The sequence below is a fragment of the Oreochromis aureus genome, linkage group 19, assembly GCF_013358895.1.
Source record: "Oreochromis aureus strain Israel breed Guangdong linkage group 19, ZZ_aureus, whole genome shotgun sequence".
Taxonomy (NCBI): Eukaryota; Metazoa; Chordata; class Actinopteri; order Cichliformes; family Cichlidae; genus Oreochromis; species Oreochromis aureus.
The window spans coordinates 29,054,532-29,198,710 of NC_052960.1; the positions used below are offsets into that span (position 1 = coordinate 29,054,532).

At 41.4% G+C, this 144,179-nt stretch overlaps 4 protein-coding genes across 7 annotated transcripts; 2 read left to right on the plus strand and 2 right to left on the minus strand.

Annotated features, from left to right (window-relative positions):
* Positions 1–1,750: 1,750 nt before the first annotated feature.
* On the minus strand, positions 1,751–46,053 carry LOC116330303 (mitogen-activated protein kinase kinase kinase 7-like). Its single transcript, XM_031752571.2, has 14 exons — positions 45,705–46,053; positions 45,114–45,224; positions 41,430–41,495; positions 41,194–41,239; positions 39,920–40,058; positions 39,261–39,385; positions 36,694–36,822; positions 16,656–16,786; positions 15,280–15,364; positions 15,000–15,130; positions 14,756–14,891; positions 12,508–12,554; positions 6,408–6,523; positions 1,751–5,015 (listed from the first exon to the last, which is right to left on the minus strand). The coding sequence occupies exons 1-14, from the start codon at positions 45,768–45,770 to the stop codon at positions 4,856–4,858; spliced, it is 1,488 nt and encodes a 495-aa protein (XP_031608431.1). The 5' UTR covers positions 45,771–46,053; the 3' UTR covers positions 1,751–4,855.
* Positions 46,054–61,382: 15,329 nt separating this feature from the next.
* LOC116330210 (G-protein coupled receptor 135) lies at positions 61,383–75,520 on the minus strand. 2 transcript variants are annotated; one of them, XM_039603018.1, is made up of 2 exons: positions 74,997–75,518; positions 61,383–63,795 (listed from the first exon to the last, which is right to left on the minus strand). In XM_039603018.1, exons 1-2 carry the CDS (start codon positions 75,107–75,109, stop codon positions 62,451–62,453), a joined length of 1,458 nt encoding a protein of 485 aa, XP_039458952.1. In that variant the 5' UTR covers positions 75,110–75,518; the 3' UTR covers positions 61,383–62,450. The 2 variants fall into 2 exon arrangements, 1 of the variants encoding a protein (XP_039458952.1); XR_005609290.1 differs by having other exon boundaries at positions 63,668–63,795; positions 74,851–75,520.
* Positions 75,521–82,102: 6,582 nt separating this feature from the next.
* hhipl1 (HHIP-like 1) lies at positions 82,103–95,784 on the plus strand. 3 transcript variants are annotated; one of them, XR_005609439.1, is made up of 9 exons: positions 82,103–82,442; positions 83,417–84,063; positions 84,262–84,405; positions 84,834–85,162; positions 86,188–86,314; positions 88,227–88,372; positions 88,488–88,569; positions 93,201–94,506; positions 94,612–94,675. XR_005609439.1 is itself a non-coding variant. In XM_031752490.2 (9 exons), the coding sequence occupies exons 1-9, from the start codon at positions 82,155–82,157 to the stop codon at positions 95,178–95,180; spliced, it is 2,415 nt and encodes an 804-aa protein (XP_031608350.2). In that variant the 5' UTR covers positions 82,103–82,154; the 3' UTR covers positions 95,181–95,784. The 3 variants fall into 3 exon arrangements, 1 of the variants encoding a protein (XP_031608350.2); XR_004200226.2 differs by lacking the exon at positions 94,612–94,675 and having other exon boundaries at positions 93,201–93,327; positions 94,424–94,467; XM_031752490.2 differs by having other exon boundaries at positions 94,424–94,506; positions 94,612–95,784.
* Positions 95,785–120,114: 24,330 nt separating this feature from the next.
* Positions 120,115–126,340, plus strand: osr1 (odd-skipped related transcription factor 1). Its single transcript, XM_031752545.2, has 3 exons — positions 120,115–120,286; positions 123,627–124,331; positions 125,702–126,340. The coding sequence occupies exons 2-3, from the start codon at positions 123,655–123,657 to the stop codon at positions 125,832–125,834; spliced, it is 810 nt and encodes a 269-aa protein (XP_031608405.1). The 5' UTR covers positions 120,115–120,286; positions 123,627–123,654; the 3' UTR covers positions 125,835–126,340.
* Positions 126,341–144,179: the final 17,839 nt, after the last annotated feature.

Consider the following 144,179-nt stretch of genomic DNA (forward strand, 5'->3'; position numbering starts at 1 on the left):
TCATTTAATTCTAGTTTTGTTTTGCGTATTTTGTTCAATATTTATTGATCTTGGTGGGACACATAGGCTATTGACTATTTCCTCCTTAGCAGCAACTGCGAACATAGACCCGGCTACAACGGTAAGTTGGTGTCTGCTCTAAGCATGTCACATTTGACTGGTCTGGATATGGCCCGTGCCATAGGGCAACTTCAAGCTGGTGTTTCAAAGCTGTTATCATGACTAATCACGCTCTTAAGAGTTTCAGAAATGTGTGTCTGAAATTCAAACGTCAACATTTTTTTAGTATGATGTACCTATGGTATTTGAAAATCTTGTTCTTTTCAATTTTATTTATATAGTTCCAAATCACAACAGTAGTCTCCTCAAGGCAATTAATCCTGTGGCAGATGACCTTCTGCCTGATAGACTGCAAAGACCCAAACAGAACCACTTTGATTTAAACATGACTGAACTCAGGACAAATAGATTCAAACAAAACAATAGCCATAAAAAATATGTAAAAATAAATCAGTTTCCCTTATTTCTCACTTCCAGTAAGAGGAATTGTTACATGTTGTCAAACAATGTTGCCAGATTTAACTGATTGCAATTAATTAACATAGGTGGACGGATATCAGCTGAATAGCTAAAATGGTATTAAGTCACAACACTTGCTGGCTGTTCACTCATGTATGGCAGACTTAGAGGTCTGCTACAAGACCTGATGAAAGCATCATGTTGACAAACACTGGTACAAAAGAGAACAGAAATAATCTTACAAGATTATTTTTGAGTCTGTAAAGACTCAATTCCTCTTGTAAAGACTATTTACAAGAGGAATTGAGTTTAAGTTCTACTCATTGTTGCAACTCTAAAGGACTGCTCCAATCCAACTGTACATTTTTAAACAAATAAAATATTTTCTTTTTATGTCACTGCCTTATTTGTAATGGAGTATTATCTTATTGTATTATTAAGAATTTTACATTCCTGTCTGCCAGCTGATGTAAGAGTTTGCTGCTGAACCATAAGCTGAGTAATCACAACCAATAACTGCATTACGTATGACATGAACCCCAATTTATTTACATGACATCAGTAATCAGTAATGAGAACTACTAATAATGACAGAAACCTAAGTTTGACCCTGGTCCCATACACCAGGGGGCGATAGAGACGTTTTGGCTTCATTTTGGGAGAAAAGCCGGAGGTTTTCTACAATCACTGTTTGTCTGTAACTGTTCCCAGTTACAGACAAACATTTTTATCTTTGAGAAAGCTCCAATAGCTGTTTATGACAACTACTGGACAAACATAAACGTATACTTACAGCAAACCTATGGTGAATCCATGTGATCTATCCATCTGAACCTGCCTTGCATCTGCACAACCACCACTACTAGTCTGATGTGACACTTGAGTAACATGCCACCTGGTGGTACCTACTGAGAATGAGATAATGAGCCCTTAGTTGCAGGCAAATCTTTCCACAGGAATGCACATTGTCGCATGGAGCAGCTAGGGGAGAAGTCCAGCAAAAGTCACATGCAAAAAAAACCCCAGCCAATTGAAAAGCTGTGTGTTTTTTCAGTGATTCGAGCCAGACTTTAAGACTTTTCAACCACTGATACCACTGAAGTGCTTACTCATAGGGGGTCACATGATGTTTTTTTTTCTGTGTCTTATTGTAGGCTCTACCTTACAATATAAAAGGCCTTGAGGTGACTGTTGTTGGTATTTGGCACTGTATAAATAAAACTGAATTGAATTGATATCTCTTGCACTTACAGATTTATTTACACATTTTACATCTTATTACACACAGACTGGAATACTTGAATTTGATTAAACACAGACAAATTAGAATACGCACACAAATCTCATCTTTTACACACACACAAATTGAAACACGCGCACAAAGAATTCTGTATGCACACAAAAACGTAGACATGTAAATACACACATGTGGATTGAGATACACAGCAAGACTGCCTGAAATGCTCGGGATAAAAGAAGACTGTAGATTTTTTAAAGATTTGTATGATATTCATAATGAATTCAAATAAAATACACTGGCATTTTTTATATTTTTCCTCATTGATAATATATTTGTGTTTATGATAATTTTTATTATTGGTTGTCAGTTACACAAAATCTGTTTCTGGTAATACAGCATTTTACTGTGATAAAAAAAAAATCAAATATGAATTCCTGTATACTTAGAAATTCATATTTAACTATTACATTTGCCCCCAGCAACCTTGCTCTATAGGAATAAAACCATTAGAAAGTTTTGTCAAGTCTCCTCAAGTTGTGTTTATTGACAAAGCAAATTGTTGGCACTCTGTATTTATAACCTTCAACAATCTCTCTCTGAGAGCGACTGCAGTCAGTCGAAGTCAGACCCCAACTGTTTGCAGAAAGGTTTCCTCCTGTAACGTGAACTGTCACAGTCAGTCGCAGGACTATTTGCAAAAGTGGAGTGTGCAATACACATAAGCTCTGGACATTGATTCACCACAAGTTGCAGAATGGCCGTAATGTGTAAAAAGTCAATATAAGCGATGGATTTCTGTGTGTGCTAAGCCCTAGCCATGAAATTGAATCAAAATCTTATGTTCCCGCTGGTTCAGTAAAGGTTGAGCAAGCTTTCATACTGATATGATGTCACCCGTTATGTCCTGTCCACCATGTTTCATCTGTGTCCATCCTGTTACCTGTGTGGTTTTTACCCCCCCAAAATAACTAATTAAAACATGTACATGAAAATAATACATTGGGGAAAAAATAAAATAATTAAAACATTTCCAAAAAAAGTTTCATTAAAATGTCTTTTTAATCTAAAAGATATGAAGTGAAATAACATCTTGTTTCAAAATAATCATATGTGCTCATAAAGAGGGTGTTAATATTAACAACCTCTAAAAAACACATTTGCATATCAAAGTCTGGGACATTTCAGCTCTGACAAAATGTAAATATGAAAATGAATGTACATTCATAACACTCAGTAACAGAGACTGCCCCATAACATGGGGGCCATTTGGCCTCTGTAAACTCCGTAAAACAGTTACTGCAACTATGAAAAAGTTCCTGTGGTCCAAAAGCATCTTATAAGACACGGGAATACCGGGATCCTTCAAAGCAGCTTGGCTCAAAGGATGTTACACATGACATCATAGATCTATACACTGCATGCACAATTATTATGCAAGAGAGTAGTTTGGCCATATCATAATTTTTATGCATAATTTTCAACTTCAAGCTGTATAGACTTGAGTGCTTATTGGATTTAAGCATATCAGGTGATGTGTATTTGCGTAATGAGTGAGGCTGTGGCCTAAGGAGATCAACACTCTATATAAAGGTGTGCATAACTTTTAGGCAGCTTCTCTTCCTCAGGTAAAATGGACCAAAAAAGAGATTTAAAGGACTCTGAAAAGTCAAAAATTGTCAAGTCTTTCAGAGGGATGCAGCACTCTTGAAATTGCTAAGATATTGGGGCGTGACCACAGAACCATCAAACGTTTTGTTGCAAATAGCAAACAGGGACATGTATTGAGAACCCCCCCCCCGCAAATTAACTGCCAAAGATTTGAGAAGAATCAAACATGAAGCTACCAGGAACCCATTATCCTCCAGTGCTGCCATATTCCAGAACTGCAACCTACCCAGAGTGTCCGGAAGTACAAGGTGTTCAGTGCTTACAGACATGGCCAAGGTAAGGAAGGCCGAAACCCGACCACCAATGAACAAAATACACAAGTTGAAACATCAAGACTGGGCCAAGAAATATCTGAAGACAGATTTTTCAAAAGGTTTTATGGACTGATGAGATGAGAGTGACTCTTGATGGACCAGATGGATGGGCCTGTGGCTGGATCAGTAACGGACACAGCTCCAGTACCCCACCTCCACGCCAGCAAGGTGGAGGTGGGGTACTGGAATGGGCTGTTATTATTAAATTATTAAAAACCTACTGCCAGTTTTTAGAAGACACTTTTTTTCAAGCAGTGGTACAGGAAAAAGTCTGCATCTTTCAAGAAGATCATGATTTTTATGTAGGACAATGCTCCATGGCATGCATCGAAATACTCCACTGCATGGCTAGCCAGTAAAAGCCTTAAAGATGAAAAAATAATGACATGGCCCCCTTCCTCACCTGACCTAACCCCAATGAGAACCTGTGGGCCCTGTACACCGCTGCTGCACAAAAAGTTGATCGTCAACAGATCAAGACATTGACAGACTCCATGAATCGAAGGCTTGTGACAGTTATTGAAAAGAAGGGTGGCTATATTGGTCCCTGATTTTTTTTTTTGGACATGTCAGAAATGTATATCTGTAAATTCTGAGTTGTTTCATTATTCTCACTTTAACAGACAAAAATAAACAGGTGAAATGTTCGTTTTTTCATTTAGTTGCATAATAATTCTGCACACTAATAGTTGCCTAATAATTGTGCTTATATATATTCTCTTATGAAAGACAAAACCTCACTTTTACTTTCTTAAACATGCAGGTTTAGGTTCATGAACATTTTGGATTGACCGAGAGCACTGGAGTTGTTCAATAATAAAATTAATCCTCAAAAATACAACTTGCCTAATAATTGTGCACACAGTGTAGTTCATTAACAAAGAATATCAACTTATAATTCAGCTGGACTTTAAATGCTTTAATTCCAAATTAACAACTTTCACTTTAACATTATCTTGATCTACCTTATGTAGTTAGCAGAGTCTTATTTTCTAAGATAACGGGCTTTCCTGCCAGTGATTGTTCTCTTCTTTCAAAAGGGGAGCGATTACAGTCAAAACAACAGTGATGTGGACTGCTTGGTGCAGCCCATCATTTTGTTCCAGCTGTGCTGCTAGTTCTGGCTCTTCATCAGGCTCAGTTTACTCTTCAGGCCCTGGCAGTAGGCTGATAGGCTGCTGTTGTCCTCCAGCAGATTGCTGCGCTCTTGGATGAGTCGAAACGAGGTCTGCTGCTCCATTTCATCCTGCTCCAGCTCGGTCGTTAGCTCCTTCCTACATAGAGAGTGGAATGACATGCATAAAGTAAGATCCACAAAAGTGTTTAGACAATGCAGTTTTTGTAATTTTGCTTCTGTGCACCAAAGTGGAAATTCTCTCTGCTGCTGCCTGCTGGTGAGAAATGAATGACCTCAGAATCTCACGTTCTTGCTTGTCTCGTTTAGAGAAACAGCAGCTCATTATTGTTCGATGTTGACTTAGGTTTTTTCACAGTGCGTTTTTAGAGGATGGATTTCTTACACAAATGCAAAGAATTCAGTGTGTATTTACATTACAAAAATGAACTGAATTTGTTGCATCTACACATAATAGACAACTTAGCAAAGAACCATTTTTAAATTGTATCTTCAGGCCCTTTGTTACAAGCAGCTTATTTTTAGCATGCTCTGAAAAATGCCAAAGACAACACTATGACAGGCATAAAGTAGTTATTTTCTAATAACATGTCATAATTCAGGGCGTAGTTCATCGTCATTCTAAGAAAATAAAAATAAACTGAACAGGAAGATGACATAGAATAAAAAATAAATAAATAGGCAGGCCAAAAACACCCCCTAGATGAATGATGAATAGTGTCTCAAAGTCACGTGCTTAAGAGGCCCTTCAGTTGATCCGTCTACTCTTTGCTGAAGCCTCATGAGAAATGGTCTCAGTAGAAGAGAAACCATTCTTAAGAAATGAAAATGAGGAGAAAAGGCTGAGGTATTCCAAATTATCCAAAAACTGGACTGACAAAATTAGTGGTAACAGGAGTGATGGAGTGATGAATCCAAATTTGAATTTTTTTTGTTCAAATCACTGTGAATACAGTGGAATTTAAGAGAGAGTTACAACAGGGAGTGTCTGTAGCCAACTGTAAAACATAATGGTTTGGCATTGCTTTTCAGCCAGTGTTTTGAGGATCATGTCAGATTTTAATCCACCATGCAATGCATTCTGAAAACTAACTGATTGGCAGCAGTTTCAATTTTCAGCATGACAATGACCCCAAACACACTGTCAGTGCAGTAAAAGCATACATGGATAGAACAACACACAATCTAACACTATCAGCCATGGATTGGCCTCCCCAGAGACCAGACCGCAGCATTATTTAAGCAGCGTGGGCTCATCTTAACATAGAAAGGAACAGGCAGCAAAGAAGAGTTTTAGAATGTGCATCTAATGAAAATTTACGTATTTTATTGGTTGAGCCCACATGCTAGGATTCACATTAATCATTTTAACACTTTTTACACCCGTGTAAAATCCATAGGAAATCTAACATTTTTAACTGAAGATGAAATTTTGGCACAAATTTTTCCATTTCCAGGTGCATGTGAATCTTATGACACATCTTAAGATGTACACAGTTCTGCTACAGTTAATATTGTGCATGTGACTTACTTTCTCCGAACAAGAAGAGCAATCTCTGACTGGACTTTGAGGTACTCCTGAGCCATCCTGATATGCTGCTCAAACACAGCCATGGACTCTTTGGAGTTTGGACAAGGAGCCAGAGGCTGGAAACACAGAGACACTCTGTGGTTAATGCAATATTCTACATATGCAGACTTCAGCATAACAGCTGGCTGAGAATACTACTATACTGCTCAAAAAAACAAATAAAGAAAGAAACAGTTTTTAATCAGAATACAGCATCAAGTCAGTTGAACTTTTGGGATATTGAACTTGTCAGTTAAGTAGCAGAGGGGGTTGTTACTCAGTATCAGCTGTTTTGGTGTTAATGGAGTTAATAACAGGTGCAGTAGAGAGGCAACAATGAGACAATCCTCAAAACAGGAATGGTTTTACAGGTTTCCCCTCCTCATTTTCTCTGACTGTCTTTTTTTCACTAGCTTTACATTTGGCTGGGGTCAGTGTCACTACTAGTGCATGAGGCAATAATCTGGATCCTACTAAGGTTTCACAGGTAGTCCAACTCCCCAAGTATGGCTATCAATACATGTAATTCACAGAAGGTTTGCTGGGTCTCCTAGCAGTCTCAAGAGCATGGAGAAGATTCCAGGAGAAAGGCAGTTACCCTAGGATAGTTAAATAGGGCCATAGCGTCCTCTAGTGGGTTCTATGCTCACTGCCCAGCACTGTGGAGCGTAATTAGCATTTGCCAAACAATACCAGAAATGGTAGGTCCTCCACTAGCATCCTGTGCATTTCACAGATAGGAGCAGGTTCAGCCTGACCACATCAGGCAGACGCAGACTTATTATCAAACCCTGTGCTGGTGCAGTAGGTCCTGGGTTCTTCCTGGTAGGGTTTTCGGAATATTTGGTGAAGACATTCGACCCCGTCCAGGGCTCTAGAGTGCGACCAATTTGGTCGCAAATGCGACCAAATTTTTCAATGGTGTGACAAAAAAAAAAATCCTTGGTCGCACCAGTGCGACCAGCTGTTCCAGTAAAAAGGAAAAAAAACGTCTCCACAACTCTAATAGTCTCCATGTGGTCAACAACTGACACACATCATGCCCCTATCGTGTGTCCCAATCAGAGATAGTCAGGGGCGGGACCTCTCTGACTGGCCGTGGTCCTGTAGTTGTCCCGTAGTCCTGTGTATACTTTTGAAAGTGCAGGTGGATAGAGGGAGATGAGTAGCTTGAATAAAGCAATATCAATTCATTAAATCCTGAATCAACTTTTAAATATGTATTTTGGCAGAAATGCCAGAATCTCAGGTTATACCTCTCAAAACTATTTCAACAACCACCAAACAGTAAGTGAGAGCAGGTAGACTACGCTGCACATTTGATAAACATTGTCATTAATTCCCTCTGACTTTTGCTGTTTTGCTTCCACCATGATAAAAATCAAACTTCATGCACAGCTCTCTCTCTCTGTGTGTGTACTTCAAGAACAGTTTCCCGTCTCAAATCTCTGTTTTTTGCATTATTCATTCGCTTATTACCCACCAGTCTACCGTTGTTTACAACGCTGTCGGCCGCTGTCTTTTTGTTTTTTTTTACTTAAATGTCCGCGGACAAGAAAGCCTCATTTCTACTGTTCAATACTGAAGAAATGTAAACTTTTTAAAATGATGCAATATTGCAGAATATTTTTAAGGTTATCTGCTATAAAAAGCCAGACCAGGAAAATCTGCTTCATGTTTTTTCTGTGTTTTATTCTCAGTTACTTTGACACAAAAGCATCTGCTGTGATGCTCACACCTCTGATGAAGTCTCACATGTATCAGTACTGATAAATGATCAGAATTGTAATATTTCTGACTGTCTGAGGCAAAATTGTATGGAATCGAATCGGGACCATGTGAATCGGAATCGAATGGATTATAGAAATCAGTGATGATACCCAGCCCTAGTGAGCAGCCTAGGCCCGACAGAAGTGGATGTAGCTGTGGGTAATAAGAAAAGATGAAAAGAACGATTGATAACTTTTTTGTTAAGGCCTGATCCATCTGAAATTCATAGCCAGTGCTCTGACACGGTGCCATCAATCTTTGAATGCTGAAAAAGCAGCAGTGTATCCAGAAAACACATTATATGCAGCGATAAATGCACTGCCCAAGTGTCCCCTCTCCCCACTGCCTTTCAGTGGCAGGCAGCAGCAAACAGGTCGTCAGAGGAGCCAAGATGATGATTAAGTTTAACATTTTCTACAATATTACCAAAGAGTGCCAAAGCACTATAAGCACAAGCAGTTTTTCAGTAACTTATCTTTTTTGTAGAAATGTGCTCCAAATAAAGAACTTTGTGTTGACAAGATTGTTAGTTAATCATTTACAAATGAATATTGTCTCTATGGACAGCAATTTCCCCCCAAAAAGTGCACACGTAAAACTGCGGTGTTAAGCGATGCGGTTAAAAAATCTGGGTGCGCCTAACTTTTATGCAGGTGCGCCTAAGAAAAAAAGTTAGGCACACTAGTGCAACCGCAGCAAAAAGTTAGTCTACAGCCCCTGCCATCTCTGAGGGTTACTCTGGGAGTATGGGGTATCACGCCTATTGATGCAGGTGCGGTGCTATATGCTATGATAAAGTGGGAAATAAAACCTTACAAAACCTTTTTTTTTTTTACTGTTAGATGGATTGGTGCAGCATCTGAAGTAACGTATGCATGCATGCTCAGTCATCAACGAAAGGAAATCCCCCAAAAAGTTGATTCTGTTCATCTGGACGTAGCGTTTTCAGTGGGAGAAACGATTAATCACTGATCCAAGTGACTTCTTCAGTCTCAGCTGACTGCAGGTTTCAACAACCTTAAAAACAGACCCTTGGACAATGACTGAAGCCAGCCCACTGAATGAACAATGGGCTGTTAGGTCAGCTCCTTGCTCATTAATATGCAAATTGTCATGACCACTGCCAGGACCACTGATTCACACATTCACAGAGAGTTGGGGAATGGCTGCAATCACAGCATTGTAAGATGGTGACAGGTGTACCCTAACCCGCCCCCCAATTCAGAGATGGTCAAACCAGCGTTCCTCCCTGTCCAGGATGTGCACATCCTCATCATTGAAAGAGTGTCCACTGGCCTGTAGGTGTAAATACACTGCGAAATCCTGGTCTGACGAGGAAGCTCTTCTGTGTTGTGCCATCCGCTTCGCCAGAGGTTGTTTGGTTTCCCCGATGTATAAATCCTGGCAATCCTCCTGGCACTTAACAGCGTACACTATATTACTCTGTTTGTGTCAGGGGACCCGATCCTTGCGATGGACTAATTTTTGCCGCAGCGTTTTTTGGGGTTTAAAAGCCACAGAGACTCAGTGTTTAGAGAAAATGCGTCTCAACTGTGTTTTCAGTTAGACAGCAGTTGTCCTCCTCTCCTGGATCGGCTGGAGCTTTCTTTAGGTACCTTCCCAGCTTTGACAAAAGTCCAGCTGGGATAACCACATTTACTCAGGGCCTTCTTGATATGATGTTCTTCTGCTTCCCTGGCCGCTGTGTCTGTGGGGATGGTGTTCGCTCTGTGTTGCAGCGTCATGATGACTAGGGCTGGGCCATATCATACCGTTCACGGTCATACCGGTATAATGTTGGGCAACGATAAGAAAATGAAATATCGCGATAGAATATGGGTAAAACGCGCATGCGCAGTGCCTTTGTTTACATAAGCACATGGCGAAAAAGGCATGGCGGCGACGGAGAATGAGAATGCCGAAAGCGGATTGTTGAATGAAACAGATGAACCAGAATTGGTTTGTAAAAATGCTGCAACTTCAGTGGTGTGGAACTGGTTTAGCTTTCGTCCGTCAGATACACAACAAAGCACAATTTTTGGTAGAGCATGCTAGCGGGCCGTCGTTATTGCCGTGGTTTTTGGAAAATACGGCACACTTAAAATCAATCCTTTGATTTTTCTGACAATCAACAGTGCACCTTATAAACCCGTGTACCTTATGGTAAATGGTAAATGGCCTGTATTTATATAGCGCTTTACTAGTCCCTAATGACCCCAAAGCGCTTTACATATCCAGTCATTCACCCATTCACACACTGGTGATGGCAAGCTACGTTGTAACCACAGCCACCCTGGGGCGCACTGACAGAGGCGAGGCTGCCGGACACTGGCGCCACCGGGCCCTCTGACCACCACCAGTAGGCAACGGGTGAAGTGTCTTGCCCAAGGACACAATGACCGAGACTGTCCAAGCCGGGGATCGAACCGGCAATCTTCCGATTGCAAGGCGAACTCCCAACTCTTGAGCCACGATCGCCCCATGTATGAATTCTGGTTGTGTTTACTGACCTCAAAACGATTTTATGTGGTACACGGCGCTCGAAAATCTGTCAAATGTTTTAGTACGACTTTGCTAAGCACGAAGCCGCACCGCTTGATGGATTGTTGGAGCATTACGGCTATCGTAGGCAGGCGCCTCGCAGAGTGATACGTACTGTGCTTCAACACAATATTACCGTATTGTGTGTGTATAACCTCTTTTTAAGTTCTGTGGATATTCTACATGGTTATGCTGAGGATATGTTGGCCAATTTCCACTGGAAATGCCTTTTGGTTAAACTGTCTGAGGACTTTGCACTGTTACATTTTTATATAACTTTAATGCACATAAAAAACAGCTGCTTGTTTAAGTGAAAATACATTGATGGCTTTTTTTTTGCACTAATAAAGTTGTGGAGTTGTAAAGTATTTTGTCTAGTGTCAATTATATTGTCAGTTATATCGTTATTGCAAATTTTCAAATGTATATCGTGATAAATATTTTTGGTCATATCGCCCTGCTCTAGTACAGACACCCAGTTTGTGCTCCAGGGGATAATGAGAGTCAAACCTTAAATAATGATCCGTATGCGTAGGTTTACGGTACACATCAACTTTTAAATGTCCCCCATTACTTATGGAAATCTCACAGTCTAACAAGGTTAACCTGACACTTTTCATATCCTCCCTTTGATGTCTTGGTCCACCAAGTTAATGTGATCCGTGCATTGTGGAACGTCCTGAGATTTAATTTTCACCCAGGTGTCATCCACAAACCTGAACCAATGACTTGGTGTTCCAGGGTAGAATTAAGACACAGTTCCAAAAGCAAACACACTTGGTCGATGTTGAGAGTGGTCCTGTTGCTGAGGTTGGGGTCATCCTCTAATCTCTTACAAACTACCTCCAACGCTTCATTGACTGGAACACAAGTGAAGAAAGATGTAACATTGCACGAGACCATTGTTTCATCTGCCTCCTTAATGGCATCTCTGACCTTCTCAATAAACTCCAAGGTGTTCTGGATGTGGTGTTCAGAGCTGCCTACCAACAGATTGAGAATCGAAGCCAGAAGCTTGGAGATGTTATAGGTGACTGAGTTGATCATACAGACAATTGGTCTTAAAGGTGCACCCTGTTTATGTATCTTCGGTAAACCATACAGACTTGGTGCGGATTCTCCTGGGTATAGCCTGTGGTATGAAGTCCGGTCAGTGGCACTGTCCTGTTCTAACTGCTTCAGGCAATCTACCACCCTCTTCCTGTAACCACTTCCTGGGTCTCGTTTCAGGGGCTCATGGTTAAGAAACAGTGTCAAAGTGAAGTTTTAGTGGTTGATTTATGATCCCATCCTCACTGTGGTCATAAGCACTGGGTAGTGACTGAAAGAATAAGACTGCAGATACAAATGGCAGAAATAAGTGGTGTTCAGGTGGTTCAGGTCTTTAACAAGGATGCCTCCATGCTAAGTCGGATTAGTGGCCAAAAATGGCTGCATGTCCAGAATTTCAAACATATTCACATTTTATTTATTTAAGCAAACATAAGAAATAGAAACATCTCATTTTAGTATTACATACATCTTAAACTTTAAAATATATATTTTGCTAAATTTAGCAGATTTTCTAAATTACTTATAATTTAGAGTTCTCACAATTACAAAACAATAACTAATACATGCATAAATACTAAATGTAAGTGTGTGGGTATATGTCTTCACCTAACAAAGTCAGAGAAAACTGTTATCCAATACTAGGGTGAACTACAGCTATGTTTTTGTGTTTTTAAGCACAATAAAAATACCATCTTACCTGCAGCTGATAATCCAGTTTCAGATAGCCATCTACTCCATTGGTAGCTAAAGACACACACACACACACACACACACACACACACACACACACACACACACACACACACACACACACTCTTTTCAAACACAAATCCAAACCACTGACAGTGAACCATAAAAGTCTAATGCTAGTGTGGTCAGACTAATGCATGAACTGAACCACATCTGTGACAGAACTAGAAAAAAAGTGTTATGAGGTGCTAAGATTTACCAAAGAAGACAGGCACGAAGTCTATCACTGGGCACTGATCTGGTATTACACAGATTAGGCATAATACTATGACCATCTGCCTAATATTGTGTTGGTTTGTCTGTGTAGGTTCTCTGTCATCCAGGTCGTGGTAGTCAAAAGAAGTTGGGCTGTATGGAGTGGCAGGGAGAGGTAGTACCTCTGACAAGGGGACATGTCACGCTCCTTGGAGCAGTTTGTCGTTGGAGTACTTCCTCCCTTGTTGGTACTCTCACCTGTGGCTCCTCGCAGCTATTTGAATTCAATAGCATGCAACAGTGGCCACACCCTGGCAACAGCTTCAAACGTCTGGTCGAACCAGGTGAGGGTAGTTAATGAGTCCGAAACCACTGTTGGGTCTGAAACCCTTAGTGAACCACTCACCTCCACACACACTCACACATACAGTAAAGTCCTGTGGAGATGGGTACATGATGAAGCAGCAAGTGTGGATACGCTGGGAGCTGTAGCCACAACCCTACCTACATGTCGGCGACCCAGGGTATTAGGTGACTCTCACTGGACCCAAGCAGCAGTGGAGTTGAGATGTCCCCTGGGTATCTGAGCAGCAGCAGGTGTCTGCATATCTTTGACAGTGGCTAGGTGCTGTCCCTTTGAAAGAGCCAAGAGTTTTAATTTCCACTTCTTCTATGTAAAGGTTGGCTACAACAGGTGACACTCGAGAACCAACATTTTTCACACCTTGGCTCGTGATGAAGCACATGATTAATAGTGCAACAACCCTTTTAAGGGGCAGCCCCCAGTAGGTTTAAATACCCTGACTCTGCACCATTTGGATGAAATCCTTGGACCTATTATCAAACCCAGTAGGTCCTGGGTTCTTCATGGTAGGTTTTTCTGAGTATTAGGTGAAGTCATTCGATCCCATCTCTGAGGGTTACTTTGGGAGTATGGGGTATCATGCCTATTGATGCAGGTCATTCAGCCTCTGTAGAGCTGTAGTGACAGCTTGATTCATAGCACCAGCAGTAAGTCAGACTAATTTCCAGTGGATGTTGGCTCTCTCCATTTCAATTCATAATCTTTATGGAAACAATTTATAGGTGCAGCCAAGAGGTGGCTGCACCATTTGGTTTTAGAACTGAAGAAGCCTGTTGGAGAGATAAAACATCTTCATGAAACTTTAACAAGTCCAGTTGCTTTCTTTCCAAGCTCCTTAGACATTGTGTTGGTTTCTCTTTTGCTGCCAAAACAGCCCTGACCCATCGAGGGATGTATTCTATCAGGCCCCATTCAATTCTGAAAGTAAGCCGTGGTATCGGGCATCAAAATGTTGGCAACAGATCCTTTAAGCCCTGTAAGCAGCAAAGTGGGGCCTCCAAACTCACTTAAGTTCTTACACTTTCCCCAGTTATCTTGCTTCTAATCAACTTTTTAGGATAAAATGTTCACTTGCTCTCTAATATATCCCACCCTCTAACAGGTGCTATAATGAAGAGAAAAATCAGTGTTTTTCACTTCACCTGTTGGTTGTCAGAATGCTATGCCTTAATCACGTCTCATACAATTTATAAACGCAGGTTACTAACCAAACAGCTAGTGTAACTTCACCCTCTCATCCAAATATAGTAATTCCTGCTTCTAAAAGTCTAACACAGCATGAGCTATTTTGATGTTTTAAAATGTAGAGGTCAAACCCAATGAGTTATACAACATTATGGCAAAACTTAAAAAACAATCGAAAAACTGTCTGTATACAGAGAAACAAATTAGTTTGCCACAGTCTTTAAATTAGGCAGATGTCTTATAAACCTTCCTTCAGGTCAACAGCAGTTACTATCTTCTAATATCACTGCGGTGTGTGCACGGTGGCACAGGCACAGTATTTACTCAAAGACATTTATTTTAAAGGTTAAATTGATTATTATTTTGCAGGAAAAAAATATATTGTGTAGTATGCTAATACACTGGACACTGCTTTGGGTGCTGCAGTATTGGCTCTTATGAGGGAATCTACCTGTGGAGCTCCATATCCTCAGTTCTGACTGGCTAGAGTTGATTGGAGAACTGCTCAAGTGGTTTGGGTTTTGGGAAGGTCCTGGTTGAGTGTCCACACCTGGGATCCTGGACAGACCAGGACGCAATGCAGGACTCTGGGATTTGAAAATCATAAAATAATTTCAAAAAATAAAATCATAAAACAGTTTCAAAGCAAAACACTGTGAAGAAGTGTGATCACTGTGTGATTAAGGTTCTATTACCTTTGAGGGCTTGAACTGAAGTGGAAATTTGGACTCGACACCTTTCAGGGTTTCCTCTCTGCCAACTGAGTTTATGTGTTCTGTGTCGTCATCACTCCGGCTACAGTTGATAGTGCAGTCAGCATACGAGTCTGAGTAGAAATAAAGGAATGATGTGAGATAATATTAATGATTTACCATGGAATGATTTCATTTGCATCTATTATAAAAAAGTTAGCAGTGACTGAAATAGCTGCTGAAGTGATCATGCATTAGTAGAAGCTGTACAGCTGATGGTTACCAGTGCTTGTGGCTGACGAAGAGCCACTTCTGCTGGCTGACGACTGATGAGGAAGATCCAGTGGTTCATCTGAACCTGGAAAGTACTGGAAGATGCACACACAGCACCCTGCATTTTTAAGGAACTCTTTCTAGGTCAGTGTTTCCCAACCTTTTGGAGCCACAGCACATATTTCACTTTAGAAAAAAATCACACGGCACACCACCAAACAAAAATGTAACAAAAAGCATTTTGATAATTTTTTCCTGCGCACCAGGCGTAACAGAATTGGCTCGGTTCGTCCCCAGTGTACCTTTTTCGCTTTCTTCCGACCACTACTTATGTTGGGCCTTCATCTGGGTCAGAGTTTTCTCCAGGACCAGGTCAGACTAACTACTTTTTCTTTTCAAATAATTATCTATTGCTATTATGTGCTGCCTCGTGTCACAGCATGACTATTATGTAATTTCTTCTTCATCTTCTTCTGTTTTACTGGCAATTGATAACCCATTAGAGCAGGTAGTTGTACTGACCTCTAATGGAAGAGAATGTAACTGTTCTGCCCGTTACTCATGCCACTCGCTCAGAGTACTAATCAGGTGGAACCAGATAATCCTCCACGGCACACCTGATCATTTCTCACGGTGCCGCGAAACAGTGGTTGGGAAACACTGTTCTAGGTTAATCTCATTTGTAGAACCTTTCAAAAGAGAATTTGAACATGCACACATCTAACAAACTAATTTTTTTTAATGGGTTTTAGGGCAATCAACTAATATTTTCGCCTTTGTGGTACTTATTTATCATTAATGCTCAATCCAGCTGAAAGTCCAAGGGAAACGGCTTTTTTCTTGATTTTTTCTTGACTATGAATTATATTTTATAAAGTATTCTGCGTGCCTTATTTCACTTTATTATGAAATACAACTAAATATTATTCAGAAAATTTCACCGGTTGTCTTTTGTAATATGATTTTTTTTTTTATCATTTTATGTGTGCTGAAATATGGGACATTACAGGAGGGGTTTAATTTTTTAATGTCAACTAGTCAATACTGATTTGACATGTGTCCCAAATTACAGATTCATTTTTATGGTACAAAACAAAACAAAACAGAAAAAAGTGAAAATTTCAGGCTTTAATCTTTAATAGCTTTTTTGATCATTCTGTTTTAAACATTGCTCCAGATTTCAGTGTCAGAAAAAATTCAAATCAGTGAGGGTTAAGCAGGAGATTCATGATGATTTGAGATGGAGTGAACCACATCATAAAAAGAAGAAGATGAACCTAAATTTGACTAAATTTCAGGGAAAAAAATGCTATATTTCATTTCTTTACTGTACACTCAAACTGAAATAAAAATGATAATTTGCGGTTCCGTGTAGTGGCACTATACCTTCATTAGATGATTCATAGTGTTTTTGACCTCATTCATTGACGGCCTCTGGCTGGGTTCTTTGTCCCAGCAGCGTGTCATCAGAGTCTCTATGGGTTCTGGAAGGTCTTTGATCAGAGGAGGTCGAGTACCTGTCGTAGTAACCAGTCAGCCAGAAGAGAACAATGGTTTCCATCATCACCACTATGAACAAAACTTCTTTTTATGTCAAGACAAAAGGCCTCATTCGGTGTGTACACACAAATCTCTCGTAAATCATGCGACAAACATTTCACTCACATATTTAATTAAGCATTATTTTTGTGAAGTTGTTTGTACTCTACAAATAAATTTAGAAGTTTCTCAGACCAGACTGTGAACACGAATAGATGATGAAAATTATGATGGTGAAAAAATTACTGGAAGACTACAGTTACAGAGAGATTTCTGGATGAATGAAAACAACAAAAAATGGTAAAGCAATATCAGAATGTTAGTTGCCTTTTTTTGCATACTCGTTTGCACCAAGTGCTCCGATTACCACTGGGATCACTGTTACCTTCAACCTCCACATCTTTCCGATCTCTTCTCTGAGCTATTTGGTTCTTCTCCAGGTTCTTGTGTTCCTTCTTCCTGATGTTGCCGTCATTTGGTATCGCTATGTCTATCATTACGGTTGTTCTTCTCTGCTTGTCCACCACTACTATGTCCAGTTGGTTAGCCATAACCAGTTTGTCCGTCTGTATCTGGAAGTCCCACAGGACTTTATACCACGGTCATTCTCGACATCTCCCATTTTGACCTCAGGACTTCCAGGTCATACTCAGCAAAGATGTTCCTGTATACTATGTCAGCCACTTGGTTATGGTGCTCCATGTATGCCCTACCTGCTAACATCTTGCACCCTGCTGTTATGTGCTGGATTGTCTCAGGGGCATCTTTACACAGCCTGCACCTGGGGTCTTGCCTGGTGTGATGGACCCCAGCCTCTATGGATCTTGTGCTCAGAGCTTGTTTCTGTGCTGCCATGGTTAGTAACTCTGTGCTGTCTTTCAGTCCAGCTTTGTCCAGCCACTGGTAGGATTTCTGGATGTCGGCCACCTCCTCTATCCGCCGGTGGTACATACCATGCAGGGGCTTGTCCTTCCATGATGGTTCCTCCTCTTCCTTCTCTTTCTTGGGTTTCTGCTGCCTAAGGTATTCACTGAGCACATGGTCATTTGTGGCCTTCTTCCTGATGTACTCATGAATGTTCAATGTCTCATTCTGGATAGTGAGTCTGACACTCACTAGTCCCTGGCCTTCTTCCTTCCTCTTAGCATACAGTCTCAGGATGCTGCACTTGGGCTGAAACCCTCCATGCAAGGTCAGGAGTTTCCTGGTCTTGATATCAGTGGCTTCCATCTCCTCCTTTGGCCAGCTTATTATCCCAGCAGGGTACCTGATCACTGGCAGGGCGTAGGTGTTGATAGCCCAGATCTTGTTCCTCCCATTCAGCTGACTACTCAGAACTTGCCTTACTCTCTGGTGGTTGCAGGTACTTGGTGGTTGGAGCTTTCCTAGTGGCCTCTTAGTGGTTCCCATTTGTCTGTGGTACTCATAGCTGTTCTCAGTGTCTGCAATGTTGCCTTCCAGTAGTGTGATCCTCTCCGTTTTGACTACCTTCCCTCTCTTTATTACCATCCGATGACATTTCTCCAGTCTGGGTGACATTCCGATGTTGTTGCTCTAGATCCTTGGAGTGTGGATCAGTGAATCGATGTCTCATTCACTCTTGGCATACAGCTTGACGTCATCCATGTGGAGGAGGTGGCTTACGATTGCTCCATTCTGCAGTCGGTATCCATAGCCAGTCTTGTCAATGATCTCATTCAGGGGGTTCAGGCCTATGCAGAACAGCAGAGTGTCTCCTTGGCAGATCCCGCACCTGATGGTGACTTGTGCTATAGGCTTGAAGTTGGCGTCCCATTAAGTTCCAGATGGAGGCTCTAAGGGTCCTGTTGATATTGTACAATTCTATTTTTTTTTCTAATTCAAGTGTTTATTAAAGTCATACGAAGAACAAAAATGATAAACACAGTGTTTGATGGTGTCTTTTGTCCTTAGACTCATATATACAGTAGTCTAAATGACCGCCATCACATAAAAAAAACCCCCCCAAAAACATTTTCTACACATAAGCATAGATTGACATATAAGGGTGAAATAAAACAACAACAACAACAAAAACCAACAACAGAGAAACAAAAACAAACAAACAAACAAACAAACAAAAGAAACACATAAAACAAAGAAACATACGCATGAACAGGTATAATATGTAACTATATACATCCAGAGAGGCAGCAGCTATAAAACCAACACTTTCGGTAGCAGATGGTGACATACCATTAGTACATGTTATTATCAAAAACAAAGTAAGCAAGCAAGAAAAGTGCCTGGTCATTCCTTCAATGATGAGTATCAGCAATATCTGGCCTTATAGGACTCATATAGCGGAACCATTTTCCCCAGTGTTTTACGAATTTCTCATACTCAAGATTCACTAAAAAAGTTATCTTTTCCATGTTGTAAATTTCAAAAGTTACATCAATCCAGCTGTTTAATGTTGGTGGATCCTGTGTCAACCATTTTTTGGTCAGTGCCTTTTTACTTGCAGCCAGCAGCACACCAAATAAGTATTTATCTATACCCTTTATGTCTGGGGATATGTACCCCAAAAATACAGATTTGAAGTCATAGGGTAAATTTGTACCAAATATGTTTTGTAGCGCTTTATGGACTTCTCTCCAATAGTTCTTGATATTCTTACAATCCCAAAATATATGATAGTGATGTGCTGTTTCGGTGCCACAGTTCCTCCAACATTCACAACTTCCTTCATCATAGTGTGCCTTTATAGCTGGGGTAATGAAAAAACGAGTAAAACTTTTCCAACAGAATTCCTTCCATACATGTGATTTTGTACTTTTCCAATGAAAGGAACAAATGTTCTGCCATTCCTCTTCTGTAATTACCTGACCTCCTTCTTTCTCCCATCTTTCTTTTATATACTTTGTTGAATAATTGCTGAGTTCATGGAGACTGTTGTATATTTGTGAGATTACACCTTTCTTAATTTCTGACTTATAAGCATTTACAAAGAGTTGAGTAAGTGGCCTCACGGTAGTAGATGCTTGGTTTTTGATGCTTCGGGTGTAGAAGTTTCTTAATTGCAGGTATCTATAGTGGTCTTGGTTTTCTAAATGGAACCTTTGCTTTAGGAGTTTGGAAACTCATGATTTCATCCTTCTTTACTATACCACACATCGATGTAATTCCTTTATCTATCCAGTTTTTAAAACTAGGGTCCATTTGATTTGGTGTAAATTCCGAATCGTATGCACACCATTTTAATATTTTTATTTCCTTCTCCAGCTTATTTTCCTTTACCACCATTTTCCAGACCCCTAGTGTGGCCTTACCACGGGATTTCTTATTTTGGAAATGTAGTTCTGTAGATTTTTATCCGCTAGAACTGCCTGTATATGCATATTGGATATTGTTTTGCTTTCAATTTCCTTCCATGCTGCTTTATATGAGGGATCACACCAATGCAACACGGCCCTAATCATTGCTGAGGTATAGTATTTTTTTAAGCATGGGAGGCCCCAGCCGCCTTTCACTTTAGGCAGTTGCAATGTTTTGTATCTTATTCTGGGTCGTCTCCCTTGCCATATAAACCTAGAAATTGTTTTGTCCCATTCAGTAAAGTCTTTTTGATTAATCTGGAGTGGGAGAGTCTGAAACAGATATAGAAATCTTGGTAATACATTAATTTTGATGGTTTCTATTCTAGAGCTTATGCTCAGACAGGGGATATGATTCCATTTTGTAAGATCCTCTTTGACCCTTTGATATACATGGTTATAGTTTTTGTCAAATAATCTACTTATATCTTTAGTAAGTGTTACCCCCATATATTTAATTGAGTCTGTGGTCCATTTCAATGGGTATGTTTGTTTGAGCTTTTCGGATGGACTATAATTGTAGGGGAGAGCTTCAGTTTTATTTAGATTCAGTTTGTATCCTGTCATTGGGCCCATGTTTTTAAGACAATTCATTGCCTCCGGCAAGGCCTCCTCAGGTGTTTTTAGGAATAAGAGTACATCATCGGCATAGCATGCTATTTTATGTTCCACATCATTTATTGTAATACCTACAATTTTTCTGTTTTGCCTAATATGTTGGGCAAATGGTTCCTGAAAAATAGCAAAGAGAAGAGGAGACCAGGCACAGCCTTGTCTCATACCCCTCTCCAATGTTAAAGATTGAGTTAGGTGGCCATTGATCCTAAGCGTTGCAGATGGATTATCATATAGTGCCCTTATATTATTTATTATTAGTTCATCAAAACCAAATTTATGCAAAACTCTATATAGGTATTGCCAGCAAACAGAGTCAAATGCCTTTTCAGCGTCAAGACTGATAAGCCTGCTCTGTATGTTGTTGTATATGGTTCATTATATGTAAAGTGCGTCTTGTGTTATCCTGGGTTTGACGTTTATGTATAAAACCAGCCTGATCATTATGTATGAGGTTAGGGAGTATTTTTTCCATTCGTTTGGCCATTATGGATGTATAGATACAGTAATCTACGTTAAGTACAGAAATTGGCCTGTATGACCCACATTCGTTCTTGTCCTTGGCCTCCTTTGGTATGAGAGATATAATTGCTTCTTTCCAGGTGGGTGGGATTTGTGCCTTTTCAAGTGCCCAATTGCATGTTTTTCTCAGTATAGGAATGAGATCCTCTTTAAATGCTTTGTAAAATTGGTGAACCAGTCACTTCCTGGTGATTTGTTAGCTTTCAAATTTCTTATGGCATTTTCCAGTTCCTTTACTGTTATTTCAGAAACTAGTTTTTTTTTATTTTGGGTGTCACTCATGGTAGGTAAATTGAGCGCTTCAAGAAATGTGTCTATTTGATCATCTCCGACATCCATAGTTTTAGAAAAGAGTTGTTTATAGAAAGTTACAAAAATTGATTGAATCTTGTCCTGCTTGCTTTCAAGTGTGTTTTTCTGAGGGTCTCTTATTTTGTATATTGTATTGTCTGCTTGGCGTTTCTTAAGTTTCCATGCCAGCAGTTTTGTGAATTTAGGGCCATTTTCGTAATATCTTTGTCTAGAGAATAGCATCTTCTTTTTGATTTCCCGAGTGTACATTAAATTAATTTCGTTTCTTAATTTTTTAATTCGTTCTAATGTAGCTGGATTTCGGTGTTGTGCATGGCTGTTTTCTAACTGTTTCAGTTGTTTTTGAGAATCCTGTAGTTTTTCCTGGTAAAGTTTCTTTTTCCTTAAGGCAGCTGCAATGATTTTTCCTCTTATCACAGCCTTTGCTGCGTCCCACAGTATTGGTGGGGACACCTCTCCATTATCATTTTCTTTCATATACAATTGGATTCTATTACTCATTTCTTTCCTAAAATTGGCATCATTAAGTAGGCTGGGGTTAAATCTCCATAATGTATCTCTTTTGTTTCCCTCCAGGTCAACTACAATATGTATTGGAGCATGGTCGCTAAGATCTATTGTTCCAATGTCTGAGTCAGTAATTCTTGAGCTGTCTCTGCTATAAACAAGAAAATAATCTATTTTAGTATATGATAGGTGAGATGAAGAAAAGTAGGTATATCTTCTTGTATTGGGGAACATTTCCCTCCATATGTCAATCAAACCCATATCCTTCATCAACTCTTTCACTTTTTTACTAATTGTTTTGTTGGAGCTTGTTTGTTTTGATTAGAGATGGCGCGATACCACTTTTTTTATGTCCGATACCGATATCATAAATTTAAATATCTGCCGATACCGATATGAATCCGATATAGTGTGTTTTTTAATCAATAAAACTGTTTTTTAATATATTGCTGCATTTTGTATAAGTTCATACTCAAGTTTAAATAAACAACAACACTAAAGCTATTCTGTTATACCTGTATGTAAAAAATACACTGCGCCCAAAATATTTCATAGTTCAGCAATACTGATCAATCTAATAAACTTAAACCTACTCCATCCTCCCTATTCTGGTATTTTAAAGAGTACTTAGCAGAAATATTAAGCAACCTAATTAATAGGGTTGCAAACTCCCAGCAAAAAAAAAAAAAAAAAATACAGAACCACCCCCCACCCTCCACCTCATGATGCTTAATCGATGTAATCAACTTTAATTTGATGCAGGGTGAAAAAAATGCTCAGAAATAAATTATTTTTCAAGAATTAAATAGATTCAACATCTTTCTTCAACAGAATTGCAGAATTCACAGATGGTTCCTTCCCAAAGGAAAAAGTACTATAGCTTACTAGGGTATATTAGACTTAACAGTTACTATATACAGTAATGGACTTCTATACATTTTACATCAGATTAAAACTTTGGGTGTAAGATTCAGATAATTATTTATTAAAAGCTAGATATTTTAAATGAGAATAAGAAAGAAAAGTATGTCTCTGTGCCCCATTTTCCCTGTTAATGCCCTATCGGCCCCCCTGGCTAAACTTTGCTAAATCCGCCCCTGCACAGTTACCAGCCATCAGCTACGTAGAAAAGGATCCTGGTCTAGAAAGTAATATTAAATAAATTCTAACAACAGCTTTTCAAGCTTAAATGTGCTGCTGTTGTTCAGCCGCTGGTTTCCTCTTTCTGGTGCAAAGTGGGCCAAAAACAAAGAAGAGAGACGGACTCGCGACAGAAAAGCCGATCAGCTGATCATTAAGCAGTTTCATGAAATAGCGGCAGGAGAGGGAGAGAGAGAGTAGAGGCAGTCGCTCCATATATCGGTTGTTAAGCTTAACATGGGAATGCTTTACAAACATTCAGAGATGAACTTACACACTTGCTTTACTTCTCTCTGGAATAACTTCCTCAGAGATGAAATGCTGGTTTGGTAGCGAGGCTACAAATACACACAGCCGCTCTATCACTTCATGCATACTGCTCCGACGTGCTACGGTTATGAGTCGAGTTACGCCGTGTCGCAAGTTTTGTGAGGTGCTTTTTTGATATTTAATGGATCGGGTTACATTTTTTATTTCTCGCCGATATCCGATCCAGTAATTTAGGTCAGTATCAGACCGATACCGATACGTAATATTGGATCGGTCCATCTCTAGTTTTGATATATCAAGTTTTGGGGTTAAATGTGTGTTCAGATCACCTCCACAGACCAGGAATCCTTTAGACTGAATAACCATCAACTCTATTATCTTCTTGTAAAAAGAGAAAGTGCTGCCAGGTGGAATATATACACTGATTAGGGTGAAGAGAGAGCCTTCTATCATTCCCCTAACCAGAATATATCTACCCTCCTCATCCTTTTCCTCATACATTTTTTCAAAAGAGACCCTGTTAGATATCAAAATTGCAACTCCCCTCTTGTGCTTTGATTTATATGATGAGAAAAAAACCTTATGTTCTGTGTCATCTAAGTGCGTCTCCTGTAAATATTCAATATCAGCCTTCTCCTTTTTCATCTTGGATAAAATCTTAGATCGTTTGATAGGATTAAGTATTGCATTAACATTGAAGGAAAAAATTTTTAATCTTTCATGTACCATATCTATCAAAAAACAGTGACTCTGCTACATTCAGCCTCTCTGGAAATAGTGCCCTAATAACTAAGGAAAGATAACTTTGAAGAATAAAAAAAAATTCTTTAGGGTAACATATTTTTGCCAAACAGTGGTTTCCAAAATAGGGATGTTTATAAACAGTCCCTTTGACATGCCAGATGAATTGTCTGGCATTGGAGGGAAGTCCCCTCTGCACTTTTGCAAAGGAAGGGCCCTCCATGGTGTTTTAGTCCATTGAAAAAAAGTGTTCATGTTAGTATGAAAGGAAAAAAAAAAAAAGGAAAGAGAGAAAGTCCTCCGAGATAAGTTTTTTTTTTTTTCTACTCAAAAGAAGGGAGCAGAGAAGAGAAACCTTTTGATCGTCTTATATTACTTTAGCGAGATCGGGGGGGAGACGAAGGGGGAAACAGATCCATACCTTTTTCCTGCAGCCTCCTTTTCTAATAATATTTTGTTTTTACTGAGGAGATTTCCTTCTGAAGACCTGAAGCTTGTCTCTAATAGCTGCCACCCTGGGTCGTGTTGTCTCCCTTTCTCCCGCAGTGCCCCATGCTTGCTGAATCAGCTGTTCCATATGATCCACTGGGGGGGGTGACTCTGACTGGGAAACCGCGGTCCTTCAGATCTTTTGTGGCCTCTTCGGCTGAGTGATAAAGCCTTGTCCCCTCTTCGTAGAAAACCCGAAGCCTGGCCGGATACGATGTCTGGAAGTGAATTTTCTTCTCCTTCAGCGCCCGCTTCACTTCGTTGTATTCTTTTCGTTTATTCAGTATCGCTGTTGGATAATCATGGTCAAAATAAATCCTCCGATTTTTTATCATTATGTCCTTCTTAATCCATGCTTTACGTAGAATATCCTCTTTTGTTTTGTAATGGTGAAATTTGATCACAATCGATCTGGGTCGCTCAGAGGTGGTAGGTTTGGAGGTAAGCACTCTGTGTGCCCTTTCAATGTGTAGCTCAGTGCCCAATGGGATGTCCAGGTTTTCTCTGATAAGTTTCTCCACAAAATTTATCATCGAATCTCCCTCTTCATTTTCTGGGACATTATATATCCTTAAATTATCTCTCCTGGCTCTCCCCACCTGGTCCCTGAGTTTCTCATTGTGTTGAGCTTGAGTTTTGAGCACATATTTCAACACCTGTTCCAGTGTTTGAACTCTGGTTTCTGCTGCTTCAATGCGGTTTTCCACCTCATCGATTCTCCTGTTAGTCTTATGAATTTCGACTTTTATGTCTTCCAGCTGAGTGCTGTTCTCTTTTCGGAATTCTTGAATTTCTTGCAGAATTATCTCCATATTTACCCTAGTGGGTTCACTGGGTGTCTGCCTCGTGTTGTCCTTAGCATAGTTATCGCCCAGCAGACTCCGTAAATCATCATCCTTTTCGTTCAGTTTCGTTAGGTTTTTCTTACTTTTTTCCCATGTTTCCATTGCAATCCTGCTTTTGGAGTGTCTTTACCATCGAACAGGTTTTATGTCTCAATTTGCAGGATATATTGCTTTCTTTATCGGAGGACTGGTGTCTCTATGTGGCCATCTTGACAGAACCGGAACCGGAAACCATCCGATATTGTACAATTCTAGGCATTCCAGGATCCATGTGTGGGCCATCGAGTCATAAGCCTTCTTGTAATCAATCCAGGCAGTGCACAGGTTGGTCAGCCTAGTCTTCCAGTCTCAGGCGACTGCTCCATCTATCAGTAGCTGGTGTTTGACTCCTCTGTTATTTCAATTCCTTTCTGTGCACTGCTCATGTATTGAGCAGTGTGTGTTCAACTTAGCTGCTATGATGCCTGACAGGAGCAATCATGTGGTACTGAGGCAGGTTATTGGCCGGTAGTTGGATGGGACAGATTCCTTCTGGGGGTCCTTGGGGATCAGGACTGTCCGGCCTTCGGTTAGCCATTTTAGGTGTTTCTCATTGACTAGCAGCTGGGTCATCTGTACTGCCAGGCGCTCATGGAGTCCAGTCAGCTTCTTCAGCCAGTAGGCGTGAACCATGTCAGGGCCTAGCGGAGAACCTTTAGAGACCCTTGGATATCTGTCACTGTGATGATTACTGGACCCTGTTCAGTGAGGTAGCTGTGGTCTGCTCTTAGATCCACTAGCCACTGAGCATTGACATTATGGGTTGCATCCTTCTCCCATATGCTCTTCCAGTATTGCTCCATCTCCAGCCTTGGTGTTGCTGTTGTCATGCTGGTCCATGCCACTGAGAGTACACCTTGCATTGTTCTGTGGAGAACAGCTGGTTTATTCTCCTGCTTCTATTTCTCTGGTATACAGTGGCTTGCAAAAGTATTCGGCCCCCTTGAACTTTCCCACATTTTGTCACATTACAGCCACAAACATGAATCAATTTTATTGGAATTCCACGTGAAAGACCAATACAAAGTGGTGTACACATGAGAAGTGGAACGAAAATCATACATGATTTCAAACATTTTTTACAAATAAATAACTGCAAAGTGGGGTGTGCGTAATTATTCAGCCCCCTGAGTCAATACTTTGTAGAACCACCTTTTGCTGCAATTACAGCTGCCAGTCTTTTAGGGTATGTCTCTACCAGCTTTGCACATCTACAGACTGAAATCCTTCCCCATTCTTCTTTGCAAAACAGCTCCAGCTCAGTCAGATTAGATGGACAGCGTTTGTGAACAGCAGTTTTCAGATCTTGCCACAGATTCTCGATTGGATTTAGATCTGGACTTTGACTGGGCCATTCTAACACATGGATATGTTTTGTTTTAAACCATTCCATTGTTGCCCTGGCTTTATGTTTAGGGTCGTTGTCCTGCTGGACGCTGAACCTCCGCCCCAGTCTCAAGTCTTTTGCAGACTCCAAGAGGTTTTCTTCCAAGATTGCCCTGTATTTGGCTCCATCCATCTTCCCATCAACTCTGACCAGCTTCCCTGTCCCTGCTGAAGAGAAGCACCCCAGAGCATGATGCTGCCACCACCATATTTGACAGTGGGGATGGTGTGTTCAGAGTGATGTGCAGTGTTAGATTTGTATTGTGATTGTCATTTATGCTTAGAAATATTTACTCATATATGCTTAGAAGTATATAATCATTTGTAGATTGAAAGAATGTCTCATCCTAGGAGGTCTGTAACAACTCTGTGTAACATGAAGAGGGGAGTGTGTTCACTCCTCTTCAGAGTGTTCTGGCATAGATCACACGTCTCCTAGGAGAGGTCGTATCTTCTCTTGCTGATATATGGTATAGCAAACATACGTATATCTGTTTGAGTGTAAGAGCCTTTTGTTCAGATATACCGCTAGACTCCTGGCACCAGCTTTGGGGAGTCTACCTGGGGTTACATCTTGACCCCATACACACACAGATACACACACACACGCACACACAGTGTATTCTTTGTTCACATGCATACCTATATAAGATGTCATATGTTGAACCTATGCATATTCATGTAACCACAATAAAAGGAGTGCTTTGGGGAACCTGGCTGAGAGTCTGACGGAGGTCAAGTGGGTGGAACGACACTTGGCTCCAGGCAGGTCTCCCTCATGCATGAGTACTACAAAGAACTTTGCCTACTTGTGTCTTGTTTTTGCTGTGTAGCAAATTGTGCTGAACGTTCCAGCGAATAGGTTTATGCTACAAACCTATCATTAATTGGTCCTTCGAGAGCCGGATCCTTGGAATTGACATTCACCGAGGGGAAAAAGAGACACACCGAAAAGACGCCAGCCAGGACTTATAGAGGTCCTGCAGCAAAGACCGAGACGTGAGAATTCGCCATCGGGCGGTGGATTAGCCGCCTGTTTTTCTCCTCGATGGATGACGATTGACAGGATCTGACGGGACTGATGCTGCACGCAATAAGCAACACCAAGTAAGTTCAAAGAGAACGACTAAGAGATTACTGTAGCTGCGCGGGTTCACGCGGACCTTAGCCGTGCGGTTAGACGCAGGCTTATAAAAAAAAGAGAGCGACGGCTCCTTAATTGAGTGCGGCCGCGCGGGTTGACGCGGGCCTAAGCCGTGCGGGGTCGCGCAGGCTGGGGAAAATTATAGGCCTATTTTGTGTTGTTGTTGTTGTTGTTGTTGTTGTTGTTGTTGTTGTTGTTGTTGTTGTTGTTGTTGTTGTTGTTGTTGTTGTTGTTGTTGTTGTTGTTGTGTGAATGACTGCGGAGCAGGCGCGGTCTGTGACACGGTTGTTGTTGTTATCATGGGTTCCCGAGCAAGTAAGACTGCCTCACAGGGAGACGACACATTCATGCAAGGATTTACTCCCGGCAGTGCGAGGTATTTATATGCTCATAACTGTAATCACCGTAAACCAGTCGTTGGAGAATGTCAAATGTTAGAAGTTGTCAGAAAACACAGCAGCCTTGAAGAGCGTGCAGAGAAGGCCAGCCCACATCAGCAGCAGTTAAGCTATGCTCTGGTGAATGGCTTTCACCCACCCATTGCTGATTTCATTAAGAAACAAAATGTTAATCGTAACTCTGACATGCTTTATGACCGAGTATGTATGAACTGTGCCCACCATGCGCAGGAAGTCATTAAAAATAACAAAAAGAAGTCACAAAACTCTGCAGTCGCCACTTCCCTAGCAGATAAAATCATTTTCCAGGGACAGACTGGAAGAGGGCTGAATAGGGGCAGAAAAAAGAGAGGTGAAGGCCCGCGGGGATTTAGGTGGGAACGCGACAGAAGGAAGGAGAAATGCTATGCATGTAGAGAAAGGGGTCACTATGCTAGAGAGTGTCCTAAGCGCAAGCCTGAGTAACCCCACCTGTAATAAATGATTAGTACCCATCAAAACTGCCAATACACACACATGTTTAGATTATTTTTTTTAGCTTGCTCTGATCAACAACAGCCGTGCTCCAGACCACAGATTTGATTGAGGTGGATAAGTGTTAAAAGTAATCTGCATTAAGCTTAAGGTTGCTCAAATACAGTACAATGACATATGAGATGAAGTAAAATAGGCAAATATTTTAACTAATGAAGTGCATAGAGGCACTTGACCTGTTTGAAAACTGTCATCCTAATATGAGCCATTGTTGAGATATAGAGCACACCTATGAAAACAACTATTATGCTGAACCCTGTGTGAAACAGCTGAAAACTACATGATGGAGAAGCTGAGTTGAATATGAAAATGTAAGTCTTTGCCACTGTGGGCAAAGCACGCAACCACTGTGTGAGGTTGTGTTGCGGTCTCTTCTGAGCTGATGAGCAAGCTACACATTATCAGATCAGGAGCTGGCTGAGAACTCATCAAAGAGAGGGGAAGAGAACTATGATAACTCGAGTATGTAGCGTATCCGTGAGTTCAGCTTCTTCTTTCAGATGCGCAGCAGTTTTCCTGGATCTTGATTCATGTGTGTAGAGTGTTCATAGCATCAGCATCATGTTTTTGTTTATTTGTTTTGTTGGGTTGAAAAATAATTAAATAAACTTGTGATCATATTTATGGATCACCATGGCACATATCATCAGCCATATGATTTATTTATGCAGATGAAAAAAGTGAGTGTGAATGTGCCTGACGTCGCAGTGTGTGTGTGCGCTGTGTAAAAGTAATTATCTCCAATTGTGAGAGCGGTGATTCTGCAGGTCACCAGCTAGTGTAAAGAAAAAAAGAGTAAAAAGGAGACAGAATCTACATTGTAGATGAAAAATCATAGGAAAAAGGTTTTGTGTTTATTAGCCAAGAACAACTACAATCTCATTTTCTGCTTTTAAGAAAGGAGAGTTCTGTGTGTTGGTTAAGCAGTGATAATAATAATGAAAATGTCTTAGTTTTGTCACTTTCAGATTAAAGCAGACCTGGACCAATTTTCCACATGCAGCAGTTGGAAGAAAGTTATAGTTTAACATCATTGGAAACGTTCAGGCCAAGTTTCTGGCTAACTTATTTACAGCTCCATGTGTCCCTCAACCTCACAATCAAGCTCTCACTCCTCCCTGAAGACAAGGAATGCAGTTCCAAAGAGCAATAACATGGCAGATACAGAGACAGCAGCAAATCCTGAGCAAAGAGACCCAGCAAGCAGCAGCAGTGTGGACAAACAGCAGTGGAGAAGAAAAGCAAACCATCATCCTGATTGGATGAATGGCACTGTGTTTCCAACAAGCTGCAACTTCACTGTGCTTGTGAAAAGGACTTTTGAGGAGAACTGAGGAGACTGTTGGAGGTTGACATTTGCCACTTTCGGAGTAAAATGGCAAGAAGAGACAGTGGAACACAGGACAAAGCTGAAGAAGAACTGCCGGCTATTGGACTGTCGAAGTGGGAGAGGACAACAGAGTGAGAGTAAGTAAGGACACAGAGGAAAGCTGTTGTTTAATGTGGGAAATCAAAATTTGGGTTAGCAAACCTGGGGAAAAGAAAACTGACTGTTTAAGTAGGAAAATTGTGAAGGAATCTGAACCGCTGCAAAAAGAAACGTATACAAAAATCACACACACAAGCAGAATATGCATTAACCCTACTAACACAAACACAAGAGAGCCCATGAAGAGTAGACAGCATCTTAAGCATGTGAGTCTGTTTATCATCTTGTCCAAGTCACTTAGTGTGATGAGAAGTGATGCAAAGATCAGTGGACTCATAGCACATTAGTTAGAAAAAAAATGATGACCAATTAATAGCAGAGAAGTGTGTAGGAAAGGCAGCTTTAAGAACATGCCCTGCTGGAGATGCAGCTCCAGACACATCGATTAAACCTGCCTAATAACACAAACACACATGCAATGAAAATCAGCTTGTTATCTCTCATCAGTGCTAAAATAGTGTAAATTTAACAGACACTTGTTATCAAATGCTGAATTTATCCAATGCTGACAATTAACTAACTATGTTGCAGGACAACAGTTTAATTTTTGTGGGAAAAAAAGATTCTGGTTTGACCAACCAGTGATGAGACAATAAATTTAGTTGTTAATATAGTAAATTGGGAGATGCTTTCTGCCTGATTGATGCAGCACAAGTAATTTACCGTATGAGGGAAATTCTATTTTTGTGATAATATTTTGAACATGCATTTCTGTTGTCCTGTCAACTTGGTGGGTTAATAGCTGATATGCAAATTGGTTGATGGTTCTTAGATTAATGAAAAGTGACTGAATTCTAGCACGTGTGAATGGGATGTGTTGGAGTGGAGACTCTAAAACACTGAGTTTCCTGTTGTGATGTGCGAGTGAATCCTGCACCCAGATACACAACTCTGAATACATGAGAACAAACTTCTTTTGTGAAATGCATGACAACATGTCACATGTTTTATGATGAGGGGGAAAAAGGAAAACTAAATAAAATTTGTGGCCTAAATGAGTAAAAAGTACAGTCCTGGGGATTAAAATTCATAGCTAATGAGACATGAAGCTTATGTTGTGTGTTGTGCGGCTGATGGTTGGGTTGGGGTTTATCTAGCTGATGATTTTTTCTTTTGTTGTGAAATTGAGCCTGCCAATTAGTATGATGGTATGATAAATCATGCTAATGGTATGATTTACCCTCCTGAGATGAGGAGCGTGTGTCATGACTGAACGAGGCCTTTTTATTTTGATACTTTCACAGTGCACTGAAAGTTTTGTTTGATGATCTCTGTTTGAGCAGATCTGCACGATTAGAACTGAAGCGCTATACGACGCGTCGAGAAAATTGTTGCAAGTGAGTTTCTCCAAAAGATTACAACGGGCTCTGGAGAAAGCCACTTATATGGGACAATTAGAAAATAGGTCCCTACCCAAAAAAGGATTAAGCGAGATAATCCAATATAAAGTTCTTCTTTTCTTTTTGAAATGACGTCATTTTGCTGAGAAGTGGAAATGAAAATGCGACGATAATTTCCACTATTAGCAAAGAAAGAATGAATGAATGCATGAATGAATGAGTGAGTGAGAGAAAATAAAACTGACTGGTAAAAGCGGACAGAAGCTGACAGACTGACTGACATCACTGTGCGAAGTTAACCCCCACCTGACAAAGGTGCAGATGAATCTATGTGTGTTTCTTTTTACAGGAGCGGAAAGATGACAACATCGAGGTTGCGTGACGATTTAACTTTTTAAATGCCACTCTCTGTGTCTGTGCATCTATCAGGGGTCTTATTCACTACCTTGTGTTGCTCACAGAGGTAACTGTGAGAAAGTGTGTATACACCTGCGCAGCGCTAACTTTTCTACAGCATTACAGTTCTTCATGTGATTTGATTATGTGATTTATACCAGGATAGATGTTTTTCTACTACAGGATTTCTGGGTTTATGTGTGAAGAAAACTGTGTTTACAGGTTATGAGTGGTGATGCTGCTACACTGTGTTGTAGGGGAAATGTTAAAGGTTACTTTGACGATGTGAATAACATGTGAGACATTTCCTGTGTTGAAACTAGTGTCACTTCTTTCCACAGCTATGGATGGCTAACTTTATGGTCTTTTTACAGCACCTCTGGAACCTGTCAACTTGTGCCTGACCTCCAGGATTGTCCATGTGTGTTGCTAATGTTTGTTTGTCTAAGAGTGCATGTAGAGGATTCAGCAGAAACGGACAAGTAACATGAGAAAGCAACTAAGAGATGCAGTGTTTGTGGAATAGTTTGATATGGGGCTCATTAGCTGGCCACTACTGAGCTCCTAGTGTTAAATACATGGAGTGACTTTGCTTAAGGGAAGTCACCGATTACATTAATGCTAACTGAGTACATGGGATGATCCATGTCTGAGGCAAATTATGGCAATGATTGTAGTTTACTGATTTGAGAAAACCTGCACATGATACTTGTCCTGTTGATGCTGAATGCTTTATTACTCTAATGATACAATTGTTTATAAGTGTGAAGGTTGATTTTACTTCCAGGTCTTGTTTTCCAGGCCATGATGGTGTATATGCAGGCTCCTGGCAGAGCTAGGTTTTCAAAACACACTAACAGCTTTTATTGCAGGGTTATAGGTCCGGGGTGGTGCTGCTCCAGAGGGGGAGATGCCCTGATGTTGCCTGGGACATGATCTGGCTAACCTTTTTCTTTCAGACAGGAATCTAGGTTTGATGAGTTGACTCATGGGAGTGTCCATGCGTCAAGAGGAGGGGTCCAGAATTACAGAGTTAGATGAAACTATGTTTTCTATGTTTTCTAAACTATGTTTTCTATGTTTTCTGAACTATGTTTTTGTGATTTTTGTGTGATTAACAGTTAGTCAACAGGTATTAAACTTATGCAAGTGGTGCATCTGTGTTCAGATGAGGCTTTGATGGTCCATAAATGAAGCTCACTGAACTAAAGAATGTGGTTTGATGATGATTGACATGCTTTCCAACTAGGAGTTTTTCCTCCTAGAATCTCCTGAGAAATCTTCGGAGGCCCAGTGAGAAGCAACCCATTCCAGGCATAGCGGACAGTCCGGGCAGTGGTTGAGGTCAAAGGTCGAGCTGGTTGGGGCCCATGAGATCAGATTCCACAGCCACAGCAAGGACCACGAAGCTGCGTTGGAATGAGAGCTGTGCCAAGGGGGCTTTCCAGAGGCCAACAGAGGAGATTGTGGACAACAGACGGGCACCTGAAGGATGAGGGGAGCGTGCCAAGCTCCATCGACAACGCAGGCGGAGTTCGAGGATGGCATCATGATTCTGTGAGAAGCACAGGAGCCAGAAGCTATGGTGGTGATGACAGCAGTTTCCTATGAACATCACCTAATGCTGTGTCACTGTACTGTGCATATGATGACAATCTGAAGACTGCTGGGATCATAACAGCAGTAAGATAACTGGATCCAACACCCTTTCCACAGAGGGTTTTCTTGCAGAGGATGGACAATGGAGGAGTCATAAATATCCCCCACAGGACAGAGGCCTGAAGTGAGGTGATGGGGGTTGGTAGAGGCCATAAAACTAGAGTGCTGAAGAGGTCTGCAGCTTTCAAGATAGCTGAGACCCATGTTGACAAACAACAAACTCAACTGGTATGTTTGAATGTCTATTCTACATACATTTGGACTCTGGTCCTATGAACAGTGATGGAAACAACTGGAAGACACATTTATGACGCCCTGCAGAACTTAAACCACTCTGCAGAGAGACGTGTGATTTACATGTCTTGCGGAGGAGCACAACCAAGCTGGAGTGTTTTTGAAAATGTTAATTTCTCTTTTGACCATTAACAATTCATTTGTTTGCTTGTAGGATGCAGGTTACCATTGAATGAGATTAATGAGAACTTGGATAACTGCTAATATATTTGTCAAACTGTGTACGTTTACACATGCTGAGTGTAAAAATGGTTGCATTGACACTGTCAGGCATGAGGTGATCATAACTGGGGACTTTTCTAGCATAATTGCCAAAAGGGGGGAAATGTTATATTTGTATTGTGATTGTCATTTATGCTTAGAAATATTTACTCATATATGCTTAGAAGTATATAATCATTTGTAGATTGAAAGAATGTCTCATCCTAGGAGGTCTGTAACAACTCTGTGTAACATGAAGAGGGGAGTGTGTTCACTCCTCTTCAGAGTGTTCTGGCATAGATCACACGTCTCCTAGGAGAGGTCGTATCTTCTCTTGCTGATATATGGTATAGCAAACACACGTATATCTGTTTGAGTGTAAGAGCCTTTTGTTCAGATATACCGCTAGACTCCTGGCACCAGCTTTGGGGAGTCTTCCTGGGGTTACATCTTGACCCCATACACACACACACACACACACACACACACACACACACACACACACACACACACACACACACACACACACACACACAGTGTATTCTTTGTTCACATGCATACCTATATAAGATGTCATATGTTAATGAACCTATGCATATTCATGTAACCACAATAAAAGGAGTGCTTTGGGGAACCTGGCTGAGAGTCTGACGGAGGTCAAGTGGGTGGAACGACACTTGGCTCCAGGCAGGTCTCCCTCATGCATGAGTACTACAAAGAACTTTGCCTACTTGTGTCTTGTTTTTGCTGTGTAGGAAATTGTCCTGAACGTTCCAGCGAATAGGTTTATGCTACAAACCTATCATGCAGTGTTAGTTTTCCGCCACACATAGTGTTTTGCATTTTGGCCAAAAGGTTCCATTTTGGTCTCATCTGACCAGAGCACCTTCTTCCACATGTTTGCTGTGTCCCCCACATGGCTTGTGGCAAACTGCAAATGGGACTTCTTATGGTTTTCTGTTAACAATGGCTTTCTTCTTGCCACTCTTCCATAAAGGCCAACTTTGTGCAGTGCACGACTAATAGTTGTCCTATGGACAGATTCCCCCACCTGAGCTGCAGATCTCTGCAGCTCGTCCAGAGTCACCATGGGCCTCTTGGCTGCATTTCTGATCAGCGCTCTCCTTGTTCGGCCTGTGAGTTTAGGTGGACGGCCTTGTCTTGGTAGGTTTACAGTTGTGCCATACTCCTTCCATTTCTGAATGATGGCTTGAACAGTGCTCCGTGGGATGTTCAAGGCTTGGGAAATCTTTTTGTAGCCTAAGCCTGCTTTAAATTTCTCAGTAACTTTATCCCTGACCTGTCTGGTGTCTAAATCCAATCGAGAATCTGTGGCAAGATCTGAAAACTGCTGTTCACAAACGCTGTCCATCTAATCTGACTGAGCTGGAGCTGTTTTGCAAAGAAGAATGGGCAAGAATTTCAGTCGCTAGATGTGCAAAGCTGGTAGAGACATACCCTAAAAGACTGGCAGCTGTAATTGCAGCAAAAGGTGCAAAAGGTGGTTCTACAAAGTATTGACTCAGGGGGCTGAATAATTACGCACACCCCACTTTGCAGTTATTTATTTGTAAAAAATGTTTGGAATCATGTATGATTTTCGTTCCACTTCTCACGTGTACACCACTTTGTATTGGTCTTTCACGTGGAATTCCAATAAAATTGATTCATGTTTGTGGCTGTAATGTGACAAAATGTGGAAAAGTTCAAGGGGGCCGAATACTTTTGCAAGCCACTGTACCTCTTCAAGCACCTGGCTTAAAGGCTATGAGTCTTTGCTTGGCAGTTTCCAAGGCCTCAGGTATAGACCGCATGCTGTACTTCTTAGGCACCTTCTACATCACACCTTTCTGTAACTTCGATAGTTGGCTAACTTCTCTCCATGCTACTTTGATCTCACACAGACACACACAAACACACACACCTGAGAGAAGAGCTTGAGAAGCTCTGGAGGGTGAAGGCAACAGTGGTCCCAGTGGTAATTGAAGCGTTCGGGGCAGTGACCCCCAAGCTGGCGAGTGACTACAGCAGGTCCCAGGAACAGTGTCCGAGATGTCTGTCCAGAGGAGTGCAGTCCTAGGAACAGCAAAGATGCTGCACAGGACCCTCGAGGTCCCAGGCCTCTTATAGAGGACCCGAGCCTGAAGGATAAAGACTACCCCCAAGGTGAGTGAGGACTTCTTTTTTGCACTCTGTTAAGGTCCTCACTAACTAATAGAATCTACTCACCTCTATGGACAGCCCACATTATGCAAAATGCAGAACCACCAATCTCGTCAAAGGGTTTCTTGCGTGTGATGACCTCCCACAGGATAATCCCCCAGCTGAACACATCACACTTTTCACTGTAGTTACTGCCTGAAGAATATAAACCAAAACCATATTTAAAAGAATCTGAAAGTCATAGCCCGCAAAATACAGGTTAAAAGTGATGGTCAGTAGGTAGTTCACAGTAACAAACTTGTGCAGTTGTACTAAATAAGTGTATATATCCCTGGTGTCATAGTTAATTAATTGACACCAAGTGTAGTCCTTATTCAACACTTGCCAACACTCTGATCTTTCCTGGGTTTCTCATACATTTTAAAACCACTACCCTTTGGCTTCCCGGCTTAATTTCTCCTGGTAAGATCAACAGACAATACATTGGACTTCATTGCTCGGTCAACTATGGGACCTTATATAGATAGGTGGGTGCCTTTCTAAATCACATCCAATCAACTGAATTTTTCACAATTGGACACCAATAATACTGGAGAAACATCTGACAAATGATCAGTGGAAACAGGATACACCTGATAAAGAATTTCACAGTAACTTTTTCCACATTGGGTTTTTGGGATATTCTTTGTAGAATTTTAAGATGAAAAATTAATTTAATCCGTTTAGGAATAAGGCTTACAAAATTTGGGACAAGAGAAGTGCAGCAAATACTTCATTAAAAAAATTAATTTATTAAATTAAATGAAATTAAATTTTTGTGTGTTCATCTTATCTTTTGTTGCTGATTCCTTTAGAGTATCTGCCTCCATCTGCCTCTACTGTCACACCAATCTTCTACCTGTCTGCCTTCAATACATCTCTGAATTTTCTTTGTAGTCTGCCTCTTTTCCTCCATCCTGGCAGCTCCATAATCAAGATTTGAACATCCTTAATGAGGTATATAACAACATGAGACCAGCATGAGATCATGAGTCTAAGATTGAAGAGGTGGGTTTTGAGCAGATCAACACTGGTTTACCTTCCAGAAGTTATTTCTACACAGCTTGTGGAGGGAAAGTATGAAGCTGCTCTTAGTAAGATTAAAGATGCTGTCTGTGAAGGTTCTCAGTCATCCAGGTCATTGTAGTCTAAGGAGCTTGGAAAGAAAAGCGTCTGGACTTTTTAAGTGACTTGAAGACGTTTCACCTCTCATCCGAGAAGCTTCTTCAGTTCTAAGGTCAAATGGTGGAGAGTCCCAGATTTAAACCTTGTGGGAGTGTTCCCCTAAGAGGGACAAAAGGACCCCTAATGATCCTCTACCTAATCACATGGGCCAAGGTGTGAAAACGGGTGTAGGTCACAATCAGCCAAGGTTTCGGGTGAGCTCATTGCGAAACCTAGCCCCACCCTATCATATGATTTCCCGAAGTCAGATGGCCCAGGGTGTGAGTGGATGTTAAGGCATCTGGGAAGGGATCTCAAAACTGGATTATAGATGGCAGACAGTTGGTGTCGTAAGCCACCGCCTCTGTTCAAAGATGGTCGCTCACAGTGGAAATAAATGGCCTCTTTTACTCCTCTTTCAAACCATCTGTCTTCTCTGTCCAAAATGTGAACATTGGCATCCTCGAAAGAGTGACCTTTGTCAGATGGACTGCTGAGTCTTTTCCCGTGGCTATGTTGTGCCATGCGTTTGTGAAGTGGCTGTTTGGTCATTAAAGATGCTGATAAATCAGTGAAGAACAACATTACCATGACAGCTAAAGTCTGGATCAGTGCTGCCACAGAGGTATATCATTTGTCACTTTACAGGGTTAGGTTTATTATTGCCTCAGAAAAACGTCACGTGAAGGACACAATGGGCCAACCATTGCTGCTTGGATTGAGAAGACTGTGGAAATTTCTTTGATTTCTCTGAGCAAAATTGTGGTTGCTGTCCATGACAATGGCTCCAATGTAGTAGTGACAGCAAATACCTTGCAGGAAAAACATGGGCGGATGTCTTACTTGTAAATACATTTCTATTTCTATCCTTAATCACTCTAACCTGCTGCACATCCTTTCCAGCTTGAGCTCTCTGCCTAAACAATCGATACAAGTTCTTTTCTCCCTCCTTAGTGTCCAGCATCTCAAACAATTCACTATAAGCCTTTTCCACCTCTCTCTTGGCAGTATACTTAGCCTCCCAGTACTCCTGTTTACTTTCATCTTTTGTGTGTTCATTTAAGGAACACATGAGGGTTAAAGCCTTATATAAAGCGCCTTGAGGCGACTGTTGTTGTGATTTGGCGCTATATAAATAAAATCTAATTGAATTGAATTGAATTAAAAATACCCGATTTTCTTGGATTATACAAGGTATATGTATAAATAGGTATATGTTTAAATAAATAATTGATTCTTGGCAAGACCATCATTTTTATTGAAGCGACCCTTCCCATGAGTGATATAGGTAGAGATTTCCATCTAGCCAGATCGTCAAATGGAAAAATCATAGTGTTATCAACAATATCAACAATAATGTCAGCGACACAAATCTAGGTACTCATTGTGACAAACAAAGATTTAATTAATATCTATTGTTCATGGCTGACCTTCAAATACTTCTGGTGCCATCCAGGCTGCACTTCCTTTATTATTGGTCATGTAGGTCTGAATATCACAAGCTGTTCCAAAGTCGCATATCTTCAGCACAGTACCACGAGCCACAAGCAGTAGACTGGAACAGTACAGACAGGGGTTTAAGACCTTCAAAAAATGTTAATCTAAAATGTATATTCTGGTATATGTCATCAAAACTGATCAAAATAATATCATCAATATGATATCACTTAGAAGAAAAGTTAGATGATTATGCTCTGTGGAGCGTGAATGTGTGCATGACATTTCATGGCAATCTAACAGTCTTACAGTCTTCTGTTCCTTCAATTGGTATTACAAATGTCAGCTTCAAGATGCCAAATTTCAGGAAATAAATCAATAAATGATCATGGCAAAATAAATATGTGGGCAAAATTTCATGACAATCTATCCCATAGTTACTATACTATGTTGGTCAGCAGCAACAGACCGATCAGCAGGTAACAGCAAGAGCGATTAATACTTTAGTTAAATCATAACAGAAATACTTTTTAAACCCGTGGGGGAAAAAAAAAAAAAAAAAAAAACACGTTCCAAAATGCCACCACAAAGGTTTTGAGTGTTCTTAAATCTCTGCACTGTTTATCATTATCTGTATCATTGAGAATCTTACTTTGGTGGTTTGAGGTCCCTATGAATTAAAGCCTTTGGCTTCATAGCATGTAGATAGGCAACTCCCTGGGCACACTGCAGACACCAGCTCATTGCATGGGATGCTGTATAGTAGGGCTGTGGCTCTGCACCATGCAGAACTTTGAGTGAGAAGCAGAGATGAAAAGAAATAATGATTATATCAATAAGCACAATAATGTGACACTGTCATTTTTCTGCTATTTCAAATGCATTGAAATTAATCAGTAATGAGGGTGAATGGTACGGTATGGTAGCTTCCAGACTTATTTGACAATTAACTACTTACATTGTTGTAACATTGTGCTTTACTAAATAATTAAACAGTTTTTTAAATATACTAAAATATCCCACGAATATTCAGACACTGTTAGAACCAGCATAATTGGAATATCGTACATTTGTCAATAATCGTTAAGATGCTTCTGCAACCGCATTCAAAGATACCTGTGTCTATTTGAATTCAATGAAGACGATGAGGAAAGCCATACAGCTTTCTGTAAAGTCTCAAACAGCTTTCACTGATGTTATATTTTATTATATATGTTGTTATGTTATATGTTATGCAAGATAAAACCAAGCCATAACACTAAGAGAGCTGTAGGATTCTAAACTTTGGACTGTATCAAGGCACAGATCTGGGAAAGGATACCAAAAATGTTTTTGCAACACTGAAGGTGTCCCGGAGCATAGTAGCCTCTATTATCTTAAAATGGAATAAGTCTGAAACCCAATCTAGCTTGTCAGTCTAGTTTCTAGATCTTGTTACCCAGCCAAACTAGACAATAATTAGGAATGACCAGTCATGGTCAAACAAGTAACCCAATGGTTCCTATAAATGAGAGACAAAAGAAAGGTCAAACAAGCTAAGAGAATCATTGATAAGAAAACCTTGTATGTTTTGAATACTTTATGTAACAGGGCAATTCAGACTTTTAATTTTAACATATAAACATGCCAAATGGTAAATGGACTGGTTCTTATAGAGCACTTTTCTACGCTATCTGAACACTCAGGGTGCTTTATGACATCCATTTTTGTCTTAGGTAGTACACTGTGAAGATTAACAAAGAAGATATGGAAAAATTGAAAGGGTCTGAAAACCTTTTGAACTAATGGTAGGACGTTTTTTTATTAGCTATACTAGGAAAAGCTATGCAGTGGAGAAAAAAAAACTATAACATGTTTCAGTAACTACCTCCTTAACTTCTCTTTAAAAAAAAAAACAACTCTTGGTTCAGACACAGTAGGACTTACGGTTATATAAAGATCCACATTCTGCATACTCCATGACCAGACAGACCTGAGGGAATAAAAAGAAAAATCACATATCCTACAGATAAATGCATCAAAATCTTGAAGATCAAAATACCTCTAAACCTATCACTGCTTCTTCACATCCAGACAAGATAAAAAGATAATGGGAAAACTTTTTTCTTTTTTTAAATTCACTAAACTTTTATTGTTGCAAATGTTGAGTGTTATATACTCACTGGATTGTCACAGAAGCCATAGAGTTTAACAATGTTGGGATGATTCACTCGGGAGAGCTGGCGGAGCTGTGCATAGACAAAAGCAGCACAGGTGTAAAGGACATCCACATTTTAAAGAAGAAGCAGTCGGAGAGTGCAAACCTCCCCCAAGGCAGCTCACTCTCTGGGCACGGTTTAATTTAAGGGAATAGTATTCTATTTTATATATATTAATTTTGTTTTTGCAAAAGAACATTAAATAAGGGCAAAATTAGAGATGTTTACTTTAATTACTCTAACAGTATGTGGGAGCAGCTAATCCATAATAGATACTGATTTGTAAAAAAACTGGACATGAAAATTATATAATATTATACTACAGTATATTTCTAACCATTAACCAACTGCATATTTGGATGCATACTATGATGGGAAATTTAGAATCCTCAAATATCATTACCATTTCGTAAATGTTGCCAATACAAACAAAGGTGTTAGAATTTGAATATAAAAGACATTTTATGAAAGCTACTACACGAGTCTAATGGAAACTGTAATTACTGAGTCAGTTTCACAGCTTCTCATTGGAGTGTTAGGGGCCCAGGGCACTGGCCACTTTGTGTGATGCTGGTGATGGCCTCACTACTCAGATGCATTCATCCTCACTTTCACAATGGTCAGAAGGCCCGGTGGCGCCAGTGTCCGGCAGCCTCGCCTCTGTCAGTGCGCCCCAGGGCGGCTGTGGCTACAACGTAGCTTGCCATTGCCAGTGTGTGAATATGTGTGTGAATGGTTGGATGACTGGATGTGTAAAGTGCTTTGGGGTCCTTAGGGACTAAGTAAAAGCGCTATACAAATACAGGCCATTACAATGCAGGTACCTATTCTTCTGAATAATATGTGTCATGGCTCAGACAAATCCAGTCCAGCACTGATACAGGTGGAGAAGAAGTCAAAACTGGAAGCAAAGAAATTGCTGAGTTTTTTTTTTCCCAAAAGTCTCATCTTTTCAAACTGTTGCAACATTTCCTTCTGTATAATCTTCTGAGCTGCAGCATTGATGTATCATTAAAATGGCAGTAAAAAAAAGACATGATTATAAACTTGAGTATTCAATATGGCTGCCGCAGTAGCGACACAATGTGCTAGGTTACAAAAATTGAGAGTGTACGACTTCCATCATAGTAAGCACACAGGCTCAAGCACAACAAGGAAAGCACTCAGACACCATCAGTTTACTCTCAGGCAAGTCATATGCTAAGCAATATAATCAGACTTGGTCAAGTGGCCAGGAGCAGATTCGGCATAATAGGAAGCTACCACATAAACATAATGCCAAGCTCCAAGAACCTACAGTGTACCAAAGAGGAGGATACCTGCCCGGACTTGCATATTTGGACAGTGCTTGTGATGTAAATCCTAAAATGGACAAACTACCTTATAGTAGTTGAATTATTCAATCATTCAAGTAAAAACAGGGCTGGCATTTACTCCTTTCTCTTATTACTCCCATTTTGTCTAACCTGTTTTATTAGACCAGACATGGTCAGATCTGCTTCTGGAATATTTGTGAAAAAATGGCTTGTGTCTTCTATTATCCGAAAGGTTGGCAGCTGACAGACTCCCAGCAGAACCTCAGTTAACTGACAAAGGCCTTGATTTTTTGGATGCTGGAAAAAAACAACAACTCTGAAAGTTGGAGATCTTTTGACCAAAGACGAAACTCTTCCAAGCACTGACCAACACGTAGAAGGAGGAACTGTTAGGCCAATTTTAGACATTGTAATCCTCCTTTCTGGGGAAATTTGAAGTAAAAATAAAAAAAAAAATAAAAAAAAAATTATTTTAATTGTAGTTTCTATAGTGGCATAACAGAATCACACCAAACACAGAGTATACTGTCTTTCTTAGAAATTAACAGATTTCAGTGCACATGTTATTGACACCAGAGTGAATGGGCCTGATGGTGAAGGACAGTCATGGCAGGCCTCCTGGCAGTCCTATAACATAGGAGACTGGCTGTGTGCAGTCTGTTCCGGATTGTCCGGGTAGAGACCGTTTGGCCAAAGTGCCGTGCAAACCTTGACTGCAAACCTGTAGAAGACTGCCTATGGCTCCTAAGTCCAGGGCAAGAAAATAGTCTTACTGTGGTGTTATCTTCTTGAAACACCCACTTCACCGCTTGTCTTTGGCATCTCCCATTATACGGCACTTGACCTTCAATTTAAGAGATGGTAGTAGGGTTCACTCCAAATTATGCTGCAATTTGGTTCTGCAGAACAAGAGTTTGAAGTTGCCCTATGGCGCAGGCCCTATTCAGATCAGTTAAATGTGGAATGTTTAGAGCAGACAAAACTGACCGCTGTAGCTGGGTCTGTGTGCACAGCTGCTGGTGCCCATCAGACACCTGATTAGCAAGAGTCAATAGCAGAATATGCTATTTAGCATTGTCAGAGAAGATTTGGCAAGTATTTCGAGGGTGTTTTCATTTACTCTACTCTGCTATTCAACAAACAAATGCATCTTCCTTAAAAATGTGGTGCCATTTAGGGGACACAAGGACCCGACATGGACACACTGTGTTTTTATTTACTGTGTTCACTTTGATCAGATTGTGTGTGCAGCTTTTGAGTTGTCTAGCTCTCAGCGCAACCTACTGATAAAGGAAAAGAGTGATTAGCTGATCATCTCCAGCTGCCCTACCAGCCTCCCTGGCAATGCCCCCTGAACCCACTGCACCACAACAGGCTTCTTCCTGCAGCACGCCAAATAATAAATACTCGTAAAGAAAATAGCCATTACAGCTTTTATCTATAAATATATGATTTTTGTGCAGCGTTCAAAACACTCGATTCCAGTACCCAGCTATAAACGTCACACAAGTGGAATTCCCTCATTTATATTATGAGTGTCGGGTCAAAGTATTGGATACACAAATACACAACATAGCATACCACGCTCCAACAACAGATATGTGGACAAGCTGAACAACACATCCCTGTATGAGCTTAATAGTGCACTTCAGAGACATCGAATACTGAGACATTGGATGTTTGGAGACAGGCTAGTTTCCCGACTACCATACAGGAACAGAAATGATAGCCGGCGCTATGGGTTCATCTAGTGTGTACCAGTACTGACAGGTATTTATGTTTCTCAGTCCACTGGATTAAAATGGGAGACACAGTGCTTAGTCTACTATATGTCATGGCATTGGTTAATTGTGGACCTTCACTGATGATAGCTTCCTTTCTCCACTTATCCACGTGCTTAGTATGAATATATTAAGAGTTGACTGAACTGACTGAACTGACTCTGATCAGCTGTTTTGGAATTGAAAACCCAGGAGTTTGCATTTTCTAACATTCATACTTCAATGAATGTGTTGGAGAGAAACTTGGGTTTAGCTGTCATGCAGGCGGGAGCAGACAGAGCTAGAACCACCAGCCTTCTGATTAGTGGATGACATGCTCTACCTCCTGAGCCACAGCCTGGAGGTAGAGCAGGTAGGTAGTCTGTGCTGGCAGTACATTCACAATGAGTGGAGCTTTCCAGCCAAATGTGGTATTTTAGTGTCATGTTAGTGTTAAATCTACTTGTCCACACTTTATTTGCTTAACTGCCTATGAAAAGTTATTTTTCCTATTACATTAAGGTATGTGACACTGTATAACAGATGGGCAGAAACAACGATATTTACAGTACCTCAACAAGGAAAGCATTCCGTTCATTGTCACTCTCAATGGTCTTGATTGCTACATCCTTTCCTTTCCACACAGCTTTGAACACAACCCCAAAAGTCCCTCTGCCAACAGCCTGAAGACAAAGAACGGAAAATTAACAGCTCCAACTCAGGGGACAATGCAGGCCTGGGAGATTACTCTGTTATGGGTAAACATGTTATTTTCCCTCAATACCAAAAGCGGGACTACAGTAACATTTACTTTAAAAATACATTTTATTGTATATAATAATATCATACAAAATAGCTAAACTGGGAATCACTAGTTCACATATTATGAATAACTCTGTCCTTTAAAAACCGGGGCCTTGTTATGATTACTAGGTTTATTCAGTAGTCAACAGTGTCATGTTTTATATCTTGTTAAAGACTCTCGCTGTATTTCGCAGTTAAGAACAGTACCCCTCAAAGCGAACAAAAAGATTAGACTTCCTTTGTCCATTAGAGTCTAACCGAGCCTTACTCACAGACAAAAACGTAGCTGATCCAGACTCAGCCACTGATCTCTAGCACCGCTGAGCTAACATTAGTTTCAATATATATCTTTAAATTACCGCTTCTACTTGGATATCTGCATACTGGATGTCCTCAAACATACACCCAGCTAGAGTCTCCACCATCGTGGCAGAGAGCCGACACTCCTCGAAGCGAGCCGACGACGCTGGACTTACAAGCCGAGGTTTATCGTGTTTTTATCAGAAAACAAAAACCTTGGTGGAGTCCTGCCGAACTGCCTCTCTCATCTGTTGCTCTGAATTCAGGAAGTAGACACCAACAGCTCGCGCAGTGGCTAGATACGTCTATGATATGCGCGCTGGTGAACGCTGCACAGCACTCAGTGCCTAAATACAAGAAGTAAAACAGCGTAACGGACAAATTAAATCGTAATGGAACTGCTTTACAAACACAGTTTATCTCTATCTGAAGCCTTGTGGTATAAATTATTTGTTTAAACCAATGCCAAATCAATCAAGCTGTTAGTGATTCGCAGTCTTGAATGTTGCTTTTGTTTTGTTTTTGTCTGCACAAGAACCTCCACCAGGGGCGACAGACCACATGTGCCATGGTTTGTACAGTTTGTCTTCCCAGACAGCACGCTCCATCGTTGACCATGCCGCTATAAAGGAGCGTAGTTAGTACAACACAGGTAGAGTGCATAACAGCGCGACGTCACGCTGAATTCGTTGATAAAAGGTTAGGCTGGAGATAGAGAAGAAAGGGAGAGGTGTGATGGAAGCGAGGAGACAGGCACCGGGAGTCGCCACTGATGGATCTGTCATCATTTTACAGTGGCATTCATGTCTCACAAAAAATACAATATTTGGAATGCAGGTAGTAGTGGAAAAGATCAAATTATATCATATTTTATAAGGATGCTATGTGTTTCCATTCATATTTGTTGGAGAGGTTATGAGCAGATCAGTCTACTCTTCATTTTATCAGAAACATGCAATTGATCACAGCTTGCGAATTTTAGTTTTACGCAACATAAGTAAGCTTTCAGATAAATGTGGTGGTGCTAGTAATCAGAGCAAAGGGTGACTATTTTGAAGAATCTAAAACATGAAACATGTTTTGTGTTTTTCACACTTTCACTTTTCATCACACTGAGAATCTAGGATGTAAATAGTCATGAAAATAAAGAAGATCCATTAAATGAGAAGGTGTGTCCAAACTTTTGACTGGTAGTGTATATAATACATCCATATATAAGCTATGACACATATTTGTTTGTGAGATGAAGAAGATAAAAAGTGATATCAAATAGAAATAAATGCACCTTGAATTTTTACTAAAACTCAGTATTTGAAACAGAGTTACATTTCGCTGCTGTAAAATTTGGATTAACTATATTTCATATATTTAAAAAAATGTAATGATGGCCATATTATATTTCCATATTATATTTCCATTTATAATTACACTTATATATAAGTGTAACAGACTCTAGTCTCATAAACTACATTAGCTCACTGCTGTTTACTAGCTAATGTTAAATTTAGTGTTGCCGCCTAATCATGTTTTTACAGCCCTGTGGTCTCTCAGTCTCAGATGCATTTTATACCAATGAAACATGTCAGCTAAAGTAAGACAAATTAGATAAAATGAAGATTTCCTGCTTTATTTATGTCAAACATTGCTGTATAAAACATTATTAGCCACTAATTTCGTAGTTGCTAGGGAAGCATAGTTGTGGAACGTGTAGACTATTTAACGTTTAACAGCCACTCACTTCTGGCCTTTGCAGAACCTGGCTGTACTAGCAAGAATGGCGTACAACAGGATGCCATAACCACGTGGCTGGTATACAAGAACATCTGTGCCGAGTATAACCTGGAATTACCTAGGTCAAAAAGGGGTACGCCCTCTAGGGTGGTTCACAATGAGCGAGCTAAAATCCTATGGGACTTCCAGGTACAGATGGATGAACTGGTAATAGCTAACCAACTGAAAAGAAGTGGTGGAGAGAATTTTTTGACCAGCCTGCAGGGCGAGAGGGTAATTCTTTTATTTGAATTTAAATTTCAGGAAATTTCATTCTTTAGAAATATATATTTTTTAAGTTAGTAAATCAAAGACGTTTAACTTAATCACCTTGTTAAATAATCAAGATTACAGTTTGTGTCCAAAATAATAATATAAGATAGGATAAGATAACCTTTATTAGTCCCACATGTGGGAAATTTGTTTTGCTACAGCAGAAAGTGGACAGTGCAAAGTTATATAGCAAAAACACTGAAAAACCATGCTTTGGAAATTACCACCAGAAATAAAGAGGTTTTAATGGCCAAAAAATTGCAGTTGCAGATGGTTCACTGGTAATAAACATTTGAGAAAGATTTATGGATTTTGCTGTGAAGATTTAAAAGACTCCAAGAATTTAATTAGATTTTCTCTAATCTAGTTATGTATTCTTATTTTTACCTTAAATACCCAATCTCAACTTGGTAGAGGTCTCTGAATAACAAAATAAAGATTATTATTTATGTTCCCCACAAAAAAAATTATATATATGTATATATCTATATATATCTATATATATATATATATTATAACAGCAGGATGCAAGATGTTAGCAGGCAAGGCATAGTGTACAGGAACATCTGTGCCGAGTATAACCTGGAAGTACCTAGGTCAAAAAGGGGTACGCCCTCTAGGGTGGTTCACAATGGGGTCAAAATGGGAGATGCCCCCAAAGGTGGTGGAGAATGACTGAACTAAATCGTGTGGGACTTCCAGATACAGACGGACAAAATGGTGGTGGCTAACCAACCGGACATAGTGGTGGTAGACAAACAGAAGAAGACGGCCGTAGTGATCGATGTAGCAGTCCCAAATGACAGCAACATCAGGAAGAAGGAAATACCAAGGGCTCAGAGAAGAGCTCGAGAAGATGCGGAGGGTGAAGGTAACGGTGGTCCCCGTGGTAATCGGAGCACTAGGTGCAGTGACTCCCAAGCTAGGTGAGTGGCTCCAGCAGATCCCAGGAACAACATTGGAGATCTCTGTCCAGAAGAGCGCAGTCCTGAGACAGCTAAGATACTGCGCAGGACCCTCAAGCTCCCAGGTCTCTGGTAGAGGACCCGAGCTTGAAGGATTGACTGCCCGCAGGGGCGAGCAAGGAATTTTTTTCAGTGTTTTTTTTTTTTCTTGTCAAGGGCCTTAAAGTCTTTGTTCTTTGTTGGAATGTGTTTTTGACACTTTTAAATAGCCAAATACACAAGCTTACCTTTTATTATTTAATTTTTCTGCATTCTGCAGTTGGGTTCTCTAAACATCACCTTCACAACACTGTTCTAAACAGTATATATGAAACATCATTGCTTCTACTGTCCCTGGCCACTCAGAACGCTTTCTATGTGTGGTCAGCTTTACATGTCAGCATATAATAAAAAATCATCTCTTTCTCAGCAGGTCTTAAAATGATTTTAATGCTACTTCAGATGAACAGCAACACGACACATTACACTATGCCATTGTAATTATTTTTTAAAGAAAGACAAAATACAGAACAAGAGTGTGAATTTTTTTTTTAAATGTATATAGTGACTACCCATAAGTTTGGGTTAATCCTACCTGTCACAGACTCTAAAGACTTTACTGTAAAAGTGTATTTTCTGAACATTTCAGTCTGTCAAAAATGTGAAATTGCAGCGAAAATAAATGACTTAAAATATGACATAAAATATATAAAAGGTATGTGGTTATTTTTAGAGGTCTGTGTGTGTCAGAGGAATAGTTATTTTTTCTATATTTAGTTTAAGTTTAGTTTTTGTTATCTTGAAGAAACTATAACAACATTCTGCAGAGGATTTTCATTCATTTATATTACACTCTAAACATGAGAGGTCCATAACTTTCTTTGCAAAGTTATGCTGTCCTCATTATCTTTCTGTTAATACATAGAAAACAAACAGTATGAGAATTTTTTTTTTAAATGAAAATAAATACATAAGAGACCTATACATGACATATATTGCCACATATATTGTATATGTTTGTGCATTCCAGTGATTCCAGAAGATATGCTGTCGGGGACAATTCGTCCCTGGGAGCCAAGTAAACTGATCCTGGGTGAGGCGCCAGACACACAACAATTCAAATAACCCGTATGTCAAGAAAAAAAAAAAATCAAAGGTCCGGTGTACCCTGGTGAAGACCCTGGAGAGAGGTCTGGGGTAGAGGCTCCAGTGTCTGGTGGCTGATACTTCACCCATATGGCTTAGCCAGGCTCAATTTACATGGGTCTCTCCTCCCATAGGCCCACAGGAGGTGCTTTAGTGTTTTGGTGCTTTGTGGATTCGGTGGCAGAGAGGCAGAGGCCCTTGTACTCTGACCTCTAGCTTCCAAAGCTAGCTTGTGGTTCAGGGAATGTCACCTTTCTGTTGGGGACATAGACTGAGTTTGTGAGTGAGGTTAGGAAATACCGACTAGATATAGTCAGGCTCAACACACAGCTTGAGCTCTGGAACCAGTTTTCTGGAGAGAGGTCGTACAGGCAGCAAGTAAGATAACATAAGATAACTCTTTACTGTCATTGCGCAGTCATACAAAGTACAATACAATGAAATTGGAAAACTGACCCACGTCAGCACTACGTACAACACAACACGACACAACACAAGACAAATCAACACAGTAACTTAACTTAAGTAATGAAAAGAAGAAGAAGTGTATATTTATTGCACATTGTTATTATTGGACATTATTGGACTGTATTTGTAGATTTCAGAGTATTTGATTATAGACAAGACAGCAGTATCTGGGTTTAGAAGGAAGAGCAATAGGATATTAGCGCAGGAGGTTTCTTCCTGTTAAAAGGGAGTTTTTCCTTCTCACTGTTGGGGGTCATATGATTGTTGGGTTTTTCTCTGTATGTATTATTGTAGGGTTTCCCTTACAATATAAAGCACCTTGAGGCAACTATTGTTGTGATTTGGCGCTATATAAATAAAACTGAATTGAGTTGAATTAAAATTGAATTGTATTTAATTGAATTTCTCTTTTCTTCTGGTCTAAATTCATTGCTATGGAGGAAGAACTGCAGCAACTTAGGGACTTGGTAGCGCAGTTAAGGGTAGATAATGAACCGCTGCTTTGGGATAGGGGCGCTGTTCTGGATTCTGGTAGGCCTGCTTTGGCCTCCTCCGCACCGGCTGGTTGTTTACCATTTGTTGGTAGTTCGGCTGCCATTTCAAAGCAATTGGTGGTGGTGCCTAGGGACCGTAAATGTCCCATGTTTAATGGTAGGACAGGCATCAATAAAGCCGAATGGATTGAGGAGGTACAGGCATGTATGTGTGCCCGCCATCTGTCTGTTGGTGATCAAGTTTTCTTCATTTTTGACCATTTAGAGGCGGAGGCAAAGGAGGAAATAAAATTTCGTTTGCGTATAGAGCGAGGGGACCCTGCTCGAGCGTTGACCATTTTAAAAGAGCTATATGGTAATGTTCAGTCATATGTCACCTTGCAGCAGGCCTTTTTCTCTAGGAGACAATGGGAGGGAGAGACTTTGCAGGAGTTTTCCTTAGCTCTAATGGCCTTGATGGAACAAGTAAAACAAAGTGGACCTAATGGCATGCATAATACAGAAGTGTTGCTTCAAGACCAATTTGTGGAACATGTTGTTAATAGTGCACTTCACAGAGAACTCAATATGTTCACCATGTGCCCACTGCCAAGTTGTTAGAGGTACGTGGGGAAGCTATTAGATGGGAAAGAGAAAGGTTTCCAGGTGGTGTCCAGGACCATCGCTATTCTCACCCATTGATATGTGGTTTACAGTGTGGGGTACATACTAGCTCTAGCCCTACTCCTGCTAATGCATCGGAGTCTGAGTGGCGTGAGCTAATAGAACTTTTAAAACGTCAGCAGGAACAGCTAAATCAGCTCACAGAGAACCCTCAGAAGGGCAATCTGCCATCATGGGGTGGCCTGATGATCTGCTGAAGGTGCCAGCAGAAAGGGCACTTTGCTAGGGAGTGCACTGGGGGGTGGGTTTTACGCCACACCAGAATAAATTCCCATACAGGCCCCACTCGTACGGTGGTTGGCTATCACGTCCCCACTACCGAGTCAGGAAACTGAAACCCTCTAAACTGCAGAGTCACAGCTCAGGTGGGGAGTTCACTAGCTCACCAGAAGATAGGAAGATAGAATTGGTTGGTTAATATCATCTTGTCCAGAGACTGATGTTTTGATAAGTGGGGTGACTGCCCCGTGCTTGGAGGATACTGTAGCTTCCCACTTGGAATTACCACTCATGACGCAAAGAGCTTCGACTGATGCAATTTTATTCTCTCCTCTTTTAAACCACCGACAATATGGCACCGTGAAAACTATAAAGATGCACAAACAAATGTCATTATAACATTTTAGTAGAAAGTGCGGAAATGTTCACATTTTACTATATAGAAAATTATTTTGATGAACTCAAATAGTGACATTGACATAAATCAACAGCTTTTAAACAATTTATGTCAGAGCATTTAATAAAATGAATTAAAGATAACCTTTCGGTCTCTTAAATACATAAACAATCGTTTGCAATCATTAAACCAACCTCTTTCTGCTCCCAAGGGTGCTAATCATGCTGAACCTGCTAGCAACCTCCTCTATGCGCATCTCTTTGCCAGTCTTTCCACACCACAAAGAAATGGCATGCATATACAAAAAAAACCCAACCAAAAAACGAATTCAACCACATTGTATAAACTTTCCCAAGTTATAGCATGTGACAGGTAAATAAAGTACATGGTTTTACATGAATATTTCCAAAAATAAAGGTTTTTTACTCACTCTGAAGCAATGTGTTTGTGTTGTTTCACTGAGAACCATACAGGAAGTGTGACACAATAAAAGAGGAAGTGCTAAGATACTCTTCAAAATAAAAGTACAAAGTAAAGTGGCCTTGCCACTTTACAGATACTGGGTCCATGGTTTCCACCATCACAGAGAGTTTCTTTTTGAGACATTTTGCACCTTGGGGACAAGAACGCCTTCAGTCATGTCACTGGTTGCAGCTTCAGGCTGCCAGTGGGCTTGCCATTCCTTACATTGGTTATTTAGAGCTCAGAGTACTCCTATGTGTTAAGGAAATGCCCTCTTGTCGGATCCTTGTAGTAAGGGGCCACCTGGTGCCATGCCCTCTGTTCCTGGCATTCTAGGAATCAATGTTGCTGTTGCTGCTGTTATCTAGAGCTGTGTGGGGCTTATGGTGGATCTTTGTTCAACCTTTGTTCACCTTCCATGTCCCAGGCGCCAGGGCCAGTTTTGGAGGCCCTACATCAGTGTCACTAGTCTGCAGCTCAATCTCCAAAGGACCCTGTCGGTATCCTCAAGGTGTGGGGCCCACAAGCTGTACGGATATCTGGTGGTGTTATGCAGCTGGTGGCCACTGCATGTTCCTAGCAATTTTCATGCCAGGCTGTGCTTTTTGAGCCTCCAGAGTTGGGTTTACCAGTTGGGTTATTGGCCTCTCCGTGTCTAGTAAAGGTTGTTAAGGGCACCGCTTTCATCCCAGTTACTAATGTGGGGACAACAGAAGCTGTTCTCCACCTGCGGACCCGCCTGGGGATATTAAGTCAAGCAACGGTTGTTAGTCTCCCTGCAGGCGTCAGTGAGGAGAGCTTTTCCCCTGTCACAGTCTCCTCTCATATGGCCACTGGCCCTATTCAGGATAGGGTAGAAGCGACTGACCTGTCTGTACTTGCTGAGTGAGAGCAGTGTGAGGTGAGATCACTTTTGCAGAAATATAGTTCCGTCTTCTCTACTCATGATGGCGATCTGGGCTGTACAAACCTAATATCTCATGATATACCCTTGATGATACACCAGTCAGGCAGAGGTATAGGCGCATTCCTCCGTCAGAGGAATGAAGCTGTGAGGGCCCAGATTAACCAGCTATTAGAGGCTCAGGTAATAAGGGAGAACAGCAGTCTCTATGATTCTTTCATTGTACTGGTCCGGAAGAAGGATGGGAGCCTGTTTTTGTGTGTGGACTATCGGTTGCTAAATAGGTTGCTAAATAGCAAGACAAGGAAGGATGCATACCTCACATTCAGGAAAGCATGGATGCACTTGCAAAGGCATGCTGACTTTCTGGGCCACACCATTTCTCATGAGGGTGTCTCTACAGACCCTGCAAAAGTTGACGCAGTGGCTAAGTGGCAACGCCCTCGTCTTGAGTCCTTTGGTATTTATTATCAGTGCTTTGTGGAGGGGTTTGCCAAGTTGGCTGCTTCCCTACATAAATTGGTGGCCAATTTGGCTGCCACAAAGTTAAAGAGGGGATCAGGACAGGCTTTGAGCCCTGCATGGACACCCCAGTGTGAGGACAGTTTTGAGGCCCTAAAAGTGAAGTTGGTTTTCACCCCTGTGTTGGCGTATGCCAACTTCAAATGCCCTTTCATTGGCTTGGATGAGGTTCTTTCTGAGGGAATGGAAGGTGGCATTAGGCCAGTGGCTTATGCTAGCAGATGTTTCTGACCCAATGAGCACAATATGTTCAACTACAGCTCTATGAAGCTGGAATTTCTTGCACTCAAATGGGCCATGGCTGACAAATTGAGGGAGTACCTGCTAGAGCATAAGTGTGTGGTCTTTATAGATAATAGTCTACTAAGCTACCTTTCTTTGGCCAAGCTAGGTGCCACTGAGCAGGGGTTTGCATCTCAACTGGTGGCATTTGACTTTGAAATTAGGCATTGGTCAGCCTGCAGTAACAAGAATGCAGATGCCCTTTCTCAATAGCATGACTCTGGCTCCAGCTTGGCTGAATGTGTGTTGCCTGGGATTTCTGTTCCAATCCCACTACAGCAGGCCATGTCCAGCAGTGCTGCCTCCTGTCACACAGTCAGAAATCTGTGTTTTCCTGTCTCATTCTCTTGGGGATATTTGTACCCTACAAGAAGAGGCTGATCCACTCCTGTTCTTGGTGTTATGGAGAAGGGAGTCTCTGCCATCTGCCATGGGAGAGCAGCCAGGTTCCCAAGCCAGTTATGGTTCTGCTACGTCAGCGGGACCATTTGGTAGAGAAGGATGGCATACTCTATCGCCGGACTTCAAGTCCTGAGGTTGTGAGGAAGTGCTCCAACTTGTCCTCCCAGAGGCTATGAAGTCTGAGATTTTGAGACAGCTGCATCAGGACCATGGACACCAGGGTATTGGGTGTACCACCAAATTGGTCAGACAGCGCTGTTACTGGCCAGCTATGTCCTCTGACATCAAGCAGTAGGTCCATAGTTGTGAGCGCTGTCAAATTGCAAAAGATTCAGGGTTAGTATTGCATAGCTATATGGGCCACTTGTTGGCATCTAGGCCAAGTGAAATCCTGGTCATAGACTTCAAGGTGTTGGAACCCTCCCGTAGTGGGCTTGAGAATGTCCTGGTTATGACTGATGTTTTTAGCAAATACACTGTTGCAGTCCTTACCCGGGATCACCAGGCTTCTACTGTAGCCCAGGTCCTTTTGACAGAATGGTTCTTTAAGTCTTTGAGCACCAAGCCAGGTTAACCGTGGTTCATGCGCAGTTGTCTTTGGCTGCTGGCCATCGAAAGGAGCCCCATGATCAATGGGTTCATCCTGCAGCTCTATAGGTTTGGCCAGCGGGTGTATCTTCGGGACCACAGTGTCAGAGGCTGGCATAAGTTCCAGGACTTGTGGGGCTCAGTTGTGTACTCAGCCCTCTCCCCTTGAGGTGCTGAGGGCACCTCAAGGCGAGGGGGCTGTTTATACCATTGCCCCTGTAGGAAACTTGGATAAGTCAGACATGTCCATCGTGACATGTTGAGGGCACAGGTCAACCCAGGGCCTCCCGCACCTTGTTCTAGGGCCCCACTGCTCTCTTGCTCTCTCTCACTCATTCTTTTGCCTCTCTCTCTCTCGCTCCCCTGCTCTTGCTCTCTGTCTGTAGTGTCGCTAGCTAAGTTATTTTGAGTGGGAACACACCCACACCCACAGACACCAATGGGCTGCCTGTAGGTCAGGAGGTAGAGCAGGTCCCCTAGGTTAGTGGTTTGATTCCTGGCTCCTCCAGTCTGTATGTCAAGTATCCTTGGGCAAGATACTAACCCCAAGTTGCTCTCTGATGTGTCTGAATATAGTAGGAAGCACTAAGTATAGAAAAAAACTGTTTTTGTGAATGTGGCATGTTGTATAGAGCACTTTGAGTACTCCGGGAGAGTAGAAAAGTGCTATATAAGAATCAGTCCATTTACCATTTACACCTGCACTTAAATTGTAGAGTGGTGTCTGCTAGTATAAGGCCATGCAGGCTTTCCTCCCATTCATTCCTCCTTTACCTTCCTCAAGTGCAGTATTATGCGCTAACATATTATCTTCAGGATAAACCAGGCAGTTTTGATCAGGCTGCACACAGTCACAGGTAGGCCGTATGTCATTGTCTGCATTTAAGCAGTATAGTGGCTCATTCGCAGTCCAGTCTGTAGCGTGGCCGATTTATTTTGATTCCAGCCGTTGTGGAGAGAGGTAGGAGCACTACTACTGGTAGTTCAGCATGACGTCCTCAATCCTGGGGTAAGCACCATTTAGCATTATTTCAAAATAAGAATCAGAATCAGCATACTTTATTAATCCCTAGGGAAATGATGTAAATTTGTTATGACTCCAAATAAGAGAAAGCTAAGTGCTAAATGAATTGTGATTTCCAGGATTTGCTTGCTGCCTGCCATAGCCTCTGCTCAGCGGTCTGTGTTTCGGCCCAGTTGAGTTGAAGGAAACGCCTGTAGCAGCCGCTGCTTTGGGCTCATCCTTGAAGGAACTGCTGTCTTGTCTTCTCTGGTCTTGGTTTTCTCTCAGCTTCCCTTGTTTTACCTAGAGTTTTATTTTGTAATATTGTTTATGCTCGTGCCCACGTAGCTGGGCTGGAGTGATCCTTTGCCTGTGCATTGTGCTGGTTGTTTATAGTGATATTCGTGCCTGCCCAGCTGACTTGCTCTAGTCACCACAGAGAGCAATCCAGGATTCCTCTTTTTGGGGCGCGCTATGATCAATATCTCAACAATCAGAACTGGTAAAGGCCATAGTTCACTCGTGTGGTGCAAGTTACTCGGCCTGTGTATTCTGTATTATGTTTTAAATAAGTGTGTGTGTTTTTTTGGGTTTTTTTAGATTAAATATTGAAATGTGTATTGTCCCTTGACTGTGCGCAATGAACCTGGTGTTTGTTGTCCTTTTAGCTTTTTGTGACTCCTAATGTGTTTGTTTTTGTTTTTATTGCAGTAAACTGAGGACACACTAGTAGCTGTGGGGCCTTCGGTGGTGCGTCGTTTTCCACACTTCCTTTATTGTACAGCACCTGGGGTGTGTGATTTTCTTTTGGTCCCCAGGTACTGGTAAGTCCAGTTCAATGTATGGTTTTATTTAATTTAGGACACTGTTACAGAATAGGCTGTGCCACGGTCAGCCTTTATTGTTTTATTCTTTGTTTTTATTTTTACAAATATAATTAAAAACATTAATATTGGACCCAATATGCCTTAGTTGTGCATCTTTGAGCCAATGTAATCTTTTCCAGTTTCTAAAAAGACTCTATATTTCCTGGGGGTGAAATTCCCCTAGGTGATGTTGTCATGATTTTTTTTTTTATATAACCCACTTTGTCACATCTCTGTCTTTAGTGTTTATAGTTTATCTCCCCACTAACACAGAGTTAGTCTGAAAATAAAACCCACGAAACAGTTAAAGATTAAAAACTATTTTACATGCAAAGACACACACACACATTCACAGAGATACGCAGACAGAAAGACACACACACACACACACACACACACACACACACACACACACACACACACACACACACACACACACACACACACTCAGCAGGTTAGTTAGTGTCAGTTGATAACTTTCCAAAGATTTGAATGAGCTCTTTTTCGACAGAGAATCTGGACTCTGCGGGAACTTATGCCAGGCTACTTTTTGAGGACTTTAGTTCCAATTTTAGGTGGATCTCTGACTTCCTGTTTGAGAGGAAGAAACAAAAGCAGAATGCAGCATGTCATCATCTCTACTAAGACGATGGTGATGACCCCTCACATGAACTGATTATCACACTGTCCTCTGGCAAGTATAAAATATAAATATTGAATGTATTGAATTTGTTTTGGTGTATATGCAAGTGGCATCACCATGATTAGATAGATGTAAGTATATTGTATTGAAATGCTGGTCTTTTACAAGGTAAGGATCTAAATAAATTTGTTGTATCATGTGTTACTGCTTTGTAATGCTGGGAACTAAAATATTTGAATCAGGAAATAATTCAGAAATGCCACCTCTAAAAAATACACAAAGGCTACTAACAATGCAGCACATATATATCTATAAAAAAAAAAAACACCCAGCACGCCCCTACGGGCGGTTTATCCTTCAAGCTCGGGTCCTCTACCAGAGGCCTGGGAGCTTGAGGGTCCTGCGCAGTATCTTAGCTGTTCCCAGGACTGCGCTCTTCTGGACAGAGATCTCCGATGTTGTTCCTGGGATCTGCTGGAGCCACTCGCCTAGCTTGGGAGTCACTGCACCTAGTGCTCCGATTACCACGGGGACCACCGTTACCTTCACCCTCCACATCCTCTCGAGCTCTTCTCTGAGCCCTTGGTATTTCTCCAGCTTCTCGTGTTCCTTCTTCCTGATATTGCTGTCATTCGGAACCGCTACATCGATCACTACAGCCGTCTTCTCCTGTTTGTCTACCACCACTATGTCCGGTTGGTTAGCCACCACCATTTTGTCCGTCTGTATCTGGAAGTCCCACAGGATCTTAGCTCGGTCATTCTCCATCACCCTTGGGGGCATCTCCCATTTTGACCTCGGGACTTCCAGGTTATACTCGGCACAGATGTTCCTGTACACTATGCCGGCCACTTGGTTATGGCGTTCCATGTATGCCTTGCCTGCTAGCATCTTGCACCCTGCTGTTATGTGCTGGATTGTCTCAGGGGCATCTTTACACAGCCTGCACCTGGGGTCTTGCCTGGTGTGATAGACCCCAGCCTCTATGGATCTTATATTCAGAGCTTGTTCTTGTGCTGCCATGATTAGTGCCTCTGTGCTGTCTTTCAGTCCAGCTTTGTCCAGCCACTGGTAGGATTTCTGGATATCAGCCACCTCCTCTATCTGCCGGTGGTACATACCGTGCAGGGGCCTGTCCTTCCATGATGGTTCCTCGTCTCCCTCCTCTTTCTTGGGTTTCTGCTGCCTGAGGTATTCACTGAGCACTCGGTCAGTTGGGGCCATCTTCCCGATGTATTCTTGGATGTTCGTTGTCTCATCCTGGACTGTGGTGCTGACACTCACCAGTCCCCGGCCCCCTTCCTTCCGCTTAGCGTACAGCCTCGGGGTGAAACCCTCCACACATGGTAAGGAGCTTTCTTGTCTTTATGTCAGTGGCTTCTATCTCCTCCTTTGGCCAGCCTATTACCCCAGCAGGGTACCTGATCACGGGCAGGGCGTAGGTGTTGATGGCCCGGATCTTGTTCTTACCGTTCAGCTGACTCCTCAGGACTTGCCTGACCCTCTGCAGGTACTTGGTGGTTGCAGCTTTTCTAGAGGCCTCTTCATGGTTCCAATTCGCCTGTGGGATCCCCAGGTACTTGTAACTGTCCTCTATGTCTACAATGTTGCCTTCTGGTAGTTCAGTCCCCTCAGTTCTGACTACCTTCCTTCTCTTTGATTTCTGGATATCAGCCACCTCCTCTATCTGCCGGTGGTACATACCGTGCAGGGGCCTGTCCTTCCATGATGGTTCCTCGTCTCCCTCCTCTTTCTTGGGTTTCTGCTGCCTGAGGTATTCACTGAGCACTCGGTCAGTTGGGGCCATCTTCCCAATGTATTCTTGGATGTTTGTTGTCTCATCCTGGACTGTGGTGCTGACACTCACCAGGCCAGGACTCACCAGGCCAACAGGACTACAAGATCAACAGGACCCTAAGAGCCTTCATCAGGAACTCAATGGGGATGCGGCATACAACACCAGAGGCCAACTCCAAGCCCATAGCACAAGTCACCATCAAGTGCGGGATCTACCAAGGAGATGCTCTGTCCCCACTGCTGTTCTGCATAGGCCTGAACCCCCTCAGTGAGATCATTAACAAGACTGGCTACGGATACCGACTACGGAACGGAGCAGTTGTCAGCCACCTCCTGTACATGGATGACATCAAGCTGTATACCAAGAGTGAACGAGACATCGATTCACTGATCCACACTACCAGGCTATACAGCAATGACATTGGAATGTCGTTTGGACTGGAGAAGTGTAGTCGGATGGTAACAAAGAGAGGGAAGGTAGTCAGAACTGAGGGGATCGAACTACCAGAAGGCAACATTGCAGACATAGAGGACAGTTACAAGTACCTGGGGATCCCACAGGCGAATTGGAACCATGAAGAGGCCTCTAGAAAAGCTGCAACCACCAAGTACCTGCAGAGGGTCAGGCAAGTCCTGAGGAGTCAGCTGAACAGTAAGAACAAGATCCGGGCCATCAACACCTACGCCCTGCCCGTGATCAGGTACCCTGCTGGGGTAATAGGCTGGCCAAAGGAGGAGATAGAAGCCACTGACATAAAGACAAGAAAGCTCCTTACCATGTGTGGAGGGTTTCACCCCGAGGCTGTATGCTAAGCGGAAGGAAGGGGGCCGGGGACTGGTGAGTGTCAGCACCACAGTCCAGGATGAGACAACGAACATCCAAGAATACATTGCGAAGATGGCCCCAACTGACCGAGTGCTCAGTGAATACCTCAGGCAGCAGAAACCCAAGAAAGAGGAGGGAGACGAGGAACCATCATGGAAGGACAGGCCCCTGCACGGTATGTACCACCGGCAGATAGAGGAGGTGGCTGATATCCAGAAATCCTACCAGTGGCTGGACAAAGCTGGACTGAAAGACAGCACAGAGGCACTAATCATGGCAGCACAAGAACAAGCTCTGAATATAAGATCCATAGAGGCTGGGGTCTATCACACCAGGCAAGACCCCAGGTGCAGGCTGTGTAAAGATGCCCCAGAGACAATCCAGCACATAACAGCAGGGTGCAAGATGCTAGCAGGCAAGGCATACATGGAATGCCATAACCAAGTGGCCGGCATAGTGTACAGGAACATCTGTGCCGAGTATAACCTGGAAGTCCCGAGGTCAAAATGGGAGATGCCCCCAAGGGTGATGGAGAATGACCGAGCTAAGATCCTGTGGAACTTCCAGATACAGAGGGACAAAATGGTGGTGGCTAACCAACCGGACATAGTGGTGGTAGACAAACAGAAGAAGACGGCTGTAGTGATCGATGTAGCGGTTCCGAATGACAGCAATATCAGGAAGAAGGAACACGAGAAGCTGGAGAAATACCAAGGGCTCAGAGAAGAGCTTGAGAGGATGTGGAGGGTGCAGGTAACGGTGGTCCCCGTGGTAATCGGAGCACTAGGTGCGGTGACTCCCAAGATAGGCGAGTGGCTCCAGCAGATCCCGGGAACAACATCGGAGATCTATGTCCAGAATAGCGCAGTCCTGGGAACAGCTAAGATACTGCGCAGGACCCTCAAGCTCCCAGGCCTCTGGTAGAGGACCCGAGCTTGAAGGATAAACCGCCCGCAGGGACGAGATGGGTGTTTTTTTTTTAATATATATATATATATACATATATATAAAACATACATATATATAAAAAAAAAAAACCTTTTTCAACCTTTTCTTTAGTATTTTTTATTTTTATTTTATGAACTTTCAAACATCAGTATTTCAGAAACTGTACCATCATTGTAGACAAACGTTGCCACATGCTGTTTAAATTTACAAATGTGCATTATTCAGAACTTCACATATTTCACTTTTGTGGTCAGTGTTACACCGGCTATAGCCTTGACACTGAAGAGCTGACAGGCCACACAACAGGAGGCTAATGCCTACTACCTATACTCAACTATCACTTTTATTATAACACTACCAGAGCATGAAATTCATCCCAAGAGCGGCTTAGAGGAGAAACAAGCCGTAGAATTATTTACTGAATATATTGTGTTCACAATCTAGCTGGCCCAAATTGTGGTTTATGAGCTATCGTTACTGCATGGCAGTAGTATGCTGCCTGTTAACGAGTGCATTAACAGGCTTTCTAAGGGTAGCAGTTTGATAGCCAGCTGTGTAATGAATATATTTTTGAAGCATTTGTGGAAAAATGCCACTATGCTACATCCTGGTCTGACTGACCTATCAGGGGTTTCAACTAAAGTCATGTTAGGAGAGGGGTATCTAATTATGTTGCTTAAATATGTTAAACAAACAATAGACAATGTTAATTTGCTGGTGAGGACAGGGAAAATGACATGAACAGTACATATACTTTGTGGCACATTTAAGATTAAGGACAGATATAAAGATGTTGAAAATCAGACATTAACTATTTTGCACCCCCTTTTTGTCACAGAACAGATTGTAGAGATTCTTAAAGCATACTCATTTCAATTAGTTCAAATGAGTATGTTTGAGAGGACCTAATGGTATCCTCCAAGATGAGGATGCACAAAAGCTGCTCAAATTGAGTTTTATCTTAAACTTTTGTCACAACATACTTGCACATTGTAAATATGATCATTTTCATACGAACAACTCAAATAATCCTTTGTATTGTTCATACCTGGAGCACAATGTTATCATAAACATAAGAGTTTTGGTCTCAGGAGTCATACACAGTATTAAGTCTTTAAAAAAATCTTGATTCATAGCAATAACACTTTTGATGAAACCATCACTTTAGGTAATGGAAGCTCTACAATCTCAAAGGCTCGTGTCAGGTCTCTTTGTCTTTTGAGCGCCGACTGAGTTTGGTAGTGATGCAGTATTTTGCTGAGTGTCCTTACAGAAGTACACAGCAGGGTTTTTACAAGCCCACATTGTCACTTCTCCTCCCCCTCCTGCTTTTCCAGGACTCGAAGTCAACAGCTGGCTGTTAAGCCCTGCACGACTCAGGTAGCGGTCTTTTATCCTCTCTGCATTGTTAAACCGGGCCTCGTGGTTCTGAGTTTGGCTGGAGAGGTATGCAGCAATATTTCTGGTCCGATAGCCCTCCTCTCTACTGCGTCCCAGTAACATGGCTATATTTGGGTTCCTCAGAGCATAGATCAGAGGGTTAATGGCTCCGTTTGCCCAAGCTAGCCAGATGGCCACTGTGTCCATTGCAGGATTAAATGTGTAGTCCCCTGTAGCAGTAACTAGCCCCATTAGACAATATGGCCCCCGGCAAAAAATAATGAAAACAATCATTATCAGAACTGTGGTGGCTGTTCGCATTTCACTGTAAAATCGAAGTAAGTATGCATATGTGGTCACAGGCCTGACTCGTATTTCTGAGAGCCGAACAGTCTTACAAATGTTGTAATGACAAAAGCACATCAGGCAAAAAGGCAGTAAATAACATACAATGATCAGACAGATGCTATAAGCTGTTCCCATGAGTGAGGTACCAGAGTGGAACACATACATGCAGTGGTAAAAACCTTGCTTATGGATTTCTTTAGGTGTTCGGACTACCAGATACCAAGGCAGAGAGAAAATTACAGCAGTTAACCACACTGCAATCAATAACTGGGCTGCTTTCTGTCTGCCTATTTTAGCCTGTGGTTGTCTGACAATGGAATAGTACCTATCAAAGGAGATCAAAGTCATAGTCAGGGTGGAGATAATACCAAAGCAGGTGTTCAAACACCCATTGGCAACACAGAAACGATCCCCAAACATCCAGACTCCATCCTTAGTGAAAAGCATAACAAAGGAGAATGGCAGACACAAGACAGCCGTGAGGAAGTCCGATAGCGACAGCGACATGATAAAAGCATTAGTCACTGTTCGAAGTTGCCTGTGCTTGATGATAATGATGACAACTGCTGAATTACCAAGACTGGAGAGAAGGAATACAGACAGCAGTATCAGTGCCTGAGCTGCGACTATGATTCCCTGAAGAACAGAGTTACTCTCATCAGCACTCAGCACAGACGGGTTTAGTTCCTGATGGGTATGACCAAATTCACTTCCTCTTTGGTCTTTATGGTCTGACAGGTTTCCTGGGGTTTGCACTATAGTCTCTGTAGTGGTAGCCATGAGGTTGGTCACCATGGAAATAACCCTAAAGAAGAAGATGGAGAAATTATTGTTCAAAAAACTATGGACACAATGTTTTCATTGCTTCTTACAGCTAATAATGTTCATAAAAAAGCATTTCAGAAGGCAGGGTGTTGTTTCGTCTGATACCAGGTTTATACTATACCCGAATTTCAATAAAAATGTAAAAAACGGTTTTTACTGTCTGTGTACTCATGCTTTCACTTCTCTAATAATGAATTCTGTGAAATAAAGTGCAGTAAAGGAACTTAGCTAATTCTCATCAATTAGGCCACATTATGATTTGCATTAAACTTTGAATTCTGAGAGCAGTACTGTGAAACTGTGATACTCTGGAACTGTTGTACTCTTTGTAATACTTTTGTTAAGGTTTTAGATATAGTTTGGCAGTAATATTTTTTTTTCATCAACTTGACAGTTGTAGTACTAGCTGCTAAGAGCAATTAACGCTTGCTTAATTGCCTATCTAAGTAAGGATGAAGGTGGAGCCTGTCCTAGCTTTATTGGGTAAGAGGCTGGATATATCCTGAAGAGGTCACCAGCCTATTTCAGGGCAGGCACAGAGAGACAAACATTAGTACCAACAACTAAGAAAGTCTTGTACAACACTGGAGTAAGTCAAAAAGAAGCCCCACAGGTAAAATAGAAAAAAACACAGATTCTTCCTGTTATGAAACAGCAGTGTTAATCATTGCACTACTAAGTTAACATTTAACCTCTTGGTTAAGAATATGTTAATATAAAGGCACTTGGTTCTGTGAGTAATCTTAATCATAAAGCTATGTTTCATTATTTTCTCTTTTTCTGTCAACATATACTTATATAACTTTAGTATGTTGAACTATACTATTCAATTCAATTGTTTTATTTATACAGCACCAAATAACAACAACAGTTGCCTCAAGGTACTTTATATTGTAAAGTAGAGCCTACAATAATACATACAGAGGAAAACCCAACAATCATATGACCCCCTATGAGCAAGCACTTTGGCGACAGTGGGAAGGAAAAACTCCCTTTTAACAGGAAGAAACCTCTGACAGAACCAGGCTCAGGAAGGGGCGGGGCCATGTGCCGCGACAGGTTTGGGGTGAGAGAAGGAAGACAGGACAAAGACATGCTGTGGACGAGAGACAGAGATTAATAACAAGTATGATTCAGCAGATACATCACTGAAGATGCGTACCGGTGGATCCAGGAGATGTGTCTTTTATAGTTAAACTCTGGTTGAGCCAGTGACGCCTAGGAAGAGACTAGGTGACAACCAAGAAAAGTTTGGTGACCAGTGGAGAGACAGATGACAGCTATGGCTCCAGGGGCAGGGTGGGCTAGCATCCCGGTCTGCAGTTTTCGTGAGAAAGCACCCCAAAAAGCTACGGAAAGCCCTAAAGAAAGATACCCCCAGGAGATCCCGAGAGGGGGGGAGGATGAGGTCTCCAATCGGACGGACTCAAGGTTAACGACCAACGCAATGGAAAGAACTACGAGTAAGACATGTATCTGTGGCAAGCTGTGTAAGAACCAGCGTGGCCTAAAGGTCCATCAGGCCAGAATGAAATGTTTGGAGCAGGAGAGTGAGGTGCAACGCACAGATCCTGAACATGGTGAGACGCAGGAGGAGCCCGGCCAGGAGCCACCCCACAGAGCCCAGTCCCTCCACGCACCGGACTCTTCCAATCCAAGCAGTGTAGTTCCACAACAGCGGATTAAGTGGCCCCCAGCCAGCAGCCGGAGCGAGTGGCAGAAGTTTGATGAGGATGTCTCCAACATCATACAAGCTGTGGCCAAAAGAGATGCTGACAGCAGGCTTAAAACAATGACCACCATCATAGTCAGCTACGCCTCAGAAAGGTTCGGCCTGACCGAGAAGTGTAACAACAAGACCCCTTACACCATGAACCGCAGGGCCATGAAGATTCATCGACTGCGCCAGGAGCTTAGGAGCCTTAAGAAGCAGTTCAAGAACGCTGATGCGGAGGATAAGCAAGCTTTAGAGGAACTGCATAACATCTTGCGGAAGAAGCTGATTACCCTCCACAGAGCAGAATGGCACAGGAAGCGGGGAAGAGAGAGAGCCAGGAAACGTGCAGCTTTTATTGTTGATCCCTTTCGCTTTTCCAAACAATTGCTTGGGGTTAAGCGAAGTGGCCAGTTGGAGTGCTCAGCAGAGGAGGTGAATAACTTCCTTCATGAGACCACGAGTGACCCACTGAGGGAACAAGACTTGGGACCGAACGAAGCTCTCATCAACCCTGCCCCACCATCAGTAGAGTTCAAGTTGACGGAGCCAAGTTTGAAGGAGGTGTGTGAGGTCATCAAGGCAGCCCGCTCAGCATCCTCCCCAGGTCCCAGTGGTGTACCCTACCTTGTTTATAAGCGCTGCCCAGAGCTGCTTCGCCACCTGTGGAAGATCTTAAAGGTGATATGGCGGAGAGGGAGAGTTGCTGATCAGTGGAAGTGCACAGAGGAAGTCTGGATTCCCAAAGAGGAGGACTCGAAAAACATAAACCAGTTTCGGAGCATCTCTCTATTGAGCGTGGAGGGGAAGGTGTTTTTTAGCGTTGTCTCCCGGAGATTGACCGAGTTTCTCCTCAGAAACAATTACATTGATCCATCAGTTCAGAAGGGGGGGATCCCAGGAGTTCCTGGTTGCTTAGAGCACACTGGCGTAGTTACACACCTAATAAGAGAAGCCCATGAGAACAGAGGCGACCTAGCTGTATTGTGGCTGGACCTGACTAATGCGTATGGGTCGATCCCACACAAACTGGTTGAGCATGCTTTACACCTCCACCATGTCCCCAGCAAGATCAAGGACCTGATCCTGGACTATTACGCCAATTTCAGGCTTAGGGTCACTTCTGGGGCAGTTACTTCAGGCTGGCACCGCCTCGGAAAAGGTATAATAACAGGCTGTACCATATCAGTTACGCTCTTTGCCCTTGAAATGAACATGGTGGTAAAGGGTGCTGAGGTGGAGTGCAGAGGGCCACTAACAAGGTCAGGTGTTCGTCAGCCCCCTATCAGAGCCTATATGGATGACCTCACCATCACAACATCATCAGTCCCAGGGTGTAGGTGGATCTTGCAAGGACTTGAGAGACTCATCTCATGGGCAAGGATGAGTTTTAAACCTTCCAAGTCAGTACCAATCTATGGTACTGAAGAAGGGTAAGGTGACGGACAAGTTCCGGTTCTCAATCTCAGGAACCATTATTCCATCCATAACGGAACAACCAGTCAAGAGCTTGGGGAAACTCTTTGACTCCAGCCTGAAAGACTCTATTGCCATTCAGAAGGCAAATGAGGAGCTGGGAGCGTGGCTTATTAAGGTGGATAAGTCCGGCCTGCCTGGAAGATTTAAAGCCTGGATCTACCAGCATTCCATCCTGCCCTGAATCCTGTGGGGTACTTCCCAAAGGCCCAGGTCAGCAGGGCACAGGGAAATTAGAGACACCAGCTACTCCAGGAAGAGGTCCGAGCAGGTGTGGAGGAGGAGCAAGTAAGTAGAGCTGTAGGCCTTAAGCGGCAGGGAGCATGGACACGGTGGGAGAGCACCTTGCAGCGCAAGGTCACCTGGGCAAACATCATGCAGGCAGACTTCCACCGGATCCAATTCCTAGTGCAGGCAGTATACGACACTCTGCCAAGCCCAGCAAACCTCCATCTGTGGGGGAAGAGCGAGACACCTGTCTGTCCCCTGTGCTCTGGAAGAGGGACCCTAGAACACCTCCTCAGCAGCTGCCCAAGGGCCCTGGCTGATGGTCGGTATTGTTGGCGGCACGACCAGGTGCTCAGAGTAGTTGCTGAAAAGATTGCCTCAGCAATCAGCACCAGCAAGCACCATCATGCTCCGAGGAAGGCAATCTCTTTCATTAAGGCTGGAGAGAAACCCCAGGTTTAACAACATTTAACAACCAGCCTCCTCAACACAGCCTCTGATTGGCAGCTACAGGCTGACCTGAGTAAACAGCTAAAGTTCCCCCAGAACATTGCAAAAACATCCCTCCGGCCAGAAATGATAATTATTTCTGAGGCCTCAAAACAGCTGATCATGCTGGAACTCACAGTGCCCTGGGAAGGGCGGATCGAGGAGGCCAATGAAAGGAAACAAGGAAAGTACCAGGAACTAGTGCAGGAGTGCAGGGGAAGGGGCTGGAAGACTTTCTATGAGCCCATAGAAGTGGGTTGTAGGGGCTTTGCAGGACAATCACTCTGCAAAGTCCTAGGCCGGCTGGGCGTGGATGGGGCAGCCAAGAAGAGGGCCATCCAGGCTGTGAGCGAAGCAGCAGAGAAAGCCACAAGGTGGCTGTGGATCAAGAGGGCTGATCCGTGGGTAGCTACTGATGCATAAAGTCGGGCCTGATCACCCCCGGCTGGGTCGCTTGGGCGAGGGTGTATGATGTTGTGAGACCCGAAACACCTGATGACCCCAGGATACATCACTGAAGATGCGTACCGGTGCATCCAGGAGGTGTGTCTTTTATAGCAGAGAGGTCTATTAACACATAGGGAGTGAGAAAGGTGACTGAAGAAGAAACACTCAGTGCATTCCCCAGCAGCCTACACGTATTGAAGCATAACTAAGGGAGGATTCAGGGTCACCTGATCCAGCCCTAACTATATGCTTTAGTAAAAAGGAAAGTTTGAAGCCTAATCTTAAAAGTAGAGATAGTGTCTGTCTCCTGAATCCAAACTGGAAGCTGGTTCCACAGAAGAGGGGCCTGAAAACTGAAGGCTCTCCCTCCCATTCTACTTTTAAATACTCTAGGAACAACAAGTAAGCCTGCAGTGTGAGAGCGAAGTGCTCTAATGGGGTGATATGGTACTACAAGGTCATTAAGATAAGATGGAGCCTGATTATTTAAGACGTTGTATGTGAGGAGCAGGATTTTGAATGCAATTCTGGATTTTACAGGAAGCCAATGAAGGGAAGCCAAAACAGGAGAAATCTGCTCTCTCTTTCTAGTCCCTGTCAGTACTCTTGCTGCAGCATTTTGGATTAACTGAAGGCTTTTCAGCGAGTTTTTAGGACTTCCTGATAATAATGAATTACAGTAGTCCAGCCTGGAAGTAATAAATGCATGAACTAGTTTTTCAGCGTCACTCTGAGACAGGATATTTCTAATTTTAGAGATGTTGTGCAAATGGAAGAAAGCAGTCCTACATATTTGTTTAATATGTCCATTGAAGGACATGTCTTGGTCAGAAATGACTTCAAGGTTCCTCACAGCGTTACTGGAGGCCAAGGTAATGCCATCCAGTGTAAGAATCTGGTTAGATACCATATTTCTAAGATTTTCAGGGCCGAGCACAATAACCTCAGTGTGATGTGAATTAAGAAGCAGAAAGTTAGCGGCCTTCTTTAAGACATTCCTGCAGTTTAACTAATTGGTGTGTTATTTGGCTTCATGGATAGATAGAGCTGGGTGTCATCTGCATAGCAGTGAAAATATATACTATGTCTTCTGATGATACTGCCTAAGGGAAGAATGTATAATGTAAACAGAACTGGTGCTAGCACTGAACCCTGTGGAACTCCATAATTAACCTTAGTGTGTGAAGAGGACTCTCCATTTACATGAACAAATTGGAGTCTATTAGATAGATATGATACAAACCACTGCAGTGCAGTACCTGTAATACCTACAGCGTGCTCTAACCGCGCTAAGAGGATATTATGGTCAACAGTATCGAACGCTGCACTGAGGTCTAGCAGGACAACCACAGAGATGAGTCCACTGTCAGAGGCCATAAGAAGATCATTTGTAACCTTCACTAAAGCTGTTTCTGTGCTGTGATGAGCTCTGAAACCTGACTGAAACTCTTCAAATAAGCCATTCCTCTGCAGATGATCTGTTAGCTGTTTGACAACTACTCTTTCAAGGATGTTTGATATGAAAGGAAGGTTGGAGACTGGCCTATAATTAGCTAAGACAGCTGGGTCTAGAGATGGCTTTTTAAAGTAAAGGTTTAACTACAGCCAGCTTGAAGGCCTGTGGTATATAGCTGATTATTAGAGATAGGTTGATCATATTTAAGATTGAAGCATTAATTAATGGCAGGACTTCTTGATGCATTCTCAATCATCCACGAAAGTAAATCTCCAAAAGTTGATTCTGTTCATCTGGACGTAGCGTTTTGTGGGAGAAACGTTTTGTCACTCATCCAAGTGACTTCTTCAGTCTCGACTCCCAGTCTCGACTCCCCAATCTTATAGACAGTGAATGGTACTCATGGCCATTGATCAGTGGGTTTTGGTAAGTGGTTGTTGATCAATGGTCATGAGAATTTGCATAATTAAGATTAAGAAACTGGCCTCCCAGCCCATTGTTCCTTCAGTAGGCTGGTTTCAGTCATTATGCAAATGTACTGTCTATAAGATTGGGGAAACCTGCAGTCAGTTGAGACTGAAGAAGTCACTTGGATGAGTGACGAAACGTTTCTCCCACAAAACGCTACGTCCAGATGAACAGAATCAACTTTTGGAAATGGCAGGACTTCTTTGAGCAGTTTTGTAGGAATGGGGTCTAAAAGACACTTTGATGGTTTGGAGGAAGTAATTATTGAAGTTAACTCAGAAAGATCAATTGGAGAAAAAGACTACAATTCAATGGTACTGAAAGTAGCTGTAGATCAGGGGTCTTGCTTCGAGGGCCGGTGTCCTGCAGGTTTTAGATATCACCTTGGGTCAACACACCTGAATCAAATGATTAGTTCATTACCAGGCCTCTGGAGAACTTCAAGACATACTGAGGAGGTAATTTAGCCATTTAAATCAGCTGTGTTGGATCAAGAACACATATAAAACCTGCAGGACACCGGCCCTCGAGGCCTGGAGTTCGAGACCCCTGCTGTAAATAATGTTACATCTGTGAGATGAATATGAGTAATTTCTTCTCTAATTGTTAAAATGTTATTTGTGAAGAAGTTCGAGAAGTCATTACTAGTTAAGGTTAAAGGGATGGTTGGCTCAACAGTGCTCTGACTGTTTGTCAGCCTGGCTACAGTGCTGAAGAGAAACCTGGGGTTGTTCTTATTTTCTTCAATCAGTGATGAATAGTAAGATGTTCTGGCTTTGCGGAGGGCTTTCTTATAAAGCAGCAAACTATTTCTCCAGGCTAAATGATGATCTTCTAAATTTGTTACACACCATTTGCTTGTAAATGTAAATGTTATCAGGAAATGATCAGACAGCAGAGGGTTTTCAGGAAACACTGTTAAATGTTCAGTTTCTATGCCATATGTTAAAACAAGATCTAGAGTGTGATTAAAGTGGTGGGTGGGTTCTTTTACATTTTGAGAGAAGCCAATTGAGTCTAATAACAGATTAAATGCCATGTTGAGGCTGTCATTTTTAGCATCTACATGGATGTTAAAATCACCTACAATAATTATTTTATCTGAGCTGAGCACTAAATCAGATACAAAGTCTGAGAAATCCAACAGAAACTCTGTGTAAGGCCCAGGTGGACGATAGATGATAACAAATAAGACTTTACAGACATTACATTTAATAAAATAATTTGGGGATCTAAAGAAATGTGAATAAAACTAATTAGCAACACTATAGTTTAATTTGATAAAAAAAAAATACACCTTTAACAAGAGTTATTGTGTTTTTGTTTCATGCCCTGAGTGAGCTGTTGTAAAAGGCCTGAATGTTTGACTCCACCACTAATATCCATGGGTTCTTTTTTAAGCAGTCAGCTCTAAGAATTCATATCAGTTCTGTCGATGCTGTTGTCAGACTAAGAGGGCCCTGAGATCTCAGAAAGCAAGGGCACTATTGGTGCTATTCCTTGTGTAAATACAAGGAATAGCACCAATCTGGTGCTATCAGTATCTGCTGATAACTCATTTAATTATACCGTAGCTACAGTGATTTGGAAAAGACACAACTTTTAAGCTAGTGTTGGAAAATTAAAAGAAAATCTGTTTACTATACTACAAAGCTAGTTAGTAATTGTAAGTGTACCCTTGTGTTATTAGAAACAAAATCTTTACTTAAACATCATTAAACTGAATATCAACTAAATATGTTTAGTCCTCTCGATTCATTCAGTTGGCTGCTGAATTTTAGTGACAGTCACATGCAAATTTGCATAGTTGTTTATTTCTATGAAAGCATAAAAGATGGAAAAGGCACACTATGCCGCAGGCCCGTCCTCAAATGCAACTCTGTTGATGAAGCAAGAAAAAAAAGCCACATCCCTTGCTTCAGACACACATTCAGATTAGAGTTGGTTCCCTGATTGCTTAAGTATCTGGTGATAACTTGTTTAATCATGGTCTTTATCCTCATTGTCTCCAAGACAATGAGACAGTTTCCAACATGGGAAAGGAAAACAAGTAGACCACTGTTAAATGGATCCATTTTGTTGGACATTTTTTGTTTGTAAATAGCTCTGTGAGCACTCCATGCTTGCTGCATCATAGAGCCTTTCTGTCTTTACCTATATGCCATTTCAATAACACTTCACAGTTGAATGAATGAAGCCCACCTTTAAGGACTATGACATCACTGAGTGATTCTTAGATTAACTCAAGGAAGGAAAGCATCATCAGTACATATTCATGCAGATATAACCTTCCTGTCACATGAATCTGTTTTAGCTGTTACACAAAACAGAACAACTTCTCTACAAAAAATATGCACAATGCAAAAAAGAGAAACAAGGATAATACACAATATTTGGTATTGTGAACACACAAATAAATTCTTTTTAAAACCACAAGTTATGAAATTCATGAATTTAGTACAATTTAAAACCACACAGGTGAAATTCAAAGCAATAAATACCATGTTTCCAAGTAATATTCAGAATTTATTTAAGAATAGAGATAGAAGGTACGACGTGAGCGGAAAGGGCAATTGAAAGCAGCCGCGTAAATGGTCTGATTCTTATATACTCTCCTGGAGTATTCAAAGCACTCTATACAACACGCCGTATTCACCCATACACACAAGCACAGTTGTCTATGCTTTGTCAGCGGTGTCTAACCAACATACATTCACGCTCCGATGGATGCATCTGAGAGAAAGTGGAGGTTAGTATCTTGCCCCAGGATATTTGGCATGCAGACTGGGGGAGCCAGGAATCAAACCACCATCCTTCCTATCAGCAAATGACCTACTCTACCTCCTGAGCTACCGTCACCCCATGTGCAGCCAATGCACTTAAAAGCACGTGCATATCAGTTTGTGGAGTGATTTTGTGGAACAGCCCAGACAAAGAAATTAAAGAAAGTAAAAATATTTCACATTTTATGATAATATAAGCAGTACATATTTGATGTGTATAAAAATGAAAGAGATTAGATATTCACATTATGAGTATATAGGTGCTGTTGTATAGAATAAGAATTTCATGATGTTGGTGATATGAAGTATTTGTCTGTAGGTTCAAAGATGTATCTGTACATATGCATGCACATCTATGCATGTGTATATGTATATTTGTATATAGTTGCCATTAGGGATGGGTATCGAAAACCGGTTCTTGTTGAGAACCGGTTCCCACTGTTTCAATTCCTTGGAATTGTTTGCCATTTTTTTAAACGATTCCCTTATCGATTCCAGTCGCCCCGAATGACGTCACCACGTTGCGGAGCGTCATTTACCTGGCAGGAAACACGGCGCCTAAGCGGCTCAAACGCTTAAAAGTTCGGTTATACTTTACGAGAACGGATGACAACAGGGCAACTTGCAATACTTGCAAAGTAGATATTTCATTAAGGGAGGAAACACTACGAATATGTAAAAGCATTTGCTCACAAAACACGCGATGAACTTAAATGAATGTTGTGTTTTTAATTCCGCTCCGGACTCGTGAATCTCAACCCAGCAGCAGCGGTAACGTTCGCACGTCCTCTCCCGTTAATGCGGCAGGTAAATAATCAGCTAACAGTGCATATTATGTTAGCGCGATCTGCCTTATTACAAAACCTGCCATTACTGTGCATTTAGGTGACCGTGATGAGAGAGACAGAGTCTGGCTGGCGCTCGCTGGCAGTTGTCCCTGCAGTCCACCGGTAGCGTCTCTTTTCAGGCCTGAATGTCACCGAGCAGTGACTAAGTTTGTGGTAAAAACCTTGCACCCATTTGCCACAGCAGATGCCCCGATTTTCGGTAAGTGAATGTGTTTAATTGTAGGCAGGGACATTACTGGATATTCTTGTGTAATTGCTACAGAATAATTTATGTTATACTTTGTTATTGCTACAGAAGAATATTTATTTTATTATTTTACATTTACATTTTTTTTTTCCTGGGGACCCTGTGACACCCCATTGAAGAGCCATAGGCTGGATCTCTTAAGATCTCACTGTTGGGTTCGTAAGGCCATGTTACTCCTAAATTTCTATCTTGTTCAAAGAGAAGATATAAAACAAAATTCTAAGCTAATCGACCTTAGTGTTCTCCTTTTTAAAAATAAGAATCGATAAGAGAATCGATAAAGAATCGAATCGTTAAACAGAATCGAAAATGGAATCGGAATCGTTAAAATCTTATCAATACCCATCCCTAGTTGCCATTTTGATTAAGAAATTGTCAACAAGCTTATCTGGATAAGCCTCCTGCTCCCTTTTGTTTTGGTTTCATAGATCATTTTGTTTGAAATGGTTTTCATTTCCATTTATAAAGTTTATAAAGTAAGAAAGAGCTTTCTACAGAATCAAACTGGGATTCACTTTTTGGTCAAAGCTGTAAGCTGATAGTTCGAAGCCACCTGTTGCCTGTTTTTATTTAATGCATTGATGAATACACACAATACACATTTCAAATTGAAATGCATATCTGTCGATGAATTTGTCCTTTGCTCTGTCAATTTTTTGCTTCTTTTTTGCTACTGGTATTTTTTTTAGAAGTACATCGTGGCTACAGTGATTTGGAAAAGACATAACTTCTAAGGTAGTGTTGGAAAATAAAAGGAAATCTGTTTACTATACTACTAAGCTAGTTAGCAGTTGTAAGTGTGCCCTTGTGTTATTAGAAACAAAATCTTTACTTAAACATCATTAAACTGAATATCAGCTAAATACGTTTAGTCCTCACCTCACTGTTATGTTTTCCTCTTATCTGTTAAATAGGCAGGCTGGTTCACATTAGCCTTGTACCTTTGAGGTGCAACCATATCAATAGTCTAAAGCTCGCTGTTCGCTTATGAAGTCTTTATTTGTTCAGTCTTTTCCTCCTTTTACCTCAGTCGTTTTCTTACACTGTCCACACAAACAAGCGATGCCTTTGTGTTAGTCATTTTGCTCCAAACGCCTGTTATACTGATGTGTCCTGAGCTGTTTTCAGCAGAGTCCATCGAGCCTTTTTCTTGCTCTGATCCTTACAGCACACAGCAGGCTCCATGTCCGGGAAAACCACCTTATATTCACACGTCCGTCTAAAAGGACCTTTGTCTAAAAGTACCTATCATGTGCATGATCATGATGTTGAGATGTGGGCCTTTCGAAGCCTTTGTATGGAGAACAAATTCAGTCTATCCTCTTCTTCTATCGCCGTTGTGATCAGCGCCGCTATGAAAAAATTTACACAGTAAATTAAAAAATCGTCGGAGGAAGACCACGGTAGCCACCTTGTTGGTTGATTTAGACCGAAGGCGCAATAAACGGACTGTAAACGAACAAAGCTTCAAGCGAGAGCAGGACGGCTCCAGCATCCATCGCGTCTCTCTCTCAGCTTCTCTACTATAACCTATCTTTCGCTCACTCACTCGAAGAAGCCACGCCTTGTTTGAACGTGCTCAAAACTTGGACCGCCGTCTCATAAAGTTGCTATGGTAACCTGTGAGCAATTTTGCACCATCTGAGTCCATGCATAATGGCATCATCAACATCAAAATACACGCTAATGTTCCCTTACTGGATGTTCTACACACACACACACACACACACACACACACACACACACACACACACATATATATATATTAAACACGCAGCAGATCGTGATAAAAGGGAAGAACGGGCGTTCGGTGAGGAGAGGATAGCAGGGGACTCAGCCCCAGAGCCACGTAATCGTCGCATCGTGGCTTTATTGCCAGAGGAGTTGTTTTCATTAATCTATTAAAATCAAGAACATGAAACAATTTCTTAACCCCGATCATATGAGCTTCAATAATGCAGTATAGGACTTTTCTTCTCAATTGGTAATTGTGTATTTTAATTGTGGGCCAGTGTCCAAAAACTTCCTCGGGCCTTTGCGCGGTCATCCGAACTAAGCAGATAGCACGACGAAGCTGTTTCCTTCCCAAAGCTAGATAAGATTATACAATGCTGAAATCATGCATTTTATTTTTGGCTTTTATAAACAAGGCATTACTGCTACACTCACTGGCCACTTCATTAGTAGCAGGGTAGACCCCCCCGCCTCCCCCTTCAGAACTGCCTTTTTTAAAAAAAAATTTATTGCATAAATTCAACAAGGTGCTGGAAAAACTCTTCAGATTTTTTTCACCACATTGACATGATAGTGTAGCAGGATGGTTAAGCCTGCTCTCAATGAGTAACATGCCCGTTTTGAATATCCTGACCTAGTGCCAGCAGGGGCGCTGTCACCTCCCCCTCTGTGCTCATTGTCGGTCAAATTTCCTGGCATCTGTTGTCGCGCGCTGCTTGACATGGTATGTATGTTGCTTAGTCTTAATCTAATCTACTTAATCTAACTTGGTTGTCCACTTAGAGGCATTTTGCTTTATATCTCCTCTTGCTGCTGAGTCGGGAAGGGCGAATCTAAAGTGTCTGTTGTGGTGGTATCCCCCAGAATTTAAAGTGGCATTCCACGAATTGGAAATTATGTATCGGAATTTCAGGAGCGGGACCACGCCTCCAAACACCCTCCAAACAATTTACAAAAATTACAGGCTCAATTATATTTACTCTATGCAAGGCCAGCCTCTAAGCATGTTATTAGATAAACCATAAAGTGTAACTCAGTGTGTCTCTGTGTTACCTTGTGTGGTAACCTGTCCAGGATGTCCCCTGCTTTTCACTGTATGACAGTTCAGATAGGCTCTCTAAATACACATTTAACATGATTATTAATTGCAACTGGTCACCTATACTGTTCTTTATGATGACTGATGTCCTTTCTGTAATAAATAATTATTTAATCAAAGAATACTAGTGGCAGTACAGCCACTGTGTACTGATAGTTTCTTTGATTATAACCATGCTGTGTATAATAATGAACTGTGTTAACATGGAGCTAAGGAATGCCCATAGGTTAATGGTTTAAATTTAAATACCACATTTATTTTTGTATGAGGGACGGATTACAAAGTCAGTCAAACTATGAACCAAGTAAACATTAGGGCATTCCATATGTTTTACCTGTATCCATAAATGAATTCATCGTCAGTTATTCATTGTTTTATGTCAGTGAGGTGAATAGTGGCACTCTCAACTGACAAACTGTCCCATGTTTTTCTTTAGATTGAATGTGATATTTCAATTCCTTGCTGTCGTTCTTTTATGTTTTTCAAACAAACATCAACATCTCCTCGTGTGTGCTAGGACCTAAAAAAAAGAGCAACAGTAAATTTCTCTAATGGACCAGTAAAAATAATCAGCAAAACAATTCATGCAGTTGTTTAGCTGAGTCATTGTCAGCTGTCCAGAAACAGGAGGGTCTAAAATGCATAAAATGTATGCAGGTGAGCCACATACACAAAATGCGATTAGCTGAAACAGCGGCGCCCATTATGTCCACTGTATTCACAAGCCACATGGTGGCTTCCACACATCGGTGCCTGCTCCTATGCATTTTTAATGGATTAATTCATCAATCCAAATGGTATGAATTATTTGTTTGTTTGTTTGTTTGTTTTAAACCTGTCCTGTCCAGCAATCAGAATTATGGTCTGAATGCTTTGTTGTGCCAAACATATTTGCTTTCCCAAGCGGAGCACCATAGTGGAGTCTTGTGGCTGTTATGCTGGAGCGGACAGGGGGTGCAAGCCAGATTGGCAAAAGATAAAAGAAAAGGCGGGGTAAAAAGTCAAACGGACACACTGGGTCTCTAACTCCTGCCTCTGTAACAAAGCAGATTCAAATGATATACACCACCAAAAAGACAAAACGGACAGAGGTACACAAACAAATACACAATTTTGCTGTGTATGCACAAGTGTGTGCACGCTGCATGTGTGCGTGCGCTTCCCACTCCCGGCACAGGGACCTGGGACCCGTGTCGACTGCACCCAGGGCAACGCCACACAGTGGTGGCCAGCAACCCGCCACAACAAACCCCTATGCTGTATCAACGCTGTGTCTGGCATTGCTACAGCGTAGCTCTCCTCACTTACCTGTCTCACTGTGGTATGAATTTCAAAATCCTACGTGACCTCATTATATGGCTTTTACATTGACAAACTTGGGTGTCCATGCTGCCTGGCTGCTCACCTGGCAGGCTTAACTTTTTAGTAAAATATAAAGCATTTTAGAGCTATAAATGTTTGGTTTAATTAAATGTTAGAGCTTCAGCTAATTAAAGTTGAAGGAATATTTTTTACTTCACTTTTTAAATGGTACTTATGGTAACTTACTTTCAGTTTGTTATTTTATTATGATTATGGTTATGGTTTTGTTGGTATAGGTGTGTCTTCACACCTGCAGGCAGTTGAGATGCCGGCATTTTAGATCAGCACTCACCACTGCTCTTCGCCAAGTGTTCTGCTAACCACAGTTAGTGCTGGCTGAACTTACTTTGTGTTTTTCTCTGCAGCCACTCAGGCGACTTTCACGCTACATCCCAGATAATACTCACCTTTTCTCCCGTCACTCGCTTATGCTTGGCAGCTCTGTCCTGTCAGCTCACCTCACCTGCCCGACCTCCAGCCGCCGTTATTGCATTCCATGGATTCCACTGCTCTTAGAACCCAGCTGCATCACCCGCACCTCCTACCTCCCCTGTTGAGAGCAAACCTGTATTGATTAAAGCTCCTCTGGATTGTATGGACTCAGCCACTAAATCCACTCTCCTCTCTTTGCAGTGTATTGAGACTCCCGGTTGCATTCCCTGAAGCCCATGCCTTTCCTTCATACCCCTGAGCTTTAGCCTTTCTAGTAAATTATTTCAGTCTAATTATGTTTTTCTAATCATAGCTTCAGGTTAAACTCACAGAGTTAGGAAATCTTTGTTCATAGTTCATGGTCTAGTTGTCCTTACAGTTTTGTGCTTTGTACAATAATCACACTAACCTGTACCTCGGTGTGAGTTCAGCTACTGAGTCTGTCTATTCCAGCCTCGGCTGTGACATTTTGACTTGTATTTTGAAATTTACAATTACAGGAAAAATATTCACAAATTTGTAGATTTGATAATTACATAAATATACTGAGTTGCAAATGTGTAATTCAAATTTTCTTTGTATGTGTCTAGTTTTTACTACATACAACCACAACTCTGTGATAACAGCCTCCCAAATTAGTGAATACTAGTGCTCAGCTGCGCTCTCTCAAGCCACAGATTCACACGTTCTGCATTTTCCACTCACAACTTCACTGTCAGGGACATCAGTACATCACAGTTTAAATCCCACTAGAGTTTTCCTCAGTGCTTTCATGCTGATTTACCTATCATTATACTATATGAAAATGAAAATCACTGGTATTTCTGTTTGTTATAGAGCCATTAGAGCCTTAATTGCTACCTTTTTTCTACTCTTTTGGACTTGCAACACTAGTACAAAATGAAAAGCTCTGAGAAAAGAAAGATGGAAGCTCATAAGGTGCTAATAACTGATAATTCCACTAGCAAGCGAACTGCGGATAAGAGTACCCTCGAGTACCATCAAGGGAAACATGCAAAACTAACAGAAAAGGATTTTCCCTTTCTTCCTCTTACACCATCTGAATCCCCAACAGTCAAATGGAGAAAGGTTGAGGACACACCAACAACATTTTTTGAGTTTATCTGAGCTGACATTAAAACCATGAAGGAGAGAGTCGACCATTTTGACACGCAACTTGCAAAATATCAGGAAACCAGCAATTCACATGAAAAATGTCTTTCTCACCTGGAAGGTTTTTATGGCTGAGAGTAAAAGGACAGAGAGGACAGAAGTCATTCAAACATGTCAAGCTGTTCTGCCAGAGCCCAAAAATGAGCTACGTCGTGGATACTGTGCATTGCCTAGGCCCAAAGAGGACAAAGGTGTTGTGGGGCTCTGAGTTATTTCTCACGGAACAGAAAGCTCAGCACTTGTTTTCATTCTCAAAAATCATTTTAATGGAAAAATCATGATCTCTGAATGTGGCAAAACTGGTCATTATTTTCTATTAGTGCTTGACATTGCAAATGTGACTTTTATTGTTGTAAATGTTTATGGTGTGGAGGTAAGCATTAACGGCACAGAGCTCTCAGTTCTCACTCCTTCTTTATTCCTCTCCAACATCAACTGCACACATCGCGCCACACAACACAGGAACACACTTCCTTAACACTGGGTGTGAGTGGAGCCCTCTAGTGGTCCACCACACATGCCCCCCCCGAACACCCAGCAGAACTAGTCCAGGACCCGGGGCTTAAGCAAACGGCCGGAACGGCTGAACTGGGGGGGTGGGAAACTGACAGAGGGCAACCCAGCCCGGGAGCGAGGCTGGCACTGGCGGTCAGAAAAAGCTGCAGACGACTCGGACTCCGTTGATTGTGGGTCGCTCCTGGGGGAAAAAAACAGAATCCATCAGCCCGGTGGCAGGTGGGCGGCCGCGGCGAGGGGCCTGGGCCGGGACCACCTGATCCTCTTGCATAACATGTGCAGGCTTAAGTCTGTCAACAGAGACAACCTCCTGCCGACCGCCAAAGTCCAAAATGAAATGTTTCTTGCCTGGTTTAAGAACCCTGTATGGCCCGTCATATGGTGGACGCAGCGGAGTCTGCGTTATCTGCGGCCCGTTGCATGCTCGAGTCAGGGGTCACCAATGTGGAGGTAAGCATTAACGGCACAGAGCTCTCAGTTCTCACTCCTTCTTTATTCCTCTCCAACATCAACTGCACACATCGCGCCACACAACACAAGAACACACTTCCTTAACACTGGGTGTGAGTGGAGCCCTCTAGTGGTCCACCACAATGGTTTCAGTTCCTAACCTGAAAATAATGTTTTCATTGACAGGTTAGGGGAGCGAGTACTTCACTGGTTAACTAAATATCCCAATTCTGACATTGTTTTTGGTGGGGACTTTAATGTTGTACTAAATAATTGTCTTGACAGGTGATCTTTTAGAAACTCTGATTCTTAGAGTCTATATCTAGAACTGTTTATGAGCAGATTTAATTGAAGAGGGACACACACCCAGGTCGGAAGAAAATCACTATCAAACCAGTCTGTAAACATCTGAGTAATGTAACTGCACTAAGTGATCAGGAAACTATTTGTACCCTTATTCCTCTTGCTGCTTCTTCATGTTGCCCTAAATCTGCTTTTTGGAAACTTAGCAGCAGCATCTGCCAACATCCTGACGTGTGTTTGAAGATTGAAAATATGATCTGGCAGTACTGGAACAAAGCTGTAAAGGAAAATATGTTTGGCCTTAAAATACAAAATGGTTAAATTCCTGAGAAAGTGTTGTAGCCAAAATTACAAAAACTGGTGGAACATGATGTAATAAACAAAATTAATCAACAATGTGTTTTTGTTTGCATGTGTGTAGTCTGCCTGACTGACTCACTGACTGTGATTTTAGCTCAGAGTGAGCCTACGACAATCTCTGTACCCAAAAGTTTTACAGCTTAAATGGAAATATGGAGAGAGACGATATTTCAATTTATCTAATGTTGGTTTTAACTTAGGAAACGAACATAGGGTTTCAAGGTGATAAAGTAAAATTTAAGGCGTTTTCTCTGCTATTAAACATCTTGGCTTTATTGTTCAACCAAAGGCAACAAGAAGGTTAACTAAATCTTCTTCTCACGCAAACAGGAGTTTATTTTTTACACTTTCAGTGTAATTTAAAGCTCTTCATTCAAACTACTTAAAACATGTTTGCGCATCATACTTTTTCTGTTTTCTACATTCAGAAGCATACGTTCTCAGCCCCCCTCTATGCGTTATTACCGCGATGTACAAAATGAAATAATGTCAGTCGCAAAGTCGGATTCGGAGGACTGACTGCTTCGTCAGTACTGAAAAAAAATGTTGTGCATAACTGATGCAGTATTTACTACAATGACTGTATTTTGACATTTTGTTTGTAAATTCAAACTGCTTAAAACTCGTCGAGCAAAAATAAACGCAGACTTGCGCTTCACCACGTCAGAGCGTTGAGCAATGCGAATGATCAGAGTCCACACGGGAAGCCTCTTTCGAAAAATCTTTCCTCCCATGTCATGCAGCGTGGGCCGTAATGGAGCGGTGTTGTGGAAAAATCACCAGCCATCTGTGGCTCTGGTCTACTCTGTCGTTTTTGACACTATGTTTTGCACCTGTGATGTTACACCCGCAATGTTTGGATTTTAAACCGCCCTTCCGACCGCAGAGAGAGCTGGAATTTTGTATAATGTACAAGGAATTTGGCTGCTGTGATTATCAGAAAGACCAGGAGCTGATGTCTAAATACTACCAGATTATGGATAATTTTGACTACAGTGGATATGCCAGCTGTGCCGGGTTCATCTTCGACTTGCTCTGCCAGGTAGGAACACATGGACAAAGGTCGGTTGGCTGAGTCCAGGACCTACCATTACACTGGCCAAACAAAACAACTCCTGTAAAAAGAGCAAAAGAAGAAAAACAACAAAGCAATATGGTGTCTTTAGTTAAAAACAAAATTGTCATGACGACTTTGAAAGCTGTACACTGAAAGCTGTACAGTAAAGGCTATCAAAGATTTTTCTGAAAATCTAGTTTATTTATGTTCTGTCATTACTGGTAATGCAGTCTATAGAAAATACATGGAATTATGCTGCGAATCAGCTACAGGCATATCTCAATATAATAACCCGCAGTAATCTTGCTTTGCAAGTATGTATTAACGAAGTATATTATTATTAATTCTTAAAATTAATATTCATTTACCATTATGTATTCAATTGTCCAAATACAAGGTAGTTAAAGTGCACAGGGAGAACCCTGGTTCTTTGCAAAATTTACCCAGACCATGACATATCATTCTATGTATGCAGATCAATATGGGTCAAGACTAAAGTTATATATCTTTTCTATATATCTCCTTTAGTCATTAGGACTGAATGAACTTTATTAACATTAAGAAATTGCTGGTGTCACCATTTTAGTTTTTTAAGCTCAATAATATTTTGTGTTATGGCCCACAACTTTACTGGTTTAGTTCACTAACACCACTAATAATATTTCACAAGAGAAGCTTTTATATAAGACTTTGCTCAGCAGGAAAGAATGGGCAATGGAAGAACAAGTAGGTACTCTGTTCCCCAAGAGAACAGAGTATTGGACCAAGATTTATATAAAGGACACATAATGTCAAATTGTATTTTTAACTTGTTCATGTTGTAATCAATGTAACAAAAACGACCAATGCAGGTTTAAAGACCACTTTACACGGTACAAGTGGCACTAACTGTTCCTTCTTGTTGCATGTCTCTTCATGTGTTGCTTGTCTCCTCTTTTCCTCCATCTGTCTGATCTCAGGAGTGTTCTCCCTATGCGGCTCACCTCTTTGATGCTGAGGATCCAAGCACCCCGCTCAGGACCATCCCAGGCCTCTGTTCTGAATACTGCTTTCAGTTTTGGAATAAGTGTTCTTTCACCATTCCTTTCTTGTCTGGTGACCCACATATAGCAAACGTCAGAGAAAATCAGACCAGTCTCTGCCATTACCTGGAGTTACAAGACAAGGACTACTGTTATCCATATCTGCTTAACAACCAGCGACTCACTCAGAACCTGGGTGGCATTCAGGTGAACTCAAATGGCTGTCTGCAGCTGTGCCTGGAAGAAGTGGCCAATGGTCTCCAGAATCCATTAGCTATGGTGCATGCCAATGATGGCACACATAGATTCTTTGTGGCAGAACAAGTCGGCCTGGTGTGGACCTATCTTCCAGATAGGTCCAAGCTGGAGAGACCATTTCTGAACATTACCCAGGTTGTGCTAACGTCATCATGGGAAGGTGATGAGAGAGGCTTTCTTGGACTCGCCTTTCACCCCAAATACAAGTACAACGGGAAGCTGTATGTGTATTACTCAGTGGAGGTGGGTTTTGATGAGAGAATCAGAATCAGTGAGTTCCATGTATCAGCCAATGACATGAATGAGGTGGACCACAGCTCTGAGCGGTAGGTATGAACTGTTGTACTTGGATAGCAAAAAGTACCACCTTCTTCTAAAACCTGAACTGTTTTGCAGTTTTATACTTTTTGTCATACTGACCATTATCAGAGAGAAACAAATGGTTTATACCAATTCTTTTGTGCTTTTTGTGTAAATTTGTTTTAATCTATTCCTTATTTCTTGTATCCACATGTTCCTTTTAGAGTTATTCTGGAGATTGATGAACCAGCATCCAACCATAATGGTGGGCAGCTGCTATTTGCAGATGATGGGTACTTGTATATTTTCACAGGTGATGGTGGAATGGCAGGAGACCCATTTGGGAAATATGGGAATGCTCAGAACAAGTAAGGAGCTCATAATTAGACAAATGAAAATTTAAAAAATGTATACATTAAAATGTACAATAGCTAATTTGAATGTATAATCAGTTCTTGTATGTTTCTTGACATTTTAGATGAAAAAAATCTACCACGTGCTTTCTTTATAGGCATGTTGTTATGACAGTATGACCTTCATTACAATCTGTTGAAAATTATGTTCAGTTTATGTCCAGTAAGAAATTGCAAAAACAGCAAAAAATCTTTTTTTTTTGCATGTTTTAAAGATAAACATGGCAACTATACAAAAATATACAGTGAGAACTGTTATGTGTGTCTGTTAAACAGAAGAGAGGATGAAAGTACTGATGGTATTGCTGTTTAAAACTGGAAAATGAGAGCTGAAACCCTATCAATCAATATGTAGTGAAAGATTAACATTTTTTATGTTGTAGGTCAGCTCTCTTGGGTAAAGTACTTCGAATTGATGTGGATGACAACCAGAGAGGTCCATTGTACAGAATTCCTCCAGATAACCCGTTTATACATGAGCAGGGAGCACGTCCGGAGGTTTATGCTTACGGTGTTCGCAATATGTGGAGGTGTTCGGTGGACCGGGGTGATCCATGGACCAAAGATGGCAAAGGGCGTATCTTCTGTGGGGATGTAGGCCAGAACAAGTTCGAGGAAATCGATATAATCGAGAAAGGTCGAAATTATGGCTGGAGAGCTAAAGAAGGCTTCTCTTGCTACGATAAGAAACTCTGTGCCAACAGTTCATTAGGTAGGTATGCTACAGCAATGTATTAATGTTATGGCAAACAGTATAGAGAAGAACAGAACTTTAAAAGATTTGTCTGTGTAATTTATCCATTGCATTAAAAAGTGCATAATCAGTCTACATTAGTCTCAGACCAGTCACCATTTTGCACTCAGAAGTGCGTTAATTCTTATGGCGAAATCAACTTTCTGTGTTTTCTTACCTGGAAGATTGAGCATGCATCAAGAAATTAGCCTGTGGCAGTTAAACAATGCTCAGTTGGTGTGAAGGAGCAAAAGGTGAACCAAGGAAATATTCTCCACACCATTATACCACTGCCACCAGCCTACCATCCAAAATCATCACTCGTCACTTCAGGCAACTTTTTTTCCATTCTTTTATTTTGGTTAGCCAATGTTATGTAGAAAAATCCGAATTTGTCAATAGTTTCTGAACTAGTCCAACTGCCTTATCTGGCATCAATAACTATGCCATATCCAAAGTAATTACTTCTTCATTCTGATGCTTGATTTGAATTTCAGCTGGTTGTTTTGACTGTGTCTACGTGCCGAACCCATTAAGCTACTGTCATGACTGGCTGATTAGAAATTTGCATTAACAAGCATGGATGATGAGTATATTTTGCAGTTTTTGTATGAACAAAGACATCATACAGTTGCTGAATAGTTGACATAAATGTCTTGTTCAACAGAGACAGTTACTCTTTCACTGTCACCGTTACATTGTCACTGTTTCCCCACACATTTCTTCTTCTGAATCAGGTCATACATTTTTCAAAATAATGGCAGTTTGTATTCAAAATCATTCTTAATTAGGAATGAAATAAATATTTGCTTAAAAATTCAGAATTAAATTTAGCTTATCAGTCAAATATAGATGGCAAATCTTTTGTTGGTACTTGAATGAACCCAACCCTGTGTTGAACTAAGATGTATTTAAAATGGCTAAAATTGCACATCCTGTTCTGATGCTCTGATAATGGAGATCCATAATAATGCAGTTAATTACCTTTTTCCATTTTTTCACAGATGATGTCCTGCCTGTTTATGCATATCCTCATAAGATGGGCAAGTCAGTCACTGGTGGTTATGTGTATCGAGGTTGTGAATACCCCAACCTGAATGGCATTTATATATTTGGAGACTTCATGAGTGGGTAGGCTTCACTTGAAAGATATTATTTTATTGTTTAAAACATTTATTTTTATGTTGATAACAGTAGTGAAATACCAATCATTTGTGAAATTAATGCAGTGTTATGTCTGCCCCAAAAAATCGATTGCTGTGTTTCATGCAACTTCATTCGCATCCTAGGATTTCAGAAATGGCACAATATCATTCCTACAGCTACTTGAAAAAATCATCTGCTGAACCAAGTTCCTCACCAAATAAAATGAAACGCCTTCTCTTCTTCAGGTCACCATTGTTTCAGTATTGGTTCATCCATCAAAATCAACATTGATTCACTTATCAAGACTAATCCTCTTTGGACTAGTCTTCATAGCTGAATAGTAGCCTTGCTAGTACAATAGAACAACTTCACAAGTCTTACTCAAAGATCCTAATCTTAACCTTTTCTGTAGACTTTCAGAAAGTCCACCTATTTTAGGGAATAAAAATACTTTTATATTGTAATAGGATGGCAGCGATGTGACTGAAATAGAGGGGCTCATCTGCCAGTTTGAGTCCCTGCTTCTCTCCATGTGTGGAAGAGTTGTTGGGCAAGATACTAAGCCCAACTAAGCAAGCACTTGGTGACAGTGGGAAGGAAAAACTCAATTTTAACAGGAAGAAACCTCCGGCAGAACCAGGGTCAAGGAGGAGCAGCCATCTGCTGCAACTGGAGGGGGCTGATGGGAAGAAGACAGGATAAAACACAAGTTGTGGAAAACAGCCAGAGATTCATAATAACTAATGATTAAATGCAGAGTGGTGTAGTGAGTGAAAAGGTGAGTGAAGAAAAAATACTTAACTCACCATGGGTGCATCATCCTAGCAGCCTAAACTAAAGCCTAAACAAGGTCACCTAACTATATCCTTTATCAAAAAGAAAGGTCTTGAGTATAATTTTAAAAGTAGAAAAGTTGCCTGTCTCCCGAATCCAAACTGGGGGCTGGTTCCACAGAAGACGAGCCTTAAAGCTGAAGGCTATGCTCCCATTTTACTTTTAAATAGTCTAGGACAGGGGTGTCCAAGTCCAGGCCTCGAGGGTCGGTGTCCTGCAGGTTTTAGGTCTGCTGGGTCAACACACCTGAATCTACATTACCAGGTCTCTGGAGAAATTCAAGACATGTTGAGGGGGTCATTTAGCCATTTAAATCAGCTGTGTTGGATGAAGGACACATCTAAAACCTGCAGGACACTGGCCCTCGATGACTGGACTTGGACACCCCTGGTCTAGGAACTGCAAGTAAAGCGAAATGCTCTATTGGGGTGATGGGTGATGGTTGTGAAGTATGTGACACACACACACCGTTTTGGCTCATGATCAAGTGTTTATTTATAATAATAAAGCACCGTGACAGCTCGTTCCGGTCCAGCCAGTCTCCCGCTCGACTCTGCCATCACTATATAGACACACAGAAGGAAGACACTCATGACACAATCGCCACCACCTGTGGCTCGCCTGCCTCCCGGTACCACCCCCCTGAGCTCACCGCTCCACCCCTCCCCTGCAGCTACGCCAGGGACCACACCTCCGCCACAATGGTACTATATGATGGACCTGATTATTCGAGACCTTGAGGAGATGGTTTTAAATTTGATTCTGGATTTAACAGGGAGCCAATGAAGAGAAGCCAACATGGGAGAAATATAGTCTCTCTTTCTAGTCCCTGACACCACCATACCTTCTCAATATCAGAGGTTAACATCAGGTCTTCTGTAACTTTCATGTCTTATCCAACACTCCAATGTGCATTGTACCAAATGTACTATAGTCATATGAAGGAATTCAGAAGTACTCTAAAAATGCAGAAGTAACTGGTACTGAGGGGTGTGAAATTAAAAATACAAAAAAGCATAAAGTGCCTACACATTAGGAATCATGGACTTTATATATGTTCCAGGCGTTTGATGAGCCTGCAGGAGGACAAAAAAACAGGAAACTGGAAATACAATGAGATATGTATGGGGGTGGGGCTAACCTGTGCCTTTCCTGGACTTATCAACAACTATCACCAATACATCATCTCCTTTGCTGAGGATGAATCTGGTAATGAATCATCTCACAATCTCACAGTTATTGTTTTTCTGTAGTGTTTTTAGCTGTTTTAGGAGTTCAAATGAATGTTTTGTGTAATATTCTTTAAATATGTTATTCCTTTCAGGTGAGCTATACTTCATGTCCACTGCAATACCAAGTGCTACATCACCTTCAGGAGTCGTTTATAAAGTGATCGATCCCTCAAGGTGAGTGATAGAATTACTCATTATTTTCAGTTTGTTTTAAATGAAATCAATATTAATTTAGACAAACTCACCTGAATCAATGACAGGTTGTTTAAAGGGAGAAACATCTTTGTAGAGAAGGTATAACCACACTGCACACTGTTTCCCTTTCAATTATTTTTGTTCAGTTAACTTTGTCAGGTACAGAGAAACCGCGTTCATGCAAACATCTGTACATAGATATACAGTGGCTTGCAAAAGTATTCGGCCCCCTTGAACTTTCCCACATTTTGTCACATTACAGCCACAAACATGAATCAATTTTATTGGAATTCCACGTGAAAGACCAATACAAAGTGGTGTACACGTGAGAAGTGGAACGAAAATCATACGTGATTCCAAACATTTTTTACAAATAAATAACTGAAAAGTGGGGTGTGCGTAATTATTCAGACCCCTTTGGTCTGAGTGCAGTCAGTTGCCCATAGATATTGCCTGATGAGTGCTAATGACTAAATAGAGTGCACCTGTGTGTAATCTAATGTCAGTACAAATACAGCTGCTCTGTGACGGCCTCAGAGGTTGTCTAAGAGAATATTGGGAGCAACAACACCATGAAGTCCAAAGAACACAGCAGACAGGTCAGGGATAAAGTTACTGAGAAATTTAAAGCAGGCTTAGGCTACAAAAAGATTTCCCAAGCCTTGAACATCCCACGGAGCACTGTTCAAGCCATCATTCAGAAATGGAAGGAGTATGGCACAACTGTAAACCTACCAAGACAAGGCCGTCCACCTAAACTCACAGGCCGAACAAGGAGAGCGCTGATCAGAAATGCAGCCAAGAGGCCCATGGTGACTCTGGACGAGCTGCAGAGATCTACAGCTCAGGTGGGGAATCTGTCCATAGGACAACTATTAGTCGTGCACTGCACAAAGTTGGCCTTTATGGAAGAGTGGCAAGAAGAAAGCCATTGTTAACAGAAAACCATAAGAAGTCCCGTTTGCAGTTTGCCACAAGCCATGTGGGGGACACAGCAAACATGTGGAAGAAGGTGCTCTGGTCAGATGAGACCAAAATGGAACTTTTTGGCCTAAATGCAAAACGCTATGTGTGGCAGAAAACTAACACTGCACATCACTCTGAACACACCATCCCCACTGTCAAATATGGTGGTGGCAGCATCATGCTCTGGGGGTGCTTCTCTTCAGCAGGGACAGGGAAGCTGGTCAGAGTTGATGGGTGGAGCCAAATACAGGGCAATCTTGGAAGAAAACCTCTTGGAGTCTGCAAAACACTTGAGACTGGGGCGGAGGTTCACCTTCCAGCAGGACAACGACCCTAAACATAAAGCCAGGGCAACAATGGAATGGTTTAAAACAAAACATATCCATGTGTTAGAATGGCCCAGTCAAAGTCCAGATCTAAATCCAATCCAGAATCTGTGGCAAGATCTGAAAACTGCTGTTCACAAACGCTGTCCATCTAATCTGACTGAGCTGGAGCTGTTTTGCAAAGAAGAATGGGCAAGGATTTCAGTCTGTAGATGTGCAAAGCTGGTAGACACATACCCTAAAAGACTGGCAGCTGTAACTGCAGCAAAAGGTGGTTCTACAACAAGGGCGTAGATTTGGCATGGACGGAAGGGACATGTCCCCACCAATATCCAGCGATTATTGAATTGTCCCCACCAATAATTTGATCTCTTCGAAAAAAAAAAAAAAAAAAAAAAAAAAAACCTAATAGAAAGAAAAAAACGATCTGTCAACGTCTCATTCACCCAGCGGTGCAGAAAGAGTTAAATTACATTCTCTACTGGAGTCCTACCTGATGTGACAAATATGGCCAATGTGATTGGCTGTGCCTTTCAGGGAGCTCTATTTAGTTTTAGCAGCGGCAAGCCTGCGCTGTGAGGAGAGGAGGATGGCAGCACAAAGGAAGAACCTGGATACAAGAAAGTATTTTTCAAAGAAACCTGTAAGTCACCTAAAGCCAAGTTAACTCATAAAATGTGTCCGTCTTAATAACGTTACAGGCTATGCTAGGCTTTGGCCCACATCAGTCTAAAATTGTATGTAACCATGAATAACGTGTTTTGGAAACTAAATGCACAACATGTAGCACTATTAGTTATCTCAGTCTCCCAGAGTAGCATTTCTAATTTTGATTGAAACTGTCAGCCTCGAGCAAGCTAGGATATTAGTTTACAGAGGCTGTTAAAATTGTATGTCTAACGATAAAATGTTGGTGACACAATAATTTCATCCTAATGGTAATGACATATTCATAGGGTTCATTTTTGAGACAATATATCATGAGGTAGTCATGATTTTGCAAATATTCCACCTTGTAGTGCAGTTTGCACAAATTGTTTTAAAAATGCACTCACCCTACAAACATTAGTGATGAGTCAAGATCTGCACAAATTGACAGAAACACTGAAGCAGCTACACATTTTATTCTTATTGTCATGTATGTCCTATTTGTCAGGTGACAGAAGAACCAACACAAAGCTCAGAGTAATGGTGATACAAGATCACAGGTGAAATTGGATGATGACTTGATGGTTCATTACTGTATTTGAAGCACATGTGTGACTGCATGTATTTGGAATGTCTCACTGTTATTTCTCAGGTGACAAAGGCAGCTCTGCCTTGTTGTAGCTCGGACAGAGGTGAAGAGGCGAGGTCACAGGTTACTGACTGATGATTTGGTGCGATAGATTAACTAGTATTTATTATCATGACAATTGTTAGGCTGCTGATGTAAATTGATTCATTAGTGTATATTTGACAAAGAATCTGAATTGACAAGTCTCACTTTTTATATAGCACGAATCAATGTGTTATTTTATCAGGTGGCAATATGTCCTAGTGCAGTCAGAGGGGAAGAGCCAGGGCCAAAGGTGAGGCACATCAAGCACTTAATAATAATAATTTTAATCTGAGGATAAAACGCATGTGCTGAGGCTGAAAGAAGCTTCAGTGCTCTCAGAAGACTAAAAACATGGCTAAGGTCAACAATGACTCAAATGAGATTAAACAATGCTGCTGTATGCCATGTCCACCAGGAGAGACTGGACAGTATACATGTAAAACCAATATGCCAGCAGTTTATCTCAGTTAACCAGAGGAGAAGGCATGTGTTTGGCTCCTTCACATAGTGGACATTGAGTTGTTGTGTGGGCCACCAGTAGTCCATGTCTGTTGCTGTAACAGTAGTTCATGTTTAGAACAAAAAATCCCAGCTCACTGATTTGATGGGGGCAATAGTGTGCCTAAAATGTTGCATAATTTTGCTGAGAGATCTTTTACTTTCTGGTAATCTCAGATGAGTAGTTTTTTCGTTGAGATGCTGCAGTAGCTGGAGTTTGTAAGGTTGCCATTTGTGAGTAGCTAATATCCGCCGAAGGGATGTTCGACTAATGCCACTCTCCAGTGACATGCGGCGAGTGCTACGCTGTGGGCTCTTGCTGAATGAAGCTAGGACAGCCACTGATGTTTCTTCATTGGTGACAGTTTTCTTGCGTCCACATTTTGGCAAATCCAACACTGAACCAGTTTCACGAAACTTAGCAAGCAGTTTGCTGACTGTAGCATCGGAGATGGGTGGTCTCATAGGGTGTCTTGCATTGAAATCTGCTGCAATGACCCGGTTACTGCGTTCACCAGATATCAACACAATTTCGATCCGCTCCTCACGTGTTAACCTCTTCAACATGTCAATGGCTGTGAACAAAGAAACTTGTAAATAACTCATGAAAGAATAAAGTTACGTTGAAACCAAGCACACCATTGTTTTTCTTGTGACATTACCAATAAGTTTGATGTGTCACATGGCCCTCTTCCTATTGAAAAAACAAAAGTTGTATCCAAGATGGCCAACTTCTAAATGGCCACCATGGTCACCACCCATCTTGAGGAGTTTTCCGCCTCACATATACTAATGTGCCACAAACAGGACTTTAATATCACCAACCATTCCCATTTTATTACGGTGTATCCATATAAATGGCCCACCCTGTAGAATAGCACATGTAGGCAAGTATATTTCTCCTTTTTTATCAAGAAGCAAAGACAAAAAGGGAAAAAAAAGAAACAGGGCAGGGTTTGGTGGTTGAATCATCCATCCCCACCAATGCCAAAACCAAATCTACGCCCTTGTTCTACAAAGTATTGACTCAGGGGGCTGAATAATTATGCACACCCCACTTTTCAGTTATTTATTGGTAACAAATGTTTGGAATCACGTATGATTTTTCTTCCACTTCTCACGTGTACACCACTTTGTATTGGTCTTTCACGTGGAATTCCAATAAAATTGATTCATGTTTGTGGCTGTAATGTGACAAAATGTGGAAAAGTTCAAGGGGGCCGAATACTTTTGCAAGCCAGTGTATATTCAGTAAGATTCAGTCACTGAAGCATTCCTAGCTACTCGACAGCCCACATGTGCATACTATCAATCAAGACCTGTGATCAAGTCTCCAAAATACGTTCTAGTCATTTGTATCAGAGGATGGAAAGGTAAAAATACAGTGAGAACATTTTCACTAATCTCAATAATGCATCTTCCTGCATTAAATCTGAAATGAATGAGGGATTGCTGAAGTGCACTTTTGTTTTTTTTATTTGGTGTTACTCTTCTTACAGATGTGGAGAGAGACAGAAACTCTGCTCTTGGCAGAGCTGAATATGTGCTCTTTGCACACATACCATAATCAGGTCTGCACAAGATCTGAAGAAGAGTCCAGCTTCTCCACCCTAACATTAACTAACGGTAACATTAGTTAGTGACTGAGCAGCCCTGGGACTTTTCTGTTTCTCATATAAACCGTTTCAGTGCCTCATCTTCAGCTGCAGGTCTCAACATCTGTCAGTTCAGTTGTAAGAGGGGGAAAGAGTTGAGATCTCTTTTACAAATGTGGGGTTGTGAAGTATAGGAATTCTCTTCTTAACTGTGTTTTGAACAAAGAACATTTTTGTTGTCTAATCAGAATCTTTGAAAAAGATTAGAGGCTAACATGAGAATATTAAATTGAAAGATTTGATGGAGATGTGTGATTCCTTTCTGCTCCCATTGCTAATGTGAAGAGTTGTTAATCTGAAAGTGTGGATTGTGCCAAACTAGAGAGAGACTACAGGGAGACTACATTTGTAATCTGTCAGAGTGGAAGAGATCAACAGGTTTGTGAAACAGTTGTGGCATTTAATAGAAACAGTAATAAAGACGAGGTCTGGAAGTTTGGTGTGATTGCAATGTATTTGTTCCAATTCTCTTCATGAGTTGTGGGCTTCATAATATATTGTAATATGATTAGCTAGATAGTAAAAAATTAGGTGCCTCAAGACCCCCATTACATTTTTCTGGTGAGTGGAGAGAATTTGGCTTTTTTGTTTTTCCAGTTGAACCTTATGATGTTGAAGTCTAACAAATGAATCAATTTAGGTGTAAGTTTGAATGGAATCACTGAGAAAAATTTATTAATTTGGGAGAGTAATTCAGGTTATTAATGTCAGGTTCTTAATTAATAACGAAGTCAGTAAATAGATGGAAGAGTAGTTTTTAGTAATTGTTGCTGTGTTCATATGGGGAGGAAATTTCACGACTCCCTTAAAGCTGACCCCTCTTAAACCGCAACAGTCAATGCAATGCCGGTCTCCACAGATGACAATGATTCCTTGGTATGGTCAATTTCCAAAAGGACAATAAATGTTAAAGGACAGCAAAGAGAAGCAATAAAAGGAACCTAACTCCTCTATCACCGTGTCTGTTCTATTATATGGATCTTGACTGTTAAAAACAGACTGTCAATGGTTAAATAAAAATAAACAGAGAATCTATCAACAAACGGTTATTTTTCATTGTGTTTTAGACGTGCTCCACCAAGACAGTGCCACTACGACCCTCTTCCAGTGAGAGTAAAAAGTAATCTCATCAAGTTTGTTCCTCAAGAAAGTGAGTTCACATACAAATTTTCTTCACACAAACTAAAATGATCAACCAGCTGTCTCCATTTTTATAATATCATTTGGTCGATATTGTTTCATCATCTTCCATTAGCTCTGGTTGGCATTGACCTGGCGAATGAAAACTTTGACCAACAATCCACTGAATCCTATCAGTGGCGCCAAGAGCTAAGCGATCATCTAGGCAAACTACAAGCAAGCCTGACTACTCCTGTACCAGCCAGAGGTACTTCCAAACCAACCAAAAATTCAAGGCGTAAAGACCGGCGTAGGAAGAACAAATCCAAATTGGAAAGTGTACCTCACATCCAGAAGGGAGCAGTGAGACTGGCTGGGGATGCAAGGAATGACCGTGGACGTGTAGAGATCTACATTAATGGGGAATGGGGCACCGTGTGTGATGACCTGTGGACCCTTGTCAATGCTGGAGTGGTTTGCCGGCAGCTTGGTTTCCAACATGCTCTGAAAGCAGCTAAGAACTCTGAGTTTGGTGAGGGAAAGGATTTGCGGATTCTTCTAGATGATGTTCATTGTGTAGGCACTGAATCCAGCCTTTTAGATTGCAGACATGCTGGTGTGGGGACACATAACTGTGCCCACTATGAAGATGCTGCTGTGATCTGTGGCAACTCATCATATGTTGCAGATGTTGCAGAAGTTTAAAAGTTTAACTAGTATTAAGTCGAGCGCAATTATGAAAGAGTTAATCTCCTGTTTAAAAAACCATTTAAAAAAAATCACAACACAATGCAGACAGCTATTCTATTTCCCACAGCAACAAGAAATAAACAGTAATGTAATCTAAAACTACAGTTTTGTTATATGTAGTACAATACAATGAACATGATAACTACTTAAGAGTATTTTTAAGTACAGCTCACAAGCAAATGCATACATTTCAATAATCTAAAGCAGGATAGTGTGTATACTGAGACAAATGAACAGTTATAATTTAATAAGATAATAAAGACAGTCCTTTGTTCAAAATAATGGATCTTATAGTATCAGTCAGAGTGCATTAAGATATAGTATAACAATTTAATTACACATAAGGTTTTTCCTTCAGTACTTTTCATTGATAAGTGAATACATTGGATTTTATTATTGGGTTATAAAAGTTTGACTTTACAGTGTAATATTAAAATTTGAATGTATATTTTGTGTCTCAATTTTTGGGGGGGAGGAATAAACAATGAGTCCCTACTTAATGTAATATAAAGGTGAACTGAATAAAAGCCTTAGAGCAAAGAGGCATACCAGAAACCTTTTACATGTGAAATCTGATGCAATATTTGAAGATGATTATCTCAAAGACTATCAAAGATAAAAGCCTGACATAATCACTGTTCTTTACATAAATTACCTCGCTTTAGCTTTTCTTCCATTCTGGAACTCCACAAAGTCATTTTCAGAGATGGCATAGATTTTTCCAGTAATGGGAGCCTCATGAAAAGACATTTAATGTGTTTCTATATTTAACGTATTTGAGCTCCAGAAGCCCTGCGCTGAAGAAAGAGGCTACATCTGCTTATTTTGCGCAGAATATCTTGATAACTTTACCTTACATTAAGCAGCAGCTGCCCACGTTAAACTGTGACTATTATGAAGATAATATTGATACGTGTATGCAATTGCATGAGCTGGAGATGGAGACCTTTTTTGAGGTCTTTAATCTTGCCAAAGTGGATAACAGAGACGACCACTCGGTGAAAATGACGAATCTGCGGATCCAACATCACATATAAAACTCTGCGTGGAAGGTCCCTCGCTTGTGTGTGAAATTTCAATTTACAAGTACGAATTTTGACCAGATTTTTCTTCCTTTCAGCTTATTGGTCAATGTCATGTCAATCACAAATTTAACAATCCAATCAGAGAATAGATGGATTTGGCGCTTTGCTGAGCTTAAGGTCCTGGAGTGGTAATACATTTTGAAGATGGAAGACATGGCAGCTCTCTGTCTCTCACTATATATACACATATACACACACACATACATACACACACACACACACACACACACACACACACACACACACACACACACACACACACACACACACACACACACACACATACATATACACACACACACACACACACACACACACATATATACACACATACATATACATACATATATACACACATACATATACATACATATATACACACATATATACATACATATATACACACATATATACATACACACACACACATATATACATACACACACACACACACATATATACATACATATATACACACATATATATATATATATATACACACACACACACACACACACACACACACACACACACACACACACACACACACACACACATATATACACACATATATACACACACACACACACACTGGCTTGCAAAAGTATTCGGCCCCCTTGAACTTTTCCACATTTTGTCACATTACAGCCACAAACATGAATCAATTTTATTGGAATTCCAGGTGAAAGACCAATACAAAGTGGTGTACACGTGAGAAGTGGAACGAAAATCATACATGATTTCAAACATTTTTTACAAATAAATAACTGCAAAGTGGGGTGTGCGTAATTATTCAGCCCCCTGAGTCAATACTTTGTAGAACCACCTTTTGCTGCAATTACAGCTGCCAGTCTTTTAGGGTATGTCTCTACCAGCTTTGCACATCTACAGACTGAAATCCTTGCCCATTCTTCTTTGCAAAACAGCTCCAGCTCAGTCAGGTTAGATGGACAGCGTTTGTGAACAGCAGTTTTCAGATCTTGCCACAGATTCTCGGTTGGATTTAGATCTGGACTTTGACTGGGCCATTCTAACACATGGATATGTTTGGTTTTAAACCATTCCATTGTTGCCCTGGCTTTATGTTTAGGGTCGTTGTCCTGCTGGGAGGTGAACCTCCGCCCCAGTCTCAAGTCTTTTGCAGACTCCAAGAGGTTTTCTTCCAAGATTGCCCTGTATTTGGCTCAATCCATCTTCCCATCAACTGTTAAGAGTGATGTGCAGTGTTAGTTTTCTGCCACACATAGGGTTTTGCATTTTGGTCTCATCTGACCAGAGCACCTTCTTCCACATGTTTGCTGTGTCCCCCACATGGCTTGTGGCAAACTGCAAACGGGACTTCTTATGGTTTTCTGTTAACAATGGCTTTCTTCTTGCCACTCTTCCATAAAGGCCAACTTTGTGCAGTGCACGACTAATAGTTGTCCTATGGACAGATTCCCCCACCTGAGCTGTAGATCTCTGCAGCTCGTCCAGAGTCACCATGGGCCTCTTGGCTGCATTTCTGATCAGCGCTCTCCTTGTTCGGCCTGTGAGTTTAGGTGGATGGCCTTGTCTTGGTAGGTTTACAGTTGTGCCATACTCCTTCCATTTCTGAATGATGGCTTGAACAGTGCTCCGTGGGATGTTCAAGGCTTGGGAAATCTTTTTGTAGCCTAAGCCTGCTTTAAATTTCTCAATAACTTTATCCCTGACCTGTCTGGTGTGTTCTTTGGACTTCATGGTGTTGTTGCTCCCAATATTCTCTTAGACAACCTCTGAGGCCGTCACAGGGCAGCTGTATTTGTACTGACATTAGATTACACACAGGTGCACTCTATTTAGTCATTAGCACTCATCAGGCAATATCTATAGGCAACTGACTGCACTCAGACCAAAGGGGTCTGAATAATTACGCACACCCCACTTTTCAGTTATTTATTTGTAAAAAATGTTTGGAATCACGTATGATTTTCGTTCCACTTCTTTTTTGATTCATGTTTGTGGCTGTAATGTGACAAAATGTGGGAAAGTTCAAGGGGCGAATACTTTTGCAAGCCACTGTGTATATATATATATATATATATATATATATATATATATATATATATGTGTGTTCTATTCTATTCTCTCTCTATATATAGTGAAGTTGTGAATTGGTGCTATAGAGATAAAAACACCAAGAAACAGAGAAATGTAATGATTTTAGCGCTGTCTGAGGATTCACCTGTCAACTAAAGACACTGACTTTGTGTTTTTAATTGTGGTTGAATGCATGTGTCACAAGTCAAAGTGTTTTACCTTTTAATATGAGGTTATTTATTGAAGGGATGGTTTATTTAAAGGTTTCAGCCACGCACTGAGTAGACATAAGTAATTCCAAACTTGTGCATTATTGTATTCACATTCATTATGCTTATTCTAAAATAACACAGAACTCTGACTATCTTAAACATAAGATTTTTGTTTGTGGTGGTTATTAAAATACTGAAATTGTGTGTTTTTTGGAGAATATTAAATAACCTGCTTGCAATATTCAGTTTCACAGATGACAGTTATATATAGTTATAAAGTTAGTTATAGATTTAAATGTTAATGTCATATAAATATGAAAAATGCAAAGAATAGTTAAGAACTTATAAGGGGCGGGGGGGGGGGGGGGTATATAACCCATTATGCAGGTTTGATGTCATATTTTCTCCAGCAGATGGCAGAATGACACTACTATTTTAAAAGGTTTCTATATCTCACTACCTGCTACAAGATATAACTTTACCCTTGTCGTCCCAGGTCTCACTTTTTCTGTTTTGCTCTGATTGGCACTTGCGCGCACAGGTCATCTATCTGTCAAAGTACAGCTGTTTGAACAAAACACGAGAGAACCTATAAAAATATTCGGTCTGCATACCTGTTCATCTTAGTCAACAAGAACTGCTTTTCTTGGGTGTGTGTGTGTCTGTGTTTTCTAATTCTTAATTGTAGCAGTTTAGAAAAGCTAGTGCACTAAAAAACCCTTGTGTCATAAAAAAATCAAGAGATAGGCCTACTCTGTATCTATATTTGTTCTATAATTATTTCACAATATCATAAACATAATATATAATATATAAAAACTACTAAATGAAAATGTGTGTGTATTTGTTGTAGGGTAATTGTAATGGACCTGTAAATATTTTACCACACATATTACACTTTTGGACAAATAATTTAGAGACCTCACCCTGGACATTTATATTTTAGTAATTTAAAAAGGTCTTAATTTAAAAAATTGCCACAGTCCCTCAGTCCTCCTGTGCTGGCTCGACACCTCTCTCTCTCCTCTCTCCTTGTTAATTTGTGTATTAAGCCCACTCTGTGTTTCAGGCCAGGACTCATCCGGCGCTCTCCCTTTTGGGTTTGTGCACTGGATCATTGAACTACTACAGTTAGTCTAGCCAGGCTTCTGTGGTAGATGTTTTTGCACTGCTTGTTTCTAGGAAAAGCAGCTCACCTTTATCTTTCTGCCTTGGAGATTGGAGAGCTGAGACGAATGTTTTGTGTGAGAGAGACCGCAGCAAAAGAATGTGGGATTACCAGTTTGTCTGGAACCTCACTGGCAGCTGTTGTTTCAGTGGCTGTAGTTCAGGAGGTAGAGCAGGTCATCTACTAATCTGAAGGTTGCTGGTTTGATTCCTGGCGTCTCCATCTGCAGGCCAAATGTCCTTGGGGAAGATACTAACCCTAAGTTGCTCTGTGACGCATCCATCAGAGTACGAATGTTAGATAGTAAGCACTTCTGCATGAAAGTACAAAAGCTATAAGTCAGTCACCCTTTCTTTTGTTCGTGGTTCCTTCCACACCTCGAGAGATAACTGGATGTCTTTAGGTTTGTAAAGATGTTTCACCTAACATCCAACAGGCTTCTTGAGTCTAAAATCAAATGGTTGAGAGTTCCAGGTAGGGCAGGGCGATATGAGGAAAATCTAATATTGCAATATTTTTTGGTATTTTGATACACAATATATAAGGTAGGGTCTACCTTTTAATATAAAGTGCCTTGAGGTGACTGTTGTTGTGAGTTGGCGCTGTAAAAGTAAATTGAATTTAATCCAATATATCATGATATGTTTAAATAACCTATAAAAACAAATGTTATTTTGAAGCATATAGTGCCTAAAATTGCACTGGTATACTCATTCAAATCAACCATTCAATATTTTTTTCTATTTTGAAAACAAATTATCCGAATGAATGAAAATGTTTTATTTTAACCAATTTTTAACCATCAGTTCCACACTGAGGTTTTTCACAGTAAGTCTCTTTCTGTGGTCAACACTAGACCTTTAACAAACAACAGATCATAGCAGCAAAAAAGTACATCAAGCAAGAATTCATGAGACAAAATAAAACAACTGAAATTAAAAAGGTGTTATTTGTGCTTAGAAGATATAAAAATAGTACAATAAAAAATGTAAATGACTTCAAATTACAGACGATTGACCAAGAACAGTCACAGGATTGACAGCTCCTTTATTTAGCGTTTTCTTTGGTGTGTGTGGGGAGACGTTGACTTGTGCAGTTTAAAACAGTCTTAATTTTGCAGTGGATGACTTTTGAGCTGGTGGAATAAATTTGTGGTGCTGTTACCTTTTGCAGCAATAGTTTAACACAAGGGTGGGCAACTCCAGGCCTCGAGGGCCGGTGTCCTGCAAGTTTTAGATCTCACCCTGGGTCAGCACAGCTGAATCAAATGATTAGTTCATTACCAGGCCTCTGGAGAACTTCAAGACATGTTGAGGAGCTCATTTAGCCATTTGAATCAGCTGTGTTGGGTCAAGGACACATCTAAAACCTGCAGGACACCGGCCCTCGAGGCCTGGAGTTGCCCACCCCTGGTTTAACAGCATGTTTTGCAAATTACCGCATTTTGTTCAAAACAGTTGAACAATTTGTCACCATAATCGATGAAGTCAACTATAAAAATTCATCAGTGCGGAATTTTATTGTTGACGCGTCATATTCTAAAATGGGCGTGGAACTCCAGGCCTTGAGGGCCGTTGCTCTTCAGGTTTTAGATCTCACCCTGGGTAAACACACCTGAATCAAATGATTAGTTCATTACCAGGAATCTGGAGAACTTCAAGACATGTTGAGGACTTAATTTAGAATAGAATAGAATAGAATAATCCTTTAATTGTCCCACAAGGGGAAATTTGGTTGTAACAGCAGCCAAAAAGACACATATACAAACAACAGCACACAGGACAGTTCATAACTTCCCTTCAACTCATCCATGTCACCTAAAAGGAAAACCTGTTTCTCCATCACCTGTTCAGCTCTGATGATTCAGTAAGGACATCTCCTGGTTTCATCTTCATGTTTCCCTCTCACCAGATATACAAACCATCATGACCAGCAGCTTTTACAGCTGTTGCTCCAGCAAACATCAGCTGATACTAGAAATTAATATTAAATAAATTTTAACAACAGCTGATCAAGCTTAAACGTGCTGCTGTTGTTTAGCGCGACATCCGCTGGTTTCCTCTTACTGGCGCAAAGTGGGCGATAAATAAACAAGAGAGAAAAGCTGATCAGCTGATCATTGATCAGTTTCATGATTGAAGTAGAAACAGGAGAGGGAGGGGGAGAGAATGAAAGAAGAAGCAGCAGCTGTGCAGCAAAGACACAGAGTAACTCCAGCTTTGTGTTTTTTTCATTGTAGCTGAAGTCCAGGACAAACTGTTCCTTTTCACCTCAATACGAAACGCGCAATATTTTCTCTGAATACGAGACGATTCCGTTTTTTACTGGACGGTTGGAAACTCTAACAACAAACCTTATAAATAAGATAAAACAAGTTCAACATCAATAATATCACAGCACCCGCCCAGCAGTATATAAACTCCGTCATGCTACCTAGCACGCAGTACGAGTTATTGTAACTGACTGTAAAAAGTCAGCATAACGAAAATAAACTCCACCTAAACTTGGTTTATATCTGACCCAGATAGACTGCAGGTCATAACTTCTTACCTGAAGTTCAGTTCACCGCCTCGGGTCTCTGCTCCTCCTGCCTTTCTGTCATCCACCTGCCAGCGTGTTGCATCTGCTGGCCTCCACCACTTGCTAATGTTACTGAATCTGTGGAAGCTCCCCCATAGCCACCACCAAACAATTGAGTTATTTTTACACATCTCCCAGCATCTGGCCAATCCACCACCTTTCAGTGTCTATACCGTTACGGGAAAAAACGAAAAAAAAAAAAAACCCCATCGGCCAATAAAAACGAAAAATCACCATCGGCCCACCGGGCAAATGCCCGGTATGCCCGATGGCCAGTCCAGCTATGGCTGGGCAGATAGGACAATTTATTCACCCCCTTACTTTCCCCTACAGGCTGAGAATGTCATGATCCTGGGTCATTTTGACCCAGCGTTTTGTGTTTCCTTGGAGTTCACTTTGTGCCTTGTGTTTATTCTGATTTTGTAGTAGTTTAGGGTTGAATCTGGAGCTCAGTGTTTTATCAGCCCTACCTGTGTCTGTCCTCGGTGCTCTGTCATGTCCTCGTATTGTAAAACAGTCTGTAGGTTTCCTGTTTTACTTTGAAGGCTCGTGTTCTGGATTTCCTGTTCTGTTCTGAAGGTCTGTGTCTGTTATCGTGTTCAGCTTGTATCCTCAGGTCGTCTTGTGTATTAGAATCAGCTGTGCTCCCACCTGTATGTCATTACCTGGTCTCCTTGTTTGTGTGTGTATATATAGTGGGTGTCAGTCTGTGCCTGGCGTCGGCTCGTCTGTGTATCTCTGTGTACCTCTGCGTTCATCAGCGTCTCTCTGTGTCTCTCTGCATTCTCCGTTTCGTATTACTTCAGGTTTGCTCTTTAGTTTATCCCAGTTTAGGTCTGCTTTAGTAGCTGCTCATACTTTATTGCCCGTTTTTGTCACCCTGCCACTGTGTAAATAAACTCACTCACATCATCAGTCGGCTGCCTGCATTTTGGGTCCTCCTTTCATTCCACAACACGACTGCTGCCCCAGCCGTGACAGTACGAGCCGACCAAACATGGACCCAGCAGCATCCGCGCCCTCCCAGGAGTTTCGGGAGGAGGTAATTGACTCTGTCTCACGATTGGTCAATCTGTGGCTCGAACATGAGGGAGAGGAATTTCACCGCGCTGTAGAAGCCAGGCTACAGCACTTAATCTCTGCTCACCCCTGGCTACTGGACTCTCTTCATCCGCTCGCACAGGACTTCATTCTGAACGAGCTTCACCTTCACCCTTCAACCGCTACCGCTTCCCAACCCAGCCCGGCGGCGAATGTTTTGCTCTGCCCGCCGGGGAATCTGCGGCCCGGCCCGCCGTTTTCTGTGCCGCCAGTAAGGACTATGGTGTTTTCCCTGGCTCACCTGCTACTGTCGATTATAAGAATGTGTTTCCAGGAGCTCACTTAGCTGCCCACCCTCCAGGAGCTCACTTAGCTGCCCACCCTCTAGTAGCTCACTTAGCTGCCCAGCCTCCAGGAGCTCACTTAGCTGCCCAGCCTCCAGGAGCTCACTTAGCTGCCCAGCCTCTAGGAGCTCACTTAGCTGCCCAGCCTCTAGGAGCTCACTTAGCTGCCCAGCCTCTAGGAGCTCAGTTAGCCGCACGGCAGCCACAAGCTCAGTTAGCCGCTCAGTCGTCACCTCCATCACGTTCTGCCTCGCAACCCATAGCTCTGTCACTACCAGAGCCAGACTTACTGCAAACGATGTTAGAATCCATAGCCCAGTCAATAGCTCAGTTGGTAAAAGAATCATCTCCCTTACCATCAGCTCAGTCTCCAACTTCACCACCATTGTCGTCCCAACCATTATTTCAGTCACCCTCAGTCCAGCCTCCTCTTCAGCAGCCACTAGCCCTGCGTCCTGTGTCTGTTGCTCCACCTGTACAACAATGCAAGTCATTTCAACCCGAAAAGAACTGTGTTTCGTCTGTTCATTCTAAGCAGAGAGACAAACCGCATAGTATTGTAACCAGTCCTCAAAAGCTGGCCATTTCAGTGACTGTGATGAACTCCAGGGCCTCCCCAGAGGCTGAGTTTCAGCCCTTAGCCCGCTCTGGACCCCTGGAGGCTAAAGGCCCAGCTGAGGACTGCACCCGGCTGTTGCTGCCTGAGCAGGGTCAGTGCTCCGTGCAGCTGCGGTCAGCCGTGTGTGTGCCGGGGGCCCCTGTGCCCGCTGGTTCAGTGACCGTTTCCGCTGGGGGTTCTGGAGAGCCCGTCCAGCCCGTCCTCATGTCCGCTGGGGGTTCTGGAGAGCCCGGCCAGCCCGTCTTCATGTCCGCTGGGGGTTCTGAGGAGCCCATCCAGCCTCCTGCCTCGTTAGCTGGAGGGTCCGAGGGACCGCTCCGGCCTCCTGTCTCCGCTGGAGGGTCCGAGGGACCGCTCCGGCCTCCTGTCTCGTCAGCTGGAGGGTCCGAGGGACCGCTCCGGCCTCCTGTCTCCGCTGGAGGGTCCGAGGGACCGCTCCGGCCTCCTGCCTCGTCTGCTGGGGGGCCCGAGGAGCCCTTCCGGCCTCCTGCCTCGTCTGCTGGGGGGCCCGAGGAGCCCGTCCGGCCATCTGCTTCAGCGCCGCCTGCAGCAGCCTCCTCATCAGCTACATCCACGCTGCCTGCAGCAGCAGCAGCTCCAATCACGCCGCCTGCAGCAGCCTCATCTGCTTCAGCGCTGCCTGCAGCAGCCTCCTCATCAGCTACATCCACGCCGCCTGCAGCAGCAGCAGCTCCAATCACGCCGCCTGCAGCAGCCTCCTCATCTGCTTCAGCGCCGCCTGCAGCAGCCTCCTCATCAGCTGCATCACCCACGCCGTCGCATGGTCCAGCCGCAGCTTCACCCAAGCCTGGTCCAGCCGCAGCTTCATCCGCGTCGCCTGGTCCAGCTTCAGCTTCACCCGCGCCGCCTGCAGCAGCCGCGGCTTCATCCACGCCTGCAGCAGCCGCAGCCTCTGCGTCAGCTCCACCCTCGCCTGGTCCAGCCTCCGAGTCTGCTTCGTCTTCAGCGTCGCCTGGCCCAGCCCCCGCAACGCCTTCATCCTCGCCAGCTGCAGCCTCCGAGCCTTCATCCTCGCCAGCTGCAGCCTCCGCGCCTTCATCCTCGCCAGCTGCAGCCTCCGCGCCTTCATCCTCGCCGCCTGGTCTGGCCTCAGCATCTGTTCCTGCCTCGTCGCCTGGTCCGGCCTCAGCATCTGTTCCTGCCTCATCGCCTGGTCCGGCCTCAGCATCTGTTCCTGCCTCGCCGCCTGGTCCGGCTTCAGCATCTGTTCCTGCCTCGCCTGGTCCAGCTCCGGCTGCAGCCTCCGAGTCAGCCTCAGCCTCGTCAACACTGCCGTCAGAGCCAGCTCGCCCTGTGCCACCTCATCCTTGTTGGCCGCTTTCCAGGCCTCTAAGCTGGCATCATGGCCGTCGAGGGCGGCCTCCTGAAAGAACTCGCCGCCACCGCTGGCTTCGCGGCCAACCTCCGGACCTGCTCTGCCACCGCCGTTGCCGTGTGCACGGTCGGCCACCCGAACTGTTTGCCCGTCGCCGCCGTTGCCGTGTGCACGGTCGGCCCCCTGAACTGTTTGCCCGTCGCCGCCGTTGCCGTGTGCACGGTCGGCCCCCTGAACTGTTTGCCCGTCGCCACCGTTGCCGTGTGCACGGTCGGCCCCCTGAACTGTTTGCCCGTTGCCGTGTGCACGGACGGCCCCCTGAACTGTTTCCACTTCGCCACCGCTGCCATCCGCGCGGTCGGCTTTTGGATTTAGTAGTCGCCAACGTGGCGGCCTCCGGAGGAACTGTTTCAGACTCCTGAGTTGTCAGCCTCCGGGCCGGCCTCCTGAACTGTGTTTTGGGACCCTGTTCGAGGACTCCAGTGTGTGTATGTTGTGTTTTGGACAGTTCATTTGGATCACTGGAGCTTGTTTTTTGTTTGGTTTTGGTCCCTCCGTCCTGGACCCCCCGCCGCCCGCCCTGGGTTGGTCGTCTGTTTTTGTTTTGGGCTGTCTGGAGCCAGCCCTTGGTGGGGGGGTACTGTCATGATCCTGGGTCATTTTGACCCAGCGTTTTGTGTTTCCTTGGAGTTCACTTTGTGCCTTGTGTTTATTCTGATTTTGTAGTAGTTTAGGGTTGAATCTGGAGCTCAGTGTTTTATCAGCCCTACCTATGTCTGTCCTCGGTGCTCTGTCATGTCCTCGTATTGTAAAACAGTCTGTAGGTTTCCTGTTTTACTTTGAAGGCTCGTGTTCTGGATTTCCTGTTCTGTTCTGAAGGTCTGTGTCTGTTATCGTGTTCAGCTTGTATCCTCAGGTTGTCTTGTGTATTAGAATCAGCTGTGCTCCCACCTGTATGTCATTACCTGGTCTCCTTGTTTGTGTGTGTGTGTGTGTGTGTGTGTGTGTGTATATATAGTGGGTGTCAGTCTGTGCCTGGCGTCGGCTCGTCTGTGTATCTCTGTGTACCTCTGCGTTCATCTGCGTCTCTCTGCGTCTCTCTGCATTCTCCGTTTCGTATTACTTCAGGTTTGCTCTTTAGTTTATCCCAGTTTAGGTCTGCTTTAGTAGCTGCTCATACTTTATTGCCCGTTTTTGTCACCCTGCCACTGTGTAAATAAACTCACTCATATCATCAGTCGGCTGCCTGCATTTTGGGTCCTCCTTTCATTCCACAACACGACTGCTGCCCCAGCCGTGACAGAGAATGGTGTTCCAAATCAGGATCAGAATACTTAATTTCAGTGGAAATTATGTCAATTCAAAATGGTTCATTCTTTTTTTTCCAGAGCACTGCTGAATTCCACATTGCAGACTTTTTACATAAGCCTTGAGTTATAAAGAGGCTTCCTCAAAGGTATCTAATTTTGGCTATACTGATCAGTGCTCTTCTCCTGACCATGCAGGTTGACAATCCTTCAATTAATCATTCAGTTTTGCAATGAAAAAATGTCTATTCCTACTGCAAAAACAACCCTTTCAGTGACATCATGATCACTGCTCTTACTGCTGGGATGGCTAATTTGTTAGTCAGTAATGATAGCTAATGATGGGCACATGTAAATTGTCCATACCCACTGCTTGTGTTTATAGCAGCAACCTTGCTGTTAAGTGAGTCAGTATGTGACACTTCTCTGAGGTCATCATTTAACTTCACTGAAGGACTTGGCGTGGGATAAAGCTGCTGCTTGTATTCAGATGTGGGGGGTGGTTGATAGCACACCTGTTTGTTTATTTAGGCTATGACTCATTTTCCTCTGTGTTGTACCATTATAGTTGACCATCTTGTTCTAATTTGTGTGTGTGTGTGTGTGTGTGTGTGTGTGTGTGTGTGTGTGTGTGTGTGTGTGTTTTAAAGATACACTATGGAATACCAATCTTGTCATCTCTGATCTTAAGCTGTTTTTTTGTTCATTTATAAATGGCTTTACTAAATATGGCAACAAGCAAGCCAAGCACAGTAAACACATTGGTACCTCACTTATAAATCTGCACAAGAGCACAGTGTTGTATGCAAGATATTTATTTTTTTCAACTACAGGCTTTTCCTATCCAGGGTTATAATACTATCATCATATATAGTAGTATGGTAGGGACGGTCTTAAATTTGCTAAGATAGTATACACAAAAAATAGGAACTAGGCATTTTATAACACATTTCTAGTATCACTCCCCACAAAGCACTTGTGAACCACAATTCACATTAATAACTATAATTCACTTTTTGTCACATGAAACGCTGCACAGGCACAAGAAGAACATGCAAACCCCTCACAGAGAGGACTCTGGGTTTGAAACAGGAAGCTTCTTGCTGTGAACTGTGGTGACCTCTGCAGCACCATAGCATCTGTTAGTTGTTCTTTTCATTGTATTTACATCAGCAAGTATGTTTGTTTGTTCCATTTATTAGTACAGTAGCTTATTACATAGCGGATTCCTGGACTTTGGTGGGTCCTTTTATCCAGATACACTCTGAAACTAGAGCTCAAAATATAGTTCAGAAAAAGATATGAAATACCTAAGCTAAGTAATTAAGTTACACCGTGTACACATAGAACTGTTTAAGTGAATATATTGTTTTGTGTTAGTAATGTTATTTAAAACACACAAAGTCTTTCTCATCGCACTCATCGTTTTCTGAATTGCTTTTAGAGAGGGTCTCTCTCCCCTCTATTGAGGACATCTACACCACACGCTGCATTCGCAAAGCCACCAGCATTGTGGCTGATCGGACACACCCCTCTTACACACTCTTCACACTCCTGCCATCTGGAAAAAGGTACCGAAGCATTCGGGCACACACATCCAGACTGTGCAACAGCTTTTTTCCACAAGCCATCCGTCTCCTCAGCAAAAAGGGACTGGACTGATAAACACACACACACACACACACACACACACACACACACACACACACACACACACACACACACACACACACACACACTATCACTCAGCTTAACTCAACTACCTCAAAGCATTGAGACTAACTACCGTACACACCAACCTGTAAATGCTCTTTTGCACAATATGATAACTGGACTTTTTTGCACTAACTTCTTTACTTCCTTATTTTTGCTGCTAAATTAAGGAATGTTTACTGTTCCTGCACTACCTACCTACCAAGTTTTCCTTAGATAGTTAGTTTTTGTTAATTTATGTTGTAATTTATGTTAGGTCAGTCTGGCCTCTTAGTTAGCTAGTTTAGTGTTTTCTGTTAATTTATGTTGTAAATTTATGTTATGTTTTAAATTTATGTTGCATGTAGCACCTTGGCCCTGGAGGAACGTTGTTTCGTTTCACTGTGTACTAACTGTATATGGTTGAAGTGACAATAAAACCAACTTGACTTGACTTGACTTGACTTGAAAATTTGAATGTTCAGCTCCTTAATAGCTAATTACAGGTCTGACATTGTACCTGTCAAAGTATTGCAAATAAACTAAAAAATTGCTTTACACACTGGATAGCAATAAACTAAATGTTTAAAAATAGAGTGCTAGTTAAGTACAAGTCACTCATCAAAAAAATCCCAAAAAACAGTAAAATACTCAAATTAGTTAACTAATTTTACCTTATAAATGAACTAGTTTAGACTATTTGTTTTTTGACATAAGAATCTGAAAAAAAAAATAATTTTGTCTGTAAATCAGAACTGTAGAACTGTTTCATTCATTTAAACTTATGAAATGCAAACTATCATCTATTCAAATGCTTTTGTGGATTTAAATATCTATGTTTGTTATTATGATTGTTATGACAGTCATTGCTGTCTTGAACAGTGACTGAAAAATATGGCAAATACTTCTTACTGACTTTACCTGCTACCACAAGACGTACACTACCAGTCCAAAGTTTGGACACACCTTCTCATTTAATGGTTGTTCTTTATTTTCATGATTATTTACAGTGTAGATTCTCACTGAAGGCATCAAAACTATGAATGATGACATATGGAATTATGTTGTAAACAAAAAAGTGTGAAATAACTCCAAACATGTTTTGTTTTTTAGATTCTTCTTAATATCCCCCCTTTGCTTTGATTACTGCTGTTGGGGCTTTACAAGAGATGCTCAGTATCTCTTGTAAAGCCCAGAGATGCTAAGCACTTGTTGGCCCATGTGCCTGTCCACCTTACGGCATACTTGGAGAAATATAACATCTATGACCGTTTTCAATCTGGGTTCCGCAAATTGCATTCCACTGAGACAGCACTACTGAAAGTTACTGATGATATTATGATGTCAGCAGACTCCGGAGAATACACAGTCCTAGTCTTGTTAGACCTTACCTCAGCCTTTGATACAGTCAACCATACCATCCTGATAAACAGACTGAGAGACCTGGTTGGGATGTCTGGCTCTGTTCTAGACTGGTTTTCATCTTATATATCTGAAAGGAGTTTTAGTGTGTCTGCAAACCAGCTCATGTCGGAATCTACAGAGTTGTTGTGTGGAGTTCCTCAGGGCTCTGTGCTGGGACCTATTCTGATTTTAATATACATTCTTCCTTTAAGCCAGATAATACAGCAGTTTCCTGAAGTATCTTATCATCTTTTTGCTGACGATATTCAGCTATATTATTCTTTTAAGCCTGCTGAAGCTCATAAGCTCTCCAATCTGATTGACTGTTTAATCAACATTAAACAACGGTTGAACAATAATTGCTTACAGCTAAACCCGGCCAAAACAGAAACTTTGATTATTGCACCAGGCAGTGCAATACCTGATATTAAACGGCGACTGGGTGACTTAGGTTCCTCACAGAAACATAACCTTAGAAACCTGGGTGTTATTTTTGATGAAGCTTTTTCTTTGGAGGGACATTTAAATCAGATAGTAAGAACCTGCTTTTTTCACTTGAGGAACATTTCTAAACTTAGATCCATCGTGTCAACAAGTGAACTCGAGATGATAATTCATGCTTTTATCTCTACAAGACTTGACTACTGTAACAGCCTGTTTACTTGTCTAAACATGAAAGGGCTAGCCCGCCTACAGGTTGTTCAAAACTCTGCAGCGAGGCTACTGACCCGCTCGAACAAGGGTGCTCATATGACCCCTGTTTTAAAGTAGCTGCACTGGCTACCAATCAGATTCAGGTTCCATTTTAAAATTCTAGTTTTAACTTTTAGAGCATTACAGAGACAGGCACCCCTTACATTGGCGATTTGATTCGTACACATACCTCCACTCGTAACCTGAGGTCATCAAACCAAAACCTTTTAGTGGTCCCCCACACTCGTTTTAAAACCCGAGGGGACCGATCTTTCCAAGCTGTTGCACCCAGACTGTGGAATGCACTTCCCCTATTTCTACAGGGTTTGGACTCAGTGGAGACCTTCAAAAAGCAGCTAAAGACATTTTTATTTCAAAAAGCTTTTAATTAGGCCAGGGTTTTTATGATGTATTTTATGACTGTATTATGTTTTTACCTTGTAAAGCACTTTGTGACATATGTCTGTGAAAGGTGCTATATAAATAAACTTTACTTACTTACTTACTTACTTACTTACTTACTTCACTCTGTGGTCCATCTCATCCAAAAACATCTCCATTGGGTTTAAGTCAGGTGACTGTGGAGGCCAGGACATCTGGTGCAGCACTCCATCACTCTCCTTCGTGGTAAAATAGCCTTTACACAGCCTAGGGGTGTGTTTGGGGTCATTGTCCTGTTGAAAAATAAATGATGGTCCAACTAAACACAAACTGGATTGGATGGCATGCTGCTGCAGGCTGCCGTGGCATGCCATGCTGGTTGAGTGTGCCTTCAATTTTTCAAAATCCCCAATAGTGTCACCGGCAAAGCACCATCACACCTCCTCCTTCATACTTCATGGTGGGAACCATTCATGTAGATACCTTTTCTGTGTCGCACAAAGACACGGCAGGTGAAATCAAAGATCTCAAATTTGGACTCATCAGACCAAAGCACAGATTTCCTCTGGTCTAATGTCCACTCCTTGGGTTTCTTGGCCCAAACAAATCTCTTCTGCTTGTTGATTTCCCTTAGTCGTAGCAGGTATTTAACCATAAAGACCTGATTCACACAGTCTCCTCTAATGATGTAGAGATGTGTCTGCTACTAGAACTCTGTGTGGACTCCAATCTGAGCTGCTGTTAACTTGTGATTTCTGAGGCTGGTGACTCGGATGAATTTATCCTCAGCAGCAGAGGTGACTCTTGGTCTTCCTTTCCTGGGGCGTCCTCATGTGAGCCAGTTTTGTTGTAGCTCTTGATGGTTTTTGCGACTGCACTTGGGGGACACATTCAGAGTTTTAGCAATTTTCAGACTGACTGACCTTCAGTTTTTAAAGTAATGATGGACTGTTGTCTCTCTTTACTTAGCTGATTGGTTCTTACCATAATATAAATTCTAACAGTTGTGACATAGGACTGTCAGATGTGTACCAACCTGCACAACACAACTGATGGTCCCAACCCCTGTAAGAAGGCAACAAATGAACCCTGACAGGCACACCTGTGGAGTAGAAACCATGTCAGGTGACTACATCATGAAGCTCACTGGAGAAGGCCGAGGGTTGCAGCTCTGTCAACAAAGCAAAGGGTGGCTACTTACAGGAATCTCAAATATAAAACATATTTATCAGTTTTTCTATGTTACATAATTCCATATATTTTGCATCATATATTTAATATCTTCAGTATGTACCTACAATATAGAAAGCAGTAAAATTAAGGAAAACCATTAAATGAGAAGTCTGCCCAAACTTTTGACCTGTAGTGTATACATTAATGGACATATTTAATGAAGCCTAGTTCATTGGGATTTGATAATCTATTTACCTTTAGAATAAAATCTGAAGCTCATTTATAAAGAATATCTGATAATTAGTTTTTATCCAGTTAATTACAGTAAAAGTCGAGTATCTCAGAAAGCACTTTCTTTCTGTTCCTTCTGGCCAGGAACGCTGCTACTCTCAAGGCTTCCAGCATGAAGTTCCCTATTTCCCAGCCTATCAACCTACACCTGCAGCTGATTCACTCGTTCTTACATACAAAGGCTGTGATTTGCAGTGTTCTTAGGACTGCCTTAGTTACCACTGAAAGCACTTCCAATCCACATATCAATATTTCAATTGTAATCTTCTTACTTTGTGGTTTTGTAGGACTTTTTTCAACTAGCAATTCCAGTCCAGATTCTGAGTTGTTTTAAATAAAAAACACTTGCAGAGAACTGATAAGTGTGCTTTTGAATCCGCGGTGGCTTTTGCCACACTCATAATCACTGACACAAGGCAAAAGGAAGCCATGCTGTTAACTCAGACTGTGAACCCTGGCACAGCAATCTCACACACAGCTGTGTTGGACCCAGTTCTGTTGTTTATGTACCCATTCACATATGCATGCTTTGGAGTTTTATTTGAAGATCCCTAAGCGTCACAGCTGTGTTCCCTGAACCAGACCACCTGCAACAATTAAAGATGCCTCTGCAGCTTGCTGGCTCAGCAGGGCTCTGATCAACACTACATTATAGAGAGAAGTTGTTTTGCAAGTGGTTGTAAAAGGGGATCTGGTTTCAGCCCCCTACCATGTTTCTCCACATTGTTCCCACTCTCATCACGAGGAGTAAACAGTGGAATAAAATGCAGTAAACTGGTGTTTTTCTTCGTATACTTGAAAACCAGAAGCATTTTTCATCAAACATTACTTCACTTTAATTTTTTTTAAGTTAATTCATGGGGTAGCAATAGGTGTCTATGGCTACTAAAAACTAATGTCTGGTGACCTCATACAACAAATAATAAGGAGGAATGTTCAAACTGAACAACAAAAGATCTGCAGTTTTTGGAAAAGCTGGGTTAGGTGTTTTTGTAATGCGCTTTTTTACTCTACTTAAGCACTCAAATCACAGTGTACCTCATTCACACAAGTGCTTTTTTTCCCATGCTCTAACTAAGTGCTTTCTAACATTCTCACACTCACACTCCGATGGATGTATCAGAGAGCAGCCAGGGATCGAACCACCAACTTTGAGATTACAGACGAGTGCTATCACTAACTCCTTAGCTCAGTAAAACCACAAGAGAAAACTGTACAAAAATAAATAGTCATGTAACACGATGAGTAATGGAAAATGGACTGAGTCTTAACACTTTTCTACTCTCATGGAGGACTCAAAGTACAACATGCCTGATTCACAAAACCTGTTTCTTCTATGCTTAAGTGTTTTCTGTCTACCAGTCACACACCACTGTAGTTGGATAAATGCATCAGAAAGCAACTTTGGGTTGCCCAAGGATATTTGGCATGCAGACTGGGAGCAGCCAGCATTCAAACCATCAACCTTCTGAACTGTGGATGCAATGCTCTAATCACTGAGCTACAGGCATCCCAAGTGCTCTTGGGGACCCCACACGCCACACACAGTTTGTGTTCATGATGGGAATTTGCTTTATTTACATTGTCAAGATCCCTCAGGCTGACTCCTCTATGTCCAGCCAGCTTGCCGTTGTCTGACCAACTCCACACACCTCGAGGTCCTGGCGCACTACTGAAATAAGGAATGGCATGATTAGACAACAACCACCAGCCACATTAAGCAACCTCCCCTGGAACTGCCCCCTGAACTCACTGCACAAACCACCCTGTAGCCAAGCCACTCACCACACCGCACCACCTAAACCCATCACCCAGCTTAGGCCAGGGAGCCATCCAGCTCAGCCTATGTATCTGGCTAATGTATATAACTGGACGATCAGTTGCAGTCTTATGCTAAAATGATGTCAATAATAAGCACGTCCTGCCATTAATTAATTCTTCAATCTTAAATATGATCAACCTATCTCTAATAATTGGCTATGTACCACAGGCCTTCAAGCTGGTAGTTAAACCTTTACTTAAAACCCATCTCTCGACCCAGCTGTCTTAGCTAATTATAGGCCAATCTCCAACCTTCCTTTCATATCAAAAATCCTTGAAAGAGTAGTTATCAAACAGCTAACAGATCATCTGCAGAGGAATGGCTTATTTGAAGAGTTTCAGTCAGGTTTCAGAGCTCATCACAGCACAGAAACAGCTTTAGTGAAGGTTACAAATGATCTTCTTATGGCCTCTGACAGTGGACTCATCTCTGTGCTTGTCCTGCTAGACCTCAGTGCAGCGTTCGATACTGTTGACCATCCATCCATCCATTCGCTTCCGCTTATCCTTTTCAGGGTCGCGGGGGGGCGCTGGAGCCTATCCCAGCTGTCATAGGGCGAGAGGCGGGGTACACCCTGGACAGGTCGCCAGTCTGTCGCAGGGCCAACACACAGGGACAGACAACCATTCACACTCACATTCACTCGCACATTCACACCTAGTGACAATTTCGATTATCCAATTAACCTATCCCCACAAGCTGCATGTCTTTGGACGGTGGGAGGAAGCCGGAGTACCCGGAGGGAACCCACGCAAACACGGGGAGAACATGCAAACTCCACACAGAAAGACCCCGGCCTGATGGTGGAATTGAACTCAGGACCTTCTTGCTGTGCGGCAACAGTGCTAACCACCGTGCCACCGTGCTGCTACTGTTGACCATAATATTTATTTTTTAATATTTACTATTAGCGTGATTAGAGTACGCTGTAGGTATTACAGGTACTGCGCTGCAGTGGTTTGTATCATATCTATCCACTCCAATTTGTTCATGTAAATGGAGAGTCCTCTTCACACGCTGACATTAATTATGGAGTTCCACAGGGTTCGGTGCTAGGACCAATTCTGTTTACATTATACATGCTTCCCCTAGGCAGCATCATCAGAAGACATAGCATAAATTTTCACTGCTATGCAGATGACACGCAGCTCTATCTGTCCATGAAGCCAGGTATCACACACCAATTAGTTAAACTGCAGGAATGTCTTAAAGACATAAAGACCTGGATGGCCGCTAACTTTCTGCTTCTTAATTCAGATCAAACTGAGGTTATTGTACTCGGCCCTGAAAATCTTAGAAATATGGTATCTAACCAGATTCTTACTCTGGATGGCATTACCTTGGCCTCCAGTAACGCTGTGAGGAACCTTGGAGTCATTTTTGACCAGGACATGTCCTTCAATGCACATATTAAACAAATATGTAGGACTGCTTTCTTCCATTTGTGCAGAAATATCCTGCCTCAGAGTGATGCTGAAAAACTAGTTCATGCATTTATTACTTCCAGGCTGGACTACTGTAATTCATTATTATCAGGATGTCCTAAAATTTGCTTGAAAAGCCTTCAGTTAATCCAAAATGCTGCAGCAAGAGTCCTGACAGGGACTAGAAAGAGAGAGCATATTTCTCCTGTTTTGGCTTCCCTTCATTGGCTTCCTGTTAAATCCAGAATTCAAAATCCTGCTCCTCACATACAAGGTCTTAAATAATCAGGCCCCATCTTATCTTAATGACCTTGTAGTACCATATCACCCTATTAGAGCACTTCGCTCTCACACTGCAGGCTTACTTGTTGTTCCTAGAGTATTTAAAAGTAGAATGGGAGGCAGAGCCTTCAGTTTTCAGGCTCCTCTTCTGTGGAACCAGCTTCCAGTTTGGATTCAGGAGACAGACACTATCTCTACTTTTAAGATTAGGCTTCAAACTTTCCTTTTTGCTAAAGCATATAGTTAGGGCTGGACCAGGTGACCCTGAATCCTCCCTTAGTTGGGGCGATCGTGGCTCAATAGTTGGGAGTTCACCTTGTAATCGGAAGGTTACCGGTTCGAGCCCCGGCTCGGACAGTCTCGGTCGTTGTGTCCTTGGGCAAGACACTTCACCCGTTGCCTACTGGTGGTGGTCAGAGGGCCCGGTGGCGCCAGTGTCCGGCAGCGTCGCCTCTGTCAGTGCGCCCCAGGGTGGCTGTGGCTACAACGTAGCTTGCCATCACCTGTGTGTGAATGGGTGAATGACTGGATATGTAAAGTGCTTTGGGGTCCTTAGGGACTAGTAAAGCACTATACAAATACAGGCCATTTACCATTTTAGTTATGCTGCAATAGACGTAGGCTGCCGGGGATTCCCATGATGCACTGAGTATTTCTTCTTCAGTCACCTTTCTCACTCACTATGTGTTAATAGACCTCTCTGCATTGAATCATACCTGTTATTAATCTCTGGCTCTCTTCCACAGCATGTCTTTATCCTGTCTTCCTTCTCTCACCCCAACCAGATAGCCGCCCCTCCCTGAGGTTCTGCTGGAGGTTTCTTCTTGTTAAAAGGGAGTTTTTCTGTTTCTTTGACTGTTGTTGTGATTTGGCATTGTATAAATAAAACTAAAATCAACCGAACTGAAGCAGTACTGCACATCTGTATAATTTGTCCGTTTTCTTCTTGCAGCCCACTGCTGATTTATGATCTCTGACAGATTACCAGATTACTTTTGACAACTTACTTAAACTTAAGTGTCACAACTGGACTGTTTACAGATAATACATGATAATACTTGTTTAAATCTTCAGTTCTACTTTTTAGCCTCTCAGCTTATTGGAGCAATATGTGCCATCGCAATTATTTTGTTTTATTTTAAACAAAGAATCTATGTCGAAAAGTTATACATTAACTGAAGCTAATGCTATAAAGCATATGTTTCCAGTTACAGAGCAGCGGGTTAACAATCGTGCATGTGCAAACCAACAGAAGCAAGCCGCTGGGCCCTCTCGGGATGGACGGGAGATGGACACCCCATCAGAGACAGAGACGACTACAATTTTCTATGAGACTGAAGTAAGCACCGCTTTCAGCGACAGTGGCCACAAGATGGCAGTAATATAAAGACTTAATGTACATATTAATTGACAGATGAGGAGCTTTTTGACAGCGCTGTCTGAGATGAAAGGAGATGACCTTTCTTTGGTACATTTTAACTTATGTCTATTTCTAGATTTGACAGAGCCTTGCTTGTCCTGACGGAACACCACTGTATATAATATTTTCAAATGTTTGTTAATAAGATGTTTGTATGATAATTTTGTCAGCACTGATTTGGTTTTATTCTCTTAATACCATACTGTTTTCCTTTGGAATGGGTTTTCTGATGTCTGTTTTTCCTTTTCTCTTCTTTCTACCTTTTTTTTAAAATGTTGATATTGTATATTGTTTTTAGGTTTCTTTTAAGATCTAATAAGGGACTAAATTTCCTGTTGCACTCTCTGGTGCATTTACAGCAATGTTTTTTCATGTACATTGTCCCTATTCAACAAATAAACTAATTAAACAAAGAATGACAAATGTGCAAATGTACCACTACAGGATGTCAAGTCCTAATGCAACTGTCATGAAATCTGTTTCTGGCAGTTTGGTCTGACGCAGGCACGTGAGTAGACTGGTTGAAGTCATTTTGTAGGGCTCTCGTATTGTTCCTCCTGTTCCTTCTCACACAAAGGAGCAGATACTGGTCCTGCTGTGGAGCTCTGTCTAACTCTCCTCACATAACTGCCTATTTCCTGGAATCGTCTTTACACTCAAATCTGTGCTGGGAGAGATAGCAAATTTTCTTGCAACCACAGAAATAGACTATTTGTGCAACCTGAATAGGGAGAACATACCACACACGCTAGGGACAAAGGCGCTAGCAAAAAGTAAAACTAGAGAAAAATCAAGTCAGATCAGAAGCAATAAGGAAAGAGTCTGTGGTCTGTGGCCTCCATGTACAAATCTATGCTCTTTTTGAGGTTGTCTTACTGTTGTTCTCCATTACACCTTGTCCATATGCTACAAAGTGAGTTCAAAATAAGATGGATATCTTTGTTTTCTTGAAAAGATTAATAAACTCTAACCCATCTGCAATCAGTGTCTAACGGTCTCAAAGCAAGAAAAGAATAAGTGTAAAAACAGAATTTAAATCTAGGCTTAGACTGTGTGCAAAGCTGATGTAAAGTCACCATGCTTATAGAAAAATAACATTGTGTGCACCTGAAAAGGAAAAAAATCAAGGAAAATATTTTATATTTGTTAGTGATGGTTATCACAGAAACACAAAAGCATTAGAAATCACTGACAAACCCTTTTAATATGTGTGCACTGAGGTCTGAGGGATCTTCCAGGAACTGTGAGCCTGGGAACTGATTGGTCAATAGGTGCCGACTTCATAGCTATTCATTTCTAATCTAGAACTTAACTTGCTCTGGAGCAAGTTACTTTAACAGTGAAAAACCCCACAGTTAATGCTGACATTAATAGGACTTTTCTACCCTACTGCAGCACTCAAAGCACTTCATATATCTCATTCACCCACTCATACAAACAGCCTTTTTCTATCATTCACACACATTCATATTACATCGGTGAGCAACTTATGGTAGTTGCCCGATACTTTGCAGACTAGAGCAGCCAGCAGCCTTCCAATTAGTGGCTGTAGCTCTACCTCTTGAGCTACAGCCAGCCTGAAAATGTACATGTGTTTGGGAATGCACACCAGGGCACCTGCATGCAGTGGTAATTCTCCACAAATCAAAAGCAGCTTTAACCACAAATACTTCCACAATGAGTCAACAGTGTTTTGGTCCCCGTAAACAACCTCCCTGTATTGTTTCATATAATCATGAAATTACACATTTGTATAGACCCCCTGGCTATGACTCAACACAAGTGTTAAAATACATGAAATATAGTGCCATAAGACCATTACATCCATTTAAAAAATAAAAGGAATAATCAAGATGACAGACCATGACAACAAGAGAAAGATAGCTCTAATTTCATTGTGTTGTGTCTTTCTACTTTTCTCCAACCATCTCCTTTTGTTTGAGCCCAACACCAACTAGGACCCCAAACAACACAAAAGCCTGAATTAATAAAACGTTATTGATGCCAATGGCTACATTAAGCCAGCTAAATTTTTGAAAATCTCTTTTCAAAAACAAAGTCTTTCCAGCTCTAAAAGGACACCGCAGATTGTTTTTACATACTCATACAGTGGTTAATCTACTTTATTTCTGAAAATAGGAAGTTTGTTATTTATCTATCCATGACATATAACCATTTCTTATAAAATACTATGCCAAGATATTCACCTTCATGCAAATTTCAGTTTTTCCTTTGTCATAAATCCACATTTATGGTTTCTTTTGTAAAAGCATTTGCCACCAGGTGGCAGATTTTGTTCACTGGAAGTTTGACTACACTTTTAATTTAATTATCTATGAAATGTGTTATGCACACTCCACATAGTTGTGCCGATGGTGCACCCAGATACTAACGTAAAACACACTTACAGGAACTGTTCAATGATCGATATATACTATCAATGTTCTTTACCTGCTGTGTTGTATATGGGCATGCTTGTGTGACGTGCCTAGGTGTCGGAGGCTGCGCTGCAATAAAGAGGCAGTTGGAATAAGCGTCTCAACATAACAACTACACCACCACAGCGCGCCCCCTGTTCAGCTCAGCCTCGTCACTGAAGTCACACTGGAGGAAAACAGGAGCACGGAGGCACATGCGACCATACCAGTGACGCATCCACACCGATAAAAGAAGGCTGCATAAGGTTGTGACGCAAGGACAGCTTTTTACAACTTTTTATTTTATTGGTAAGTCTTTGTTTCATGTTGTTGTTTTAATTAAACATAAAAACGGTAATGCCGATCCAGATACTGAATGGAAAAAAAGTTTTAAATTCAGTTTTTTAAATTAAAGATTAAATTAGGCTACAGTTATTGCAAACAGTGTTTAAAATGACGTGTCATTGCTCATTTTGTTTTTCAATAATTATTTCGAGTCATCTAAGTTGCCATTGTCATTATTCCCCATTTAAAAAAAACTTATTTTTGCATTAAATATAGCCTAATTTATAACAAATATTTAAATATTTTTAAATTAATACGAAATAGATAAAGAGACAGTTTGCTCTTAAAAACTTACAGTTGTTGTGGTGCCCTAAAAACAGTTGTTTCCCCTTGCGTGAAACTTCAGTCATGCAATTTGTTATACCTTTGCCTAGCCCAATTAAATAAATCTTAATTTGAATAAAATATGTACATATATACATTGAGACTCCCAAGTTTATTTTTAATTCTGTAATTAGTGCAGTTTGTTTTTATTGATTATCTTTGCCTGTAGATAAAGAAGTAATGAAGGAAGTGCACAGATAAAATTTCAGTAAACATTAGCACAGAATTACACAAAGAAAAAGGAAACAAACTGAACCTGAAATGGGTACATTCTCAGGGCTATGATGGCAACTAACTAATAAGTGATACTGCTCACCTGGGTCAGGAAATGTACAGTATATGCGTTGCATAATTGGTCTGTGCAAAGAGTGATAGCCAAAACAGTATGGGTTTTTTTCATCGACAGTTTTGGTCCTGAAGATTATCCACAAATTGACTTTAGAGCCTAAACATTGTCTAAATAATGGAGCAAATACAGCATCACTGTGAGAAATGACTGTTCTGAGGTCTGCATACGCTGTGCAAACACAGTACAAGCAGAGAGGGCCTGAAAATCTAGGTTACATATTAGTTTCCAGACCAAGGATAACAGGTCTCAGATATTTCACTGAGGTAAAAGTAAAAATATTGGGTTTGTAGTCTACACTGCATTGTAAAAATAAACCAGTTTCTTTACTTAAATTAACACGTTTTTATAGCTTCAGTGCTTCAGTTTTGGACGATGTCACTCACATTTGGAATAGAAAGTTTAATATTTTGCATAGTTTGTAAGAAATATACTTTATACATTTTACGCTGCCGGATTTAAAATCAATGAGCTTCATAACATTACTATTAGTAAAAGAACGAGGAAGTTTCACAGCAGTTAGTATTAGTATTAGTTTGTGAAATAATCATCATTTTTTGTAAGTTTTTCACAATATATGTATGTTTCTTTATTCTACTAGTTATTCTGTCTCTTTTCTTTGACGTGTGTAATACTACTAACTAGTTATTCTTCTTAAAGAAGGTAAATGTGAAAATCCAATGTTCACAACAGAGACCCCTGAGGAGCTGAATCAGGCTTGCGGGTGTTTAGATTGGAATCTTGTGATATGCAGACAGCAAGGGTTAAAGGTGTGGAAAGGCTTAGCAGCATAGCATGTATCTTCACTAATTACCTCCTATGTAAAAATCAATTACTTCTGCTACATGATCAGAAAGGAGCAGACCCCAGGGGGCTGTTTGAGCTTCACTGGTCCTCACTGCAACTACCTGGATGAGTAGCTTCAGGTTTGCAGTAAGGGTTTCTATATTTTTATTTAAACATATTTATCTGTCAAGTTTGCATTTAGCTTCTTTAATATAATTTGCACAACTGCTATTTCCAACAACTGAACTGAAGGGCCTGTAATTCTAAACTATAAAACTAACTATGCAGATTCAAAAAGTTCATTCTAGATATATAATGAAATGAGAAAGTTGTTTGGCTTCTTACAAATGATCCTTCATGCATATTTCTAAAACAAATGTGTTGTCCTTATTATAGTCAGATTCTATTTTTCTCCAAATAACAAGAGATCAAATATATTTCCCACAAACCCTTGATTGTCCTCATTTGTGATACATTGCTCTAGCATTAATATGTGAGAAATAAGCATTCAAAGAACATAATGATAACTGTTAATGTTGAACTTAATAAAACTAATAATAATAATAATAATAATAATAATAATAATAATAATAATAATAATAATAATAATAATAAAATACTGCCTATTATATGCTTCCTGGGAAAAATAACAAACAAACAAAAAGTACATCAGTGTAGACCTCTGATTCATAAAATATATTAGGGATGTGGACTGAAAAGTTTCTTGAGTTCATTCAGATTTAAGTTTTCTTATTCCTTAACCTGCTTTTGTCAAGCATCAAGTGAGAAATGACTCAATTGTGATGCACACAGTTGAGACGACAACACAAGGAAAATAGAAATATTAACTTTAAATCTCTTGACTTTAAAATTTTCAAGATTTTAAACATTAATTTTGGATGATATAGTATATTGTACAATGTAAATGTTGTTGTTGAATGAAAAGCTTGAATGGTTAAACATCAAAAATGTTCATGGGTATTGTTACAAATGAAGTAAGCAGCATTTTGATGTTGTTGACCAATGTGTTAATGATTTTTAACCACTAATAACAGCTGATTAACTTTGTATGTATCAAAATAATATGTTTTGGCATGTTTCATTTTCGGAATTAAATATTTTGTTTGAAACATTGTATATTTATGGTAGTAACTGTAATTGTAACTACTACAGTTACTGTAGCTAGACAAAACTTATAGTAAAGGAAAAAATATACAAACTATACATATTTGTAAAAATTCAAATCTAAGTGAAAGGCACTTGAGTAAAAGAGCCTTATTTAAACAAGCAGTTTGAGACGAAGAGGTGAGGAGTAGTTTGTGGGCTTTGTTCATTCAGACAATGGGACGTGAAGTTCCAATGGCTTGTGTCCATCAGCGTCTGCCTCAGACAAAGATGCATTATTGTCTATTGTTATTCCAGCTGATCAAACCTGATTTAATAGCTCACAGGTATTTCTCTGGTTGAATGCTGTCATTCTGTTTCCTTGCCCTCAACAGCCCCAGGCATGTACCTGGGAAGGTAACAAGAAACACCCAACCACATGTGCACAGAGCTTGTGTGTGTGTGTGTGTGTGTGTGTGTGTGTGTGTGTGTGTGTGTCTGTGGTTTTATAATCAACTTTTGTTATTATTTTACTTTTTTTCTGTGATGTTTTTGGTTAACAACATTTGGGCCAGTAATTTATGCTCTTTGCATTACATTCAAGTACAATATTTGTTTTAATCATTTCTTATTATTAATAGATTTTTTTTAAATGAATTTAATAAATAAATGTTTATAAAGAAACAATTGTAGCTCAGTTGAAGTTTGATATTTTCATCAGCTAATATTTTTTGTCTCAATTAGAAAGCCTGCTGGATTTGATTTAGCAGACATGGGGAGCAAGACTCTGCCAGCACCAGTTCCTCTCCACCCATCACTTCAGTTGGCCAACTGTTCCTTCATCCAGAGTTCAACAGGTCTTCAGCTGCCTGCAGATCATTTTCACAGCATCTACAGCTTTAGCGCCCTGCATGCCGTCCACCTTCACCAGTGGACCCTGGGGTACCCCGCTTTTGCCCTGCCCCGCTGCACCATCTCTAAGCTGCCTTCCCAGATTTCCTGTATGGCATCCATCCCCATTTTCCCTCACCTTCTGCCACCTAAGCAAGACTCAGCAGGGTTGCTACAGACCTTCAAAAACAAGCCTCGCTTTGACTTTGCCAACCTGGCAGCAGCAGCAACCAAAGAGGATCAGTTAGAGGTGGAGGACCTGAGCATGACAGTGAGTGCTAGTGCTTCTGCAGCGCAGGCATCATCTCCACACCTGACCGCAGCCAGCCTGGGATGCATGCTTGATGTTAACAAACTTACTTCACCAGAGCGCAAGTCTAGTCGAGGCCGACTGCCTTCAAAGACCAAGAAAGAATTTGTGTGCAAGTTCTGTGCCCGACATTTTACCAAATCCTACAACCTTTTGATCCACGAGAGGACACACACAGATGAGAGGCCATATACATGTGATATCTGTCACAAGGCCTTCAGGAGACAGGACCACCTCAGGGACCACAGGTGAGATGCTGGTTTATCCAACTTTATCAAAACAGTTCAACACAATGGAATTAGTTTCCACTCAAATTTTGTTCACATTAACATAAATCCCAGTTTTTCTATTCGTAAAGTTAATGCAAAAGGTAAGGAAGTTTGTGTTTGGTTAATTATTTCTTTGTTGTAACATGTAACATGTTTCTTGGCAATAAATCGTATACCACTGGAAAACCAAGTGATTTCCCTTTAAATGGGGACACATTTATAAGGAAAATGCATTTGTGGGTTTGTGGGTAGCTCATTCTGCTACCCAGAGAGCCAGCTGCCATAGGCAGAATCTGAACTCATCACTGAATATAATGTACCTCCACATGTTCAGGTTCTAGGTTCCTGATGTTGCCGACACCATGGTGAAGAGTTCTCATAGCAGGCCTCTTGGCGGCCCTGTGTTACAGGAGATGGACTGTGTGTTTTCTAGGGAGAGAGCCGTTGCCCATATTGACTGCAAATCTGTAGAAGGCTACCTATGGTTCCTAAGTGCTGAGAAAACTGTCTTATTGTGGTATTTACTTCTTGAGATTCCCACTTAGTGGGCGTCTTCCACATGAAGTTCCACATGAAGTCTCCTTTATGTGGAACTTGGCCTAGGCTGCCTTTGGATGGTACTAGGCTTCACTCCAAATAATGCTGCCATGTGGTTTTGCGGAACATTAGCTTCAAGTTGTCCTATATCACACCAATGGCACCTGATTGTCAGCACCTGGTACCAGAAGAGTCAGAAGCAGAAAAAGCTGTTTGGCACCGGCAGTGAAGAACTGGCAAATAAAAAGGTTTTACAACGGTATAAAATTTAAGCATTGTTACAACAAAGAAATAATAGACCAAACACAAATTTCCATAACTATTTGTGCTAAGTTTCGTATTTCCACTGCCACTATGCAGAAAACATGCTAAAAAAAATCCTAACAATCAGTGTCTGGATGAACAAAAACATCTCATATGTACACAATTCTTAGTCTTCTAACTAAGGTTTGTGAGTGTGTTCGTGCACAGTAGTCAGTGAATGTCATTCAATTCTGTGTATTTCATTACATTAGAAATACATCAGACAACTTCACAAAAGCTGCTGAAAGTCCTTTTAAGCAGATAAGCTATAAGCCTAAAATGAAAAAGTCAGATTGTAATAATGGCACTTTTAATGAGTACACAGGTTCCAGACATCTTGTTAATCACTTGAAGACTGTCTGTAAGCTAAGCCAGTGTGTTTTCTCTTGCTGGGTAATAATAGAAGGATGATAAAACCAGACAATTATTCCCTTTTAAATAATGATCTGAAATTTGACACAATTTCTGCTAAACACTAACTTGCTGGAGTGTTGTGTTCCCCTCTGCAGGTACATCCATTCTAAAGAAAAGCCATTTAAATGTCAGGAGTGCGGAAAGGGCTTCTGTCAGTCCAGGACTCTGGCCGTCCACAAAACATTACACATGCAGATCAAGGAACTGAAGCCAGCCAAGATCAAGTGATTCACTCAACAGGGACCAGGGCACTGAACGAAGACCGAAGAAAACATGAGTAAAAAACAAAACAAAACAAAAAAAACCCCAAGACTTTAATCTCAGAACTTAAGATAATGTTTAAGAAAGAAACATTTCACCAACTATTTCTTACAGAACTGAAGGTGTAGTGGATAAATGTATACTTACTTATCAAGCCTGAATTGGAAGAGAAACCAGTGGATATGTAGAAACAAATTTATCTCCCAGTAAATATCACACTCCCATGCTATTTTTTTACAGAAATATTATATCAAAACATATTTTTGCACTTTAACCTGATTATTTACATATATCTCTTGATGTCTTAAATTTATTTTCAAAATGAACAATCATTTTAAATAAACATTTTAGTGTAAACTGATGGCCACGTGTACAAGTTTGTGTGAACTTAAATAATATTCTATTCGTTAAGAAGTTAGTTAAGATGGTCATGAGAAGATACATTTAGATCAATCCACCATGTTTTGAAACTCACAACATTGAAAATGACAGTAATGAGTAATGAGAGGTCTCATTTACACTGTATATTATTATTAAAAGTGAATAAATGCACAAAACTCAAAAATAGTGTTTACTTAAAGATAATCTGTTTGATGAAAGAATTTATCCACCTGCAAACATCGCTTCCATTACAGAGTCCATCTGGAAATTTGAACATGTAGATAAGCTTCATCTTCTGCCCAACATGGAAGTCATTGTCACTTTGCCTTGAGGTTCGGGAATGAATCCTGAGTAAACAGCTTTCTTGGATGCTGGAGGTGCTTCATCTGGGAACTTCATTGTCCTACTGAAGACTTAAATATTCACATGACGATTGATTTTGTAATCATACCATCAAATCTGTCTTGGACATGGGAGAAAAGATCCGACTGCCAACTAATCCCCACCTAGTGGTGAACTGGATCACGTCACAGAAGGAAGCTACTAGTTAATAGCACTAATTACTAGAAGCCCAGTGTACCCAAATGTAGATGCCATAGCATTCTGAAAGAAGCTGCAGACACTGAGTCAGAGTGGACCATATTCTGTGCATTTACTATTGAGGAAGCTGTTGTGGCCTCAACAATAGAGGGGGTTGCAGCTGGAAGGTCATTGGTGCTAGCGTTGGTGGTAATTCCTGGACCAGATGGTGGACACCAGATCCTGAAGGAGGATACTTGTTGAGCTTGGTTAATCTGCAGGTTTCCAGAGGCAGCTGGCAGGCCAAGTGGGAGTTTGGTGAGACCATCTAACAAGACATTCAGTTAAGACCTTTGCACACCAGATGCGTAAAATCTATGCAAATATTTTGTGTGTTAAAAATATTTTTCATCTCTCCTACTTTGAATGCAATCTTTCAGACTAACGATGTAATTTTGCTGGTGGAATTTGCAACATTTTTTTGAACCAAGCTCGTGTTTTTGGATCCGGATAACGAGTTCTGACCAATCAGCCACTGCTTTTGGCAACAAGTGTGCTTGTAGCTTAAAACACACACTGGTGTTGAATACACAGTGATATGGAAATAATAAAATAATACTATTTTACCTCAGACAGACTGCTACACACTGCTCCAGGTCAATAAGCTCTCTGAAATTATTTCTCTGCCTCCTCAGATGTTGTGCCAACTCTGTCAACAGGAGCTCGAACTGCACCCCTGCAGTGTTGGGGAGTAACGGAATACATGTACCACCGTTACGTATTCAGAATACAAAATATGAGTAACTGTATTCCGTTACAGTTACCGTTTAAAAAGGTGGTATTCAGAATACAGTTACTTTGTTGAAATAAATGGAATACACGGCGGTACTTCCCTGTTTCATATTGTCGCGGGTCAGGACTGTTTGGGTTTGTTTGACAGCTACGTTCTGTTGTTCCAGGCGGCAGCGTTACGGTTGCCATGGTTACAGGGTGACGCGCTCTCTCTGCGTGTTTCCTGGGTGAGAGCGCTTTTTGTTGTTGTTGTTGTGCTAAGCTAAAAGGCAGAATGCTACAGGCATAGCTCTAAAGCATGTAGCCTGATGGGCAGTGTAGTCCGTGCTGCAGGGAGAATGGACTACCATACCCGTTATGTGTCTGTGAGCGAGGGAGGAGAGAAAGGAAAAGTCCGAGCTGTCACGGAGCAAAAACGGAGCTGGAAGCATGTAAATATAATAATAACCACAGCAGCCAAGAAGAGTGCCTGACGAGCCCATTTGTAAGTAAGCTATTAAGACTCAACTGTACACTGTGTTCGTGTTTTCCTCCGGAAAAATAAGTTCCGTTGGAGAAGCCTTTCAACGCCTCTCTCTGTCTCCCGCAAGCAAAGTTGACCCAGACAACAAAGTAAAGCTATTTTTCGGCTACCAGCCCGACACGGAACCCACCGTATTAGCCAGAGGTCCCTTTACTACGTTTTGGAGCCGCGGACCTTCAGTAACAGTAATAAATCACAGCAATAGGACATTCATGTAGTTGTAAACAGCATGATAATATATTAAGTCTGTGAAGGTTCTCAGTCATCCAGGTCATCGTAGTCAAAGGAGTTTGCAAAGAAAAGCGTCGTTTCAAGCAACTTAAAGAAGATAATATATTAAGTATTCCAAAGTATTCAGAATACGTTACTCTCATTGAGTAACGTAACGGAATACGTTACAGAATACATTTTGGGGCATGTATTCAGTATTCTGTAGTGGAATACATTTTAAAAGTAACCTTCCCAACACTGCACCCCTGAAATATATACGAGCATGGTAGTGACACAGCTTCAACTCCTAGAAACCATGAAATTCTCCCTTGTGCTGCAGGAATAGATGGGTGAATGGATGAACCCAGAATCTCAGTTTCTTTGTCTTCTTGTTTAGAAAAATCAGGACCAGCTCATCATCACTTGATGTTGACGTCATTATTTTCAATGTGCATTTTTAGGACAAAATTTCCACAAAAATACAACGTGTTGAGCACATAAGTACAATACACAAGACGTCTGCAGAATCTGGAGCTGGGGGGAAGACGTGTCCATTACTAGAGGTGAGGTCACTGATGTAGTTAAACAAGTCCTCAGTTTTTGGGTCCCTGGGCATGGATGAGATTCACCACAAATTCCTTAAGGCTGTCCAAGTTGAAATGTCTCTAAGACATTGCATGAATGTTTGGGATGGGGTCTCTCCATGTCAGACTGAGATGCTGGTTCCCTTTTTAAGAAGGTGGATCAGAGGATGTACTTCATCTACAGGGAAATCACACTTCTCAGCATTTCCAGAAAAGTCTATGGAGGAGACCCAAGGAGAGGAGATTCTGTCCATTAGTCAAATCTCAGGTTCAGGTTGATTTTCCTCCTGTTTATGGCAACAATAATAAACCCCAACAATCAGACAATCCCCTATTTGCAAGAACTCGGTGACTGTGGGAAGGAAAAACTTACTTTTAACAGGAAGAAACTTTGGACAGAACCAGGCTCTGGGAGGGCAGCCATCTGTGACAACTGTTTGAGGGTGAGGGGAGGAAGACAGATAAAACACACTGTCATGGTCCAGTGTTTTTAGTTTCTTTTGTGGACTAATGATTTGTTCTTTTTAAATTTAAGAAATATTATATTTAATATCTATATTTCTAGTTCTTGGTGATTGTGTTAGTACCCTTTTGTGTCTTGTCTATCACAGTCCCATCTCTGTGTCTTGTCATCAGCGTCTCCTGTGCCAGTCAGTCATGGCTCCATCTTTATTCACCTTTTTGTCTGGATTGTATTTTGTCTGTATCTGTCTCTGTCAGGAAACTGTTATGTCTTGTTTTTGTTTTTTTGATAGTCCCTTGTCTCATGTGCATTATGTTCAGTTTTGCTTCCCCTGTCTCATTTATGTCTAATTTGTTCCTGCTGTGTTCCCCAGCCATCTCCACTCCCCTAATCACCCCTAATCTATATATTGTCTCAGTCACCCTTTCTCCTTCCTCCACCTTTCCCTCCACATATCTGTGTTTGGGTCCTCTAACTTGTCATAGTCCACCTGTGACAGTACGCTCTGAGCAACAAAGGACCTAGAAGATATACAATACAAACCCCGAATCTGCAGCTGCACTGTTCTATGGCTGTCTCTTCTTTACTCCAACCTCCGGAGAAGGAACTGGTTTTATAAGTGTGTTGCCCCAAACTCACCAGCCACCTAGTACGCCTCCTCTCTGCCGCCACCACCACCAGCTTCCCACATTCGAAAGCTTGGCTCTCGATGGTGGAAGCTAAATTGACAGCCAGAGACCTGCAGCCTCACTCCGGAGCGGGTATTTGCTCCGCTGCTGAGTACAACTGTCCTCTTTTGTCCAAGGTCTCTTGCCTTGATGCCGACACACAACGCCCTGGAAGTCCCACTGGCTGTCCTGCCAGGGGTCTGGCTATAGTTTTGTTTTTGATGTTTCATTTATCTTTCATGTTTTGGCTTTTGTACCCGGTTATTGGCCAAATAAATAGCTCACTTTTTGTTAAATTATCCTGCCTTTGAGTCCACCCGTTACAGACGTGCAGTGGAAGAGAGCCACTTGCATTTAATCATTTTCTAAATGATTAAATGCAAGTGGCGTATAAACATACAGTGAGTGGGAAAGGTGAGTGAAGAAGAAACATACAGTGCATCATAGAAGCCCCCACAAGCATTGGAGGATTCAGGGTCACCTGATCCAGCCCTAATTATATGCTTTAGCAAAAAGGAAAGTTTTAAGCTTAGTCTTAAAAGTAGAGAAGGTGCCATTCTCCCGAATCCTAAAGAAAAGACACGACCTGATTATTAAAGACCTCAGCAGTGAGCATAGAAACATAGAAACAGAAGCATTATTTCCCAGGTCGTGACTGGTAACGGTATTATAACAAAAACTGAAGCGTAGACAGATAAACGTGAACGATGCTTCAAGGTACAATAGGGCAATAGGATTTCAATAATACAAAGCAATAAATGTCAATGAAAAGAGTCAAATGTTTCTTTTTTAATACAGTTCCATTTGACTGAGAACTAACTCTATAACCATGAAGCACAACAATCCCTACACACACACACACACACACACATATATATATATATATATATATATATATATATATATATATATATATATATATATATATATGTGTGTGTGTGTGTGTGTGTGTGTGTGTATGTATATCAGGACCCTGTTTTTTAAATATAAACAATATTTTTGTATGCCAATTATGTTTATCTATGAGTAAGTTATGTGTCGTTTGTTGCGTGGTGAACTTAACGTTTCAAACTGTCAAAACCGTTGTGTCTGCTCCCTGATGTCATCGATAATGGGAACACTTTCCTGTTCAGCTGGGATGTACAGGATGAGAAATAAGCTCCAATGCGTTTACTGAGTTCAAGCTGCCACTAGAGCATGGAGAATTTGTGTTCTTACTTTTCTCTCATGGATATTTTACTTCATTTATTCTAATCAGCAAAGGAAAATATGAAATATTTCTTGAAAACAAGCTTTCCTTTGCTTGAGAGTCTAACAAAGAGCCTCCAGGTCCATATTCACAGCTATGTCAAATCAGTGGTGAACTTACACTCTCAACTTTGACACAACTTTAAATTTAGAAGTATTTTGTAACAAGACATTGAGAAAGGCCCACCAGCTTACAGTTATTCAGTGTCAAAATGTCAGCTGGGTAATGTTTTGGTTATACTAAGCAATCATTTTGCTTAAAAACAATTTGACTGAGTGACCTTGTTTTGCTCAGCACTTACAGTGTGTGTTGAAATCCATGTGTGTCTTTTTGTCAGTAGTGTTACTTTAGTGCGTCATGCAGGAAGAAAGCTGCTCATCCATGGGAAAGAGAAAAGCTAAGCGGATGGCCAGCATGTTGCTCATCATTTCTCTTTTAATCAGGAACTCATCAGTTTGTCATCAGCTCTCTGAGTACACAGGGATACACACACAGCTGGGCAGCTTGAAATGGCAGGAGATTGTGTACGTGACTGGGTTGTTGAACTTGGCACAGTAGGGACACTACAAAGGGGTCACACCACGAGCTGAGTTTCCTCATGATTACCTTAACAACAGTACTGAGAAAGTGGTGAGAAGCATTGGTCCACACATAGCACAGATAGGTTTTTGTTATCATCATAGCTCTACAGACGCTAGTGGGCACTAGTGGTTGATAGCAAATTAATTGTGTGCCAGTTTAGATCAACATAAAATGAAAGAAGCAGTTTGCTCTGGGTCCCTGTAGTTCTCCTACAGCTCAAAGACATCCTTCTTACACTAATTGCTATTTCTAAAATGGTGCTTGGTTTGAATAGTTATCTCTGCGTCTTTCTGTGTTAGCCCTGTGATAGAGTGCAATACACTTTTTAGCCCTATGAGGCTCCAGAGAAGAGCAAAGAAGATGATCCTAACAAAGCCCCCTGAAGGGATCTGAGCCGAATCTTCAGTCGCTACTACTCAGCACTCTCATGCAGAGAGGGGAGAGATTGTATTTTGACGGGTACACTGTGAGGCTAATCACATGCAAAGACAGACTAACATCATACCATGATGTGAAAGGAAAGAGGGCCAGGAGTGTGGCAATACGACAACAGACACTGAATAAGAAATTGTTGCCCAGCACACAAACAATTCATAATTGCTATATTAGGCTAAAATAGAGGGCTCTGAATGAAGAAGCACTTGGAATCCATAAGAGGCGACTCTTTTCTCCAGGAGCCAAGTGAAAAGAGCACAATCTGGCCAAGATAGTAGTTCAGTATCTTACCCAAGGATACTTCAACATATTCAATTCAATTCAATTTTATTTATACAGCGCCAAATCACAACAACAGTCGCCTCAAGGTGCTTTATATTGTAAGGTAGACCCTACAATAATACATACAGAGAGAAACCCAACAGTCACATGACCCCCTATGAGCAAGCACTTTGGCGACAGTGGGAAGGAAAAACTCCCTTTTAACAGGAAGAAACCTCTGGCAGAACCAGGCTCAGGGAGGGGCGGGGCCATCTGCTGCGACCTGTTAGGGTGAGAGAAGGAAGACAGGATAAAGACATGCTGTGGACACATGGACTGGAAGAGCCAGGGATTGATGTAATCATTTATAGACCACCTGCTCTACCACCTGAGCTGCATTAAAATATTTTAGATGGAAAAGTAGTTTCTGAAATACTGCCCATCTGGCACCAACAATCATGTCACCTTCAATGTGATTTAAATTACTTTTCTTCATTATTCTGACACTGGGTTTGAACTTCAGGTTATCTTGGCTATGTCCAGATGAAGAGAAGCAACCTTTTGGTATTTACTTACCTGGATGATTGAGCATGCATCAAGACCGTTCAGATGCATTAAGTTCCTGCCATCTGATAGAAAATATATTTGCATTAACAAGTGGCTAAATCGGTTTACCTGATAAAGTGGCCAATAAGTGAATAAATACAAAAAATCTCCAAGGAGCAGGGCTAAGAGTTATTGCTTAATCCGAATCTAGCTCTAACCCCTCACCACTAAATCAAATGCATTTAATTTTCAATTGAATGCGTTTAATTTAAAGTTTAAAATCCGTAAACTGAGGGTTTCCACTGCTTGTGTAGCTAATTATAGTCCACATTGAGGCAACAAGGCATTATATTTTGAACAGGGATGAGTGCATGATGTGCATCACAGTATCATCTTTGAAATTTCATAATCAGTATTCCTGGTGCAGGATTTGTATCACTCGTCAATGTAACCCAGGAAGCTCTCTTCTGAACAATTCAGCTCTTTACTGTCACCAATTTTTTCAAAAGAAGATAATAGCAACCTGACCCTCTCTAGCAGGTTTACTTTCACAGATTGTGTAGTTGAATCTGGTAGTTGTTGTATGCGTACCAGAGTTCAGCCTTATGTGTTTTTTACTTGATTTCTACTCTGCTCAATCAAGTACTCAACTAACAGCTTGAATGTTTGTAATAAACAAATGTAAATTGCTAGTTTAGTATCACGATGAAGAAAGCTAACTGCCCAATCACAGCTAATAGATAGCCAAAGGCCTGGATTCTTTTTTTGTGTGTGCAAGAGAATAGTGACATTTGTAGGTGTGAATTCATTATTGTTGAACTTGAAATTTCTAGCTTCTACAAGCAAACTGATTTTTTTTTTAGCCTATACATATTCTCTGCACTCAGTGCACAACAATCCCTATTTGACTGAAAATAGTGCATGTAGTATAGTACATGACTTGCCTTGTATGAGTAAATTTTTACTTTCCATCTGGCTTTGGCTTTATCTTTGTGTCCTCTAGGCTAGGTGGAAATATCATTCACTGCTACTGTCTAAAGCAAAACATTTCGGAAGGGCTAGCAATGGGCGTGAGGCTGGTAAGTGGTACTTCACGCAATAGATGCTGCTCTAGGCGACTGACACATTTATGGCTTCCAACCGGTAGTTGAGTCGGAGGTGGCAGGATGGATACACAATGAGGACTGGCCCCAAAGGGTTTAAAAAGGAACACCCAGCCCACCCCCCCACCCCCCAACAACTCTAATACTGTATCAAAGCAGATTTGAAGGGTAACTTCCAAATGGTTGCTTGGGACTGAAAATCATACTATGTATGACATTGCATATTGTCCCATTTTAAGAAACAGCCATACTGGTGTTCACGTGTCAGATATTGGTGAATTGTTGCTGAATGAGGATCAGGGCTCGAAATCTAAAATCTATCCCAATCTACCCTAAATATCTGTGTCTATCTTTCCCAATTTTTAATAAACTAACTGAAGCCTTTCAATGAAATAACAAATAAATAAATTTGTACTTTTTTTCTGGCCAGACACATAACGGTACTTTTACTATTATTTTCTTCATTATTTTCTTTTACTATTATTTAACAAAATAAATGTGCAGGCATATATACACACATTAGTTTTCAACTTTCAAATAGTTTTCTTTATAAATATGCCAATCACTCATCATATTTGTGCTTTCTGTTGATATTTTCTTAAAGTTACTACAAAAATGTAGAAAATGCAGTGAGCTGTAAGCTGTAAAACTGACAGCACTTTTGCTTGTACTGTCTTCATAAAACTTCAAAAAACTCAAAACAGAAGTATACATTTGTAAACGAATGTAAACATATATTCCTTCAGCAAAAAGAAAATGTTTTGCTTCCTTTTAAAGAAATTATTGTGACACTTATTCAACAAGCAAATCATCCCTGAGTCCATTTGTGCTTTATTTCTTGCCAGATACTTGTCAGTTCTTCTACTCACTGAGCTAAGCCACATTTACTCCGACAGATTCAATTCAATTCAATTCAATTCAATTCAATTTTATTTATATAGCGCCAAATCACAACAAAAGTCGCCTCAAGGCGCTTTATATTGTACAGTAGATAGCACAATAATAAATACAGAGAAAAACCCAACAATCATATGACCCCTATGAGCAAGCACTTTGGCGACAGTGGGAAGGAAAACTCCCTTTAACAGGAAGAAACCTCCGGCAGAACCAGGCTCAGGGAGGCGCGCCATCTGCTGCGACCGGTTGGGGTGAAAGAAGGAAAACAGGATGAAAGACATGCTGTGGAAGAGAGACAGAGATTAATAACAGATATGATTCGATGCAGAGAGGTCTATTAGCACATAGTGAGTGAGAAAGGTGACTGGAAGGGAAACACCCAGTGCATCATGGGAATCCCCCGGCAGCCTACGTCTATTGCAGCATAACTAAGGGAGGATTCAGGGTCACCTGGTCCAGCCCTAACTATATGCTTTAGCAAAAAGGAAAGTTTTAAGCCTAATCTTGAAAGTAGAGATAGCGTCTGTCTCCCGAATCCAAACTGGAAGTTGGTTCCACAGAAGAGGGGCCTGAAAACTGAAGGCTCTGCCTCCCATTCTACTTTTAAATACTCTAGGAACAACAAGTAAGCCTGCAGTGCAAGAGCGAAGTGCTCTAATAGGGTGATATGGTACTACAAGGTCATTAAGATAAGATGGGGCCTGATTATTTAAGACCTTGTATGTGAGGAGCAGGATTTTGAATTCAATTCTGGATTTAACAGGAAGCCAATGAAGGGAAGCCAAAACAGGAGAAATATGCTCTCTCTTCTAGTCCCTGTCAGTACCCTTGCTGCAGCATTTTGGATTAGCTGAAGGCTTTTCAGCGAGTTTTTAGGACATCCTGATAATAATGAATTACAGTAGTCCAGCCTGGAAGTAATAAATGCATGAACTAGTTTTTCAGCATCACTCTGAGACAGGATATTTCTAATTTTAGAGATGTTGCGCAAATGGAAGAAAGCAGTCTTACATATTTGTTTAATATGTGCGTTGAAGGACATGTCCTGGTCAAAAATGACTCCAAGGTTCCTCACAGCATTACTGGAGGCCAAGGTAATGCCATCCAGAGTAAGAATCTGCTTAGATACCATATTTCTAAGATTTTCAGGGCCGAGTACAATAACCTCAGTTTTATCTGAATTAAGAAGCAGAAAGTTAGCGGCCATCCAGGTCTTTATGTCTTTAAGACATTCCTGCAGTTTAACTAATTGGTCTGTGATACCTGGCTTCATGGATAGATAGAGCTGCGTGTCATCTGCATAGCAGTGAAAATTTATGCTATGTCTTCTAATGATGCTGCCTAAGGGAAGCATGTATAATGTAAATAGAATTGGTCCTAGCACTGAACCCTGTGGAACTCCATAATTGACCTTAGTGTGTGAAGAGGACTCTCCATTTACATGTACAAACTGGAGTCCAGATGTAACTCTGAGTACAGTTTCAAGACTGGGATCTGTAAGCCTTGAAAAAAAGCGTCAAATCACAACAACAGTCGCCTCAAGGCACTTTATATTGTAAGGTAGACCCTACAATAATACATACAGAGAAAAAAAAAATCATATGACCCCCTATGAGCAAGCACTTTGGCGACAGTGGGAAGGAAAAACTCCCTTTTAACAGGAAGAAACCTCCAGCAGAACCAGGCTCAGGGAGGGGCGGGGCCATCTGCTGTGACCGGTTGGGGTGAGAGAAGGAAGACAGGATGAAAGACATGCTGTGGAAGAGAGACAGAGATTAATAACAGGGCTGATTCAATGCAGAGAGGTCTATTAGCACATAGTGAGTGAGAAAGGTGACTGAAAAAGAAATACTCCAAGCATCATGGGAATCCCCCAGCAGCCTACACCTATTGCAGCATAACTAAGGGAGGATTCAGGGTCACCTGATCCAGCCCTAACTATAAACACCAGCCAAGATGGTGTCAACGCTGGCAGCGGTGCCTTGAGGTCTTCGAAAACCTTGCCACTTCATCTGGCTCAGCACTGCTGTCTCTCACCCAGTGATGCTGCTGGAAAGGACAACCCCCAAGTTTTCCTGGAGGTGTTCCAGGTGACAACGGAGGTGTGATGGTGGCTGGCAGAGGAGTGGGCTCTCTGGCTGCTCCCAATGCTATCAGGGGAAGCCAAGGTGGTGGGGCTGAGCCTCCCCACGACGGCAAGGCTGTCCTTCCCAGACATGTGGAGAGCCATCCTAAACCGGCTCGGGCCCTAAACTATCGGTGCCGCTTCTGGGAGGGTTGGCTGGGCTGGAGGACCGACCACTGCATATGCCAGGCAGCTAGAGCCTGAGCCCACGCTTGGAGGAGAGTCAGCTGCTCAACACGGTGGTCCTTGAGCAGTTCATGGAGGTGCTCCGGGTTTGGATGGCAGGGTGGTTCTGTTGCCAACGGCTGTCGAGCCTTGAGGTGGCAGTGACTGGTCAGGCTGGTCTTCACAGCCGGTAAGCAATTTCTAATCATGCCTTCCCTATTTCACTAGCAGCCGAGGCCAGAGAGGAGACATCTGATCTGAGCTGGTGGAGCTTGAGGAGCTGGCAGCAGAGATTGCAGAGAGCAGAGCACTGCCAAGTGTGAAAGAGCAAACACATAGAATAAAAGTCCTTACAAGCATCTGGATCATGCCAGGTTCTTTGTGTCTACACCCACTTTGTCCATGCAGTTCTCTATATGAGAACTGGGTCAAAGTGTCTGGACAGGTTTTTGCACTAGCCCACAGGGAGAAGCCCGACTAGAGTGTGATGGAACAACAATGTTGTTTTCCAGCATGTGTCATAATCCCTGCGTTTTGCGTTTTCATGTCTTAGTTTTGTTAATGTTCTGCTCTTAGTATGTTTTTGGTTCTCTACAGTTTCATATTCTAGCTTTAATTCCTCCTTAGTCTTCCATGACTTTATATTTAGCTCAGGTTGTGTTTTCTTTCATATTTTATAACTATGAATATCATTTATCGCTTTCCCCTGACTTTAAGTTTCCCTGCCCTTCTGTGTTCCCTTTATCTTGTTAAGTCTCCTTCATTGTATTAGATATTCCCCATTAGTTACTTCCTGTTTTGGTTTGTTTTATGTGTGTTGTATTTAGTTTTGCTTCCCCTGTCTTCTTTTACCTGATTAGGTTCAGCTGTGTTTCCAAGTGTTATCCATCTCCCGGACTCCCTTATTGGTTTGTTTAAGCCCTCAGTTTTCCTTAAGCTTTGTACGGTTTCCCCGCCTGTCTTCTTCTCAGAAATTTTTCCTGGATTTATTTATTTGGATTTATTTTCCTTCTTTAGCATTCATGGTTGTGGTCTCTCCATCCTGTGTTTAGGTTCTCACCTCTTCAACATTCTAAATCTATGACAGTAAGTGCTTGAGATAATGTTGCTTGTGTGGTGAAGTGTGATAAAACTGCTGATGAATATGTTTGCCTACATCAGGGGTGTCCAACTCCTGTCTTGCCGGTTTTAGATGTGTCCTTGATCCAACACAGCTGATTTTAATGGCTAAATTACCTCCTCAACATGTCTTGAAGTTCTCCAGAGGCCTGGTAATGAACTAATCAATTTGATTCAGGTGTGTTGACCCAGGGTGAGATCTAAAACCTGCAGAACACCAGCCCTCGAGGCCTGGAGTTGCCCACCCCTGGCCTACATCAATATCATGCTCAAATAAAGTTGGTATGAGAAGTACTGTCCGAAAACTCTGCCCTCTTGGATCAGAGCAGATGCCCCCAAAACAGTTCACAATGTTTAACAGAATCAAAGTTTTTAAGACAGCTATGGAAGATGCAGTCATCAGGGACACAGACTTCTTTTGAATTACCTTCTTTCATCAAATCTTCCATGTGAGATGCAACTAACACTGGCTTAATCTACATCACTTTCTTCCGCTTGTCTGGGAAATGGTCATTGGGACAGCAGCCTAAGCAAAGAAGCCCAGACCTCCCGCTCCCTAGCCACCTCCAGCTTATCCAGGGGAACACCGAGGCATTCCCAGGCCATCCCAGAGATGCCCCTGGGCCTCCTCCTGGTGTAACATGCCTGGAACACCTCACCTGGAGGTGCCCAGGAGACATCTTTGTCGGATGCTTGAACCACTGAAACTGGCTCCTTTTAATGAGCAGGAGTAGTGGCTGTTCTCTGAGCCACTCCCAGTGGCTGAGCTCCTCAACCTATTTCTAAGGGAGAGGCGAGCCACCCTTCAGAGAAAGCTAATTTCTGCCACTTGTGTCGGTGATCTTGTTCTTTCGGTTACTACTCAGAGCTTGTGACTATAGGTGAGAGTAGGGATATAGATCGACCGGTAAATCAATTCAATTTAATTCAGTTTTATTCATACAGAGCCAAATCACAACAACCTCAAGGTGCTTTATATTGTAAGGTAGACCCTACAATAATACATACTGAGAAAAACCCAACATTCATATGACCCTCTATGAGCAAGCACTTTGGCGACAGTGGGAAGGAAAAACTCCCTTTTAACAGGAAGAAACCTCCGGCAGAACCAGGCTCAAGGAGGGGTGGGGCCATCTGCTGTAACCGGTTGGGGTACTTCCTAAATTCAGTGCCCACTCCTTTTTGAAATAATTAATTAAATCTTTTTCTTTAAGTAATGATGTATTAAATCTCCTGTTCCTAATTAGTGGTGTAACTCTTTTCTGTGTCAAAGAGAGAGAGACCATGCAAGATTCCTGATATTGATGCATCGGTTCCCAACTTGCTCTGTGAATTATTGTCTTTCCCTCACTCAGGGTTTTTTTTTTGCTCACACTCGTACAATCTCCTGCTCGCTCTCATCTGCTGCCCTTTTTTTCACCAGCGAGTGGCGCTGTGTTTACAACTTTTGGGGTGCCTCCAGTAAATTTGAGGAACAATAAGGAACAATACACCCAAAAAAGTACAAAATAATAACAGCAACGGAACTGTAACTACTCACACTCATTTAGGACAATTTTCAAATGTAAAAATATAATTTAAAACCATAATAACCTCGGTTACACACAGGTTGGTCAGTCTTATCTTATCTATCTACCAGTAGCTAGTTTTTTGCCACCCTCGTGTTTATGCCAAGACCCTTCTGGGCCGGTTAGCCATTCTGAGTGTGTTTCATCAATTATCCGCTGGTTCATTTGTGCTGCCAGACACTCATGGAGTGCAGTCAATTTCTTTAAATAGTAAATATCCACACTTTTTGATGTATACGTCCCAAATTATAGCTTCTGGTTAATTTTAGTGGAAAGAAAGACTAGTGACATTTTCAGCCTTTTATGTTTATAGATCTTAAAGATATTCATGTGCAAACATTGCCTCAGATTTCAATGTGTAAAATAACGGCCTGAAAGTTGGTCGACAGACCATTTTTCAAAAATAATTATGCTTAAAAGTTTTTCGTATATAAAACCAAAATTTCACAGAAATCAATATACATGGTCAAAGTTTGGACATACAATTTTTATGCAAATTGGATATAAACTGGAGCAGGAAATGTTCTAAAAATTTGCTCATCTGAGATGGAATACTGATTTGTTAAAATTAGTGGACCTTGTTAAATGTCACAGTGCACAAATACTATATAAATCATGAAATACACTGTTACCAGGAAATATACAGAAGAAGGGAGGTTATATTTTGAGGGGAAAGTATAATTTAAAACTTTGTAAATCATGGACAGTGAAAACCTTTTGTTTCTGTAGAGTCAAACTATAAAATAGTATTTCAGTAGATCCACAGCAATTTTCACACATTTCCCAGTTTTAAAAAATGATTTAAAGAAGCAATTTTCAAAAAATACTGGCATGAAAGTCAAGCCTCTGACCTGTACTGATCAATCTACACTCCTACCTTCAGTTATGGTCAGAAACTGTGGATTGTGCCCAAAAGAAAGATTTCATAGATATATCAGCAGCAGTGATGGGAATAACAGCATTACAAGTAACGGCGTTACTTTTTTCAGTAACGAGTAATCTAACTAATTACTATTTCTATCTCTATTGTTACAACGCCTTTACCGTTACTAACAAGAAAATGCGGTGCGGTCGCGTTACTATTTTTCAACAGACGGCTGAAGCTGTGTTCAGCTTACCGCACGTAAGTCATCTGGGCGCTACAGCTTTAAGCAGCTGCGCGCTCCAGCGGACGGCAATCACTTTCTAGCAGACAATCACTTTTTGGCACAACACCTGGAGCTAAGGGGCAAAACAATTGCATGAATGCTGCTGTTTGACTGAGGAAGAATAAAGTAGTCATGGTAAGCCAATCACATGACTACTTCAAGATGACAAAGCAACAAGGTGATATATACCAGTTTTTAAATTGTGTTGATAGGCCACGTAAAACCAGAGTCATGATAAACAATATATACGTGGAGTTTTTTCCTCAATAGTTTCGTCACGTTTACTGTCCAAGGACAGCGTTAGCAAGCACTCTCTGCTTATGAGCAAAAAACTAAAAAACTAAACAAAAAGCAGCCCTTTCATGTTGGTGGAAAAATGCACCGTGTCGACCAATCAAAAAATGATATGGCAACATGACATTTGGTTGTTTAGGTAGAGGGTGAAGTTTTAGGAGTGACGGCAAGTGAGAGAGAGAGAGAGAGAGAGGGAGAGAGAGAGAGAGAAAGACAGCAGAAAAAGAGAGAGAGCGAGTTTTGAGATGTGAGAGATTTGTGACGTTTAGCGTGTTTGGAGTGTGTAGTTAATGTGTTGTCTTGTGTAGTTAGTGTGTAGTCTTGTGGATAGTTTTGTGTTGTGTCTTAGAACAATGAGACGACTGCTCTATCCAGAGAACAGGAGTGATACACCTGCTGTTGTCAGACCTGCAGGTATCAGGCTGTGATGTTCTACTTTATAGTGAAATTATTTTTTTGGAGTGGCACAAATCATTTGTGTGGCATCTTATTGAATGCAGAACAGCTGATTGTTCTGTAAATAGTTTGAAATGGTTATAAAAAAAGGGTAAAAGGTTGGCTGCAAATAACTTTGTTGTTTGCAAAACTTGTGCATATGATTTTAAAATTGACAATTTATATTTGCATTTAAAGTTATGAAATATGATTCATTAAACATGTTTGTGGTTGTTACTGTTGCACCCTCAGAGAGACATGACTCCATTCTCCTTTTGACAACTTTATTCTCCTCAGTTCAGGTTTGGAGTTTACAGGCAGCATAGCGTATCATCAGCAAAACATCGCTCTCATGTCTCAGACACTGTTTTTTTTTTCCTTTCTTTTTGCGCTCACTGATGACATCACACGTCTGAACTCTGACCTCCTGGAACTAGTGAACTACAAAAATGAACTGGAAGTGTGTCCAAAAATAAAACAACATTAAATAAGAATAGTCTTTAGAGATTTTTCCAATGATTCAGAAAATGTAAGTTTTATAACTACTTATATAGGGAGTGCAGAATTATTAGGCAAATGAGTATTTTGTCCACATCATCCTCTTCATGCATGTTGTCTTACTCCAAGCTGTATAGGCTCGAAAGCCTACTACCAATTAAGCATATTAGGTGATGTGCATCTCTGTAATGAGAAGGGGTGTGGTCTAATGACATCAACACCCTATATCAGGTGTGCATAATTATTAGGCAACTTCCTTTCCTTTGGCAAAATGGGTCAAAAGAAGGACTTGACAGGCTCAGAAAAGTCAAAAATAGTGAGACATCTTGCAGAGGGATGCAGCAGTCTTAAAATTGCAAAGCTTCTGAAGCGTGATCATCGAACAATCAAGCGTTTCATTCAAAATAGTCAACAGGGTCGCAAGAAGCGTGGAAAAACCAAAGGCGCAAAATAACTGCCCATGAACTGAAAAAGTCAAGCGTGCAGCTGCCAAGATGCCACTTGCCACCAGTTTGGCCATATTTCAGAGCTGCAACATCACTAGAGTGCCCAAAAGCACAAGGTGTGCAATACTCAGAGACATGGCCAAGGTAAGAAAGGCTGAAAGACGACCACCACTGAACAAGACACACAAGCTGAAACGTCAAGACTGGGCCAAGAAATATCTCAAGACTGATTTTTCTAAGGTTTTATGGACTGATGAAATGAGAGTGAGTCTTGATGGGCCAGATGGATGGGCCCGTGGCTGGATTGGTAAAGGGCAGAGAGCTCCAGTCCGACTCAGACGCCAGCAAGGTGGAGGTGGAGTACTGGTTTGGGCTGGTATCATCAAAGATGAGCTTGTGGGGCCTTTTCGGGTTGAGGATGGAGTCAAGCTCAACTCCCAGTCCTACTGCCAGTTTCTGGAAGACACCTTCTTCAAGCAGTGGTACAGGAAGAAGTCTGCATCCTTCAAGAAAAACATGATTTTCATGCAGGACAATGCTCCATCACACGCGCGTCCAAGTACTCCACAGCGTGGCTGGCAAGAAAGGGTATAAAAGAAGAAAAACTAATGACATGGCCTCCTTGTTCACCTGATCTGAACCCCATTGAGAACCTGTGGTCCATCATCAAATGTGAGATTTACAAGGAGGGAAAACAGTACACCTCTCTGAACAGTGTCTGGGAGGCTGTGGTTGCTGCTGCACGCAATGTTGATGGTGAACAGATCAAAACACTGACAGAATCCATGGATGGCAGGCTTTTGAGTGTCCTTGCAAAGAAAGGTGGCTATATTGGTCGCTGATTTGTTTTTGTTTTGTTTTGAATGTCAGAAATGTATATTTGTGAATGTGGAGATGTTATATTGGTTTCACTGGTAAAATAAATAATTGAAATGGGTATATATTTGTTTTTTTGTTAAGTTGCCTAATAATTATGCACAGTAATAGTCACCTGCACACACAGATATCCCCCTAAAATAGCTAAAACTAAAACAAACTAAAAACTACTTCCAAAAACATTCAGCTTTGATATTAATGAGTTTTTGGGTTCATTGAGAACATGGTTGTTGTTCAATAATAAAATTATTCCTTAAAAATACAACTTGCCTAATATCTCCAAAAGTTGAATCTGTTCATCTGGACGTAGCGTTTTGTGGGAGAAACGTTTCGTCACTCATCCAAGTGACTTCTTCAGTCTCAGCTGACTGCAGGTTTCCCCAAACCTTATAAACAGTACATTTGCATAATGACTGAAACCAGCC

Bases quoted from the DNA above. Each gene is read 5' to 3' on its own strand.
- osr1 (XM_031752545.2), top strand. From the start codon at position 123,655: ATGGGGAGCAAGACTCTGCCAGCACCAGTTCCTCTCCACCCATCACTT. The intron at 124,332-125,701 runs GTGAGATGCTGG...TCCCCTCTGCAG, and splicing joins GACCACCTCAGGGACCACAG to GTACATCCATTCTAAAGAAA.
- LOC116330210 (XM_039603018.1), bottom strand. From the start codon at position 75,109: ATGGACTCTGCTGAAAACAGCTCAGGACACATCAGTATAACAGGCGTT. The intron at 63,796-74,996 runs GTAAAAGGAGGA...CTTCTTCTTTAG, and splicing joins AGTGTAAGAAAACGACTGAG to GGTTATTTCCATGGTGACCA.
- hhipl1 (XM_031752490.2), top strand. From the start codon at position 82,155: ATGGAGCGGTGTTGTGGAAAAATCACCAGCCATCTGTGGCTCTGGTCT. The intron at 88,373-88,487 runs GTAATGAATCAT...TATTCCTTTCAG, and splicing joins CTTTGCTGAGGATGAATCTG to GTGAGCTATACTTCATGTCC. The intron at 88,570-94,423 runs GTGAGTGATAGA...ATTGTGTTTTAG, and splicing joins AAAGTGATCGATCCCTCAAG to ACGTGCTCCACCAAGACAGT.
- LOC116330303 (XM_031752571.2), bottom strand. From the start codon at position 45,770: ATGGTGGAGACTCTAGCTGGGTGTATGTTTGAGGACATCCAGTATGCA. The intron at 16,787-36,693 runs GTGAGTAGATTC...TTACTACGACAG, and splicing joins AATGTGGGCTGTCCATAGAG to GTACTCGACCTCCTCTGATC. The intron at 12,555-14,755 runs GTAGATTCCCTC...GTGTGTCTTTAG, and splicing joins GAGGATATGGAGCTCCACAG to CTACCAATGGAGTAGATGGC.